Source organism: Phocoena sinus, chromosome 19 (assembly GCF_008692025.1).
Source record: "Phocoena sinus isolate mPhoSin1 chromosome 19, mPhoSin1.pri, whole genome shotgun sequence".
Lineage (NCBI taxonomy): Eukaryota > Metazoa > Chordata > Mammalia > Artiodactyla > Phocoenidae > Phocoena > Phocoena sinus.
The window spans coordinates 9498955-9620580 of NC_045781.1; the positions used below are offsets into that span (position 1 = coordinate 9498955).

Below are 121626 nucleotides of genomic sequence, written 5' to 3' on the forward strand. Positions count from 1 at the left end.
AAGCCTCTGAGAATAAGTCCTAGGGAGCTAGTAGAACTCATGATGGTGGTGGTGGTAGGGGCGGGTGTTGAGCCAGTTAGTGAGGTTGCTGACATGACCTTGAGCCTTAAGAGACACCACAGAGATGCTCCTTGCAGTACCATGTACGAGGAGAACAAACTGGGAAGAGCAAACACACGTGACTTCAGATAGTTGGGTATAAATCATGGTGATGTCTTCCACTTCAGAGAAGTTTGTGCTCCTTAAGCCACATTCCAGCCCCATCTTGCTGCTTAGTTCCCTGCTTTCCACTTTCCTTTTTGCCTGCAGTATCGTCTGCCCCACCTTACCCTGCCTCATCCCTACTCCTCACCTTAGTTCTCAGAGATGACTCCTCCGGGAAGCCCTCTCTGATCCCCCAGGCTGGGTCAGGAACCTTGTCTGGGTTTCCCCCATTACAGCCCTGGTTACTTTGTTAAAGTGTGGTGGAAAGGAGGGAGGACACCTTAAAGCTAAGAATATAATAGAATGAAACTGAGTATGTATTCGCTACTCAGATGATCTGGACAGATGCCGGTAGACCGAGACCCAGTGAATGGGATCGATTCTCTCGGTCCTCTTCCGTCCATGTTTTGTTCTTGGTACTCGGCGATCCTCAGCGATGCCTCCGGCACCGCCTCTCCCGGAGCCCGCCCCCCGCATTGCCGTGCGCACGCGCATTATCCCGATTGACTTCGCCCCAGTGGAGTGACGGGCGGGATCAGCCAATGGAGTCGTGACGAAGGTGGAGCAGCACCTCGGGGACGTCCTGCGGATCCTGCCTCTACTGAATATTCATGAGGGAGGCGGGCAGACGCCGCTTCAAGCCGCGACCGGCGCCATGAAGTGAGAGGGGGTCCTGGGTTCACGGCGCGCGAGCTGGCGTGGGGGTCTGGAAGATGCAGGGGCCAGTGGGCAGGCCTCGGGTCCCGGCGGGGCGAGGGGAGGCTTAAGGAGAGGGGTAGGGATAGCCGCGGGGACCCGCGGGGCGGTAACGGGGATAGTCAGAGACGAGATGCAGAAGGGACCCGGAGACTTCTGGAGAACTGGGGGACATCCGGGGTGGGGGGGAGCAGCGGGCCGGTAACCCCTCTCGGTTCGACGGCAGGGGAGTGTGGAGTCTGGAGAGGGGCTGAGGGGGCGGGGGACTAACCCGGCAGCCCCCGCCGCCAGGCTTAACGTGGACGGGCTGCTGGTCTACTTCCCATACGACTACATCTACCCGGAGCAGTTCTCCTACATGCTGGAGCTCAAACGCACGCTGGATGCCAAGGTGGGTGGGCCGGCCCCTCGCTGCCCATCTGACAGCGGGGGCTGCCGCACGTGCGTCTAAGACTGAGATTGCAGGACGTTTGGAGTTTAGAAATCCGAGGTCCTTGGGAAGCCAGCGCTGCCAAACTTTCTGTTATCTCAAATAATAATAGTTAATAATAGCATTAGCTGACACTTGTCCAACGATAAGCCGCTCAGTGGTTGGCTTAGGAAGACAGAGACTTTGGAATCGACTACCCACAGCTGTGTGTCCTTGGGTAAATCACTGACTCTCCCAGTTCCACAGTTTTCACCTTTGTAAAATGGGCATAGTAATAATACCTACCTCAGCTGAGTATGAGGGCTGTAGGGGTTAATTCACTAAGTAAGTAGGAGGTTCTCAACTGGGGACGATTTTGACCCCCAGAGGACATTCGGCAATGTCTGGAGACATTCCTCATTGTCAGTACTAGTGGAGTGGTGGTGCTACTGGCATCTAGTAGGTAGAGGCCACAGATGCAGTGCACAGGACAGCGCCCTCACGATCAAATATTATCCGGCCGCAAAATGTCAAGAGAGTCGAGGTTGAGAAACCCCGACGTAAGACACTTAGTAATAGCTCCAGACACAGAGTAAGTGCTGTGGAGGCGCTTTTTGCCAAATTAAAACAAAACAGGTTCACCACATGTCAGACTGTACTAAGTATTTAACCCCCAGTTTCTCACTAATCCTCATAGCCATGCTATGAAGAAGAGATTAGGCCCATTTTTGGAGATGAGGATCCTGAGGCCCCAGAGAGGTTGAGCGGTCTTGCCTAAGACCACTCAACAAAAGTGGCAGAAGTGGGGTTCAAATCCACTGCCCCTAGGGCCCAGACTTTTAACTGCTCTGTTGTCCTGCTGTTCCAATGGTGGCATTTTGCGGCGGCGGTGGTTTCCCAGAGTCTGTGTCCCTGAAGTTCTGAGAGCCTGTGTCTTGTCCCTCCTGCCCGAATCATGCAGGGTCATGGAGTCCTGGAGATGCCCTCAGGCACTGGGAAGACAGTGTCCCTGTTGGCCCTGATCATGGCGTACCAGCGGGTAAGTGACCCACTGGGCCCGTGGAGGGGGAGGAGGGAGGAGGCTGGACAGGGGCCGAGGCTGAACCCATTGTCGTCGCCAGGCATATCCACTGGAGGTGACTAAACTCATCTACTGTTCGAGGACTGTGCCTGAGATTGAGAAGGTGAGCCTGGGACCAATCCCAGTGCCCCTCACTGTCCCCTAACCCAGCGGTCCCCCTGGCGGTTGCCATCATAGCTTTGGGGGCCTGTGGGAAGCTGGGGAAGGGGCTGGGGCTTTCAATGAGGCCAAGTCCCCCCTCCCTTATCAACTGGAACAGGTGATTGAAGAGCTTCGAAAGTTACTCAACTTCTATGAGAAACAGGAGGGCGAGAAGCTGTCGTTTTTGGGGCTGGCTCTGAGCTCCCGAAAGAACCTGTGTATTCATCCCGAGGTGAGTGCCCATTCCTCCCCTCGCCCTAAGCCTCAGGATAGAGGAAACTCTGCCATCCAACCAGGAGTCCTAGATCCCCACCCAGACCAGACATCTCAGGGAGATGTGCAGGTGCCATGCACAGAATTCTCTTCTCACTCATCAAATGCCGACTCACCAGTCATGGCCCAGGCACACCTCCGCCGGGGAGCCTTCCCACTTTCCCCAGCCTGAGAGAAGTTAAAAAGGCAGCTCCTTGGGGCTTCCCTGATGGCGCAGTGGTTGGGAGTCCGCCTGCCGATGCAGGGGACACGGGTGCGTGCCCCGGTCCGGGAGTATCCCACATGCCGCGGAGCGGCTGGGCCCATGAGCCATGGCCGCTGAGCCTGCGCCTCCAGAGCCTGTGCTCCGCGGCGGGGGAGGCCACAACAGTGAGAGGCCCACGTACTGCAAAAAAAAAAAAAAAAAAAAAAAAAAGGGCAGCTCCTGGAGGCTGGCAGGTCTGGTTTCCTGATTCTGAAATGTACTAGCCATATACTCTTGCATAGGTGGTTTCTGCTCTCGGGACCTCAGTCCTCTCTTCTGTAAGATGGGGATAATTAATCTACTGCTTCACACAGTTGTTGATAAGATTGGGCAAGGGGGTGGGGGTGGGCGAAATGGGTGAAGGGGTCAAAAAGTACAGACTTCTAGTTATAGGATAAATAAGTCACATAACGTACAGTTGACCCTTTGTATCTGTGGATGCAGAGCCTGCGGATAGGGAGGGCCAACTGCGCTACGCCACTTTATATAAGGGACTTGAGCATCTGTTAATTTTGTTATCCGTGGGGTGGACCTGGAACCATTTCCCCTTGGATATTGAGGGACAGCTGTACAGCATGGTGACTGTAAGTCATATACTGTATTGTATATTTGAAAGTTTCTAACAGAGTAGATCTTAAAAGTTCTTACCACAAGAAAAAAGATTGTAACTATGTACGGTGATGGATGTTAACTAGACTTACGGTGGTGGTCGTTTCCCTACATATACAAATATCGAATCATGTTGTATACCTGAAACTGATCTATAATGTTATATATCAATTATATTTCAATAATAAAAAAAAGATTGGGCAAGATAATGCATGTATAGCCCTTCACATGTATGAAGAGTTAAAAGAATTTTAGGAATTATGGGGAATTCCCTGGCGGTCCAGTGGTTAGGATTCTGTGCGTCCACTGAAGGGGACACGTGTTCGATTCCTGGTCAGGGAACTAAGATCCTACAAGCCACACGGCACAGCCAAAAAAAAAAAAGAATATTAGAAATTATAGTGATATTAATAAATATTACTATATGATACATAGAAAAATAATTGTCATTAAGTTACAAAACCATTGGGGTCACTGAGCTCCAGGCACGGTTTTAAGTGCTTTAGTGTGGAAATTCTTTAGTGGGGTATAATATATTCCAAGAATGTATTTTTTATTTATATATATATATTTTTTTTGTTGTTGTTGTTGTTACATTATTTATTTATTTGATTGTGCCAGGTCTTGGTTGTGGCATGTGGGTTCCTTACTTGTGGCTCACCAGCTCTTTAGATGTGGCACAAGGGCTCCCCAGTTGTGGCTCACGGGCTCCTTAGTTGTGGCATGTGAACTCTCAGCTGAGGTATGCATGTGGGATCCAGTTCCCTGACCTGGGATCGAACCCGGGCCCCCTGCATTGGGAGTGTGGAGTCTTAACCACTGTGTCACCAGGGAAGTCCCAGAATATATATTATGTAATGTTATTTGTAAGAATGTATGAGAAATAATACAGATAGTGGATGATGACTAAAGAGCAGTGGCACCCCAGCACTGTGTTGAAACCCATGGATGGGAATCTTTCCCATTCTTGGTGATGCTGTAGTGCAAAAATATCCCTGGCTCTTTCTTTTTGGACAGCCGACTTTGTGCCATCCTGCTGTTGCTACGTGGAATTAAGGAACATAACTCTATTCGGCCTTTGTTATCTGATAGCAAGGAGGATTGGGATATAGGAAAGCTTCCACAGACTCTGGAGCAAAATTTCAAGATGCTTTCTTTTAAACAAAAGTTTAAATTATGACTTTAAGTTTAGAGACATAAATGAAGAGGAACCATGTAGCAAATGGATGTATGCGTGCGCTCAGAACACGCTCAGGTGGTGGTTCTGTCCCCCTTAGGAAAATGAGAAGTTGAGAATTAATTAACTGGATTAGATTTTCTGGAAATGTGGTTAAGTGTATAAGTAGTATTCTGCTGTATGTCAGGATGGTATCTTAGTTGTTTCCAGAGATATATAGTGACCTGGATAATGCTAAAGATTGCGACAGATAATTCCATCTTGGTTTTGTCCGTCCACATGCCTGCTGCCTTGGAAAGATTTAAAAGCATAGCTGTAGTTTTCATTTGGATTGAATTTAGTTCTTCAAAATAGATTTGCCATTGGGTCTCTGCTTTAATCCTAGATAAAGTTTTCATAGTTTTAAAATACTTTTCTGTGTGAGCATACATGACACTTAACATTGTGTACCTTGTACAATGTTTTGTTTTTTTTTTTCTTCTGTACGCGGGCCTCTCACTGTGGTGGCCTCTCCCGTTGCGGAGCACAGGCTCCGGACGCGCAGGCTCAGCGGCCATGGCTCAGGGGCCCAGTCGCTCCGTAGCATGTGGGATCTTCCCAGACTGGGGCACGAACCCGTGTCCCCTTCATCGGCAGGCGGACTCTCAACCACTGTGCCACCAGGGAAGCCCATTTTTCTTATTTATTTTTGGCTGAGTTGGGTGTTTGTTGCTGGGCGCAGGCTTTCTCTAGTTGCAGTGAGCGGGGGCTACTCTTTGTTTCAGTGCGCACGCTTCTCATTGCCGTGGCTTCTCTTCTTGTGGAGCACGGGCTCTAGATGTGTGGGCTTCAGTAGTTGTGGCTCGTGGGCTCTAGAGCGTAGCCTCAGTAGTTGTGGCACACGGGCCTAGTTGCTCCGCAGCATGTGGGATCTTCCCGGACCAGGGCTTGAACCTGTGTCCCCTGCATTGACAGGCGGATTCTTAACCACTCCGCCACCAGGGAAAGTCCAATGTATTTGGTTTTTTTTTTTTGCCATACGCGGGCCTCTCACTTTTGTGGTCTCTCCCATTGCGGAGCACAGGCTCCGGACGCACAGGCCCAGCAGCCATGACTCACGGGCCCAGCTGCTCCACGGCACGTGGGATCTTCCCGGACTTGGGCACGAACCTGCGTCCCCTGCATCGGCAGGTGGACTCTCAACAGCTGCGCCACCAGGGAAGCCCCAATGTATTTGTTTTTTTATGTGATTTTTTTGGGTATTTATTGTTTATTTGTTTGTTTATTTTTGGCAGCGCCGGGTCTTAGTTGCAGCATGTAGAATCTTCGTTGCAGCATGTGGGGTCTTTAGTCGCGGCATGCCAACTTCTTAGTTGAGGCATGTGAACTCTTAGTTGTAGCATGAGGACTTACTAGTTGCGGCGTGCGGAATCTTAGTTGCGGCATGTGGGCTTCTTAGTTGAGGTATGTGGACTCTTAGGTGGGGCTTGCCGGCTCCTTAGTTGTGGCATGCAAACTCTTAGTGTGGCATGCGGGATCTAGTTCCCTGACCCGGATTAGAACCCTGGGCTCCCTGCATTGGGAGCAGGGAGTCTTACCCACTGGACACCAGGGAAATCCCATATGACGTATTTATATTACCTAATTAAAAAAAGATAAAATGTAAAGGCATTTAAGAAAGAGAAAGAAGTAGTATAAGCCTTGGCAACTAGGGACTTCCTTGGTGGTCCAGTGGTTGAGACTTGGCCTTTGGTCGGGGAGCTAAGATCCCACATGCCTGGCAGACAAAAAACCAAAAAACGTAAAAGAGAAGCAATATTGTAACAAATTCAGTAAAGACTTTAAAAAAAAAAAAAAGCCTTGGCAACTGATGGAAAGGGAGAGGGAGGGGTCAGCCGCCTCAGAGCCTTCCCTTTGGTGAGGGAAGAGGGAGCCCTGGGCTGTGACGGTGCCATCAGTGGAGCCTCAGAGGGTTCAGAGCAGGGCAAAGGTAAGGCAGGTTCTCAAACTGCGATCAGAGCCTCCTCTGATTCTTGGACCTTGCCAAAGTTCTGGCTGTTTTAGCATTTTAAAAGATAAAGCAGAAAAATAAATAAATAAATAAATAAAGATAAAGCAGGACTTCCCTGGCGGTCCAGTGGTTAAGCCTCCGTGCTTCCAACGCAGGGGGTGCAGGTCGATCCCTAGTTGGAGAATTAAGATCCCACATGCCGTGTGGCACGGCCAACAAAAAAAAGATAAAGCAGTTATCCTTCATCTACATGCTAAAGAATCTTCAAGCCTTAATAGTTTGAAAAATTGAGATGTAATTGGCATTATATAGAGGTTAACATTTTAAAAAGAATGAGAGCCCAACAGCTGTACCACTCTTGCATCCCTGCAGTAAGTTCTCGGTGTCTTAACTGTTTAATAACAAAGCAGATTGAGGTTCGAGTTTTCCACAAATGCCCAAGTCTCACCCCGGTTGGAATAGGATGGCCTCCTATCCCGCCTATCCGTTAGGTGTTGAGCCCCGGATTCGAGGAGTGGTTGGGCCTCTCAGCCTTTCTCGGTGCTAAGATGCTCCCTGGCCCCTCAGGTGACGCCCCTGCGCTTTGGGAAGGACGTCGATGGAAAATGCCACAGCCTCACGGCCTCCTACATAAGGGCACAGTACCAGCGGGACCCCAGCCTGCCCCACTGCCGCTTCTACGAGGTGCCTGCGGGGCAGCGGTGAGAGACAGAGGGTGGGACCGCTAGCAACGGCCAACCTCCCTGAACCCCAGGTACCCTCTCACCCATAGGAATTTGATGTCCATGGGCGCCAGGTGCCCCTCCCTGCTGGCATCTACAACCTGGACGACCTGAAGGCCATGGGGCAGCGCCAGGGCTGGTGCCCATACTTCCTTGCCCGATACTCAGTGAGGAGGCCAGCAGGGGTCGGGCAGAGGGCTGTGTGTGAGGGTTACAGGCTGCCTGCCCATCTGTCTATCTGCCTAGATCTCCCTATTGGTCTGTGCCTGTATCTGTTTGTCAGTCTCTCTCCGTTTGCGTATATGTATTTGTGCCTTGCCTGTGTCTGTCTTGCCTCGTCTCTGTGTGCCTGTCTGTGTCTGTCTGTCCATCTGCCTGTGTCTCTTGCCTCGCCTCGCCTCTGTGGGCCTGTGGGGCAGTGGCGTGGCGTCGTGGTGTGGACGGCGGTGGCAGGGCCCCAGGGCTGGGTGCTGGCAGACGGCCCGGGCTGACCCTGCCCGCCTCGGCCCCCAGATCCTGCACGCCAACGTGGTGGTCTACAGCTACCACTACCTCCTGGACCCCAAGATTGCCGACCTGGTGTCCAAGGAGCTGGCCCGCAAGGCCGTCGTCGTCTTCGACGAGGCCCACAACATTGGTGAGGGAGGGGGCCAGGGCAGGGAGGCGATGCCAGCCCCTCAGGCTGCCGCTGCGTCCACCTGCCTGAGCCCGGCCCGCTGCCTGCTCTCCTCCAGACAATGTCTGCATCGACTCCATGAGTGTTAACCTCACCCGCCGGACCCTGGATCGGTGCCAGGGCAACCTGGAGACCCTGCAGAAGACGGTGCTCAGGTGGGGATGCTGCAGCCGGTAGGCCCTGGCGCCTGACTTGCCCCCCAAGTGTCCCCAGCTCTGCCCACACCTGGTCTCCCCGCAGGATCAAGGAGACGGACGAGCAGCGTCTGCGGGACGAGTACCGGCGCCTGGTGGAGGGGCTGCGGGAGGCCAGCGCCGCCCGGGAGACCGACGCCCAACTGGCCAACCCCGTGCTGCCCGACGAGGTGCTGAAGGGTGAGCCGCGGCCTGCCCCCGCGCCCCCCGCACCCCTGCCGCTTGGACCCCCAGCGGCGCCTGGCTGAGCCCCTCTTCCCGCAGAGGCGGTGCCAGGCTCCATCCGCACGGCCGAGCACTTCCTGGGCTTCCTGCGGCGGCTGCTGGAGTACGTCAAGTGGCGGCTGCGCGTGCAACACGTGGTGCAGGAGAGCCCACCCGCCTTCCTGAGCGGCCTGGCCCAGCGCGTGTGCATCCAGCGCAAGCCCCTCAGGTGCGGCCTCCGAGGCTGGGTGGGTGGGTCCCTGCTGGGGGTGGGGGGCGTCGAGGCCGGCCCTGGCACTCGCTGAGCTTTGTCCTCCCAGCCTGTGGCCTGGGGTCACCGTGTCACCAGTATCAGGAGTAAGGGAAGAGCGGGGGGCGCATTGTGTGACACTCGTGGGGCAGAGCGGGCCAGTCCGCGAGCTGGTCTTGGGGCCCTGGTGGGGCAGGCGGCACATGGCTCGATCAGAGAATTTACCTGAGGAGAGTTTGATGGAGGGGCTGTGTACAGGGGGGCGGGCAGGGTGGAGGAGCTGACGGGTGGCGAGGCCCCTGGGCCCTTGCCAGAGGTCAGAGGTGTTCCTGCCCCAGGCCCCAGGGGAAGGGGAGGGAGCGGCCCTGGGGAGGGGCTCCTGATGAGGCTCAGCAGAGCGGGAGCCGGGAGAAAATGGGGCCCTCCCCCCAGACCCCTGTCTCCTCCCATCAGTGCTTCTCATCGTCCCCCCCGCGACCCCGGCCCCCAGCCTGTGGGCTGGAGCAGCCCCTCAGTGCGATCTGGGGGGCAGGGTCAGTCTCCCCGTCACAGGGCAGGCAGCGAATGGACCTGGGAGTGGGGATGGAGTTTCCTGTGCTTTTCCTTTGCTGTTTTGCATAAGTCATTTGTCTTCTCTGAACCTTAGTTTCCTCCTTTGCGGAGGAGCGGGGGCTACTCTTCGTTGGGGTGCACGGGCTTCTCATTACACTGGCTTCTCTATTTTTTTTCCTTCTTAATTCATTTATTTATTTTATCTTATTTATTTTTGGCTGCGTTGGGTCTTCATTGCTGCACCTGGGCTTTCTCTAGTTGTGGTGAGCGGAGGCTACTCTTTGTTGCGGGGTGTGGGCTTCTCATTGCGGTGGCTTCTCTTGTTGCGGAGCATGGGCTCTAGGCCCACGGGCTTCAGTAGTTGTGGCACGCGGGCTCAGTAGTTGTGGCTTGCGGGCTGTAGAGCACAGGCTCAGTAGTTGTGGTGCACAGGCTTAGTTGCTCCACAGCATGTGGGATCTTCCTGGATCAGGGGTCGAACCTGTGTCCCCTGCGTTGGCAGGTGGATTCTTAACCACTGTGCCACCAGGGAAGCCCTACACTGGCTTCTCTGTTGTGGTGCTCGGACTTCAGTGGTTGCGGCATGCGGGCTCAGTAGTTGTGGCTCGCGGGCTCTAGAGCACAGGCTCAGTAGTTGTGGCACACGGGCTTAGTTGCTCCGCAGCACGTGGGATCTTCCTGGCCCAGGGCTCGAACCCGTGTCCCCTACGTTGGCAGGCGGATTCTTAACCACTGCACCACCAGGGAAGTCCCTCCTGCGGTGGTTAAATGACAGGGCAGCGATGCCAGGAACCTACCCGGTCTAGAGCACTGATGACGAGCTAAGTGCTTTATGGTCCACATCCCATGGAATCCCAGTACAGTGTCCTCCTTCCCTCGCGGTCCAGTGCAGTGGTTAAGACGCTGCCCTTCCACTGCAGGGGGCACAGGTTTGATCCCTGGTTGGGGAACTAAAATCCCACATGCCACGCGGCCAAAAAAAAAAAAAAAGAAAAATACTGTCAATACAGTGTCCTTGCCTTGCTCTCTAGAGGACGCTGTGTCCCACAGAGGAGAAGCCGTTGTCCAGGGCCACACAGCACTGCCTATGGCAATTGTGACTCGAAGCCCGGCCTGTAGGGCTCCAGAGCTCCTGGCTGCTCTGCCTCTGAGGGGGTGGGGAGCCCTCGGTGTGGCTTCAACTTTCTCTCACAGCTGAGAGACTTTTGAGGACAGAGGGAATCTTAGTTAGCCATATGATACGTGTTCTGAGTGCCTGCTCTGTGGTGGGGACGCAGTGATGACTGAGACAGCCCTGGCCCTGCCCTCCTGGGGCTCCCAGTTCAGTTGGGGAGACAGACCTGTCCCAGATAGGGCCAACCCAGGGCCGGGATGGGGGAGTCCTGGGGGCTGAGGGAATGCAGAGGGGGCACCCGATCGAGCTTGGGGGAAGAGAAGACAGACTTGAAGAAAGGAGGTTCAGGAGGCCGGTTTTAAACTTGACCATCTGCCTGGCTCCAAAGCCAGGTTCTCCTGCTCCACCGCCTGTCCCCGAGGGGTGAGAGCCTCCAGCTGGGTGGCCTTGCGTGTACGGCTCTGTGAGGGTGTGTGAGGTTGTCCTCTGTGAGCAGGTGGGACTCTGACGCTGTGAGTGTCACCGAGGGTGGTGAGTGGGACTGAGACATAGCGAGAGGTTCTGGGCGTGAGTATATGACAGTGTGGCCGTGCGGGATTCACGTTGTGACTGTGGGATGCTGGGTCACCCCTTTTGACGGAGAACCTGCATGTGAGAGTGTGATCTCATGTGACATGACTGCGACTCTGTGGGCCGTGTGATTATTGCTCCGTGTGTACCCTCGTGTGGCTGTGGCCCTGTGGGACATGCACTTGTACAAGGTGGGGACACAGAGGTGACTCACACAGACCCAGGCCCTGCCCTCACGGAACTGCCAGGCGGCGGGGGAGGCGGTGCGTGACCACGTCCTCTGAGGGCGAGGAGGGGACTCTGGGGCCCGCTGCCTTCCCTCAGCCCATCCTGCCATCCCGCCACCCCGCCAGGTTCTGCGCCGAGCGCCTCCGCTCCCTCCTGCACACCTTGGAGATCACGGATCTCGCCGACTTCTCCCCTCTCACCCTCCTGGCTAACTTCGCCACGCTCGTCAGCACCTACGCCAAGGGTGAGCTCACCTCTTCCTGCCCCTGCCGGCCCCCGGCCCGGAATCGGGATCTGGCAGAGCCTAGAGGGCTGCCCCTGGGACTTGGACTGGCGGGACCTCGTAGGGTTGGGCTTGGGAGTTCGGGCTCTATTTTGAGGGAGCGGGGAGCCACGAAGGGCTCTCGAGTGAGCAGGCCTCGCGCTCAGATCTGCGTGTTCAAAGGTTCCCTCTGGCTGCAGAGTGGACAGTATGGGGGTGGGCAGAGGCATGAGGTGAGGCCGGAGAAGTTCTGTGGGGATCTGCTCACTTACACCGGGGGGTGGGGTAAGGGGTTGGTCATGCTGCTCCCAGGCACTGGGGAGCCATGGCAGGTTCTGAGCAAGGGAGAGGCAGGATCAGATTTGTGCTTTAGAATGTTTCTTCTAGCAGAGGCTGGGCCATTGCGGGAGGAGAGAAAAGGAGGGGCTGGAGAGAGATGTGGGAGCTAAAGCGGCCGGGACTGGGTGCCTGGTCTTGCGGGGCCTGGGGGAGAGGAGTCGAGGAGGATGCTCAGATTTCCAGGGGAGAGGGGAGCATTCCCTCTGCTTCCTCAGCTTTAAGCTGTCCAAGGGCTCAGTCTGATCTCCGGGGATTACTCCTCTATCTAGGAAACTAGGTCAGGCCTGCCTGATGTCCTGCGGCCTGGTGTGGCCTTGGCAGGAGGATAGTGAGTCCATCTCCCCCACCCCAGGGCCGATCGGCAGCAGGTCTCAGCGGAAGCGTCCTTCTGCGTCCATGCCTCCGTCCATCCCGTCTTGCCTCTCAGTCTGTCTTTCTCCTCTGTTCCCCACTTCGCCGTCTCCCAGCACCTGACATTCTTTATTTGGAACGCCCTTCCCCACGTTCCTCAGCCCCCAGCTGTCTCCCCCTCATCCTTCAGTTCTCGGCTTGGGAGAAATGCCGCCGCCTCCTCCAGGAAGCCCCTTCTGACTCCCAGGCTGGGCCAGGCCCCTCCTCTAGGCTCCCCGTCCCAGCCTTGCCCACTTAAGAGTGGTCACTCTGTGGGGACAGGTCTGTGTCCCCGTCACTGGACTGTGAGTCCTGAGAGGGCAGGACCAGGGCTGTCTCAGCCACTGCTGCGTCCTCAGCACAGGGCTAGGCACAGAGGACTTGATTTTTCCAAACATTTTTACTAAGTGAAATAGAACCAATTCATTTATTGGTTCAACAAATGGGCCAGGCCCAGCACTGGGGAAGTGGCAGGAACCAAGAAAGACCTCATTCCTGACCTCCCAGAACTTACGTGCTAGCTGGGAAGACAGGGAGCCAAGGCGCAGACACAGGTAAGGAAGATGATTCCAGAAAGCGATAGTTTTCGTGAGAAACAAACATGTCGCCGTGTTGGAGAACACCTACATGGCTGGCGTGGCTCTTCTGAGCTGACATTTGAGCTGAGTTCCGAATGACCAAATGGAGCCAGCTGCCTTGGGAAGCTTGCCAGGCAGTGGGGCAAGTGCAAAGGCCCCGGGGTGGAATGAGCCTGGTGGTTTTGAAAGTGAGGCAGGAGGCCTGTGAGCAAGGAGGAAATGGGGTCATCGCGGCAGGATCCCACAGACAATTCTGGACCCTGGGAGGAGTGTGGGGGCTTCTGAGCAGGGGCAAGTTGTGAACTGACTCAGGATTTCACAGAGTCCCTCTGGCTGCTGTGAAGGGAGCAGGGGTGGGAGCGGGGAGCCCAGTGAGGAGGCGACTGCAGTGGTCTAGGCGGGAGGTGATGGCGGCTGCACTGGGCCGGGGGTGGGGGAAGTGGGCAGCTAGACTTTGGAGGCAGAGCTCACCAGCCTCCTGATGGCTTAGACAGACAGGTGGTAAGAGAAGGTTCGAGACTTTGGCTTGAGTTGGGGGTGGGCCCCTGCAGCCCCGGGAGAGTGAGGGGTGAGCCTTTGGTACTCTTGGCTCAGGGTCCTCTGAACGTTTGCACAGGTGTCGGCCCTGGGGAGAAGTGGGCGGGTTGGGGTATATTTTGGACTCAGATGCCTGGGTTTTAGGTTTGGGCTGCTGGTGGCTGGTCCCATTCACTGAGGAAGGTGGGGGGAGGAGGACTGAGGTGGAGGGAGAAAGTCGGGGGCAGGGGTGGGGGGTGGCCTAGTGGGCATGGTCATGACTGGCGCCCAGGGAATCTCACCGGCCCCCTGTAGGTTTCACCATCATCATTGAGCCCTTTGACGACAGAACCCCAACCATCGCCAACCCCATCCTGCACTTCAGGTGAGACCTGACCCCAGAGGGGGTATGAGTGGCCCACAGGGGCCTGGGCCCCCCAGCCTGGCACTCACCACCCTTGTCTCCTCCTCACAGCTGCATGGACGCCTCGCTGGCTATCAAACCTGTGTTCGAGCGCTTCCAGTCCGTCATCATCACATCTGGGGTGAGGGCCCTTTTGGCCCCCAGACCTCCACGGGGGGACTCCTGATTTCCTGCCCAGTCCTGCTAAGATCCCTCCTGCTGTCCCTGGTACAGACGCTGTCCCCGCTGGACATCTACCCCAAGATCCTGGACTTCCATCCCGTCACCATGGCAACCTTCACCATGACATTGGCTCGGGTCTGCCTCTGCCCCATGGTGCGTGGGAGAGGGTGAGGTGATGGGGGAGGGGAGGTGGGAATGAGGGCTGCCTTTCCTCCCTCTGCTCCCTGCCACTTCTCAGGCAGCTGTGGGATTCTGGATTCAGGCAGACCTGGGCCTGAGTTCGACGCCCCAAGCCTTAGCTTTCTCATGTGTGAAATGGGAACACCCCCTCTGTGATCTCCCAGGGTGGTTGAGGGGATTGAGTGAGATAACAGGTGTGAAAGGCCTTTGTGGCCCAGGGCCCGGTACTTGGTTAGCGTGGCCTTGCCTGGTTCATCATCTGGCTGTGACCTTGCTAAGTGACCTTTCTACTCTGCCTTGGTCCCCTTCTTTGTAAAATGAACATCGTAACATGGGCCCTCAGTTTCATATCTGAAGTCCCTGGGCCGGATGTGTGTTTTTTTGTTCGTTGTTTTTTGTTTTGCCGCGTCACACGGCTTGTGGGCTCTTAGTTCCCTGATCGGGGATTGAACCCGGGCTCTCGCTAGTGAAAGCATGGAGTCCTAACTACTGGACCACTAGGGAATTCCCCAGATGTGTTTTAGAATTGAGAATTTTCCAGACTGGAAACACTGCCAGTGGGGTCTGGGCACGTCCCTCCAGTGAGAGTCATATTTCAGCAAACGTTTTGAAGAGTCTAACTAAGGGAGATACGTCAGGACTCTGAATAGGCTCAGGGCAGGTTTTGCTGCTGTAGGAGTTCGTGCCAAACTTAAACATCTGGAGTTTGCAGAGCGTTTTCGCGTCTGAATTGCCCGTCAGGGGTTGTGGACTGGCGCTGACCACGGGCCACGTACTGCGTCGTGCTCCTGTGAGGTTGCTGGCGGTGTTGCACAGTGGCTGTCGAGCTGGGGGTGAGAGGCAACTTCCTGAACTGACTGGCTGGAGGCTGGCACGGGCTAAGAGGGTACTTGCTGCTGGGACACATGGGCAGACTTCGGTTCAGTTCAGTCCCTGCTGTGACCTTGGCCGGGCGACACGACACGCCTTTTGTGAGCCTTAGGTTACTCATCTGCGCCATGCGGATAACAGCGTAGCTGAGGGTTCATTCAATGACCCTGTGTCTGTAAAAAGCTTAGAACAGCGCTAGCAGGCCACCTGCACTCACACGTTGGAGCGGTTGCTGTTTCCCCTATCATGACCTCTCTTGCTCTTTCCAGATCATTGGCCGTGGCAATGACCAGGTGGCCATCAGCTCCAAGTTTGAGACCCGGGAAGATATCGGTATGGTACCCACAGGGGATGGTTTGTATGGGTCCCAGGAGGGGAAGTGGAGCAGTCAGCGTGGGCTGGGTCATGATGCAGTAACAGATACCTCCAAATCGAAGTGGCTTTAGGCAGAAGTACTTCTTGCCCACAGTACGTGCCATCATGGGTTGGTGGGGGCCTGCCCCATGTCTCATGCTGGGAACTTCCACCATTGGACACATCACTGTGACAGGAGGGATCATGGTGAATTGTGAACTGGCTCGTAAAGGTTCTCAACCTGGAAGTGACATGTGGCCCTTTCTGTATTTGGCCATGGCAAGTCACATGGCCACGCCTATCTTCAGGGGTTTGGGGGTGCCGTCCTCCCAAGGAAAAGCAGAATGTGTTTGAACGGTCCTACAGAGGCCTCAGTGGGGTTTTTAGGAACCCAAATTCAAGACAAGCCATTAGACAGGAATGCTCTGATAGGGAGTGGGGTGGTGGAACCAGGCCAGGAGAGAGTCCAACCTCTGACCCCTCACAGCGGTGATCCGGAACTACGGAAACCTCCTACTGGAGATGTCCGCTGTGGTGCCCGATGGCATCGTGGCCTTCTTTACCAGCTACCAGTACATGGAGAGCACCGTGGCCTCCTGGTACGAGCAGGTACGCCCAGCGACTCACCCCACAGAAGGCCCCTGTCTCAGCTCTTGGCTCTGTTCCCCTGTGTGTTGGCTTCATTCCTCTTGTGTTTTAAATGGTGACATGTATCATAGATGATAGGACAGCGTATAAAACACAGACGGACAGTTTAAAGAATAAATAGCATTCACTCTTCTCCCAACATCTAGGTTAAGAACTAAGACATGAGCAGCCTCGCTGGGCCCCTTCCTCAGAGGTGCGGCCCTCAGGAGAGGTGACCACATCCCACCTTATGGGTTTTTGGGGTTACTTCCTGACAGTCTCTCCAGCACATATGGCTTGGTGTCGAGACACTGGGCAGCAGGTGTGACTCTAGCTGGGTGCTGCGCCTCTAGAGGAAGGTTCTGGAGAATTACGGCTGGATACAGGCTCGGGGCAAAGAACCTGCAGGAGCCCCTTCTGGGGAGCGTGTGGGTGAGGTCATGGGGAAATGGAGCTCACCACGGCTGGGCACTGGCAACCCAACAGGATGTGGATGGGGAAGGGGCGCCCTGTCCTTTCTGATTCTGAATGCACCACGGGCCCAGCTCTCGGGTAAGTTAGGGCACCTCTTTGGGCTGAGACGAGTGAACTTGTCTAATGTTAGCACCAGGCAGTGTGTGGGAGCCTCATTCACGCACAACCAAGACCTGGGTCTTGTCCTCAGGCTCTTTCCACACGGTGGGAAAGGCGGCTGTCAGCCACCTGAGCGCCACATCCCGTGCGCCTTTCGTGTCTTATTTAAGAAGCCTTTGCCGACCCCAGGGTCCCAAAGATGGTCTCCTGTGTTTCCTTCTAGAAGCTTTGTAGTTGTAGCTTTCACATCTAAGGGCTGTGAGGTACCTCAGATTTACCTTTGTGTATGATGTAAGGCAGGGGTCAAGATTCATTTTTTTCCCATATGGAAATCTAATTTCTCCAGCCCCACTTACTGAAAAGAGCTCCCCGCACTGAGTGGCACAAGTGACCATCTGTGTGTGGGGGGTGTTTCTGACCCTCTGTTTTGTCTCACTGGTCCATCTGTGTACCTGTCCTTTATTCGCACCACACATCTATTTCAGTGTCAAATATGAAATCTCAAGTCAGCCTCTGATTGGCTCTGCCTGGCCTCTCCACCTATCACCTGCATCCCGATGGGCCATCTAGAGCCACATGCCTGTTCCATTCGTCCAAAGGATGAGGATTGGTTCCCTCCCCGGCTCACGGGGTTTTCCAAAGAAGTGACAGTACCACCACCCTCCCCAAGTCTCCAGTGGGCAAGCTGAGGCCTGGGGAGAGAAGTGGTCTGTTGCATGGGAATCTGACAAGAGTTGAGTTTAACCAGGACTCCCCTGTCCTTTAATCCTTCTGCCGGCCCACACCCTGACCTCCCTGGTGTCTTTCCCTAAGGGCATCCTCGAGAACATCCAAAGGAACAAGCTGCTCTTTATTGAGACCCAAGATGGGGCTGAGACCAGTGTTGCCCTGGAGAAGTACCAGGAGGTGGGTATTACCGGGGGAAGAGGAAAGCCCAGGGTGGAGAGGGACCAGAGGAGGCAGCTCCGAGGTGACGCATCTCGTGTCCTGGCCTCCCCTCCCCAGGCCTGCGAGAACGGCCGTGGGGCCATCCTGCTCTCAGTGGCCCGAGGCAAAGTGTCTGAGGGAATTGACTTTGGTGAGTGGACTAGGCTCTCCCCTCCCCCAAGCGCCTGCGTGGATGTCTGGCCATTTCTGCTCCCCCAGGGGACCGGCGGCCCATAGCCTGGGCACGCACGGGGGCCTCCCCTTCCTTCCATCCCTGGGTGCTCTGCAGGGCCCTTGGGGTGCAGTCACTCGAACAGCATGAGCTCCCGGGCCCCGCGAGCTCAGCCCTCTCACTCCCCCTCCTGTGTCGCGCAGTGCACCACTACGGCCGGGCCGTCATCATGTTCGGGGTGCCCTACGTCTACACCCAGAGCCGTATTCTCAAGGTGAGCAGCGCCTGGGGGGTAGGACGTGAAGGCCTCTGTCGGGCCCTCTCCTTAGGACTTGTGTGAGGAAGGGACGTTACCCCCCCCCATCTCTGCACCCGCAGGCGCGGCTGGAATACCTTCGGGACCAGTTCCAGATTCGAGAGAACGACTTTCTGACCTTCGATGCCATGCGCCACGCGGCCCAGTGCGTGGGTCGGGCCATCAGGGGCAAGACTGACTACGGCCTCATGGTCTTTGCCGACAAGGTGCGCGTTCCGGGGCCCCCGCCAACCAGGCTGTTCCCCCAGTTGCGGGTTCCCCCTGCCAGGATCCTGACATCCTCCCTCTCCCACTCACAGCGCTTTGCCCGGGTCGACAAGCGGGGGAAACTGCCCCGCTGGATCCAGGAGCACCTCACCGACGCCAGCCTCAACCTGACCGTTGACGAGGGGGTCCAGGTCGCCAAGTACTTCCTGAGGCAGATGGCACAGCCATTCCACCGGGTGAGCCCGCGGCGCCTAAGCTCCTCTTTCAGGAAGGGCCCTTGGCTTTCTCCCCGAGCCCCAAGCCCAGCCTGCTCCCTGCCCCCGACAGAGAGGGGTTTGTGTGCGCTGGCGCGCCAGGCCTGGGAACTGGAACTGCGGGGAGGGTCGAGGGCTACAGCCAGAGCGTGTCTCTCCATTGGGAGCCCCGAGCTGGCCGTGGGCCTCTGGAAAGCCAGTCCTTCTCTAGCTTGGACACAGCTCTCTGGGGACGGGATGCCCTGGGTTATACGGGTGTTTTGAAATTCAAGCATCCTGTCCTGTAGCCCCCCCCGCCCCCGGGCGGGCCACCTGTCCCTACTGAGTTGTGGACCCCTGTGTTAGGAAGTGCAGCAGCTGACACCCCCCACCCCCCACCAGGAGGACCAGCTGGGCCTGTCCCTGCTCAGCCTGGAGCAGCTGGAGTCGGAGGAGACGCTGCGGAGGATAGCGCAGATCGCTCAGCAGCTGTAGCAGGGTGGGGGCGGGGCCGTGAAAGGAGCTGGCCGCGACTCGTGAGCCTTACCTGGCCCTGGGTCCCAGTAGCTTGGAGGGCGCCTCCGGGGGAGGCGCTTAAAGTCCCTGCAGGACACCTCAGGCAGACCTTCTGGCTGCCAAGTCTACAGTCTTTAATCACAGGAGGAGAGGACAGCGGGGAAGCCCAAGACACTGGGTGCCCCCGAGGGGTGGGAGCAGTCAGGGAGATGAAAGGACTCCCCTCCCCTCCTCCCACCCCTCTCCCGCTCCTCCTGAGAAGCCGCAGCCACGTGGTTCTGTCGCCTTCAGCGGGAGCCCAGGTCCTGGGTGCTGGCGCTGAGGGTCCGAGAGGCCTCGCGCAGGTGCCGGCTGGGGAACTGGGGACAGGTACAGGGGGTGGGTGAGGGGCAGGACACAGCTCTGCTGCAGCTGCCCCTAGGGTTACTCCCCAGCAGCCTGGCTGCCAGCTTGTCTATCCTGAGGGCCGCGTTGCTCGTCCCCCTGTCCCCACATCCACCCTGACTCCAGTCCATCCGTTCCCCCGCCTCTACCCAAGTAAAAGCCAACCATGCTCCCTATCCTGGCGTCCACTCCACCGCCAGCCTGACCACTTCCACCCTTCCCTTGCCTCTGGGCCTGTCAGTGTGGCCCCTCACTCCACCCTTGAGCCGGGTGTCCCCCTCACCTGGTTCCCAGCAGCCCGGGAACCATCCATGTTCAGCATGTTGAGTGACATGGCTCTCTTCATCCTACAAAGGAAAGTTGGTGGGTGGGGCACAAGTGAGCCCAGGAGTGTCTGGCTCCCACCCTGGGAGGGACCACTCCAGCGCCAGGTTTGAGTGTATGTGTGGCAGGGGAGATGGGAGCCATGGAAGGTTCTTGAGCAGGACAGGGAGAGGGGTGGGCTACAGATTCGGCCACCAACCTGACCCAACACTCACCCGGCTGCCCCCACCACCCCCTCGCCTCGGAGCCGGGAGACCAGCTTCTCACTTCCCCGCCGGATGGACTCTCGGAGCTTGGAGAACGAGCTGCTCCGACGAAAAGCCTGGGGAGGGTGCCAGGGACACGGGTCAGTCCCCCCCATTCCATCCAGTCCCCACCTCCACCCTGGGAGCCGAGGCAAAGCCTGTCCTCACCTGCTGTTCTGCGTCACCAGCTGTGCCTGTGTTGGGGGCTCCTGGGGAACAGATGGGGCCATTGTGGTGGGGATGCTGAGGAGCCCCCTGGGGGAGAGGGAGGGGCTGGGGGCTCACCGCGAGGGGCAGGCGGGGCCTCCCTGCTGAGGATTTCTTTGTAGAGTTCCTCCGCCTGCTGGTACTTGTTCTGTTTCAGGTAGGCTGAGGCCTGTGGGGAGGGCATAGCCTGGGTGATCTTGGCTCAAACCTGGGAGCTTGCCAGGCCCCAGCACTGCACCCAGGCACATCCTTCCAGCCCCCGCAGGAAGAAACCCAGGTTTACCCCACACTCCAGGCCTTGGCCGACAGCAGGGTGGGCTTGGAGCCCAACCCCGCCTACTTCCCATAGGGTAGGTAGGTGACTTCCTGACTCAGAGCAGGAACCTGTTCCCCACTCTACCTTGAGCCAGTGACACACCTCTCTGTGCCTCAGTTTCCTCACCTGCAAAATGGGGCAACGGGAGCACCTACCTCATAGGGCTCTTGAAGAAACGGATAGTACAGGCAAAGTTCTAAGAAGGGGGTTTAGCTCAATAAATGCTCTCATCTGCTCCCGGCCCGTCTCTCTGGCTTCCTCTTTGACTGGAGCTGTTCTCTGGCTGCCACCAACTTGCCTGTTTCCTGATGCTTCCGTGTCCTCTGTGCTGAGCAACCTCACCAGTCAGGGCCCAGCTTGGAAGCCGAGTCTCATGGGACAGCTCGAGGGCTGGGCAGAGGTGGGGCCCCTGGCCTCGGTGGTATCCCACCCTCCAGCCGATGGGTGCTCCCCAGTGCCGCGGCCCCAGGACCAAGACACCCACGCCCCAAGGCGCCCTCACCAGGTTGTTCTTGGTCTTGGCCACATTGGGGTCGTGAGGCCCACCTAGGGCCTTGTAGATGCTCAGGGCCCGGCCGTAGTGCCGCTCCACCTCCTCGAACTTGCCCTGGTTCTGGCACAGCAGGGCCAGGTTGTTGAGCTGCTTGGCCACGTCCGGGTGGTTGGCGCCCAGGACCTAGGAGTCATGGGATCACAAGTCCTTGGGGTCAGCCGGGGTTGGCGGGCCACGTGATGCCAACAGACGTAATGAGAGTCATGGGTTGGTGGTTATAGGATCGAAGTGGATGGAGAACTACAGGAGGCTGGGGCGGAGGGCAGGAACTGCGCGGTCAAACTGGGGAGTAGTTGGGTCAGAGGTCATGGTGGTGCAAAACCTCGTGATTATGGGTCAAATAGGTAGATCAAGGTTGGGGTTGGAAGGTCAGGACCGGGGGGGGGGCATAAGGTGACCTATGAGAGTCAGAAGTCAAGACCAAACAGAAGTCCGTGGTATGTCAGGGGTGGTGGGTCAGGGGATTGGGTGCTCTAGGTTCAAATTGGAGGCTCACGATGTCAAATGGGAGGGGCACAGAAGGTCAGAGGTCACAGGAGCAAGTCAGGGTCATGCAAGGGCCACAGAATTGAGCGCTGAAATCAGGATCAAGGGGTGAGAGCCACTCAGGACAGGGGCTCCGTGGGAGCCGGGTGGGGGCAGGACCTTCTCACGGATCTCCAGGGCGCGCTGGCACAGGGGCTCCGCCTCCTGGTAACGCCCACGCTTCCCGTAGAGGACAGCCAGGTTGTTGAGGGTGGCGGCCACCTGCAGGGCGCGAGAGGCGGGTCAGGGGTGGGAAGGCACAGCCCACAGCCCTCCCTCCTGGGCCTGCGCTCACCGCGGGGTGCTCCCGGCCCAGTGTCTGCTCCCGGATCTGCAGGGCGTCGTGGAGAAGGTCTGTGGCCTCTTTGTACTTGTTCTGGTCCCTGTGGGGTGGCCCGAGGGTGGAGGGGGTTTTGCCGGGTTGGGGTAGCAGGGGCCATGGGCTGGGCTGAATCCCGCAGGCCCAGAGACCTGACGACCAAGCATGGGTGGCATCCTCTGGGGGTCCCTTCTGGGGGTCCCCATACCTCCCAAGTCTAGCACAGGGTCCCAACACCCCCAGTTGGCTGCCAAGCCTCTGCCACCCCAGGTCTCTTCCCCACTCCACTGTGGTCTCTCTTGCCCATGCTGACTCCTCTTTGCCTGGGTCTCAGTGGGTGGCCTCCCCAGAGCTCTGCCCCTTCTCTCCACCACCACCCCTGGTGCCCTATGCTGGCAGAGCAGGACACCAGGGTACCCCCGCTTCTGCCCAACGACAGGTCCCCGCCCCTCCTGCCCCCTCCAGCCGTGGCGGCTGCAGCCCTCACCGGTACACCAGCGCCAGGATGTTGAGCATGGTGGCCACGTCAGGGTGGCAGTGGCCCGAGCTCCGCTCCAGATCCTCTAAGGCCTGGCGGCACAGCGGCGCAGCCACCTCGTAGCGGCCCTGCCCCGTGTACTGGAGCACGAGGTTGTGCAGGGTCCGAAGGCGGGCCGGGATCTCATAGCCACCCTGCTGAGCAGAGACGGCCCCCGCCGCCTCGGGACCTGGGGGTGCCGGGCACCTGTCACTGCAGGCCTCCTACTCCTGCAGCCCCGCACGAGGGGACACATGCACCCCAAAGCTACAGCTGCCTCGCTGGCCCCTGGGACCACGGGCCCCTGTTCTGATGTCTGAGATTGGAATCACGGGCATTTTACTGGCCTGTGGGATGTGTCCTAAGCCTAGGACAGGACAGAAACATGGGAGCCACGTGGCTCCTGGGGCCGTGGCAGGCCTGCTTTTGCAGCTTCCAGCGTCACCTGCCCGCTGTCACCCCCACAGCCCCCTGCTTCATCCTCCTGACACCCCGCCCTGACCTTCCCCATCCTCCCTCAGAGGCCTTGGGGGCCCAGCGAATCAGAGATTCCCCCCAGCCTGGGCCATTCATCCTCCTGGTTGAGTTCCCCACACCCACCTTTCCTCTCCTCCTCCTCACTGGGGAACAGGGAGGCCAGGCTGTCCTGCCGATGGGGGGACTCAGGCTGCTGCAGAGAAGACAGGAAAGTGGGTGTCATGAGGCTTGGGAGTTTTGAGTCAGAGACTGGGGTCCTGGATCCCAGGGTTTGAGGGTGGTGGTGGTCAGGGGTCTCCTGAGGGCTTGGGGAGGATCCTCGGGCTTCCAACTTCGGTGGAAGTTCTAGTGGGTTTGGGATTTGTGGGGCTCTGCAGAGGGTCAGGGGGTTCTTTGGAGGGTCTGGGGCACCGGGGGGCACCACGGAGGGATGGGGGCTGTGGGGTATCTAAGGAGTGAGGGGTCCCCAGCACATCACGGCCCCCGCCCCGCTGGGTCCCGCAGCACCTGGCTCTCCGCCGGCGGGTCATACTGCCGCAGCTGCCCCAGGAACTGCAGGTGGCTCTTCTCCTCCTCCAGCTGGGCCACAGCCTCCTCGCTGGCCCGCAGCCGCTGCTGCGTCTCCTCCAGCTCTTCCCGAAGCCACGCGTTCTCCTGGGCCAGCCGCCGGGCCTGTGCTCGCAGCCGCTGCTTCTCAGCCTCCAGCGCGCCCACATGTGCCGACAGGGCCAGCAGCACCTGCCAGGGAGGCGGGGGTGGCGAGTCAGAGGCCTGGCCCCTCTCGCCCCCGACCCAGCCCAGGGCCTCAGATCAAGCCAGAGCACCCCATTCTCTCCAGGGTGCCCCGGATTATACAGAGACTCCTCCGTTGTGGCTCCAGGGGTGCTCAAAGGCTCTCAGGGCCATACTCCAATCCTGCTCGGGACCCTCTGATGTCACCCAGGCACACAAATTACACTCAGGGTACTTCACATTCCACCCGTGCAACCCCAAAGTCTCCCCAGGACCCACAGTTCCATGGAAGGGCCCCACGTGGTTCAGGGGTCCCTGTCGCACATAAGGACCCCATCCCCAATGCACACCAGGGATCCCACCTCAGGACTGGAGCCTCCCCCTCCCGGGCCTGGCTCCCTTAGTCCCCACTCTCCCCAGGCTGCCCCCTCCAGCACACCTGGCCCCCTCATCCCTGGGCAACCCCCAGGCCTGAGCCACATCCCCCATAGTTGAGTTGGCCCCCTCATACCTGGGCCTCACCCAGCCCCAGCTCGATGGCCTCCAGTGAGTGGCTCACCACCTCCTGTTTTTCTTCCAGCAGTTCCAGGCCAGCCACCGGGCCCTGTCCTGCCAGGGCCTCCGCCAGGTGCCCGGCCAGGCCCCGGTGCTCTGCCCGCAGGGCCTCTAGCCCCTGTACCACTTGTCGCGTCTGTTGCACCAGCTCCTCAGGGCTCAGGTGCTCTGGGCCCAGCCCCATGCTTCCCGGGGCCGCCACCTTCACGGACATTGCTGCTTCTGGGGGTGACCGGGATCGGGGTCACTGCCAGGGCCAGGCAAGTCAGCCCCTCTGCCTCCGCGCCATTTACGCCACAGGTCCCCTCAACCCTCTCCCTGTCCGCCCATCCCGGCCAGCCCTCTGCCTCCGTGCTTTCCTCACTCCGGCCAGCACCCTGTCCCACACCCATCCTGGCCAGCGGGCAACTGGAAACCTAGACTTCCCTGTCCTCGGCCCAGGGCCCCGCCCTGAGGGCAACTCCAAAACCTCATTATGTATGATTAACCAAAGGAGGGCAAACAGCCATCTCGAGGGCTCCCACCCAGCCCACCCCAAGGAGCCTGGGTACTCTGGCCCAGCATTCCCGGCTGTGTGACCTTGGGACCAGAGGTGCCCTCGCCCACTGGGCGTGTGGGGCAGGACGCGTGGAGGCGGCAGCCTCTCTGTGAGCTCATTCTTAGGGTGTTTTTGTTGGGAACCAGTCAGACCACTGGGGGTGGGGTGGGGCAGGAGGAGAGGGCCAAGGGGCTGGGGTGCTGGAAGCAGAGGCCTCTAGACTGGGGAGGTCAGGAAGGGGGGCCCCGTGTGGTGGCTCCCGGAGCCCGAGGACCTGACAGACCCAGAGGAAACAGGCTCCACCCTCCACTGCAGACATGCTCAGCCAGCCCAAGGCATGCTGGGTCAAACGTGAGGCAGGCGTGGCCCATGGATGTCACATTGGCCATGTGACAGATGAGGGTCTGAGGCCCAGATGGTAATGGATGGGGGGGGTTCACATGTGGGACTTCGTGGGGTTGTATATGGGTGACAAGGTCAATGACACATCTGGTGACGATGCCTCTGGGGCCCTCACATACATACACACACCCCTCTCAGAAATACAGCGTAATACACATTGTCCTCTCAGAAATGACACACACACATACTTTCTCTTAAAAATACAACTCAGCACACCCTCACGCACATCCACATTTTCCTTTCAAAATATTGATACAACCTAATGCAACACACTAAGGCACGCACACAAGTACATTCTTCTTTTGGAAATAACACATACACAGTCTCCTCTGCGAAGTACAACTCAACACACAGGTATACTTTCCCTTCAGAAATAAAAGCCAGACATAGAAAACAAATTTACGGTTACCAAAGGGGAAAAGGGGAGGGGAGGGGTAAATTAGGGGTTTGGGATTAACATATACATATATAAAATCGATAACCGACAAGGACCTACTGTGTATACAGGGAACTATACTCAATATCCTGTAATAACTTATAATGGAAAAGATTGTGAAATATATATATATATATATAATACAACGGAATCACTTTGCTGTATACCTGAAACTAACACAACATTGTAAACCAACTATGCTTCAATAAAAATTTAAAAACAAAATAAAAGCCAACACACAAACTGTCTCCTCCCTCAGCCCCCCTCACCTGCAAAAAGATAACCAAATCCCAAACCACTTCCATTGGGACTGTCTCCTTGAACTTTTATGCCCACGACACGTGCCCTCTCCCACACCCCCACAGTCCTGCCAGCACCTAGCGCTCCATCCTATGCCCAGCGCCTCCTCCATGCTCCCAGGATTCACGGTGGACCCGTCACCATCCTCCCCATTTCCTTCCTTCCTCCCCACCTGGCCAGCCAGGGATTCGCACACAGACACACTATAGAGCTTCACACGCGGACGTGCGAATGACCCTTGAGGCCAGGCTCTTACTCCGTCACAAGCGGGTGCCCATGGCACAGACAGCTGTAGAGACACAGGTAGTTCCATGCTTTCCGCACACAGTCTCTCAGGCTTACTTCACTCAAGCCACTGTGTTCCCCTAAACAGCCCAGAACTTTTAGCACCTGTGCACATGCTCCCAATCACATCCACTCAGACACAGAGTAAGGGCAGGTGTGTAATCCTGCGGATTTTATATACCGCAGCCTCTCCATCGCCATCAATCTCTCTATGTATATACGTGTTCGTACATATATCAATCTCTCTGTGTACGTAGTATATAAGTGTGTGTATGTATATCACACCATATGTAGTCTTACACCCCACACGCAAGTCAAACTCACAACCACACCCGTTCATTGGGTCATCCCGACAACCATGACCATCATTCACGAAAGTTTGCGGACGTGTACAACCTCCCGCATCAGGCACAATCTCAGACAGCTGAGCCGAATGTTCCAGACGCAACCTCTGCACAGTAACAGAGCGACACGCACAGCCACACATCACTCGGGCTGTTTCCTCGACACACGCTGGCTCCCACACTCACGCCGACCTCCAAACAGCAAACTCCCCTTCACCAGCTGGGCCCCGTGCGCACAACCGCGCAGCTGACAACGATGTTCACAGTCACACTCCACGCATCCATCCTGAACCCATAGTGCCCACCTCCTTGTCACCCCCCCCAGTCTTACAGGCAGAGAGACAACCACGGCCACACAATTTCTTGGTGACACACCTAACCCTATAAACAGTTCAACTCCCTGTCACACACACACACACACAGCATTACAGACACACAGAGGTCGCCCACATTTTCACATCACTGAAACAGTTTCACATCATTCAAGCAGTCCCTCTGTGCCCTCGCAGGCTTACACGGACAGGCCATCTCCTGTACCCACCTGTACCCACAGCCTGACACCATCACACACACCTGAGCTTCGTACACCATCTCTCATGCACACGCACGCACCATCTCCACACACACATACACTCGCAGGCGGGAGACCCCCATCCTGGCCAGCCCCGCAAACCACACAACTTACCCCTGGCCGGCCCATCCAGCCCCGCGCACCCCGGTTTCACCGCTCGCGCGCCCGCCCGCTGCCAGGCCGTCACAAGGGGCCCCTCCCGCCCCCAGGCCCCGCCCCGTCCTCGCTCCTGTTTACCTGAGCCCGGCGGAGGAGGCGCGGCCCCAGCTGGGCCTCCAGACCCCGGGGAGCCCCAGGGGGGGACAGGGGGCGTCCAGGGGCCCCAAGGCCCGTCCCCGTCTCCAGGCCAGAGGGCCCATGGGTGCGCCAGGCCCAGCCCACACCCTCCGCCCTCGCCTCCATCCTCGCAGCTCCTGGGACTCCCAACCCGCATTCCCGGCGCCCACCTGACCGCAGACAGCTCCCGGTCCTGCTTCGCCGCGCTGCGCCCGCCCGCCGCGCACGCCTCGCCGCTTCCAGCTGCGCAGCGAGTCTCGGGCCGCGGGCGGGTCCTCCGGGGGGGCGGGGTGGGGCGGCCCGGAGCCCCGCCCCCGCAGGTGAGCCAGGCCCCGCCCACCTCCCGGGGAAAGTTAAGCGCTGCGGCCCCGGCCCTAAGGCAACCGCAGAACTTCGCGTGCGCGTAGCCGGTAGCCTCTAGGGCACGTCGAATCTGAGATGATTCCAGTGCGCAGGGGGCCTGGAAACCAGAGTCTCAGCGAAACTAGAATCTTGGAGACTTTGGATCCCAGACGGATGGCCTTCTTGCAGTGCCAGCCGCCGGCTCTTTGCCTTGGCTGTGCGCCCTGCTTGGACATCTCTCCACACAGATCTCGACGTTTGTCTGGTCCCTTTTCAAAGGCCGCTTACTCCGAGAGGCCTCCCTTGCCTGTCTCTTCTAAATTACACCTTCCCACCAAAACACAACCTCATTTCTCTCCTTGATTTTGTTCACAAAACTTTTCAGGACCTAAAATTATTTCGTGTAACATTATAACTACTATGTTGTCTTACATCATATTATTGGTGAGGCTAAAAATTGAGCTCTGAGTTCACATCTGATTTCAGTACTTACTAGCAGAGCAGGCCTTGGACAAGTAACCTCTCTGTCTCCGTTTCCCTAAACTTTAAAATGGGGTAGTCAAAGGCTATGAGAATATTTTTTCTGGCTGTGTTGCGTCTTCGTTGCTGCACGCGGGCTTTCTCTAGTTGCGGAGAGCGGGGAATACCAGTGCGCGGGCTTCTCATTGCAGTGGTTTCTCTTGTTGCGGAGCACGGGCTCTAGGCGCGCGGGCTTCAGTAGTTGTGGCGCACGGGCTTAGTTGCTCCACGGCTTGTGGAATCTTCGCGGAACAGGGCTCGAACCGGTGTCCCCTGCATTGGCAGGCGGATTTTTAACCACTGCGCCACCAGGGAAGCCGAGGCTGTAAGGATTGAATGCGTTAATATATGGATCGGAAGCATTTAGCAAATATTACCTACTGATTTTATGGTGTTAGATGATTGGTTTTCCCCCACTAGAATGCTAGCTCCCTGAGGGCAGGGCTCTGTATTGTCAGCACGGTATCTTTAGCATTAGAACACCTGGCGCAAATTAGGTGCTCAATAAATATTTGTTGAGTGACTGACTCAATGAATCAAGTCCTAGAAACATAAATTGGCCAAAACTGGGCGCACAGGATTCTAGCATCATCGAATTTGGTTCAAGGCGAGCTTTGCCAAACTCTGGCAGTACACCGGTCGCTGCACTAAAGGATACTTCCAGAAGAGGGCGCTGTTGGTCCGTAGACCAGGCACCAGATTCCCGCGCGGCTCTCTACTCCCCTGTTCTCCGAGCTTCCGTGCAGATGCTCCCTCCTGCCGGAGGCTCTCTCAGACCACCCCAAGGCTGGAGGAAACGCCTTTCCTGGGCTCCTGCAACTTCCTGGGTTCCCATGTTCCAGCCATGCCCATCCTGGGTCATCACTTCTCTGTCTCCCATGCAGGACTGTAATACCCAGGAGGGAAGACAGAGCCAAGGCAGTCGCAGTCCCTGCTGTGTGCCCAGTGCTACCCAGCACAGCCCGAACACAGAGAAGGCACTCGGGACAATGGTTGTTGACTGATGGAAAATAAGACTCAAACTCACGCTCTAACTTCTCCAGGTATTTCTAGGGAACAGGGTAGAAGGCGGCAGCTGAGTCCTTGTCCCCCCATTGTTCTGCCCTCAGGACACGGGACATTGGTTCTGGAACTGCCACAAGCTTACTACGAAGCAGTGCAGGGACTGGAGCCAGATGACCTAGGTGCAAGTCCCTGCTCTGTCATTTGTTGGCTGTGTGACCCCTGAGCCAGGAACTAACCTCTCTGGTCCTCACGTTCCTGATCTGTAGAAATGGACTCACATGTGTAACCTACTTTGGGAGGCTGATGTGGGGATTAATGAGTAATCCCTGTAAAAGGCTTAGAACAGAGTGGCACATGGTAAACACTGTGTGTGTATGTGGGGTGGGGGGTGGGAGGGAATTGGAGCCAGGTAGATCTGCATTCAAATCCTGGTCTTGACATTTCCTTTCCATGTCACCTGGGGCAAGCCATGATTTTCTGAGCACCTATTTCCTCATCTATAAAACAGGGATGGGGACTTCTCTTGTGGCACAGTGGTTAAGAATCCGTCTGCCAATGCAGGGGACATGGGTTCGAGCCCTGGTCCGGGAAGATCCCACGTGCCACAGAGCAACTAAACCCGTGTGCCACAACTACTGAGCCTGCGCTCTAGAGTCCATGAGCCACAACTACTGAGCCAGCATGCCACGGGTTCTAGCATGCCTAGAACCCGTGCTCCGCAACAAGAGAAGCCACCGCAATAAGCCCGGGCACCGCAATGAAATTAGCCCCCGCTCGCTGCAACTAGAGAAAACCCACGTGCATCAACGAAGACCCAAGGCAGCCAAAAAATAAATAAGTAAATAAATAAACGTAAAACAGGGATGATTACACTCATCACATAGCATTTGGGCTGGCCCTGTGCCAAGCACTTTTGCACAGCATCAGCTGGGGCTGGCATTCCTGAGTTCTTACCCAAGACAGGCCCTATGTCAGGTCTTGCCTTGTAGATTAATTCTGTTCACCTTCACACCAACCTGCTATGATTGTCCTCATTCCACAGGTGAAGAAGATGAGGCACAGAGAGGTTAAGTGACTTGTCCAAGATCACACAGCCAAGGAGTAGCAGAGCCCCTGAATCCATACAGCCACCCTCTGAGGTAGGCACTCTTACTTGCCATGTCTAAAAAGGAGGAGACTGGGCCAGGGTGCACTTCAGAGGACGTGGGGCTAGCCGGTGGAACTGGTGGGGTCTCTGGACTGGCTCTGCCATGTCAAAGGTTTTCTTTAAGATCACTCTGACTTCAGACTCTCAGCTGCCCCACAAAGTACTCTGTGTTACCAAAAGTACACCTTTCACAGCAGTCTTAAAGTTCGCAACAGAAGAATTTAAAGTTCCTGCAACATCCAATAACTGCAATTATTACCCATAATGGAATAGGCATAAATCCTGCACAGACTGCTGGAAATGTTTTTCCAAAGCATGGTTCAGAACTGCAAATTAGGGACTTCCCTGGCAGGCCAGTGGTTATGACTCTGCGCTTCCATTGCAGGCGGCACGGGTTCGATCTCTGGTCGGGGAAATAATATCTTGCAAGCTGTGTGGCCAAAAAAAAAAAAAAAAAAAGAACTTCAAATTGTTCCTAGAGATCATGTTGGAAGTTGTTAATATCTGCTACTTGGAAGATAAGATTACCTTTCAGAATGAATATTGGTATTGTTGTTGTAAAATTGAAATCAGGCATTTAAAATCCTATGAAAACACCAATAGTTGAGGAAATAATGAAGGTGACTCTGTCCCTTCCTGTTATTCACACGCTTCACGTGAAGAGGGAAGGCTTCCGCACTGAGGGCATCACTACCGCAGAGGATCGTAGTCTTTCACTACTACCTTACAACACACACAGGTAGTTCCCGTGGGGTAAATGGATTTACCCAACTGTGTTTGAAAACTGGAGGATGCTTCAGATGTAGAGAACAAACGTATGGACACCAAGGGGGGAAAGTGGCAGGGGTGGGGGGGGGTGGGATGAATTGGGAGATTGGGATTGACATCTATACACTAATATGTACAAAATGGATAACTAATAAGAACCTGCTGTATAAAAAAATAAAATAAAATTCAAAAATTCAAAAAAAAACAACTGGAGGATGCTTCTGATCATTCTTTCTGAGAACATTTGGGAAATTAAAATGTACTGAATCTTCCTATTTGTCTTTGAGTTAAAAATGTAAGAGGATTATGGATTGTACATGGCAGTTGGCTTGATAGCATCTGACTTGCAGATGTAAAAATAGTTGAATTCTTACTTATGTATCATTTATGATAGAGAATATAAATGTATTGATGAGTTCTTTTTATCATTCAGGTTGTTTTTGAGTTTCAAATTCATGTATTCATATAAAATTTAATTTAACACCAGAGCCCAAAATTGGCTTTTTAAAAGATCCAGCCGTTATGTGTAAAATTGATATCCTACACCAAAGTGTTTTAACTATGATCTTGCAGAATCCAACACTTGTAATGGTGAGAATTGAAAATAAAGTAGAAGCATCTTTGGCTGAAAAATAAAGAAAGAAAGGGCTTCCCTGGTGGCACAGTGGTTGAGAGTCCGCCTGCTGATGCAGGGGACACGGGTTCGTGCCCCGGTCCGGGAAGATCCCACATGCCATGGAGCGATTGGGCCCGTGAGCCATGGCCGCTGAGCCCGTGGGTCCGGAGCCTGTGCTCCGCAACGGGAGAGGCCACAACAGTGAGAGGCCCGCGTACCGCAAAAAAAAAAAAAAGAAAGAAAGAAAGAGGAGGAAACTGAAGCTCAGAGAGGAGAAATCCCTCACGCAAGACCACAGTCAACAAGGCAGTCAGCATTTGAACTTGATTCTAGCTGGGGGAAGGCAGCTCTAGTTCAGTCAAAGCATAACCAATTCCCTGGTCGCCTTCTCTGTTGGACTCAATGTTTTTTAGCATTTCCACCTTTTTCCTCCACTTGCAAGAACGCTGTGGAAATTATTCCTAATGGTCCATGAAAAAAAAGATCAAGGACCAACCAAACTCAGATGTCTTCAGTTGCCATGTTCTAATTTACTGGCAATAGGGTGAGTAATGCTTCCCTGAATATTTCCTGGTTAGGTTGCTTTACCAGATGAAAAATGGCCAAGACAGTTATTAATTAAATAAAAATGCAGCAACCAAATGTGAAGATCTCAAACTGTTTCATTTTGAAGTATTCATTAAGAAACACTGGGTGGGGACTTCCCTGGTGGCGCAGTGGTTAAGAATCTGCCTGCCAGTGCAGGGGGCACGGGTTCGAGCCCTGGTCGGGGAAGATCCCACATGCCCCGCAGCAACTAAGCCAGCGTGCCTAGAGTCTGTGCTCCACAACAACAGAATCCACTGCCCTGAGAAGGCCCGCAGGCAGCAACGAAGACCCAACACAGGCAAAAATAAATAAATAAATAAATAAAATTTATTTAAAAAAAAAAAAGATAAAGCACAGCTAATCAAAAAAATAAAAAGAGCTTATGTCAAAAAAAAAAAGAAACACTGGGTGGGGTGGATGGGGAGTTTGGGATTAGCAGATGCAAACTATTTTATATAGGATGGATAAACAACAAGGTCTTACTGTATAGCATAGGGATATATTCAATATCCTATGATAAACCATAATGGAAAAGAATATGAAAAAGAATGTGTACATAGATATATATATATAACTGAATCACTGTGCTGTATAGCGGAAATTAACATGACATTGTAAATCAACTATACTTCAATAAAATAAATTAGAAAACAAAACAAAAGAGACACTGGGTAGAAATTTGTCATACCTTTTAGCTTATAAATGTATTTTCAACGTCCATCCATATACAACTAACTCCTTGTTTCATTTTCTATCAAACGATTCTTTGAACTTGTCTTCCTTCTAAAATCAAAATCATCCCAAATAAACTCATATATTAACTAGTGACAAAAAAAAAGAAGAAGAAGGCACTCAACAAAATCCCCATCTAATCACTTAAGGCCTCAGTTTGCCATGTCAGGAAAATGGGTAGATGCTATGGGGGCTTTTCTATTTTCATCTCTTGGCCATAGTTTTAAAAAAGCCTCCCCGCTTTTTAATTTTTATTTATTTATTTATTTTTACTCTCTTAACTTTCATATAACATACAGCAGTGTGAATTATATTTACTCCCTTTTTTAATTTAAGAAGTAAAGTGCTGTCAGAAAGGATGTTCACAGAGAACAAAAGACTACAGAGTGGGGCTTCCCTGGTGGCGCAGTGGTTGAGAGTCCGCCTGCCGATGCAGGGGATACAGGTTCGTGCCCCGGTCCGGGAAGATCCCACATGCCTCAGGGAGGCTGGGCCCGTGAGTCATGGCCGCTGGGCCTGCGCGTCTGGAGCCTGTGCTCCGCAACGGGAGAGGCCACAGCAGTGAGGGGCCCGCATACCGCAAAAAAAAAAAAAAAAAAAAAAAAAAAGACTACAGAGTGAAAAGTAGGTCTTTGTCACTCCGTGATCCCCACTCTTCCCAGAAGCCAACATGATTACCAGTTTCTAATATCCTTCCTGAGATATTCCAGGGATATGAATTGTATGTGGATGTCTGAGAATGAGTGACCATTTAAGAAAAACACAAATGAGAAAAACCTTACCCATGGAGGTAGACTGAACAATGGTCTTGACTTTGGTCATGTGACTTACTTTAGTCAACAGCAGAGTGGCACAAGTACCAGTCATGCCAGTTCTGAGCTTCGACCTAAGGGGCCTTGAACGTTGCCTTTTGCGCCCAGGCACAGGCATGAGAAAAGCTTCCCCTGCATGGCTGCTCCCCCTTTGGCCCACACACCACAACGTCTCTGTAGTGTTAAAAGATAAACTGAGGTATATTAAAACTGTATTGAGTTTGAGCAAAAATCGATTCAAATCAGGTAGCATCCAATCTAGCAGACAGAAAGGAGCTTCGAGGAACTAAACAAAATGAAAGACTTTTATAGGTGGAAGGGAGCAGAAACAAGAAAGTTGTACCCGGAAAAAAAAGCAGGCTGGTTATTGCGAGGTCACTTTCCTTTAGGGACGGCAGGGGTCTATCAGGCAGATTACCTAATAACTAGTGCTGATCTGAGTGGGTGGTTTAAGAGTCCATCTCCAGGAGAGCCGAAACTGTCATTAAGTCTTGATTTGGTGACATGGGGCTTAGCATTTTGAGCCCCTTGTCTTGTTTTTAACATAAGAGTATGGAGCAAAGCTTCCCAGTTGTGCCCAGCCCGAATCAGCCAACTGTCAGTCAACCCCACATCCATTTCAAAGTTCCTGCATTTTGGGGTGGTGTGTTTCACAGCATTTTTGTGGCAACAGGTATATATATATTTTTTTCTTTCCCCGCCCCGCCCCCGCACTCAGCAATGTATCTTGGTGTTATGATCTAAATGTTTGTGTTTTCCCAAAATTCATATGTTGAAATCCTAACCTTCCAAGGTGATAGCATTAATAGCTGGGGCCTTTGGTATTAGTAGGAGGAGAAGCCCTCATGAATGGGATTGGTGCTCTTATAAGAGAGATCCCACAAAGCTCTCTTGCACCTTTTGCCACCTGAGGATACCAGAAGTCTGCGATCCCTTGCCCTTTTCCAGTCTCAGCATCCATCCGCTGTAAAATGAGGCTTTAGCATGAACAGGTGGAATCAGGAAGGGAATGACTACTCCGTCCAGTCTGGTTCTGCTACTTCCCAGCTGTGTGATTTTGGGAAAGTGACTCAACTTCTCTGGGCTTCACTTTCTTGACTTGTAAAATTTGCACATCTACCTCATAGGACTGCTGGAGAATTAAATTGGTTAATACACATACAGTGATTGAATCCTGAAACCAGACTGCTAGGGTGGTGAAGGGGGCAAGGGGATGTGGGTACAAATTGTCAGGGCCTAAAGACTCAGAAAGAGACTCTGGGCTGACAATATTGTCTGACCTTGCTGAGAGGCCTGAAAATTATCCTTACCAAAGCCTGAACCCACTCTCAGCAGCCCTGTGCCAGTTTGATTCCCAGCTCTGCCCCTTCCCAGCTGTGTGACCTTGAGCAAGTCACTCAACCTCTCTGAGCCTTATTGTTGGGAATGTTAAATGAGCTGATATATGTAAAGCAGTTAGCCTAGTACTTGACATATAGGAGTGCTCCATGAGAGTTAACTATTAGCGTGGAGACTGTGGAGTGGCCACTCAATATCCATGCTAACTTCCTTCTAGCACATCCAGTTTTTCAGAGGAAGCATGATTCTGGGGCCAAGAGGTGTTCCTGGAGGCCCAGCCTAGAGCCTGCTCCTTCAGCCCTTCCAACAATTTTGTGAGCACCTAATATCTGGTAGGAAAGCCCTTTCTGCTTAAGCTGGGTGAAGGGGTTTCCAAATGACAGATAAAGCTACTATTATTTACTTAGTCAACAAATACTCATTTATCCTGAGGGCACTGGGGAGCCATGGCAGGTTCTGAGCAGGAGAGGGCAGCAAGTAGGGAGTAGGTGGGACAGGGCAACACTGGGGCAGGAGCCCAGCGAGGAGGCTATAGGGCAGGAGTGAATGTGGAGGTCTTGAGCTAGGGTAGGAGGGATGGACAGGCCTTGGAGACTGATGGGCTCAGGGGCTGGGAGTGGGAGGAAGATATATGATGGGGATTATAGAGCTCCCCAAGGCCAACTGTTTCTGTGAGACTCAAAGAAGATAAAGGAGGTAGAGCTTATGATACAAGGTCTGCTGGAGTGTTTGATTGGCTCAGCCCTGGTCACATGACTGGACCGTCGCTGCAAAGGATTACGGGAAACTGAGTTTCTGACATTTTTGGCTTCTCCAAAGGAGGTGGTCAGAGGTGGGGGGCTCCCCAGACACAGAAAGGGCTTCGGATGCTGTGTGGCCAAAAGGAATGTCAAATGTCCACACAAGGGGTTATTAGGGGTCCAGAGGGCTGAGCTGTGTGTGATGTGGCTGGATCCTGTCTCTCCCTTGCTCATAGCCCTCAGGGACTCCTATCCCACTCACAGTGGGATGGAAATTCCTCCACGGCCCCTAGGACCCTATAGGTCTGCTCCTGGCTTCTCTCCAACATCATCTTCTCCCTCCCACTCTCCCCTCTGCCCCATCTGCTCCAGCCCTCCAGCCATCTCCCTGTCTCTCAGATATGCCAAGCCACTCCCACCTCAGGGCCTTTGCACCTGCTGTCCCTCTTCCAGATCTCCACATGGCTGGCTCCCTCCAGTCTCTGCTCGGATGTCACCTCCCCAGAGAGGTCTGACCTGATCTCCTCTGCTGTGCCATCACTCTCATCCCTTACCCTCTGTCATTTTCCTTCAAAGCCCCATTGTCCCTGACATTAGAGCATATATTGACTTGTTTACTCTCACTGAAATGTCACCTCTGCGAGGGCAGGGGTTTTGCTTATTTTCTGCTGTGTTCCCATTAAGTGCTTGATAAATAATTGTTGAAATGATAAATGCATAATACTTCTAGACCAGTTCCTTTTAGTTCTCTGGGCCTCAGTTTCCCTAACTGTGACGGAGAACACTGTCACTCTGACCTTACTGGGAAGGGGACGTTGGTGGAGAGATCAGGGGCTAGGCCCCAAGGAAAAGTTTTCTAGGCAGCTCCCCATCCCAATAGTAACCTAGGGAGAGGTAGGGAGGGTCCCCTTTCCCTAGATCAGTGCCCCTATGCCTGGGAAGGAGTGGGGAAGACCGGGGAGGAGGGAGGAACCTCGGAGGGAAAGGAACGTTCTCTTCTTTGTTTCAATCCGGGCGCTCCCTGAACCTCCTCCTCCCTGGACTTGACCCCGCTTGCCCAAGTCTTGGCGCCTTCCAGGCGGAGGAAGCAGTTTCCTCTGTGCCGTCCCACTTCCGCAGAATCTCATCCTCGGCCCTTGAGGTCCCCCGTCACGGTCGAGGTGCTGAGAGCCCGGATCCGAGCGAGTCCTGCGCTCTGACCTGAGCCGCCACCCAGCCCCCTTCCCCTGCGGGTGGGGCTGGTCTCCCGGGCTTGCGGCTGCCCTTGTAAGGAGGCGAGCCCTGGGGACACCCGAGACGCCTGGTTATAATTAGCCTGGACACGTGGTGACCCCACCTCCTCACACCTGCCCCCACGCCCCCCCATCCCCAGCGCCTCGGGTCCCCCAGAGAACACAGCGAGCTAGCTCTAAAAATAACCTCCCTTCCCGGCAGGCCACGTCTCTCCCTGTCCCCTCCACAGCGGAAATCTCCCAGTGTCACCAGGCGGGTGGCCTGGAGTGGGAAAGGTGACCACCGCCTCCAACCTGGCTTTGAGTTAGAACCGCCCCAACTCAGCCCAGCCTCAGTTTCCCTCCCACCCGATCCCAAGGAGGAAAGTACATCCAAGCACAGGTTTCAGGTCACCCCTGTTCCCACCTCGGCTTTGGTCAGATACTCCCTGTAGCTGGGTGACAGCAGGCAAATCACACAGCCTCTCTGGATCTCTGTTTCCTCTGCTGGAAAACCAGATACCTGACCTTCAGGGGCCATTGCAAGGTTTCCCCAGGGCTAGGGCTCAGGACCTGCTGTTTGCTGGGGTCAAGGCCGCTGGGGGCTGAGGAGAGGCTGGTGGCCCAGCGGAGGGCCAGGGGAGGGTGGCTTCTACGTTCCTGGGACATTCCCTGACGCTATCCCGTGGCCCCGGCAGGGGGCCAGCTGTCCCCGCCAGCCCGACTCAGCATTTGGTCGGGGGACCAGCTTGGTGGTGACAGGGGTGGGGGGGTGGGGTCTGGGCCCAGACCCTGGGGCGGCCCATACAAGGCCATGGGGATGGGCGCGAGGCATGCCTGGGTTCCGGGTGGGCACGATGCCTGGGCGGTGAGGTGAGAGGCTCAGCTGCCTTCCAGCCCTGTCCCGGGGGGCAGCCCCTCCCAGCCAGTAGCACAGCCCGGGCTCCCCCCTATATAAGGCCAGGGCTGTGGGCCTTTCCTTCGGGTCAGTGTTGCCTCCAGGACACAGACAGCCCCTGTCAGCACATCCCAGCCAGGTACTGCCTGGGGTGGGATTTGGGGTGGGGTCCAGAGTGGGGTCCTCCTCCGGAATCAGAGGCCAAGCTGGCTCTGGAAGGGGTCTTACGTGTCCTCCCCCATGTCCTCCTGCACACAGGTGGGTCAGTGTGTGGCAAGGTGGACCTTGTGTCAGAGAGTCCCCTCCACCTGTGAGCCCCTGATCCCGGCTGTGACTTGTGATCTCTGCAGCGCCGGGTCCTGGGGAGGGTTTCCAGGGTCCTGGGGAGGGTTTCCAGAATGCGAAGGAGTCTCGACAGCTGCCAGCTGTCACCTCCTGCAAGGGGCTTGGGCCAGGCCTTGTTCATGATGGTTTTTCACCAGAACTGGGTGCCATAAACTGTGGGAGGTGTCTGTGTGTCACCTGTCAGGGTCTCTGCGACGGCGGGGACTGTGGGGTCTTTGCGTTGGTGACCTTGTGGGTCCCTATGGCGTTCCACACAGTGTGACCTTGTGTCTAACTTTCCGTGGCTCCTGCATGAGTACCTGTATCCTGGGTGTGTCCCTGAGCTTGGATGTGTGCGAGTGTGGGTCCGTGTACGGTGTGATCTGGGGGGTCCATGGTGACGTGTGTGTGTGGGGCTCTGGGGCTATGACTGCTGGTGTCTCTTGGGCTCACCAACCTTGCTTCTGTGCCTTCTCCTGGCCTGTCCCTAGCAGGGATGGGGGTGGGGACATGCTCTGAAGGGGGCTTTCTGGGTGGAAAGCCCTTGAGCCCCACAGCCTGAATGCATATCCTCCTGGCCACCCTGGCCCACCTGTCTCTGGCCTGCTGACTTGGTGCAAGCTGAGCCCCTGGAATGCGGGGGGTGTCGGTGGGGAAGGAGGAGTTTGCCAGACTCTAAAAATAAATCCCCAACCCTGGACATCAACTCCAAAGGCTTTCGTGGGTTTCCATCCCCCTTGGCCTGATGCCTCGGCCTTCCTCTCACCCTGGTCCCCGTCTCCTTCCCACCATCCTACCCGCTTCCCATTCCTGGAGCTGGGAATGAGTATCCCATCCCTACCACCACCACCAAGGGGTCCCTCCTCCTTCTGGGTCTTGTGGATAAAAGTAGTAATAACAATAATAGCAGCCACCCCTCTAGGTATCAGGCCCCAACTCCACGCTGGGGCCTGTGCTCAACCAGCCACATGCTTGAGCTCAAAGAATCCTCCCGGCACCCCATGGGGAGCATTCAGTTCAAAGAGTACAGAGGCTCAGAGAGGCTGAGTAACTGGCCTGGGGTCACACAGCCCGGAAATGGCATAGATGGGATTTGAACCCGGTTCTGTCAAACTCAGACACTGAGCTGTTCTTCTACTCTGCCCTGCAGGAGAGGTGTCAGCAAACAGAGGTGGGGGCAGGCACCCAGCCATCACTCCCACCCTGCCCCTCATCCCTCGACTGAGCACCCAAGGAGTTTTATGGAGAGAATGTCCCTTTTCTGCTCACACACTCATTGCCAGCAACACCCTCCATCTTCTCACCAGCTCCTCACAGTTTAAAATAACAACAACAAAAATAATAATAGCTGAGCAAAAAAGTGATTATTGTGTTCCAGGCACTATTCCAAGTGCTTTACGTCATTAACTCACTTCATCCTTCCAACACCTCCATGAGGTGAATGCTATTATACCTGCATTTTACAGGCGAGTACTTTCAGGCACAGAGAGGTTAAGCAACTCACCCAAGGTCACACAGCTTGTTGTAAGTGGCAGAGCTGGCATTCAAAGCCAGGCTGTCTGAGTCTAGAACCTACACTCTTACCCATGCCATGATTACTACTCTGGCTTGAGGCGTTCCCCCCCTCCATTTTCCAGCTGGAGAAACTGAGTCTCTAGCAAGGTTACTAGTCTAAGGTCACCTGCCAGGATGCGGTGGAGCTAAGATCCTAACACAAAACTCTTGATACATCCTGTCGAGATGCAGGGGCTCAGAGAAGGGATCCCTCTGGCTCCAAGTCACACAGCACAGGAGTCAGGACTGACCCTCAGGCCTGCCTGACCCCAGAGCCTGGTTCTGTTCTTTGGCTGGTCTCTACTGGATGTGAGCTAATCTTCCCCTCCGGCCCAGCCCACCAGGTCCCCCACGCCACCACCATGCCGTTCGGTAACACCCACAACAAATACAAGCTGAACTTCAAGTCTGAGGAGGAATACCCCGACCTCAGCAAACACAACAACCACATGGCCAAGGTACTGAACCCCGAGCTCTACAAGAAGCTGCGGGACAAGGAGACACCATCTGGCTTCACTCTGGACGACGTCATCCAGACAGGTGTGGACAACCCAGGTAAGCCTCCTTGGTGGAGCATCACGGGGACCAGAAGGCTGGGGGCTGCTCTGGAGGCTGCCTGCCAGGCCTCGATCCCACCTCCCCGGGTCTCAGTCTTCCCATCTGTAAAATGGGGACCATACCCATGGGGCTGCTGTGAGAAACAGAGGAGTTGGGATGGGTGAGGTGCTTGGGACAGGGTCCGGCACGCGGTAAACCACTCGCTAAATGTGCAGGGGTGGGCTTCCCTGGTGGCGCAGTGGTTGAGAGTCCGCCTGCCGATGCAGGGGACGCGGGTTCGTGCCCCGGTCCGGGAAGATCCCACATGCCGCGGAGCAGCTAGGCCCGTGAGCCATGGCCGCTGAGCCTGCGCGTCCGGAGCCTGTGCTCCGCAACGGGAGAGGCCACAACAGTGAGAGGCCCGCGTACCACCAAAAAAAAAAAAAAAAAAATGTGCAGGGGTATAATGTGAGACTCCCCTGAGGAAGCTAATGCACCTCCCAGGCCTCAGTTTCCTCACCTGCAAAATGGGCACCCACGTTGGGAAAACATAGGCATCAGTACACATGGAGCGGCGCCTGGCACAACGTCAGCACTCAGACTCTGACAGGGGGTATCGTAAGCCCTGCGCTTCCTTCTCCAAGGACACCCCTCCAGGGCGAGTGCAACTGGGCAGGAGCCCGGCTTCTAGCCTTAGCCCCCAACTCATGGTGTGATTGAGGGGAGAGGCCCTTTCTCTCCAGGCCTCTGTTTCCCCACTTGAGAAATAAGAGGGTCTTTCAAGTCTCATTATCTGTGGGGGCTGATAGTCTAAGGTTCTGAAATTTTTTAGGGGAAGATTCCATGATTTGGGGACTCTGACATGGTAATAGTTTTAGTAACTGGCCCCCCAGACTCCTTCTCCTCTGTCCTGCCCGCAGCCTTCCTCCCACTCCCCCAGATGCCAACTTGACCTTTCCCAGCCTTCCCTCCCCATTCCTACCAAGCCTCAGCCTTCTCAGTTCTGACCCAGAGGTGTCGAGTGAATTCCCTTGCATGCGCGCACATACACACACAGTCTACGCTGGACCCAGGAGCCCAGGCCTTCCTTGCTGGGGACGAGCGCCTCTGACCTCCCCCCCGACCCCCCCAGGTCACCCCTTCATCATGACCGTGGGCTGTGTGGCTGGTGACGAGGAGTCCTACATGGTTTTCAAGGACCTCTTTGACCCCATCATCCAGGACCGGCACGGGGGCTACAAACCCACCGACAAGCACAAGACGGACCTCAACCACGAGAACCTCAAGGTTGGCTGCCCCCAGGGGAGGGGGGAGGGGTGGGAGAGCGAGGGTAGAGGGATGAGGAGAAGGGAGGAGGTGGGGGAGACACCCAGAGAGACAGGGAGACGAACAGAGATGGAGAGAAACACAGAGGGAGATGGGAAGAGAGAGGGACAGAGAGACACGAAGTCAGGCAAGGAGATGGGGCTGAGGGCAGTGGGGGTGGGGAGAGGGGGAGAGATGGAGAGCCAGAGAGACAGAGAGGGGGGCGGAGAGAGAGAGAAGGGGTGGTGGTGGGGAGGGAGGCACCAAAGCAGCAGCAGAGAGCCTGAGAGAGCTGGGAGGACCTGGCGGGAGACTTGACCTTGCTGGGGACGGGGGCAGGGCTCACAGGATGGCCCACCCCGCCCTGACCCCCCCATCCATTCTCTAGGGTGGAGACGACCTGGACCCCAACTACGTGCTCAGCAGCCGCGTCCGCACGGGCCGCAGCATCAAGGGCTTCTCGCTGCCCCCCCACTGCTCCCGCGGTGAGCGCCGGGCCGTGGAGAAACTCGCCGTGGAAGGTGAGAGCTCCCACCCCGCACACTGCCGGGGTCCCCCAGCTGTGGCTCTGCTCCTCCGTGGGCAGGTCTCTGGACTCCCCTGGGCCCCCATTTTCCAAAACACGGAAAGAACTTGGTAAGTCATGAGTACTTGGTGACTGACAGCTGGAAGCATTACCCCTGGTGGAAGCCTGGGGGTGCTGTCAAGACTTGACACCCAATTGCGCCAGGGTCCTGACCTTCGTCCATCTATTCACCCATCCACCCATCCATTAAGCAAACATGTACGGTTGTTCTGGCTCTGTGTGGGGAGCTGGGGCTCCCGTGATGAATAAGATGGACAAGGTCACTGCTCTCACAGAGCTGTCAGCCTGGTGGGGAGATAAGAGGAAACACAGAAACCAACAAAAGAACAAGATAATTCCAAAATGCCATGAAGCCAAGAAACAAAGGTTGTGGCACAGAATGACTGGCGGGAACTACGTTAGAAAGGAGTTGAGACCTGACTGCCAAGAAGAAGCCAACCTTGGGAAGAATTCCAGGCAGGTGGAACAGCAAGTGCAAAGGCCCTGGGATGGGAAGGTGTGTTGGAGGAACAGCAAGGAGACCAGTGTGCCTGGAGCCGAGTGGCTGATGGCGGGAGGGGAGGAGATGAGGTCAGAGGGGTGTGGGTGGCCAGGTCGTGCCGAGCCTCGTGGGCTGTTGGGAGGACTATGGCTTTGACCCTGTGGGAGAAGGAAAGCATGGGAGGGTGGTGAGCAGAGGAAGGACAGGTTCAGACTAATATGGATCCCTCTCGCTGCTGTGCAGGGAGCAGACAGTGGGCAAAGGTAGGAGAGAGGCTGAGAGGGGGCAACTGCAGCTGTCCGGGTTGGGGGTGAGGGGTAGCTATGGAATGGGGAGAAAGAGTGGGCATGTTTGGGAGGTAGAACTATTAGGGCTGGCAGGCAGTGTTGTTCTGCTAAATGTTTAACAATTGGCTCTCAGAGAAAAAACAAAAACAAAAAACCCAAACAAAGAAAAAAACAAGCCCTGATTTGCAGCCAGTGACTACCAATTTCTCTGGTGTAAACTCTCCTACTGTGGCCAATTTTAAGCTAATCACGTGACGTCATACAGAGCTGGGCAATGGGAGGAAACGTGCAGTAGCACATCGTTATGTTGCATTTCCACCATACGGCTACAGTGGATGAGAATAACTTCAAGAACATAGAAAATAGTAAGTGTAGCAAAATCATTAGAAAGCGCTCGCGGGCTTCCCTGGTGGCGCAGTGGTTGAGCGTCCGCCTGCCGATGCAGGGGACACGGGTTCGTGCCCCGGTCCGGGAAGATCCCACATGCCGCGGAGCGGCTGGGCCCGTGAGCCATGGCCGCTGAGCCTGCGCGTCCGGGGCCTGTGCTCCGCAACGGGAGAGGCCACAACAGGGAGAGGCCCGTGTACCGCAAAAAAAAAAAAAAAAAAGCGCTCGCTCTGAGTATTTATTCCCTATGTTTTAAATATAATTTATTTAACTGTAAGTTTTTATAATTTATTTTTAACAACATAATACAGTATATGATATAGAATATATTATGTGGTATATTATACAAATAATGTATAAAATATATAAAAATACGTATATGTATTATATAAATATATTTATTATACACATAATACATATTTACTATGTATTATGAATACATATAAATATATACAAATACTATACTGTAATAATGTTTACTGATGGCTCCCGGATTCCTGAGACTTTGACCCCCTGTCCTGCCAGCCAGCAGGAGCAGACACCAGCACATCACTGCCCGCAGGTGAACTGGATGTGAGGCTTGGTGGCGGGAAGGGGAGAATCCATGTCTTTTGTCTTGAGCATTTGGTGTGGGTTTTCCCAGGGCAGACAAGGGAGGAGCACGTTTTGGGGAGGGGTCATGAATTTGGGTTTAGACACAGTGTTTAGGCGCCTTTAGCACCTCCAGAGGGCCAAGGTCCAGGCCCGTTAGGAGTAGCAGTGTGGGCCTGCGCCCCGCTTGAGGTGGGGCAGGCTGCTGACCACTCCTTCCTGCGGCCCCTCAGCCCTCAACAGCCTGACGGGAGAGTTCAAGGGGAAATACTATCCTCTGAAGAACATGACAGACAAGGAACAACAGCAGCTCATCGACGACCACTTCCTATTTGACAAGCCCGTGTCCCCGCTGCTGCTGGCTTCAGGCATGGCCCGAGACTGGCCCGATGCCCGTGGCATCTGGTGAGGCGCCCCTGCCCTATGGCCCCCTTCTCCCCTGCCTCCTCCAGCCTTCCCATGACTTTCCACCAAAGTCAAGACCATAACAGTAATTATCCAGAATGATCTTGCCTTCCACCCCTGCCCACCCTGTGGTCTGCATGTCACATTTTGGGAAACTTGAAACTTAGACTTGAACCAGACTCCCTGGATGCAAATCCCAGCGCTGCCACTTACTAGCTGTGTGACCTTTGGCACACGATTTAACATGTCTCTGCCCCAGTTTCCCCATCTATAAAATGGAGATCATGACAATTCATAGCTTTGGGGGTTCTCGTGAGGATTAATTGAGTTAATTTATGTAAAGTATTGGAAAAAGTGCCTGGTATATAGTAAGTGCTCATATTGGCCATTAGTATGATTTTTATTACCAGCTGTTGTTGCTAGCTAGCTGGGCTTTCCATGAATCTCTGAATCCCTGATTCTGATAGTCAAAGATTTTAAAAGGTTTTGAGGACCTAGGTTTCAAAAGATTTGGAGAGTGTAGGTTGTAAGATTTCAAGATTTTAAATATTTTTAGATTCCACTAATTTCCGATTCTGTGATTCAGTGGTTTCAAACATTTCCAGGTCCTAGGGTTCTACAGTTCTAAGACTCTTTCTGAGATGCCACAATGTGATGGGAGGATTTATCAATTCTGATTCCTGGCTTCCGTTTTTCAAAGATTCTGAGATTCTAAGAGTCTATAATGTTGTCCAAAGAATTAAGACCCTAAAAGTCACTGATCCGAGGATTCGAGATTCCACAGGTCCAGTGACATTAGAGTCTACAGGTGTTAGCTTCTCAGACTTTGAGGTGCACCCGCATCTTGCCCTTCAGGCCCGCTGCCCCCTAGCGGTGGGTATGTGTTTGCAAGACGCAGGGGAATGGGGTTCCCGCGGAGCTGATTCCTCAGCCTTTTGCTGCGCCCGACCTAGGCACAATGACAACAAGAGCTTCCTGGTGTGGGTGAACGAGGAGGACCACCTCCGAGTCATCTCCATGGAGAAGGGGGGCAACATGAAGCAGGTTTTCCGCCGCTTCTGCTTGGGGTTGCAGAAGGTGGGTGCCTGCCTCTCGCGTGACTCCACGTGACCACCCCAGCTGCCTTCCGAGACCCCTCCCCTCGGAACCCGGCTCCTCCCTATACCCAAGCCACGCCCCTCAGCACCCACCCCCACTAGCTTTCCAAGGCCCCGCCCTTTGAGAAACCGGCCCCACCCCTATGTTCAAGCCCCGCCCCTAAGAACCCGCCTTCCCGGCGTCCTCAAGCCCAGCCCCCTCAGAATCCTGCCACCACCTGTGCGGTCGGGCCCCTCCCCTCAGAATCTCGTGCCTCCGGGTCTTCCAGACCCGCCCCCTCAGAATCCTACCCCTACTGACATTCTTACACCCTGTCCCTCCGAACCGTGTCCGGGTTGTCGGTGTATTTGGGGGCGCCCGCCGGCGCTGATCCAGGGTCCTCTCCCCCACCTCAGATTGAGGAGATCTTCAAGAAAGCCGGCCACCCCTTCATGTGGAACGAGCACCTGGGCTACGTGCTCACCTGCCCATCTAACCTGGGCACCGGGCTGCGTGGAGGCGTGCATGTGAAACTAGCGCACCTGAGCAAGCATCCCAAATTCGAGGAAATCCTCACTCGTCTGCGCCTGCAGAAGCGGGGCACAGGTGCGGCCTACATCCCCTCCTGCGGCTTCTGGGGCCGGCCCTTTGCAGCGGCTGAAGGGGAGGTGGGGCATCCCCACGAGTTCTGGGGGTCGGCAAGGGCTGCCCTTCTGTGAGCTTCAGTTCCTTCCTCTGCAAATAGGCAGCAGCACGCCTTATCTCAGATGAGTCAATATACCATCATGGTTATATAATTAATATACACTGTGTATGTCCCTGGCCGCCTAGGGACCTCACTTTCCAATCTGTAAAGGGGAGGATGGTCAGCATTCGACCCCAGGCAGCCCGGCTCCAGAGCTCAACTCTGTTACCCACCGTGCTGGATGGTCGAGGGGTGAGGTACCTAAAGCCGGAGATGTGGGCCCGTGAATAAACAGACGCTTAGGAAACCGCGTGCACTTAACCTTTACACAGTAGGCACTCACTCAGTACATGCGGCAGTCGCCGTTGGCACGGGGGTTGCGTCCCGGGCCCCGCTCCTGCATCTCTTCTTGCTCCTTAGCCCCGACCTCCTATTCCCGCAGGTGGCGTGGACACGGCCGCAGTGGGCTCAGTGTTCGACGTGTCCAACGCCGATAGGCTGGGCTCGTCGGAGGTAGAACAGGTGCAGCTGGTGGTGGATGGTGTGAAGCTCATGGTGGAGATGGAGAAGAAGCTGGAAAAGGGCCAGTCCATCGACGACATGATCCCCGCCCAGAAGTAGGCGCACTGCCCGCCCGCCGCCGACTGCTGGAGCCCCAGCCAAAGGGAGGACCCGGCCCACCGGAGGCCCGCCCTTCATCCTTTGCCCCGCCCCTTTCTCCCGGAGTCCCGCCTATAAAGGTTTAGTCTACCGGGGGCTCTATCCACCCCACTTAGAGTTCCAGTTCCAACCAGAGTTCCAACCAATGGGCTCCATTCTCTGGATTCTGGCCAATGAATAACCTCCCTTATGCTCTCCTCTCTTTTTCCCTGAGCTCCGCCCACCATCAGGCGCTCTGGCTAATGGAGAGCACCCGGGCTCACCTGCGGCTCATGCTTTTTCTCCGCTCAAAGCAACAAATAAAAGCAATGGTGGCCTTAGCGTTGTGTGCGATAGTTATGGGGGGGGGGGGGGGGAGGAAGAGGAGGAGGAAAGACTTTTGTAATTGGCTACTGTGTGACCTCGAAGCGGTTTGCCGTCTCTAGGCATGTCCTAGGGCTAGACATGCTTTATCCCATCTCTAAAATGAGGCAAAGTTAGGGTACAGAGTCTAATCCAAACATTACAAAGCTCTATGGGGAATCTGAGACCCGGAGAGGTGTGGTCCAGTGTCACACCGCCGAGCTTGGGCCCTTCCCTGCCTCGGCTCCCAATCACTCACTCTCAGATCTCAAACACAGGGTCCTCGCGAGGGAGAAACGGAAGCCAAAGAAAATGTCTGTGACTTGAATCTGGCTCCCCGGCCTCCGGTTTGAGACCCCCCCATGCATCTCATCACTGTCTACTTCATTATGCGTTTCACTGGCCTCCTTCTGTGCGAGCTGACTTCAGCCCTCTACAGCTGCTACCAGTGTTTCCAAATTTCCTTACTTCGCTCGAGAACCTGCCATGGCTCCCCACGTGGCCTAGAACGCTCTCGTATTAAGTGCGATTCTTCAAGGCCAAACAAATTCATACCATTTGCTGAAGGCTCATCCTTCTAGTTCTTTTCCCATGATTCCTCTATATACTCTTTTGTTCCTTACACCCTGCAATTCCCACCTTAATGTCTGCCCAAGCTGTTTCCTCCTCCAGACTGGGGCTTGGGTCAGAGCATACCTGTGAAGTCTTTAAGGATAGGACTTTTGGAGAGCTTGGTCCCAGAAAAGAGCGGGAAGGGGCCTTGGGGTCGCGTGTGGGAGAAGCAGGTAATAGACGTCGAGACATCTGAACATGTATTGGGTGTTGGCCACGTCAATCACTTCTACTTGACCCAATAGGCTGAGGCCTCCATTTGCTAGCGCATAGCACGTGGGCCCCTAAAGAGACAAAGGCCTCAGAAGAAAAGGTGAGGCAGAGTTAAGAAGACAGAGCCCCCAGGGACCTGGGGGAGGCACTTTTTCAAACCTTGTCACACAGGTAAAGGGCCCTTAGAGATCAATAAATCTCTCCATTTTCCAGAAGGGAAACTGAGGCCCGGGGATGTCAGAGTTCCCAGAGAGATTACCAAAACAGAAAGGTTAGAAGAGACCCCAAAGGTCAAGGCACACAGGGCCTGTTAGACATGGAGATGCCCTTTACAATACTATCCCCCAGTGAAGATCCCATCACTAATCCCAGCTCCACCCCTGAGGCCACACAGACCACACACACTCCAGCCAGCCAAATCCAGAGGCCAGGCACTTGGCAGCTACCATGCCCGTCCCGCCCATTTTGCCTCATAAGGCTGAGGTCCACCCCTTCTCTCATCACCTTCTGTCCGGGTCCTGATCTCCTCGCTACTCTTCTGACCTGATTCCTTCCCTCCCTTCACAGCACAAACCTGCCCCCGCCTCTCCCTTACTCGCAGCCTTGCCATGGCTCCCCAGTACCCTTGGCACAAAGCCCAGGCACCTCTCCACAACCTTCAAGGCCCGGCCGGCACCTCCAGCCTCATCTCTCACAGTGACTCTATACTCAAGTCATGTGTCATTTGCTGAAGGACCTGTATGCTCTCTTGCTTCCCAGCCATTGTACATGCTGTTCCCTCTGCCTAGAATACATGACCCACACCCTGCCATGTCTGGTTAGCTGCTCATCATTCTCTCCGTCACAGCCAAGCTGTTCCTCCCAGGAAGCCCTCCCTGGCTAGGGCAGTTTCCCTCTTTGCACTCCTGCGGGCTCTGGACTCCCCCATACCAGCCCCGCTCACTCTGGATCACTGAGGACACGGCTGTCTCCTCCACTGGGCTGTGAGCTCCATGAGGGCAGGGCTGGGGCTGTTTTGGTCACCACTGTGTCCCCAGCACAGGGCTGGGCACAAAGGAAGCCCTCCGGGATTGAGGTTTCGTGACAGGGTCGGTTCCCCCTACACACACCTCATTTTTCTACCCTCTCAACTGTAAACACTTCTCTTTCAGCAGAGCCCTATTCTGGCCTCACTCACGACAGGACTTTGGTTCTGCCCCAGACCCTGAATTTTTCAACACTGGCCACTCTTTAATCTTTACCACCCTTCATCTCTCATTTGACTTTCCCGTCAGCTCCATGAAGAATACAACAGTTGACCCTACTATGCTCTAAATGGGCAACTGAGGCAGTCTGACTAAGCCTCTTCCCTGCATGCAACCCTCCATGGCTCCCCAGTGCCCTCGGATGAAAGCCCAGCCTGCTCCCTTTGGCCCACAAGGCCCTGGGTGAGGCAGCCCCGCCCTTCTGCACTGGACAGCCCTCTACTGCTTAAGTCTATCATGCTTCCACTTCCCTTCTCCCGCTCCTACTCTTGACTTTCCTTTGGGGAGCCCCTTCTAAGTCCAGTTCTAGGCACAGGCCACTCCAGAGTCACAGCAACTGGTCCAGGGACGATCACATGACTTAAGATCAGCGGACTTTCTGCTGCAGCAACTAAGCTGGAAGGACGAGAGCTTGGAACTGCAGGGGTCATCACTGCCATCAGGCAGTGCCTAATGGATGAAACTACTAGGATGAAACTCACACTGAAAAAAGCAGAGGTGAGCTTGCCTGCTGCCTAGATCCAGATGTACCTGAAGTCAGGCACCCCTGGCCCATGAGATGAGCAAACAAATACCTTTTTGCTGAAGTGTAGACGGATTATGAGTCCTAATACAGCATTTCTCTTGCTAATTCTCCACCCACCCCCAACATAGCAGCCACCCTGAAATTATCCACAGTTCTTTGAGCTATACCATACACTTCCACTTCCAGGCTTGTGCCCAGGGCATACCCAATACCTGGTCAACTCCTACTCATCCTTCAAAGCCCAACTCCAGCACCAGTTCCTCTGGAGTGCCTTCCCCAAACCCCCTCACTTTCTCTTCTGTGGCCCCCAAAGCAATGGCTTCTCTAGTGTCTATCAGAAACCCCCTCCCGCCCCGACAGACAGGGGCTCCCTGTCTCGTGTCCACACTGGGCCTGGCATGGAGTAGGCACCGGTCAATGACTGTTTATTGAATAAATGTACTGCTGGAGTAAGAAGTGGCTTAGAGTCCAGTATACCATGTGGGTGGGTATGTGAATGGATGAACGGGGGTCCGATATAGGAACTGGGGCCTCGTGGATGAGGCCGAGTCCTGTCCTGCCCTCTTCCACAATCATCCTTGACCCTCACACCCCCACTACTCCCATTCTGCAGACGAGAAAACCCGAGGCTCAGAAAGGAGAAACCACTGGCCCAGTCACACACCTCCTCTTCATCTCACTTGCAGGTGAGGGCAGGGAAGGAAGACCCCAGGGTCAGCGTGGGGGAGGGGGGACTTCCTAAGTTTATTGGGCAACAGGCTGCAGGTGAGGGGCTGACAGGAGGAGGGTGGGGCTGTAATAACTTAAAAACCGGAGGTGAGAGCGGCAGCTCCACGGGAGACCTCTGCAGACGGGAGGGTGCGGGGGTATTTACAAGGATTTGTACAAAGTGCCCCGCGCCAGCCTGGGGCAGGAAAGGGGGGTTCGAGCAGGAGGGGATGGGGAGGGGAAGGAATCTGCCTCTCTGACCCCCACTCCCAACCCCACCCACCCCAGTTCTCCATCCAGTCTTTAGGCTCAGCAACTCTTCTTGCCCCTGCCCAAGGCCTAATTCTTGAGCTGTTGGGGGGAATGGAAGTTTCCTGTTTCCCTTTCTGCCCCCCCCGACCCCAAAGTTTCCTCAGGTACCCCGCGGCAGGGTGAGGGGGGACAGGACGAGCTGGAGGCTCCAGGAAGGTGCCAGCTTCCCCTGTTAAGCCCCTTTGCTCTTCTCTCCTGCCCAGCGGCCCCAGAGAACAGCAGAGGGGACAATCTCTGCCCCCAGATCGATTTCAGGGAAAACTGAAGTGATGACAAAGGGAGAATCCCCTCCTTGACCCCCTTTCTCTCCTGCCGAAGCGAAGTGGGAGAGGAAAAGAGGAGGGGACCCAGGGCCATGATGGCTCAGAGCTCGAGGTCATTGGAGATGCGGGTGACGAGGGTGCGGAAGGCCAGGGCAGTGCCCGCCACGCGGCGGAAGAGCACTCCTCGCAGGCCTGGCCGGGGCAGCTGGCAGACCTCCACTTCAAAGTGGGACAGGGGCTCGGGCCCGCCCGCACCCCCGTGCAGGCAGGCCAGCAGGAACGGCTGTGGCTGGCGGCAGCGGCAGCGGGCGGCCGCCGTGGCCTGGCGCAGAGCTGCCATCAGGGCCTCGGGCGGGCGCGAGCTGGTCAGCTTCACACTCCAGGGGAATCGGAGCAGCCGGGGGGCGGTTTCCGTTTGATCCCAAGGTAGATGGCAACTGAGGTGGGAAGATATTAAGGGTTAAAGATGGGGGAGAAGAGGAAGGTAACCCACTGTTCCCACTTTGGCACAGACTCCTAGGTATCTCCTCAAAACCTCTTTTACCCCAGTGACAGAGTATCAGCTGTACATATAGCTATCAGCTGGAGACTACGTTTCCCAGCCTCCCCTGCAGCCAGGTGTGGTCTTGTCTCCAGATTCCCGGATGTGCGTGGAAGTGACGGGTGCAACTCCACATCACCGTTTTCAAAGGAAACTGCATGCCCTGGGCTCTCCTGTCCCACCTCCTGTGAGGCTGCGGCACGAGCTAGCCTGGACCATAAAGATGACGGGGCGCTAGGGATGGGGATGTAAGAGCCCTGGGAACACAGTGAATGACCTCAGGAACAGACTGGCCCTGCCAGCCTGGCCTGGACACAGGGTTTGTGTGTGAGAGAAGTTTATTCCTGTTTGTATTTTGGGGTCTCTTTGCTATAGCAGCTCAGCTTGTCTCCTGACTGATATATCCTTCTGGTAATAATCATTTTCCCTTGAAGGACCAACCTACCTTACTCTAGACTAGGGGTTCTCACCTGGGAGCAGTACTGTCCCCCAAGGGATATTAGGAAACTTCTGGGGGCTTTTTGACTGTTAAAATGTCTTGGGATGGGAGCAATGCCAGCATTTATTAGGTTGGGCAGGAGGATCAGGAATGATACATATTCTGCAATGTGTGAGAAGGCCCTGCCTAACAAAGAAATGTCTCACCTAAAATACAAAGTGTGTTCCCCTTGAGAGGCACTGCAGATCTAGTCTTTCCGGTTTAGGTGGGGCATGAACACAAGGGTGAACACATGACTCACTTCCTGTCAATGAGAGCATGCAACCCCCGTGGTCACTGTGATTGGTTCAAAGATGAGCATACCACTAAGTATGACCAATCAGAATACTCCACCCTTCTGGTCCCGGGCATGGGTTTAGGGATGGACATGTGACCCATTTCCAGCCAATGAGATTCGGTCCTGGGACTGTTGGAACTGCTGGGGAGGCTCTTTATTTCCACTAGGGTTTCTACAATGGCCCAGAGCTGTTGGCAACCCTTGTGCCTCATTGGATGAGAGGGGAAAGGAGGTGTGGTGTCAACAGGGGGAGGAGTGGGTTAGAGATGGGAGAGGCTGAAGTTAAAGATGGTCAAGGGATAATGCTCAGGGATGGAGGTGGAAATGAGAGGAAATCAAGGGGGCGGGGTGGGTAAGAGGCGCCAGCAGAGAAGGGAGGGTCATAGGGACATTTCAGGAAGTTGGCCTTGGAGGATGAGGATGAGGCTTGGGCCCCATCTAAGGGTCTGGTGAGGTACTTACACAAGTGGGGTCTGAGACAGGCAAAATGGGAGGGGCTGGCGTGGCACTCAGGGGAGGTACATGCACTCACCTTGTGACCTCAGGTCCCCCGATTCTCTCAGGTTCGTCTGTGACCCTAGGGGAGGGGAGGGGGGAAGAGTGTCTAATCTGGACATAGGGGCCTCTCCCTCAACCCACTGGTTCCAGGACTCTGGGCAGCCCCTGCCTCAGCCCTGGTCCCTCCCTGCTGTATGGAGCTGGGCTGGAGAAGGCTGGGAGTCAGGATTTGATCTCCCTCTCCATGCCCAGAAGGGGAGCCCCATCTGAAATGGTTAGTGCAGGTTGGAGGAAAGATACTGAAGGATTTGGAAGACAGAAGGGGGGGGGGTGGGCAGAGACACATACCTACATATAGAAGGACACACACACACACCCCCTCCTTCAGGCTGTACTCAAATGAAACCTCCTTGGTGAGGCCTGCCCCATGTAAAACCGTACCCTCCCTTCTCCACACCCCTGACCCCCCTTCCTTGCTTCCTTTTTCTCCTTAGTACTTGTCACTACCTGACAGTGTATATATTTTACTTAGTTATTGTTTACTGTCTGGGTCCCCTAGGAGAATGTCCTGGGCAGGGATTTTATCCCTTTTGTTCACTTTACTCTGGGCCCACCGTGGTGCCAGGCACACAGTAGACACTCAATAGTAATAGTAAATATTTATAAAGCATTTTCCAAGGCAAGATTTTAAGCTCAGCCCGTGCATCACCTCACTGAGTGATATACCTCACCGCACAACAGCCCTATGAGGAAGGTACGGTTATGACTATCCCCACTTCAGGGAAGGGGAAAGTAAGGCCCAGAGAAGTTAGGTCATTTGCTTAAGGGCACTCAGAAGAGCTCGGGTCTGAACCCCGAGAGCCTGGCTCCAGAGGCCCGACTATTGTTTATTAACTGAGTGAGGAAATGAACCACCAGAGCCCCTACCCGACTCACAGCGCCCCCTCCCGCCAGGCCCGCACACAGGTCAGACATGCAGATAGAGAGGCAGAGCCAGTGAAAGCAGAGGGTGGAGGGGACTTACTGATCTTGGATCCCTGGGGCAGAGAGGCGCCCGAAACGCAGCGGTTAGAGTTCTGCCGTTTAGAGGGATCGAGGGTAACCCTGCAGCGTGAGGAGGGAGGTGAAGGGTGACGGAGGAAGAGGAGGAGACGTGGGGATACAGAGGCAGAGCAGAGCAGAAGACAGGTTAGGCCCCGTCAGCCCCCCCATCCCGCTCCCCAGACCCCACATCCCGTGGGGCTCACCTTCGGGTCAGTTTGGAGGTCAGCTTGGTGAAGAGGTTGGTGGTGGGGCGGGGCCGCCCAGTGGGCAGGGGTGCGGCCTCATGGGCCAGTGTGGGAGAGGCGGGGGGCCCATTCTGCACGCCCCCACCTGCCCCGCCCCCTGCCCGCCTGTCCCGGACCTGGCCACCGTGGAACGTGCTGCGGACGGTGGAGCCGCGTGCCAGGCGGCTCCGCTCCCCTGATGGGGGAGCCAGGCTGTGACTGGAGGGGGAGGCGGGGGGCACCCGTGGGGTCCCCGAGCTGTGGGCAGAGAGGTACAAGTCAGGGTGGGGCCTTGAGGCAGGCCAAGTCCCCAGCCCCCTGCTTCTCCACTCGTCATTCCTGAGATCAGAAACCTCTAGCAACCTGGAGCTCAGAGACAGGGCTGCTGCGTACATTACGCAGGCTGTACGCTGTGCAACCCTAGTATTGTCTTACCACCTTGTCTCAACTCCTAAGTCATCCCTCCTTCAAACTATCCTTTCTTTAAACTCTGCCCCCTCCTATCTGTCCCCTATCCCAATTCTCCTCCCTCCAAACTCGGCAATTGAATAGATTCAGATACATTTTTGGATGAATCCCTTGCCGTTTGCCATCCAAACCTCAGGAACCAAACCAACTGTGCAAACACTTTGCTATTATTCAATCGCGGGAAAGGAATAGACGTGAACGTCAAGGGGACCGACATTCATTATGAAAACGTTTCAACAGGTGAAAAGAAAGAGGAAGGCACCCTCTCCCTAACTCTCTCAAGATGCTGTGTGGGCAGAGGTGGCTCTACTATCCCAGGACCCTCCTCTGGGCCCTCTGAGGCTCCCAGTCCTGACAGCAGGAGCCAGACCTCCAATTTCTATCCTAGGGAGCCGGGACGAGCCTGGATCTCAAAGAGGGAGCCCTGATTGGCAGGTACCACTACCTCTCTCCCAGAATCCATGCACCTTGTTTTACTCTTAGTGACCAAACCCCTTAGAGTATGAACATTGCACATGACTGCCCAGCCAGATACTACATTTCCCAGCCTCCCTTGCAGCTAGGGGTGGTCATGTGACCATGCTCTGGCCAACAGAATATAAACAGAAGTGCTTTGTACCATTTCTGGGTCATGCCTCTAAAAAGAAAGCAGTTTGCACTCCACTTTCTTTCCACCCTACTTGCTGGTTGCGAAATAGTGGTAACTGGTGCAGTGGCCTCAGATCCAGAGCTGGAGCCTCATGTTGAGATTGGTCCTGAATCCTTGGAGGACACTGCCTCCTACCTCTGGATGGTTGCATCACAGAGGACTAAACCTCCATCTCATCCACTGCACTCTGGGGTCTTTTCATTCCTGAATCTATAATCTAACTATACACTATCTCTCGGCCAGAACTGGGAGGCCATATATTATAGTGGTTACAAGTACAGATTCTGGAGTCAGTCTGGAATCTTTGCGCCTTGACTTACCAGCTGTGTGGCCTTGGACAAGTTACTTAAGCTATCTATGCCTCATTTCCTCAGCTGTAAAATGGAGATACCAGGATCGACCTCATAGAATGGTTAGGGGCATTCAACTAGCTAATGTACAGAGGCCTGGCACATGGTTACTGCTTGAAACATGTTGGCTGTTCTTATTTTTACTTAACAACCACTAAAAAGCTCGTACTCATCAAATGCCTTCTGTGTCTCAGACCCTGTGCCAGGTACAAGGACACACCTGATCTCCACTGGACCCCTCTAATAGGGTCTGGAGGCAGAGAACATCAGCCCCATCTTACACAGGAGGAAATGGAGGCTCAGACACCTGCCGAAGAGCTAAGAGGCAACATTCAAACTCAGAGCCGAGTAGCCGCAGAATCACTGCCCTCAACCACTCCATTACCGTGCCCCCACCAAAGAGTAACACCTGCATCTGTTTATCAGGTGCTTCCCAGAGGGCACCTCGGCGTCACGCCTGCCTGTCCTGGTGGGCGGCAGTGTCATTATCCTGAAGCCTGCCCCGCTCCCAGACTTGAACTGTGATGTGAACCAATTCATTCCCTTTTTATGCTCCAGCCAGTCTGTACTGGTTTCCCTCACATGCCAGCTGAAAGAGACCGAACAGACTCAGGCAAAGAAGTTTGAAACCCAGCCAACCAGAGGATGTTGAAGCTGTGACAATCTGGGGCTTCTCTCCAGCTCTAAAAATGGATCATTCAAAAAAAAAAAAAAAAAAAAAGAATCAACTCAGGTTCCCAAGGCTCGTAGGCAGAGCATGGGGCAGACTGCTTTCCTGGTGCTGATGAGTAATTAATTAAGGGTGGAGGATTTTCAGGGGAGTCTGGGAGAGGGAGGACATGGGTAGATTCTGCCAAGGGAAGGGCAGACACAGACTCCCCAGTCCCCATGGCACCCCTTCCCCGCATCTATCATCTGAGATCAAGGGGGCCCTGCTCACCTACACCCCACTGCCCCCTCCCTGTTGCTGCCCTCCCTCCATACCTGTTTTCTTTGCCATTTGGCAACAGGGATGGGCGCTCAGCCCCCGGGCGTTCTGTGCAAACGTAGGTGTTTCTGCGGGTCATCATGCTTGGGGGGAGGTTGTTCTGCAGGAGACAAGGCCAGGAGGAGAGTGAGGGAGCAAAGGGACACCCCTTAATCCCCCTTTACCCTCTATGGCCTCCCTCATTAGGAACGAGGCAGGGAGGACTTCCCTGGCAGTCCAGTGGTTAAGACTCCGTGCTCCCAATGCGGGGGGCCCGGGTTCGATCCCTGGTCGGGGAACTAAGATCGCGCGTGCTGCAAGGCACAGCCCCAAGATAATAATAATAAAGAAATAAATAAAAATAAAAGGAATGAGGCAGGGGCCTGTGTGTGAACTGAAAGTGAGTAGGTGGTTTATTGTACTTTGGCTAAAGACATGAAGGGTTAGTGGGCCATCCCAGCAATGCAGGCTGAGAGTCACAGAAGGCCTTGGAGCTGGGAGGAGAGAAAGTCAGGGAAGGTTCCCCGGGGGCAGCCTCGCCCCCCTCTCCTCTCCCAGCTCTCCCCCACCTCTAGCCACGTTAAACTTTGAAAAACATACTTATTCATGCCGTGCTGTCTCTCCTGATAAAGGCCTTTGCACGTGCTGTCTTATCTGCTTGGTTATTCCTCCTGTCTTTCCCTCTGACTCACTCTTAGGTATCTTTCAGGTGTCAGTTCATGACATATCCGCGCCCTGGCCCCAGGCTGAGTCAGCTGCACTCCCTGCTACAGCCTTGATCACTCTGATTGACCACATCTGCGGTCCCCAGCCCCTACTGCACGGAGCTCTCTGAGGACAGGAACGGCATATCAGGATTCTGTTGCCTCACAAAATGTGTCGGAAAGCGATCCCTCTTCCTTCCCTCCGGAAGTCTCCCTAAGTCGGGTATTATTCCTCCTTTCAGTGTGTGGAAGACTTCCACCAGCTTAAAGCCATCTGGGTCTGGAGTTTTCTTTATGGGAAGACGTTGAGACTGTTCAGGTTTTCTATTTCTTCTCGTGTCAGTTTTGGTTGACTGTGTTTGTAAAGGCATCTGTCCGTTTTGTCTAAGTTGTCAAATTTATTGGCATAGGGTAGTTCCTAATGCCATCTTACTACCTTTTCGTGTTAGAACAAAGTTCCCGTTTTCACTTCTGATAGTGGTAATTTTGTGTTTGCTGTATTTTTTCTTTTCTTTTTTTAAATTGAAGTATAGTTGATTTACAATGTTATGTACTGTCTTTTTTATTAATTAGTCTTGCTAGGGGTCCATTAATTTTATTAATCTTTTCAAAGAATCAGACTTTGGCTTGTTGATTTTCTCTAGGGTACATCTGTTTTCTCCTTTATTGATTTCTTTTCTTCTCTTTATTATTTTCTTCCTTCTACTGCTTTTCTGGGTGCGCAGGGTCAGGGGGTAATTTGCTGTTCCTTTTCTACTTTCTTAAAGTGTGGGTTTATTTCAACAATTACAACAGCTCTCATTCATTGAGTGCTTACTGAGCCAGACACTGTGTGAAGACTGTACAAGATCCTCCCAACAACCCAAGTTCTTTGATGAGCTCATTTTCACAGGGTGGAACAGTGAAGCTCAGAGAGGGGAAGTTACTTGCTCAAGGTCACACAGCTCATCAATGTAATTCAAACTCTGGTCTCTGTAGCTTCAGCATCCTGACCACCTTCCTGTAACTTGTCTCCACCCTTGTCTCTGATGATGAGGATATTTTGGTTCCCTTAGCTTGTATTATATACTGAGGAGCTGTAGAAGCAACGAAGCCAAATGCTACATTCCCCAGAAACTCCTCTGCAGCCCAGGTTCTGGATGTGAATGGGTTCTGCCAATCTTTGCACTCATGAAGATCTGGAAGGTGGAAAAGGGGTGGCAGCCACTTTCTTGCCCCCCTTTGACTTGGGCTCACACAGGCAAATCCGTGAGATGAGGGTCTTTGCTTCAGCAGGGCACCAGTGCCGGTTCTCCAGACTTCTGGGCAGCAGAGGCTCTTCTTCTGGAGAATGAAGTTTCTGAGTCTTGCATTGCCGCCATGACTGTATGTTCTTGAATTCAACAGAGGTAGAGGTGGCCTCAGAGGTGGCAGCTCCCTTGGTGGGTCAATTCTGCTGTGGCAATATGTCATTCTTGTAGGTCTTGTCTATTGCCTGCCCCTCCACCCCTTCCTACAATTGTGTAAGCACCACACCTAATTCCCCGTATTAAATCCTTCCCGTCGAAAGCACAGAGTACTTCTTTCTGACACTGAGTCCTAATTTATACACTAGAATCAAGTACAAGCTTAGGCAGAGAGAGCACTCAATAAATGTCTGTTGAGTGAACGACTGAATGGATAAAACAAAGAGTCCCACGTGGTGGTCTGGGGAACAGGATGGGAAACGGCAGAGTCTGAAAAATGTGACCCAGGTGGCATCGATAGGCTGGGCCGCAGGTGGCGGCACCCCTGGTCCCATCCCCCAGCCCCTCCACTCACAGGGGTGCTCGTACTGTCCTTCCGCCGCTCTGGGATCTCTGCCTTGTTGGGGTTGTGGGCACTGCTGACCATGGGGCTGGAGGGGGGCAGCCCTCGGCTCCCGCTCCCCGCGGCACTGCAGCTCGCCTTCCGGCCTGGCAGGCGCTCCTCCTTCAGCTCCGCCTCCCCTGTGCTGGTTGGGCTGCGCTTGGGGTGCAGGGGTGCAGGGGATGGGCCACCTGGTAGAGGGAGGGGACAGTTTAGGGTTGGCGTCACCTGGAAAAGCCAGAACGTACTCCAGATGATCCTTAGAACCTTAGAATTCCTCGCGTAGGCTACAACCTTTGCATGGGCCATTCTGATAATATCTAAGTGACAACATATATACTGACCCAGAAGCTCCACATAAATGACATGACACACATACAGGTTATTCACTGCATCCTTCTTTTTTTTTTTTTTTTTTTCAGGCCAAAAGACTGGGAACAGGCTAAATGCCCCTTAATATGGGGATAACTAAGTAAGTCAAGATATTGTCACACAATGGAATACTATGCAACTATAAACAACGTTCCAACACAGAAAGACCTTCAAGATAGATTGTGAGGTAGAAAAGGCAAGGCAAGGTATGAGGTCTACAGTGGGCTATCATGTGTATAAAAAGGGGGAAAAGGGCTTCCCTGGTGGCGCAGTGGTTGAGAGTCCGCCTGCCGATGCAGGGGACACGGGTTCGTGCCCCGGTCCGGGAGGATCCCACATGCCGCGGAGCGGCTGGGCCCGTGAACCATGGCCGCTGAGCCTGCGCGTCCGGAGCCTGTGCTCCGCAACGGGGGAGGCCACAACAGTGAGAGGCCCGCGTACCGCAAAAAAAAAAAACCCAAAAAACAAACAAAACAAAACAAAACAAATTTTGTCCTTTAGAACATCCTGGGAATTTACAGTTTTAGAACCCGGGGGTTAAACTTGTTCTAGAACTTCAGAAAGTCAGAACTTCTGCATGTTAAATCCTCAGGAAACTTAATGCACAAAAGTCCCAGAACCATAACAAGCTCTACAATGACAGACACGGGGCACTCACAAACTATCTTTTGTCCTGAGAACCCCAGAACCCAGAAGGTCTCCATGTGGGTTATTTTTAAAGGTTACCATGTTCTAACCATAGGATGTTGGACTCACAAGCTTCTTAGGGACTCTCTGGGCCAATCTCGCTATTTTATAGGTGGGGAAAAGGAGATCCAGGGGAGGGGAACGGCTTGACCATCCAGAACAAAGCAGGTTCTGCTCAGGACTGATGCTAAGCTTCCCTGACTCCCCTCTCCCTGTACTAGTGCCCGTCCCAGAGTAAAGAATTTCACCCCTAGAGAGAAGTAGGGCTGCAAAAATAACGGAAAGTTGGAAATCACCTTGGCAGTTCCTGAACTGTTAAACGTAGAGTTACCATATGACTCAGCAATTCCACTCCTAGGTACTTGCCCAAGAGAAATGAAAACAGACATCTACACAAAAACTTGTACCTGAATGTACACAGCAATGCTATTCACAGTAACCAGAGGTGGAAACAACCCAAATGACCCTCAGTTGATTAACGGATAAACAAAATACGGTATATCCACGCAATGGAATATTATTCGGCCATAAAAAGGAATGAAGCACCGATACTGCTACGATACAGATGGACCTTGAAAACGTGATGCTAAGTGAAAGAATCCAGTCACAAAAGGTCACATACTGTATGATTCCACTTATATGAAATGTCCAGGCTAGGAAAATCGACAGAGATAGTAAATAGATTAGTAGTTGTCAGGGGCTGGAGGTTGGGCTGGATGGGAGATTTGAAATAGATGAATAAGGGTTATGGAGTTTCTTTATGGGGTACTGACAATGTTCTAAAGTTGACTGTGGTGAAGGATACACAAATCTGTGACTATACTAACGCCACTGAACCGCACACTTTCAATGTATGTGAACTGTATCTCAATAAAGCTGTTGAAAAATAGTGGGGATGATTAACATTTGATGAGGGTATAGGCAAGAGACCTCTTGGAAGTTCCCACGTCTCATCTGTGGTGGTAGTGGTGGTGGGTCTATTGTCTGCGGGGGATGAGATATATGTTAGTTGCAGAATGTGGGATACAATCAGGTGTCTGCCCACTCCCTTCCCACTAGTAAGTAAGGAGGAGAGGCCAGAGGGCAGGCTCTCAGCAGCCATTTTGTACAATGTGTCATCCTGTGTCCTAGTCAAGTGGATTAATCCCAACTGGACCCTGATATCAAGTGGACCAAAGAGATTCCAGCTATTATTTGAGCTGGCCTCGAAAACCGAGTTGTAAGGAGTTAAGAGACTGGGAAAAAGATAAGGCAGGATATGTAAGAAAGAAAGGAAAAAACAGACGAGCAGAGAAGAAGCAAGACACAGAGTGTCTGCTCTGGGTCTGGCTGCTTTTCCAGTTTCTAATCCCTTACTGAGCCTGACTGCCTCCAAATTTCATGCAATGTCCCTGCACCTTTATAAGGCACTCCTCCCTTTGTTGCAGTTGGCTCGAGCAGGTTTCTGCTGCTTGCCAGCCAGAGAACCCCGACGTAATGCAGGTCCGAGGCCCTGGGACCAGGGAGGGCGTGTGAGGGTGTGGGGCCGACACTCACAGAAGTCGCTGTGCCTGCGCTGGCGGTGGTAGGTGGAGGAGGAGGTCCGCTGCCCTTTGCTGTGGCTGGTGCCTTTGCTGGAGCTTGTTCCATTGGTGGTGTCGCTGGGCGCCCGCACCCGTGCCAGGGCCAGCCCCGGGGTGCCCCGGTCCCCACCCTCCTGCAGGAAGATGACAGATGAGGAACCTCAGCCCCTGTCCCCTCTGCCCCAGAAGTCCCCCCACCCCGGGCATCGCGCATCCCAAATGTCCCTGACGCCTTCTTACCTCAGTCTTCCTGCCCAGCAGGAGGTAGGTGGCGGTCACTTCGTTGTACTTCTGGCTGGTCAAGGCCTCTTTGATTTCTTCCCGCGTGTAGCCCATACCCACCATCACCTCTGGGAGAGGGGCATGGAGAGGAGGTTCAGTCTTCCCAGATCCCTCCCTTCCACTCGTTTCTGCATCACATAATGCCTGCTCTTTGGCTTTTCCAGTGTCCATTCCTCCTTCTGCCAGCAGCACCCTGATTTTCCTTGGAAGAACATTTCTTCCCAGCTCAGATCACCTGGCTGACTCCTGCCTGCTCCAAGCCCCGAGGGCAGGCATATAACTCAGGTCTGGACCATCAGAGTGTTCCATCCCCAAGGCCATACTGGTTGGTTCAGGGTGGGCAGATGACCCAGGTATGGCCAGTCAGAATGCTCCATACCCAAAGCCACAGTGATTGGTTAGGGTGGACATATGACCCAGTTCTGGCCAATAAAAGTGTTCCATCCCCAAGGTCAAATTGACTGGTTCAGGGGTAGTCAATGGGCACCACCCTAGGGCTTCTCTTGGAACATTAGGAAAGTGGCTTCTCTTCCTGATGGGGTGTCCAGGCCACTAGGATATGCTGCTGTCAGCTTGCTCCTGGCGGGGAGAGCTGCCTGGGAAAGAAGCCACCACTGAGAAGATCCCTAACAACTGTCTCTGAGCACCTGGATCCAGCTGTGCCTGAAGGCTGATATACCCTGGCCTTTTCAGTTATGTGAATGAATAACATCACTATTAGGTTAAAACACACGAAATTGCTGGCATTAACAATTTCTGAGCTATTACAATGGCAATTTCACACGGTTCAACCTATTATTATTATCTGGTTTAAGCCAGAATGGCTTGGGTTTTCTGTTACTTGCAACCAGGAAGTCCTGATTAATACAGTCAGATCTGATGGTGGCCTTGGTTTCCTCAGCTGTAGAATGAAGGTTACTGGATGGTTCCTGAGGGGCTCTTCCAGGGCTAATGCTTTTGGGGTCAAATGTTCGAGGGCTCCAGGCTGAAGGGATTGGGACCAAATGGCTGGAGGGTGAGGCATGTGCCAGGGTGGGAGTTTTTCTCAAACACGCAGATTACTGATGGCTTTGACCAAACTCTTCTGGAAGTGACTGTGATTTCCTGTGTCTTAATAGTCAAAGCAAACACAAAAGCGCTTATTACATGCCTGATATAAGTGCTTTATATAAATGCATTCACTGACTATTCATAACAAACTTATGAGATAGGCCCTCTGATTATCCCGTTTTATAGATGAAGAAACAGAAGCACAGAGAGGGGAAGCCACTGGCCCTGGGTCATACAGCTAGAAAATAGCGGTGCAGGGACTGGAGCCCAGACTTCTCTGCTCTCCCCAATTGCCTTGCAAACTTCTGTGATGCACTAACCAAAGGGGTAGGTGCTGGGAAGCTCCTACCCCTGGCTCTGGGGCCTATGGCTCTGCTCTCCCTGACCCTCACCGATTCGCTTGGTGTCCCCGAAGTCCTCCTCGGGCTCTGTGTATGGCTTCAACTCCTCACCCTCATAGCCGATGTTGATCCATTTGTCTTTCATGATTTGCTACAGGAATCGGGAGCAGGACAGGGAAGGGGAAAGAGAGATGTCAGAAGGAACTGGGAAAAATATAGCTTCCCACCTCCCACGCAGGCCCCCGAATGGGGTTCCTGCCCTGCCTCGCCCCCACCTCCAAGGCCTAGCACCCCAGAATCAAGAGCTTCCTGAGAGCTAGCACCTCCTCACCCTATCCCTCACCCACCCAGCTGAAGCCTCCTGAAGCCACCCTTCCTCCTCCGCATCATCTGGGTCCCTGGCACCTTGTAATCATTCTAGGAGCTCATTAGCTAATTACTGGCATGTCGGGGAGCGGGCGAGGCTGTTTGGGGGGCGGTGTCAGGACGGGCCTGGGAGCCTTTTCCTGGGCTGCCTGTCTCCCCTCACCTTCCAGCAGCGGGTCGGGCACGGGAGAAGGAGGAATAGTGTCAGCCAAGAAGGCTTCAGTGGGAGGGGTGTGGGGCTGGAGGCTTAGCTTACCTCGAGAGTACAGCGTTTCGCTGGGTTCAGCACCAAAAATCTCCGCAGGATGCTCTCACAGTCTGTTGACATGTAGAAAGGGACCCGGTACTTCCCTCTGAGGACTCGCTCTCGCAGCTCCTGGGGGGATGGGGTTACTGGGGGAGGGGTCCGCCCCGCCTCCCCACCCGTTTTCATTACACACACACACACATCTTTCTCCCAATCCCCCGACAAAAGTGATAGGCGCTCCAAGTCCCAGCCCTGACGCAGTGGGAAAAACCCCACCACTTTTCCCGACCTCAGTTCCAATCTGTAAAACGGGAACGTTGTCATAGATGCAGCAGTTTTCAAAAAAGTTTTTTTAAAAAGTGATATAACTTTTCACTCTGAGTTAATCTTACAGAGAGGGTGAGTTCCATAAGCCAGATAAGAGGGGAGGTGGGTCAGTGAGTCAGCCTCTGGGGCCTTAGTTTCCGTATCTGTAAACAGGGATCACAGCACTCACTCCCCAGGCCAGGGTAGGAGTGAGTCTGTAGAAGTAAATGCCTAGCACGAGTCATGTCCAGAGCAAGCACCTTTTTTTTTTTTTTTTTTTGACCGTACCTCATGGATTGTGGGATCTTAGTTCCAGCACCAGGGATCGAACCTGGACCCTCCGCAGTGAAAGCGCAGAGTCCTAACCACTGGACCGCCAGGGATTCCGCAAGTGTTTTTTTAAAATTAATTAATTAATTAAGTTTTGGCTGCACTGGGTCTTCGTTGCTGCGGGCGGGCTTTCTCTGGTTGCGGCGAGTGGGGGCTACTCTTCGTTGCAGTGCATGGGTTTCTCATTGCGGTGGCCTCTGTTGCAGAGCACGGGCTCTAGGCGTGCGGGCCTCAGCAGTTGTGGCACGTGGGCTCAGCAGTTGTGGCTCACAGGCTCTAGAGCGCAGGCTCAGTAGTTGTGGCACACGGGCTTAGTTGCTCTGTGGCATGTGGGATCCTCCCGGACCAGGGCATGAACACGCGTCCCCTGCACTGGCAGGCTGAGTCCCAACCACTGCGCCACCAGGGAAGTACCCGCAAATGCTTTTTTAATACTAGGTTTACAAAAGGGGAGGAGAGAGGGGCATCCTGCCCCCCATCCCCCATGTCTTTCCAAAAAGCTATGAGGCCCTGGCAGTTTCAAAGAATGAGCACTGATTTATATGCTGACTTTTTTTTTAAGGGCCTCTTAGGAGGGCCCTGCCAAGGTTATGAAAGAAAAAATAAATTCCACACTCCATGGCATGGCAGACTAGGGAGAGCCCCTTCCATCCTGAATAAAGAACTGAGGTAGACAGAAAATGGAGGGTAGGGTGAATGGGGGAAGGGGTCTCTTGGGGTGGAGCCCTCTGCCAGGGCCTGGGCTGGGAGCTCCCTCCGGGGGCCTTCTCCTAAAAGGGCTGGATGAGGCCTGTGCCTGGGGAGCCTGCAGATCATCACAGCCTGAAGGGTCGTGAATATTTCATAGTAATGAGGATCGCTTTCAGAGCACTCACCCGGTGCTGGGCCGCGTTCTCAGTGCTTTACACACATGACATCTGTGTTCACAAGGATGCTGTGAAGCAGGGTTATGACGCCCCGTTTTCCAGACAAGGAAACTGAGGCCCAGAGAGGTTAAGTCACTTGCTGCGACTGTGCAGCCAGGAAATGGCAGGGCCAGGGTTCAAAGCCAGGCAGTCAAGGCCCGGAGCCTGTGCTGTGTAACCACCACTCCACGCCGCCTCTGTCACGTGATGGTGAGAAGTAGCCATCAGGCCACGGACACCACCACCAGGGCAGCTCCTCAGCGTGACACCCTGGGCAGATGCCAGGTCCCTGTGAAGGGCTTCACATACCCAGTCTGGCTGTAACTGTCCCCATCTTACAGGTGGGGAAACAGAGGTTCAGAAAGGGACTTGTTCAATGTCACTCAGCAAGGAAATGACAGAGCAGGGATCTGCCCCCAGCTGCATGTCTCCTTCACCCAGCAAGGCTTGGGGTGCCTGGTGGGGAAACTGGGACAACAGGAGGTGACAAGGGCCTGGGGCAGGTGAGAGGCAGGTCTGGCCCTTTGGAAAGTTCTCTTGGCTTCATGCGCGGGGCTCAGAAAGATTATTCTGTGATCTCAGCAAGTCCTCGAATCGCTGCTGTGAGGCTGGTACCCTAGGGTCCTCACTGAACAGAGGTGGAGACAGCCTCGGCGGAGTTGGCTGCTTGGCCGATGCCACTGTGACGAAGGGGTCCCCGTCCTCATCACTCAGGGTTCTGCTGGCCTGTCCTCGGCAATGACCTCCCTGATCCCCTGACGGCTCCTCACGGCCACATCAAGCAGCCTGAGCACCCCCGCTGAGGAATTCCCACCCGAAATGCACCACCTGGATCCAAGCGTGAGGACACACTGTGCAGCCCAGACTGAGGGAGGTTCTTTCCGCGATGACTGGCCTGAACTCATCGCTGCCGTGCCATGGAAGACAAAGAACGGTGGAGGGACTGTTCCAGATGAGAGGAGACTAGAGACAGGACAACAGAACGCCATGAGGGCGCCTGAGCGGATGTTGGAGCAGAAGACACGGTGGCCAAGGATATTCTCGGGATGACCGATGCAACCCGAGCATGGGCCGTGGCTTAGAGGCCGGGAACACATCAGCGCTGGATTTCCTGAGCGTGATCGTGGATGGGGAAAGGCTGCGTCTCATGAGGTCCCTGCTGTATGCAGCCTTTAGGGATGAAGGCGCATTGTGTCTGCAACTGATTCCCATGTGTTCCATCAGTAACGGTGATGACAGCGGTACCATGAGCATATATAGACACTCACGTGGCACACGTGGCCGCAGGCAACCGGAGCATCTCCTGAAAGGTACACACCTGTCCCCGGTTCTAGGCCGACAACTTCTCTGTTGACTGGCAACGTTTCAGAATAAAAAGTTCAAAGGGAAAAAAAAAAATCCGCCCCAACACTACAACTCAGCCCACGCTTCCCACCCCTTCCACAGAACGGGCCAGCATCTAGCGCGCTATGTATTTTGCTTATTATTTTATTTTCTGCCTGGCTCTGCTGCCAGAATGTCGGTCCACGAGAGCAGCGTCTTTTGTTTGTTTGTTTAAGTGCACCATTCAACGGCTTTCAGTACATTCACCGAGTTGTTGCAACCATCACCAGAATCCGTTTTAGAACGTGGTCATCAACCCCCAGGAGAAACTCTGTAGCCCAACCCCCTCTCCTCCCTAGTCTCAGGCAACCACTGATCTGCCTTCTGTCTCTGTGAATTTGCCTATTCCGGACATTTCCTAGAGGGGGAACCCATAGCGGGTGGTCTTTTGGGACCAGCTTTTCCCACTTAGCGTGTTTTCAAGGATCGCCCGGGGAGCAGCATGTGTGAAGGCAGGGGTTTCTGTCTCTTTTGTTCACCCTGTGTCAGCAAAACTTAAAACAGAGCCTGACCCGTGGACGGTAAGCAATAACTATGTACTGAGTGAATGAGTGAGTGAGCGGGATTTGAACCCAAGCCTGCTGGCGGCCAAGCCCACACCCTGAACCCCGACACAGCCTGGACCACTTGGGCTGGCCGTGAGGCTGTGGGGACCTGGGTCCTACCTGACCCCCATCATGCCCTGTGACCTTGGCCCCACCCCTCCAGCCCTCTGCAGAAGAGGTGTTTAGGGGCCCGACCGTGAGGGCCAGAGAGACCCTCCCCGGGGGAGTCACAGCCCCCGTGCCAGCCCCACCCAGCACCTTGAGGTTGTGCCCGTCGAAGGGCAGGGAGCCGCTGACGAGGGTGTATAGGATGACGCCGAGGCTCCAGATGTCCACCTCCGGCCCGTCGTACTTCTTGCCCTGGAACAGCTCCGGGGCGGCGTACGGGGGGCTCCCGCAGAACGTGTCCAGCTTCGAGCCCAGCGTGAACTCATTGCTGAAGCCAAAGTCGGCGATCTTGATGTTGGCCTCGGCGTCCAGCAAGAGGTTCTCGGCCTGCGAGGCAAGGAGAGGGCAGACGGTGGACGTGTGCGGCGCCAGAGCCAGCTGACCTGGTCTGACCGTGGCCCTGTCCCTTATTCTCTGTGTGACCTTGGGCAGTGACTTTACCTCTCTGGGCCTAGTTTCCTCATCCATAAGATGGGGATAAACATAATCCCCACCTCACAGGGACGTTTGAGAATTAAGTGAATTATTCCGTGAAAAGTCCTCGAACGATTATTCCATGCCGAGTAAGTGCTATATAACGTTAGCTCTATTATCCCGTGTGGTCTGCAGAGCTGGAAGTCCTCAGGCAACCTCCTGCCCTTCGCAGAGCCTCAGTTCGCCCAGCAGGAAAAAAACGAGGACGGATCGCTCAAGACTTACAAAAATGAAAACAATCATTTTATATAATATTTATTACGCACCTACTATGCGCCGGGCTTTTAGACTCTCATCTTTAAGAGTGTCTACATACAGTGGGGTTAAAGGACAGATTCCGGAAGAATCCTAGCTTCAAATCCCAGCTCCACCACTCACTCACTGTGTGACTTTGGGTGGATTACCAGCTCTGTCTGTGCCTCAGTTTCCGATGTGTAAGCTGAAGGGTCATCATAGCACCTGCCTCACGGGCAGATGCAGGCCTAACCGGAAAGTGCTTACCACAGCGCGTGGGACAGAGTCAGCACTCGAGAAATACTTTGTGCCGTTATAAGGTTTTGTCTATTTTTGGCGGCACGTGTTTGTTATTTGCCATTTCATGGGGGAGGGAACTGAGGCTCAGGGAGGCCACCTCATGCCCACAGCATGAAAGCGGCAGAGTTGGCATCCGAAAGAGGCCTGCCATCTCCACAGCCCGAGCGTGGAAGGAGCGGCCGGCATCCCGCCTCTCCCAGCTTGTTGTTGACTACAAACTGACGCATGAAGCACCCTTCAGACTGCTGACCATGCCTCGCCCCTCCCAACCACTGCCCTTCCCTAGCCCAGCATCTCTGGCTTCCTCCCGGTCTCCCTACTTCCTGGTGTATTTCAGTACCACCCTTCCCCACCTCTGGCCCAGCGAAGGGATAGAACCCACACAGACACACACTTCAGAGGGATCTCCCCCAAACCTCAATCTACTGGCATCTCTGTCTGGCTCAGTGGTGACACTCCCCCTCGTGGCATTTGAGGCTCCACAGTTCAGCCCCAACCTCCCTTCTGGGTTGGTCCCCCTGAAGACTGTATCCCCAAATCCCCTTTCAGCCACTTCCAGGACCTTCCACCAGGGAGCGTGCCTCCTCCAGGTTGTTCACCATGGATTTCCCCACCCCCCACCCCCGGCCGCTGCAGGACAAACTCCAAAGCCTCCAAGGTGCCTCCTCAGGGGGTCGTGTGGGGACAACAGGGCAGTACAGAGAGAGGGAGTGCTTCAAAACGTCTACAGCAATTTGACAATGGAATTTTATGTTTTTTGAATCTATTAATAATCATTTTAAAAATCGGGCTTGTATTTTGCACATCTTTCTTTTCCTTTCATTTTTATTATACTTTACCAAAGTACCTGTCCGCAGTGGACTGGGCATTGCAAATACTCAAACAAACCTGGTCCTTTGCTACAGAAACCTTGAGAAGCACTTCCTTAAGTACTTAGACCAGGGCCTGGGACACAGAAGATGCTCAAGAAATCACGGTGAAGACAACAGACAGCTTGATTCACACCAGACAAACGTTTCTCTCGCTGGTCTAGGACGGGAAGTCCTGAGACAGGAGGTCCTCTCTGGGTGGGGCTGTGGAGCAGGGGCCCTGGGACAAGGAGCTGTCCCTGCTCAGCTCGGCCAGGCAGTGGGGGTAGGGCAGGGGGAGGCCCTGCTACGTCCCTTCCCTGAGGGGCACTAGCCCTCCCAAAGGTCCTTCTCAAGTTCGAAGAGGCTGTGATTCTAAGACCCGGGAGGCTGTGTGACTCTGGGGCTCTAAGATCTCAATTCTTGAAGTTTCCTGAATATTCTGCAGTCTCCCGGAGGCTCGGGGAGTGACTAAGTCTTTATTGCATTCCAGTGACCTTGTCCGGGATGCATGTAACAGTCTGAGGCTGTTCCGGGGACACTTTGTTTCTTTTCCCTTTGTTCACTCCTCCTGTCCCCATCCCCCACCTGCTCCCCCATCAGCTGGCCTTGTTTTTGCCACAAAAGCTTGGGAAAAAGTCAAGGGGCTCTGGATGCTAAGGGAGGAGCACGAAGACAAAAGGAAGGCGAACACGGTGGAGGGTACAGGGCACCCCAGGGGATGGGGGGGCGGTGCTGGGGACAAGCAGGGGTCTGTGGGCTGAGCTGGGAGGCTCACCTTCAGGTCCCTGTGTACAATGTTTTTCTGGTGACAGTAGTGCACAGCCGACACGATCTGGAGGGGGGGGGGAGAGGAGAGGAGGGGAGGTCAGTTACTTATGGCTCCCAAACCCCTCGGCCTCCCTCAGAGACCCCATGAACCCGCCCCTCAACTGAGCCCTGGACGCTGGGCCTCCCCAAGCACAGGCTGTGATGCTGGTGCCCCTCCCCACCCCCCAATTCGGCCACAGCAGGAAGTGATGTGGGACCTGCACAGACACACACCTCCACCCGGACACCCGGACACCCTGGTACCCAGACATCGGGACACCCTCCCAGCAAGGACATCAGCACCAAGACAACAGGACGGGCCCCTCCTGACGTTCACGTCAAGAAACACGCATGAGAACATCGCACAGCTATAGACAGACACGTGGCCCAAGATACTAGGGCTTAAGCCCCGCGCACCCAGTACAGCGGCGTCCAGCAGCTGCACAGTCCCGGACCAACACCCTCGCTCAGATCTCCTCACCCACCAAACCCTCACACCTGAACGCCCTCTTACCCATCTGGGCACCCTCACTGCCACACATCTGACACCACACGCCCTCTTACCCACAAACTTAAGATACCCACACTTGGGCCCCCCTCACCCATACACCCCAGCTGCCATATGCACTTTTACCCACACAGCTACACACCTATATACCTGGGCACCTACACTCACACACCTCAGCACCCTGGCACCTGTGTGCCCTCCTAGGCACACTCTTATATACGGGGCACACCTTCATACCCACACATCTGACACTGGCACACCTGGGCACTTTCATGCCTGACCCTCTTGCCCACCCACCTGGGTACCTGCATCCCTCCACCTAGGTATCCTCACACCTGGGCATCTGCACGCCCACAGCCACCCAGCTCTCCACCTTCACCCCCACCCTGCCTTAAGCCACGCCCCCAGGTCCTTGGACAGCCCAGACCCACACCCAGCAATCAGACCCTCGTCCCCAGGGACTGGGGGTCCCCTCCCAGCCCCACCCGCAGCTGTGACCCCAACCTGTCGGAACTTGGCTCGAGCTTCCTTCTCCTTCATGCGGCCGTGTGACACGAGGTAGTCAAACACTTCTCCTGCAGGGCAGAGGCCGAGCGGGGTCAGGGCGGGGCATGGGGGGCGCAGAGAGCAGGGCGGGGAGGGGAGGAGCCTCACCAGCACTTGCATATTCCATCACCAGGTACAGCGTCTTCTCTGTCTCGATCACCTCGAAGAGCTTCACTGCAATGGCCCGGGGATGGGGGCGGGGAGTTACAAGAGAAGAGACCCCTCACCCTCCACCAGCACTTCGTAACTGCGCATGTGCTGACCATAACACCCCTTACTCAAGAACATTCGATGGCTCCCTACTGATGGCAAGATTTTCCAAACTCCCTGGCCCCACTTTACCACCTTCTCCACTTCCTCACAAGAATGTCAGCTCTATGAGGCCAGGGGTTTCTACCTGTTTGCTTTACCGCTGTGCCCCGGAGTCTGGCACATAAGCAGCCCACTCAGTAAGTATTCACTGGGTATATATAAACAAACGGATGAATAAATGCTACGGCCACATTCAGGCCAGGCTAAATCCTGCTTCTTTTGTAAAGACCCCACTTTCCCCACTCTGCCTAATCAGAACGACAATGACAATGGCTGCCGCTGATGACAATGACAATGGCTGCCGCCGATGACAATGACAATGGCTGCCGCTGATGACAATAATCAGCCCAGCTCCCACAGCTTAGCTCCGAACTAAGTGCTTTGCACGCATGACCTTACCCAATCCTCGCAATGACCTTGAAGTAAGCCCTCTTATCACCCCCCCGCCCCGCTCCAGAGGAGGAAATTGAGGCTCAGAGAGGTTGAGTGACTCACCCAAGGTCACACAGCCAGGGAGCAGGGATACTGCTACGAAAAAACAGGTCTTTCTAATTACAGTAACGGCCAGTTCTCTCCTCCCCCGACTCTCTTTTCCCAAGTGCCCTGGTTGGTATCCACCGAGCCCACTCCCTTCCCCTCCTCACCGATGTTGGGGTGGTTTAGGCCCTTCATGATACGGACTTCTCGGAACAGCTGGAAGAAAGGAAGAAAGAGAAAGATGAGGGTGGGCCGTTTCGAGGACCCTCTTCCCAACCTTGCCCCTGCCCTGCTCCCTCTCCCTGGGCCTCACCTTCTGCAGGCTGCTGGGGTTCAGCTGGGTTTTATCGATGATCTTGATGGCGACCTAGAGACGGAAGAAAGGGGGGAAAGGTCTAGGTACCACAGGCCCTCGAGCTGGGAAAGGTTCCCCCAACCCAGATCACCCTAGGATATCCTTCCTTTGTCCCTTTTCAGAGACAGCTCTCAGCCTGGGCCATTCTTAGTGGAGGTGGGCTCTGAGCCTCGTGACCTTTGCACATGCTGTTCTTACCATGTCCAGTGCTACCCTTACTTCTGCAGGGAAATATATCCCCTATACCACCATGGGGCCTGGGTGGGGCGGCTCCAAGGGCCTGTGTGAGTGAGTGTGAGGGTGACTGAGACCTTGAGGGGGCCCCTCTGGGAGGGCATCTCAGACCACTCACCCATCAGCATCTTTGTTTTGAAGGCACAAACTGTGGAACAAGAAATAATAACCAGACCTCACATCTACTGAGCAGTCACACGGGCCAGGCCCTGGTCTACGCGCTTTACAAATGAGAACTCTCTAGATCCTCATGCCAACCCTATGAGATGATCCTCATTTTACAAATGGGGAAACCGAGACACAGAGCTGTTCAGTCACTTGGCCAAGGTTACTTGGCTGCTAAGGTTGTGGGCTGGGACTTGAACTTATGCAGCCTGACAGTCAACCTCTTAAACACTTAAAATCTATAGAAAGCTTTGAAAGAGCTTTGAGGTAGTCATCATGGGGGAAAAATCAGAACGTTACTGAATCCTCTTTGTACTTATCCTGAAGTTTAGTGAAGTTTTTATTTTGAATTTCACACTGGGGTACAGCACTTCAAGAGCCGTAATCCAGCTTAGGTCTTTAGTTTTCCCAAAGGGTTTTGGGGTCACCCCCCCAATCACCCCAGATCCACTGGATTACAGAACTCTTCCCTCAGGAGGCTCTGTTCCTTTAGAAAACCCTGGAATCACGTTCAAGACCACATGAGAGGAACAATGTGCTCTTTGTGGGGGAAGAGGGTCCCTTAGCTTTCTTCATACTTTCACAAATGAGTTTTTAATCTTGTCAAGCACTTTTTATGCTAGTATTGAGATGATCATATCGTTTCTGCCCTTGAACCTGTGAATGTGGCGAAGTACACGAATAAATTGTCAATTTGAAAAGAACCGTGCATTCCTCGGATAAACCCAGCTTTGTCACCACACAGCTTTCTTTAATTGATCTGTCAGATTCTTTTTGCTAATGTTTTAAGATTTTTGTACCTATATTCACATGTAAGACAGGCCCACGATTTTATGCCTTATCTGGTTTTGTTGTCACCAAAGAGCACATAAAATTCTTCTGGCAGTGGAACCTCTTTCTTTAGTCTCTGGAGATATTAGCATAAAAATGAAATGTTTGGTACAATTTGCCCATAAAACCATTGGGGCCTGGTGTCTTTTGTATGTATGGCACAGACAGCGTGAGGGCAGGATGAATTGCTCCAGTTACTTTCTCTAAAATTGAAAGAGAGAGGTGCAGAGGGTTCATAAACCCACCCACCGTCTTTTTTTTCCCATTAAGTGTGAGTTAGATGCGTTCTCTCCCTTTCTGCAATAATGTTGCCATACTCAGTACATATACCCATCCTGGAAGGTGAAGTGGGGAGAGTGAGACTGTGTAGACATGAATAAACCTCTTGTGTTCTCAATCAAGATCACTGGAAGATTTGGTGGGACCAAAGTCCACCATTAAAACAGGGAGGTGGCCTAGGTTTAGATACAAAAACCATATGACTTCTTAGAAACACTACACATGGCTTGCCTGTGATCTGAGACAGCCCAACAACTTCAGGGATGCCTGAAATTGGCTCCCTTTTCCTACCTGAGTCGTTCTGGGAAAATGTGAGATGTTCTATTGTGAGAGTGAGAGATTTACATGTGGTCACAAAGCAAAGTGAGGGCCAAGCCCGACCTCTCCCTACCTCCCACCAAGTGCCAGGGCTGCAGGATTCTGCCCCGAGCCCCGCCCTCTCCCCTCACTCACCTCCCGGCCGGTAAGGATGTGCCGGGCCAGCTTGACTTTGGCAAAGTTGCCCTTCCCAATGGTCCTCAGCAGGCGGTAGTTGCCTACATGGGGCTGCTCTTCAGGACAGGAGGCGATGGAGTTTCGGCAGCGGGCACCCAGGGAGCGGCTGGACCAGGACGGTCCCTTGTCCGAGGAGCGGCCAATGCCCAGGGTGCCATGCTGGGCGGGGGAGATGGAGCATGAGAGGTGGGCAGCGCCCATCCAATCCACCTGTGTGCTGGGGCTGTTAACTCCAGCCATGGCCACTGGTCCCCTCGTGGCGCTTTTCAAACCCATGCCAGAGAGAAGGCTTTGGGTCCCCCATATTTCTCTGTGAAAAGACACCTCCAAGAACAAAGATGCTGAGGCTCCCCCAACTCTGCAGCACCTGGGACCCCAGGTATCAGGTCTCTTCTTCACCCCTCCCTGCAATCAGTCTACCCACTCCCCCAACTTCCTTTTCTAATTACTAGAACCTCCATCAGCTCCAAGGTATTGTATTCTAACGCTGCAGCCCTCAACCCCAATCAACGCCAACTCAGTCTGGACTCAACCCTCTAGCCCAACCCTCACTGCTCCCAGCATTCCATTTTATCCATCACTGTCCCCATCCAGCCCCCAGTTCTATGGCAAGCCCATATTTCAACACCTGACTTCCAGTTAACTGCCTGCAATGCTTTCTTTTGATCCTTATTGCCCCAAATTCTACTCCAAACACTGTAACCAACCGTCTTTCATTTCACCCTGACACTGTAGCCCCACATTGTTAACCTTCCTTCTGTGGGAAACTTTGTTGCTTCCTTGCTGGGGTGGGCGTGGGGCGGCACCGCCCTGCTGCTCCATCGCCGCCCTCACCCGCTGACTCCCACGCTACATACACCACGATCTGTCCCCGACGTTGCGTTCCTGCCATCCTGCCCCTCCTGGGCCTCTCTCCCCCGCAGGTCACCTGCCTGCTCCAGGCTCTCCTGTCCTGATTGTGAGCCCCAGGGACTGTGCCTCCCTTTAAGCGCTGGGGCCCAAGGTGTGTGTGACAGAGGCCCTGGCCAAGTCGGCTCTGCTCAGACCCTGGGCTGTCCCTGCGCCCTTCCCAAGGCTGGGGGTGGGACACAGGAGGACACAGGGAGCTGAGGAAGACAGAAGGCCAGGTAGGCAACGAAGAGGAGGACCCGGGCTGCTCCTTGCAGGGATCTGCCGGGCCACTTAACAGTGATGAGGCTCACCATTTAATGAGCACTGGCCATTAAGGCACCATCATTCCCATTTTATAGGTAGGGAAACTGAGGCTCAGAGATGGGACCTGAACCCAGACAGTTTACCCCAGAGTTGACGTCTTCACTGCTGCCGTGCGACACTGTCTCACACTCCTGTCATTTTTATTAAGTAGGCTTTACTATTGGCCAAATCCTGGGCATTAAAGCACCTCATCTGCATTTAATTCCTACAGTAGCCCAATGAGGGCGGCACCTGTATCCCCATATTCCAGAGGTGAAACTGAGGCTTGCAGCGAGACGGTGCCTTGTCAAGGTCACACAGTTCATTAATAAGAAGCAGAAAGGTAATGCTCCCCACAAGGGGCAGAAAGCCAGCCGCCACTGCTGGAGCCCTAACCACATGCCTGCTGCTACCACGCCTTCACCTGACTTCCACAGTGGGTGCAATTATGATCCGCACTCTCCACATGGGGACCCTAAGGCTGAGGGCAGGGTTAAGTACCTTGCCCAAGGTCACAGGACAGGTGGAGCAGAGTGCCTAGGATTCGAACCCAGGTCGGCTGACTCCTGAGCCCCCAGCTCTTTCCCACATCCCCCACCGGGCTACTCACAACCCCAGGCCTCCTTCGCGGGGAGGGCAGGAAGGGAGCTGGAGATCCTAGCAGATAAGACCTCTGATTCTCACCCAGATAAGGGCTTGGAGAAGAATCCCCAGCAGGTGGTACTAGGGGAGCCAACTGGGGCTGGGCTGGCACCCCACTGAAGGCAGCGTGGCTGAGGGACCCCTGCAAGGGGCAGCTGGGGCAGTGGGTGACAAGGCCCTCAGGGGCCGGGGGCGGGAGCTAAAATTGGCCGGCACCACCAGCTGGCCTGGCTCCCTCCCGCCGGCTGGTGCCCCAACACCGGGTCTGTTGCTAGGGAACCTCCAGAGAAGCTGGGTGGTGGGGGGCCTGGAACTTGGGGTGGGGGAGCATGACCCCACATGGCTGTCATCATGGTATCCAGGTGGCAGAGGAGGGGGCTATGACCTCAGATTCCAGACGGAGAGAGGTGACCCTCTGCCAGGACTGACAAGCAGGTCTTACAGACTGGAGCTGGGAGGAGAGGGGAGAATTAGCCTTCCCGAAGTCCCCATGATGCACAAATCTGAACGATAAGAGGAGGAGGAAGTGCTCGTACAAGCCCTGTTTTACGGATGAGGAAACTGAGGCTCAGAGAGGTGAGGTAACCTGCCTGAGGTCACACAGCTAGGGACGGACAGAAACTAGATTTGAACTTACGTTTCTCTAAAAAATCAAAGTCATGACAACAACAATAATAATAATAATAGCAGCTACACTAGGCCTGGCCCTGTGCGCCTCGCTCACATAATCTCTTTGGCTCCTTATAACATCCCTAACAGGGAGGTGCTACCATCAACCCCATTTAGAGGTGAAGAAACTGAGGCTCCGAGCAGCGAGTGGGTCTGCAAGCTCCCATAACAACCAATGACAGCCCTGGGTCGAGGATCATATCCACACTCACAACAGCAGCGGACACGTGTGGAGTGCATCCTATGGGTCGGGCTTTGCCCCTATCATCTCGACTAACCCTCTGAGGGACTCAAGCCATCACCCCATTTTGCGGGGCAGGCAACAGGCTCAGAAGGCGAGAGCCAGTTGCCTGAGGTCACAGTGCAAAGTGGCTGGCAGAAGCAGCACAGGAACCCAGGCCTGTGGGCTCCTTGTCTGGAGTGACTGGGCTGGGGTGGGGGAGAGGTGGGTTTCTCAGCGAAGACTCCAAATCAGAGTCTGGCCTGCAGCATGATGGGTCGTGATGGCAGTGGTGGTGGTGATGGGGGATCTCTAGGAGGCAGGGTCCTACAAGATGAAGGGACAGAGACAAATCTCTGGTGGGGATCTGGGGCGAGGGTGACTGAGGATTGGCAGGGACCTGGCAGGAGGCCTGGAAAGGGACGAAGACTCCAGCTGGGGAGGAGTCTGGCATTGGTTGGTGGGAGGGTCTTTTGAAGCAGTGAGAGTAACCAGAAATCAGGGAAATCGGCGGCGGGGTGTGGGGGGGGTCGTCTCTCTGGGATTGTTCCTGGCTGTGGTGTAGGGACAGGGGGGTCTGGGAATAGTGGGAAGGGTCCAAGCCATGGGACAATGGAAGTCAGGAGACAAGGATACCTGAGCCAGGGGCCTGGGTCTTGAAGAAACTCCTAGAAGTCTAAGAAAGGGGTTTCTAGGAGCACTCGGAACCAGAGAGAAGTCCAGGGGCCTGAAATCCTGAGGAAGGGGCTTCCCGGGCAAGGGGCAGATCCAAGGAGTAAAGGCTGAGCCTTGTGGGGGTCAAGAGGCCGAGGAACTTTGGGAGAAAGCTCCCAGCGGACAGACCCCAAGAGAAGAGGGCTTAGAGCCAGGGCAAGACCAGAGGCTTCAAATCCAGGAGTTTTCTGGAAGAAGGATCTGGGGCCAGGCCTTGTGAGCTGAGGAAGGACTCTGAAGCTGAGGAGGGGGTTTCCCTGGGAGGCCAGACCCCTGGCAAGGAAGGGGGAGGCCCTGGGGCAGCGGAAGGGATGGGGGCCTGGAGATCTAAGGGATGAGGCAGTATCCTGTGAGGAGGGGCCTGGCTTAGGAGTGGGGTCAAGGGGTTGGGGGATTGGGGAGGGGGCTTGCCTGGAGTGGAGAAGTTGATACGGGGAGGATGAGGCCTGGAGTCAGACTGGTTCAGGGCCTAGAAATCCGAGACTGAGCTGGGGGCCTGGAAGTTGGAGGCCAAGGCTTCCTGGGAGAGGAAGAGACCAGAGAGGGTCTGGAGGGATCTGGGGGGACTGGAGATGCTGGGAATCCAGGGACAGGGCTGCTTGGAAGATGGGGACCAGGCCTGGAAGTGGAGAGACCTTGAACAAGGCAGAAAGGACCCTCGGCCCAGGAAAGGTGGAACCGGCTTCCTGTGAGGGGGTGCCCACAGGAGCTGGGAGGATCCTGGAGGGCCAGAAAGCTGGGAATGAGAGGACGGGGGATCCTGGGGAGCCCGGCACCCAGATCCAGACGGGGAAGGCCAGAGGCAGAGGCAGGACTGGGCCAGGCCTTCCTGGGAGAGGGCCGGGCTGGGCCTTAGGGTCAAGAGCCCGGCAAATCCGGGAGGGGGCCAGTTGTCGGATGCGGGAGGCCTGGAGGGGAAGGGGCTTAAGAACCCGCTGGGGAAGGGAGGGGCTCCTGCAAGGCAGGGGAGGGGGCTTCCTGGAGGGAAGAGACCCGAGCGGAAACGGTCTGCAGAGGGACAAGACAGGGGTCCCGCGAGAGGGGCGCCCCCAGGGGTCGGGCTGGGCTGAGGAGTGGGGGAGGGTCGAGAGGCCTGGAAGTCCGGGCGGGGGTCGGTGGGTGGCGAGCCAGGCCGGGCCGGGGAAATGAGGGTAGGGGCTCGCGCGGCGAGGGACACAGCAGGGCGAGGGGTCCGGCGGCCGGACCCAGCCGGGGCTCCCCAAGGGGCCGGGCCCCACTCACCGTGTCCGAGTTCCGATCGTTGCCCGGGGCCAGAGCCGTCCGCGAAGACATTTTCTCCGGGTCTCGGGGGACTGGGCGGCCGGGTCGGTGGGGGGGGGGGGCGGGGGTCCCGGGGTCCCCTCTCTTCCCCTCCCCCCCCGCCGGCCTGGGGACGCGAGCTCAAAAGCTGGGCGCCGTGGACACCCGGGTTCGTGCCGTGGGAGAGGGGGCAGGGCGGGGCAGGGAAGGGGATGCCGAGGGTCCTAGTGGCCCCGCACAGCGGGGGCCCGGGGCGCCATGGGGGCGGCGGGCAGGCGGGCGGGCGGGGGCCGGGGAGGGGGCGCGGAGCCGGCCCGGGCGGCGGCGGAGGGAGGCGGTGGAGGGGCCGGGGAGGAAGGGACGTCAGGGGGAGGGGCGGGCAGGGCGGGGCCGCCAAGACCCCGCCCCCTGCTGCCGGCACTTAAAGGCGCAGGCCGGGGCCGGCCGGGGGCTCTGAGGGCAGAGGCAGGTCTGGGCGCGTCGAGGGGGAGCGTGTTCTCACCAGAGAGTAGAGACTCACCGGAAGAGAAGAGAGAGAAACGCCAAGGCACAGCGCCAGCGACGCAGAGACAGATACTGAGAGACGCAGAGATAGAGAAGCTCAAAAAGAGAGAGACAAAGAGACACAGAGATAGACAGAGGTGGGGAGAGACACAGAGACACAAAGAGGTGAAAAGACAGCCAAAGGACGGAGAGACCAAAAGACAGAGAAAGGCAGAAAGAGGGAGAAACGTAGGGAAAGAGAGACACATACAAAGAGACAGGGTGAGAGAAACAGAGACACAGAGAGCGACAGGGACTGACAAACCCACGTACGGAGACAGAGGGAGAGACAGAGATGCAGAGACCCGTGAAGAGAATGGAGACAGGACTGACAGAGAAGCCCTCAGAGGCAAGAACCACGCAGGCAGCGCTGTCCACATTCTCCCTCCCAGCCCCCCTCTCCCCAGTCCAGGAAGCTCTGGGGACCGAGGGCTAAGGATGCTGGGGGGATGGTGTATGGGCGGAGCCACTGAGGAAGGGTCACCTACCTCTCTAGCAATGCTGCCTCCCACCTCCCAGAAAACTCCAGACCCCAAGGTTGTAGGTTGCAGTCTTCTCTCTTCTGCACCCCAGCTGGGGTCCCAGGTCTCACTCTGTCCAGCTCTGTGACTCAGGGCAGGCACTTGCTCTTTCCGGGCCTCAGTTTCACAGTCTATAAAGTGAGGGGGAGGATGTGCATGTTGCTTTCGTAGTGGGGCTGAAGTAGGTGCAAAGGAACTCAGTGCAGGTATTCTCCTGATGGGCAAACTGAGACCAGAGAGGTCAAGGGCGTTGCTGACATCACACAGTGCCCTGGGAACCACGCATTCCCTCTAGATCAGGGTGGGATGAAAGAAAGAGGGGCATTGTCCTGGCCTGGGAATCACACAGCCCTTGCATGGGACCTATGCCCTGCCCCTGTCTGTTTGAACATCTTCCTGAGCCTGTTTCCCTTTCTAAAAAATGGGTGTGACAATAACAGCAGTGTGCTGGAGCCAGCTCAAGCAAGCTGAGTTTTGAAGTCTCAGAGATTTTGGAACTGGTTTTTAAACAGCCATTATTAAAAATTAAATTATGCAAACATACAATTAAATAAATTATATTTAAAACAAAGATAATAAATACTCATCACGTCCTCATTATTTTACATTTTACTCCTATGTGTGATCCTGAGGTTATTTACATCTATTGTATTCACATAGTGAAACTGCTATGTAAGGGGTGACTGCACATCTCTTCCTCCCAAAACGCTTTCAGTGATGTCACCCTGGTAGCTTGAAATTAGCCATGGTGGAATATTTACACCATGGAAATTGGCAAGCGCTACAAAGCAAGGCTTCCACCCTCATTCCCCAGACAGCTGGTTGTTACACATTTACCAGTATATCACTGATTGATACTATCAGCTACATCGACTCAAGAGGCTTCCTCTGTCCAGGCTCTGAGCACTTTGTCCTTTCTGCCACACCACGAGATTGGACCATCCTTATCACCCCCAGTTACAGAGGGAAAACAGCATGCTGAAGGTCACACAGCTGGTGAGCAGCAGGGCTGAGATTTGAACACAAGTTTCGCCAAAGTCCAGAACTTGGGCTCTTAACCACTACGGTCCCCTATCCCTGGATGGTAATAGCAGCAAAGTCTGTCTGCAACAAATTAATGAGACCATGTAAGTTAAGTGCTTCACGTGGGAACAGATTAGAATTTCTTAAATGGGTGACGTTATTATTCAGCAAATGGAGCCTGAGGAGTCTCAGGGAGGGTGGAAGGCAGAGAGGGAGGAGTTCAGGATATTGTTCTAGAAGCTCTGGGATCTCAAGGGTTCTGCGGGATGAGGGGTGGGGTCTTGGGGATAGGGGGCTGAATCAGCCCAATCCCATCCCAGCTCTAGCGCTGAAAGCTGCAGTTCTCCGACACACCACACGGGGGCAGAAGATCACCTTCCTATACACGTTTGCCCACCACACTGCGGGATGCACACTGGCTCCCCAGTTCCCAGTATCATCCCCACCCTATTTCCCAGATAGGGAGACTGAGGCTTAAAGAGGGGAGGCTATGACATGGATGAGCCTTAAAAAATTATGCTTAACAAAAGAAGCATACAAAAGACCACTTATTGTATGATTCCGTTTATAGGGAAATCCTTAGTGACAGAAAGTAGATTCAGGGCTGCCAAGGACTGCTAATGGGTTACAAGGATTTCTTTTTGGTGACAGTGTTCTGGAATTAGATACTGGTGATGGTTGTCACAACCCTGTGAATGTACTAAAAACCACTGACTTACATACTTTAACAGGGTGAATTCTATGGCATGTGAATTCTATCTCACTAAAAAAATTAAGTTAAAAAAAGAGGGAGAGATCCAACAGTGGCCACGGCCCATAAAAGGCCACTTTGGTTCCAGCTCGGGCTGCCTTCCGAGTACCACAGGTCCACACTGATTTGGGGAGGACATAAACTGTTTCTCCCCCTCCCCTCTAGGCCAGCAAACCACCCCCTTTCCCAGGGCCCATTGTCTGGCAAATCCAGTCCTTGAACTGAAGCCTTCAGACCTTGGAATCTTAACCCCTGATCCACTTATCCCAACCTAATGTCTACAGAGCCCTCGCTGGGGCTGGGGGAAAGCAGTGATCCCTGAGCCCAGCCCCTGACCCCAATGTTAACCGTACCTCATCCCAACCCCAGTTTTGCTGAGGCAAGTGATCATTCTCTCAGGCCAAACACGTGGGATGCCATGCCTGAGCCCCCAAAGGGCCGCCTAAACCTAAAACCCAGCCTTAAAAGTCACCCTAATCCTGCATCTCACCCCATCCAACCTGCAACCCATTCCCAGTCCCAACAGACCTGCCATCTCTATCCCCAACTTCCAATCCTTAGCTCTGATCTATCCCCATTGGTGCAATCAGTTCACAGATCTTTACTGAGCACCTACTATGCGCCAGGCACGTATCTAGGGATAGCAGATGAACAAGGTAAGCAAAATCTGCTTTGAATTTATATTCGATTGGGACAGTTAGAAAATCTACCAGGGAGACAGAGGAATTTGATCATTTCAGATTGTAGAAGGTGCTATAAAGGAACACGCAAATCAGAGCAATGTCCCCTGGGGAGAGAGAGTACAGGGCTGGCAGAAGTACTTTTGCTGGTCAGGGAATGCCTCCTTTGAGGAAAGGACTCTGGAGCTGAGACCTGGATGATAACGGGGGTGGGGATGGGGGGGGGGGCGTATGGAAACCTGGCGACGGGGGCTTTTAGGCAGAGAGAACCACAATTCCAAAGTCATGCCCAGGGTCACCCCCTTAGGGCTCCAATCCCAGCCCTTGGGCCCAGCAGAACCTTCCTTCATGTCTTTACCCCAGAGCAGGGAACACAAGAGAGAGCTTCGGGCTCACATCCAGCATGGGGTGTCTCTGGGGGTACCCAGGATGGTGTTGTCACCTTGGGAGGTGTGAAGAGCAGGCGGGGGGTGGGGGGGTGGTGCCAGTTCCGGCCTGGGGTTGGGGGCTGAGGGTGGGAACCTGACTGCGGCCTTGTCCTTCTTCCCAGCCCAACCACAGCCTGGCCGAATAGGGCAGACAGATAACAAGTCCTTCCCGCCCCTGGCCCCAGAGAGGGAGGGGTTTCCTGACAGGAAATTGACCTCCTCTAACCCCCACCTCCTCAGATCCAAGCTCTCAGCAGTCCTGGCTAAAGTAGTCTCAGGACAGGACAGCTGCACGCACTGACAAGGAGGTAAGTCTGTGGGAGGAGGGGGCAGGATTCACACGCCCCTGGGGCGCTCTGAATTGGGGGCTGGACCAGAATTTGGGAGAACATGTGCCCTGAAGCCAGGAGAAGCTGGGGGCAAAGAGAAACTCTAGGACCTGACCTCGAGAGGGTGCCAACCAGCAAGAGGGTGGCGGGAGGAGATGGGGGAGCAGGGGCGGGTGCAGGGAAGACTTTGGGGACTCTGACGATCTAGGTTGCCAGGGAGTCACGGAGAGCTTGGAACCGCCGAGGGAGAGGAGAGGCAAGATGTCATTGGGTCGGAAGCTCTGAGTTCAGGTGGGAAGGCTGAGGCCAGAGAGGGATGAGGTGGGGTCTTGGAGATGGAGCCGGAACAAGGGTTGGGATGCAGATGGGATGAGGTTGGGAATGAAGATGTGGATGAGCCTGCAACAGGCTGGGCTGGTGACAGAATTGTTTGGGGGCAAGGTCTGGATTGCGGCTGTACCGGACACAATTTGTAAGGGCACTTCCCCGATACAGACACAGGCCTGGAGGTGATGACTTCTGCAAACAGGTCGGCTGGCCGGCAGAGGGTTTGGGACTTTGGGGAAAGGCTGGCAGTGAGGAAGAGAAGGAGGAGCCCAGAGAGGGAAGCTCTGGTGGCCAAGACATCCTGCAGCAGCTGGGAGGCTGGGGGCTTGAGGGATGCCTCGGAAGTGAGTCAGGGGCCGGGCACTGGGAGGCAGACGAGGGGGCCGGAGGGGGCAGGATGTCAGTTTGCAGAGGTGGGTGTTGGAGCCAGGAAGGGGAAAGACGTCGGGGCCAGTTTTGGGAAAATGTTGCAGCCAGGTCTGAGGATGTTGGAAATGGTTTGAGGGGGATCCAGTTGAGGGGTGGATATGGGAGCCAGCGTGGGAATGTCAAATCTAGCATGGGTGAAAAAAATCCAGTTTGGGTAATGTTGACTTCAACTGGAGGGAAATTGGAGGCCCTTGTTTTGAGGGGGAGGTGGATTATTTTTGGGGGGGATGATGGAGCCATTCTGGGGATTTGGCATGTGGAGGCCAGTTTGGAAGATGAAAGACGGAGAAATCAGTGTGTGAATAGTGTGTGTATGGGGAGGGGGGCTGGTATCGATTGCCCACAGCCATGGGGGTTCCAGGCAAGGGTTGCCATGGTGACTGCCTCCCTGGGGGATCGGGGACCATGGAGACTGGAGAGAGGCTGGGACAGTGTTTCTAGAAACAGGAGGCTTGAGAAACAATGGCTAAGGTGTAGAGGGTGAGGTCAGGGAGGAAAGAAGGGGCGGCCCCACCAGGAAAGGAGATGCTCAAACTCAGGGCCCCTGCAGCAGCAGCCTTCCTCCCAGGCCCTCCGTGCACTCCTACACCCACTGCCCCATCTTGACCCTGTCCCTAACCTGCTCAGAACCTGTCCTGGTTCAAAACAACCTATGTGTCCAGCCATGGGAGGATGTGAGAACACCCTTAACACGGATCGGTCACAGTCATACGGTGGAACAGTGTACAGCACTTGACTAGCGCCACAGAGACAGGCATGGAAAACCTCACGTGTAAAATGTGAGGGAAAAAAGCAAGAGGCAGGGGCTTCCCTGGTGGCGCAGTGGTTGAGAGCCCGCCTGCCGACGCAGGGGACGCGGGTTCGTGCCCCGGTCCGGGAAGATCCCACATGCCGCGGAGCGGCTGGGCCCGTGAGCCATGGCCGCTGAGCCTGTGCGTCCGGAACCTGTGCTCTGCAACGGGAGAGGCCACAGCAGTGAGAGGCCCGCGTACCGCAAAAAAAAAAAAAAAAAAAGCAAGAGGCAGGGGATACTTGTAGTATGACAGTATTTATGGAGAGTTCGAAACCACGTAAAACAATACATTATTTCTGGATACCAGTCTGGGTAGGCAGGCACAGGGGCAAAGTCTGCTTGGACGGCTTTCCTTGGGAGAGGGCTAGAGTGGGGGGCAGGATCGTGGGGGGAGGCTTGGGGGGCTTCAGTGCATTTGCAATGCTTGACTCTTAGTTCCCAGACCAGGGATTGAACCCGCACCCTTGGCAGTGAAAGTGCAGAGTCCTAACTACTGGACCGCCAGGGAATTCCTGCAATGCTTGACTCTTAAAAGAAAAAAAAAATGAACCCAAAAGAGCAAATGCTTGCATTAGATGCAGCTACTAGGATCGTAAGCACAGGGGTGTTTATTAAATTTATTTTCTATACTTTTCTGAACATTTGGAATCTTGCGTCATTTTCAAAAGTGCCCTTCTGTGGCTCCCAGCGCCCTCAGGGGAAAGTCCAAACCCTTCCTTAACGGTTTTCAAGGCCCTGAGCGTCCTGCTCCTTGCTGAGCTCTCCATTCTGACTTATCATTCCTCCTGTCCCACAAGTTAGGAAGTCCTTGTCTCCTTCCTTTGTTTCCTGTTTAGCACCCACTCATTCCCAGAGTGCCTGCCCTGGGAGCTGGGGACACAGACAGCCCCGCCCCTGCCCTCTTGGGGCTCACAGCCCAGTGGGGGACACAGACCCATTCCCAGACAGTGATGACCCAGAGTGGGAGTTTCAAGGGGGGTGCACCTGACTCAGCCTGGGCATCTGGGAAGAGGCAACACAGGGGCTGGGTCCCGAAGTGTGAATGGAACATGGAGAACAGGCCTCCACGTATAAACAGGTGCTGGAACCCAGAGGAGCCTGAGGTAAGGAGGAGGAGAAGGTGGGGTAGTGCTCATGAGGTGTACAGCAGGCCAGCGGGGGGGCCTGAATTTCATCTCGAGGGCACTGGGGAGCCATGGAGGGTTAAGAGAAGGGGGAGGGGCAGGTCTGAGCCTTAACAAGGTCCTCCAAGGTAGACTGGGGAACTAGAGGCTGGAGATCAGGGAGGAGGCTGCAGCAGGGAAGCAGGAGGGGGCTTGGACTGGGGCAGGGGCCATGAAGAGGTAGGAGACGGATTTAGGAGAAGGAACGGGCAGGACTCGGGAAGCTTCGAGCTCCATGAGGGCAGGGACTGGGTCTGCCTTGGCCACTGCTGTGTCCTCAGGGCCTGCTCAGGGCTGGGCCCACGTAAATACCTAATCTGTGTGTGTGTATGGGGATGTGTGTACGGGGATGTGTGTGGTAAAATCTACATAACATAAAATTTACCATACTAACCGTTTTAAAGTGTACAATTCAGCGGCATCTAGTACATTCACAAGGTTGTCAAGCATCGCCACTAATTCCAGAACGTCTTCATCCCTCTAAAAGGAAACGCTGTACCGGTTAGGTGGTCACAGCCCAGTCCCCCTCTCCCAGTCACTGGAAACGACTCATCTTCTCTCTGTCTCTATGCATTGGTGTATTCTGGACATTTCCCAGTAAAATGTTTGTTGAAGGAGTGAATGGGGCAGGGTAGAGGAGACCGGGGTACTGCCTGGACAGGGGAGACAAAGCAGGTGCCCAGCTGTGTGAATAGGACACCTGGGTAGACAGTGGGGTGGGGCCTGGGTCCCCATGCAGTCTCTGCCCTTCGCTGGCTGTGCCGCCGTGGGAAAGACCCTTCTCCTCTCTGAGCCTGTTTCCTCATGGAGTAGAAGGGCGCACTAAGATGATGAACACCCCTGGGCGGGAGTAGGGTAGGGGAAGGGTCTGGACGCCGATGCTCAGGGGAGAGAACCCTGGGTCTGGAATCTGACAGGCCTGGGTTTGAAACCCGAATCACTGTGGGACCTTAGGCAAACACTTGTGCTCTTCTGAGCCTCAGTTTCCTCGTCTGCAAAATGGGCACGGTGACGTGACTCTCTTCATGAGATTGCACAGACTCAAGGGGTAAGTAAGTGCTCAGACCAGTGCTTGGCACACATGCCCCAAAGTGCTGGGTACACAAAGGCATTGTCATCAACACCACCGATGGTCCATTATTTTTTCCCCAGGTCCCCGCCTGTCAAAATGCCCATCCTGAAGAGTCTAGGGCTGGCAGACTCTAAGATGTCCCGGGCGGGGACACTGCCCCTGAGGTCCTCTCGGAACCCCTTTGAGGAAGCTTCAGGGCTGGAAGAAGAGGAGGCTGGGGAACTGGAGACCCTGCCCAACGGAACGTCACGTGGCCGCCGTGCCACCCTGGAGAAGCTGGCAGGCCTGGCCCCCTTCCGGCTGGGCAGAACCCCTGGCCGGCGGGCGGGCAGCCCTGGGGACGGGCAGCCTCGCTCTTTCCTGGGCCGTGTGCTGACACCGGGGATCCGTAGGAGCTCAGCAGACTTTGGCCTCCTGGCCAGGCTTCAGGGGACCCGAGCCCAGGGCGACGAGGAGGCGGCTGGGGAGGCTGCCCGGAGACTGGCCTTCCTGAGACTGGGGCGTGGGCCCAAGCCCCGGCGGGCGTCACTGGCTGAGAGGGTGGTGCCCGCAGGCGAGGCGGCTCCCGAGCCCCCGCCCAAGGTCCCGGAGCCCCCAAAGATAAAGGAGCCACTGTCAGGTGAGTCGGGAGTCCTGGCCCAGACCTGGGAGAATCACAGTGTCTCCACCCGTGACCCCATCTCCATTCACATCTCCAGCTTCCATCTGCCCAGCTCCACGGACATGGCCAGCCCATCCCTGCTGCGGTCCTAATCTCCATCACCAAGCTCCAGCTTCAGCCCCGTCTCCACCTCCAGCCCAATCTGTCCCTCTCTCCACCTGCCTTCAACCTCGTCCCCTTGTCCAACAACAACCAAATGACCAACTTCGGTCTCCTCTCCTCCAATCCCCTCCCTGTCCCCAGTTTCAACCCTCTCTCCGTTACTATCCTCAAATTCAACCTCAATCCCGTCTCCTTTCAAAGCTGCCTCTTCCAGCTTCTGGTGCTTTGCTGGCAACCTTTGGCGTACCTTGCCTTGTAACTGCATCCCTTCCACCTTCCGTCCACACGTGGCCTTCTCTCTGTCTTCACGTCATCTTCTCCTCTGTGCATGTCTATCTTGGTGTCCAAGTTTCCCTTCTTATAAGGACACCAGTCATAATGGATCAGGGCCCACCCTATGACCTCAATTTACCTTGCTTACCTCTGTAAATTACCTATTTCCAAATAAGATCCCATTCTGAGGTACTGGGGGTTAGGACCTCACATATCTCTTCTTCTTGGGGTGGGAGACAAACACAGTTCCACTCATAACACCACCCCTGTTGTATCCTCAACCCCAATACTACCCCAAACCCCACTGTCTTCCTCAATGCCTTTTTCATTTTTTTTTTTTTGTTTGTTTGTTTTTTTGCGGTTACGCAGGCCTCTCACTGTTTTGGCCTCTCCCGTTGCGGAGCACAGGCTCCGGACGCGCAGGCTCAGTGGCCATGGCTCACAGGCCCAGCCGCTCCGCGGCATGTGGGATCTTCCCGGACCGGGGCACGAACCCGTGTCCCCCGCATCGGCAGGCGGACTCTCAACCACTGCGCCGCGAGGGAAGCCCCAAATGCCATCTTTAACCTCACTGCTATGCCCAACACCATGACAGCCGCCAACTGGTCCAGTCCCATGCCACAGCTCATTCCTCTACTCTCATCCCATCCTCAATCCCATCCCTGTGTGCAACTTCAACCCTTTCCCCTCTTCAGTCTCACTCCCACCCCAAAACCCCAGGTCCATCTCAGCGTCCCCCTTCAACCCCATTCACCTCCCCAACTTCCTCATTCAGTCCTAGTCGCACTCCCAGCCCCCATTTTCAACCTTAACCCCAAACTCAACCTCTTAACCCCATCTCCACACCCATCCCGAGTCTCAATCCTAACCCCATTTCCAACCTCCAACTTCAACTGTCCACATTCCTCCCAACCCCAACTCACGTCCAGACTTCTTCAAACTCACCTCCATCTATACCTTCTTTCCATCCTCAACTTTCACCTAAACTCATCTCCAAGCCCATCCCTACCCCAAACTCCAGATGACATTCTCAATTCCTTTCCCATCTCCCTCTTCCGATTTCAGCCCCAACCTCACCCTAACCCTAAACTCCCTCATCCCAGCCTCCACCTTCATTCCCATCCGCTTCTCCAGTCCCAGCCCTGCCCAATCCCCACCTTCCTTCAACCCTGTCCCCCACCCTGCGTCTATCCCCCCACCCCCATCCCCACTCCTACCCTCCCCCCATGGACAGCCCTTGCTGCCCCATCACTGGAGAGCCCTTCCTTCAACCTGATGCTTGATGCCCTCTACATCCTGTGCCAGAAGCTATTTCAGCCCCTGCTCCCTAGGGACTGGGAGGGCACCACAGGGAGGTGAGAAGGGAGTGACTCAAGCCCCCGCCTTCTGGAAACGGATGGGCAGAAATAGCACTGGCCAGGAAATAGTTTCTCTGCCAAGGAGGAAGCGGAGGGGGCTGGAGGTGTTGGGGGTAACCCTGGGCCACTGGGACCCTCTGCCTTCACTCAGAGGCCTCCCGAGCCCATGACTCCCCTCTCCTGGGGGAGTGTGAAATCATCGGAGAGCCAGGTCACCCTATAGTTGTCCCCACCCCCGAAAGACCCATCTCTGGTCTTCATACCCTCTTCCAACCTCCATGCCCCCACCCTGCCCACCAGTCCACTGGCTCTCTCCATCCCTCTCCCCCTTACCTGGCTCCGACTGTCCTCCCTTGGCCGCCCCACTTCCTCTGATGCCTTTTTTGACCCTGATGCCCTTTTTCTATCCCATCCGCCCTCAACTCCCCTAACTCCTCCCCACAGCCTCACCTACCCCCTGATACTCTCTTCCTAGCCCTGACCCCATACTCCAAGCCCTAAGCCTTTCCTTCTCCCTCATTCCCTTAACCCCACTTCCTCTGACTCCTCCTCTCATCTTACCCTCTTCCGAATCAGACACCCTTTCATCTTTGACCTCCTTATATCCAGACGCCTTCTCCCATCGCCAAAACCCCTCCTCCCTTCCCTGACCGCCTCCTGTCCCCTCCCCCTTGCCCTGGCTCTCCCCCTTGCTCCCTCCTCCCTCTCCGCCCCCTCCCTTCTCCTAGGCCCCCTCACCTGACAGCCTTCTCTCTTCCCCTTCTCCTGAAATGCCCCCACATCCCTCTCTGACCCCCACCTCTCCCCTCCCCCGACCCTCTTCCCCTCGCCTCCTCCCCGCCGTCCGCCCGGTTTCCCAGCCCCTGAGCTCCCGCTTTGCGCCCACAGTGCTGGAGATCCTGAGCTTGATCCAGCAGCGCGAGCTCGCGCGGGCCGACGAGCACATCTTGGAGCTGGAGGCCGAAGAGCTGGCGTCGTCGGGGGGCGGCGCGCCCGGGCCGCCCAAGGCCGAGGGCGCGGGCGGGGGCCGCCGGGCCCGGGACGTGGCTCTGCTGTACGAGGCCCTGCAGCGCGAGCTGTGGGCGCTGGTGCGCGAGACGCTGGCGGGCCCCGGGCCGGGCGCAGGCGCCGGGCCGGGCGCCGTGGCGCAGCTGGGTCAGGTGCTGGTGCAGGAGGAGGCGGCGGACGGGCGCCGGGGACCCGAGGCGGCCCGCAAGCTGCGCGCCCGCTGGGCGGAGGCGGTGGCGCGTGCGGCCCGGGAGCGCCTGGAGGCTGCGGCGCCAGGGGCGCCCGGGGGCCTGGCCGGGCAGCTGGAGGCGCTGCGGGGACGGCTGCTGGAGGATATGGGCGTGGTGCGGGGCCGCCTGGCGCCCTCCTACCCCGCCGGCCTGGGCGCCTTTGGCGTCTACCTGCGCGGCTATCACGGCGCGCTGGCCGAGTGGATCGGGGCCGCCGCCCGCCGGAGGCTGCCGCTGGCCGACCGCTACGCGCTGCTGCATTGGCATAACCAGGTGTACCCCAGGTGAGCGGGGGCCTAGGGATCGGCTGCCCCAAGGTCGAGTAGAACCCTCGCTTTCCCCCACTCCCTCCAGCCCCGGCCCCTTCAGAACCTAAGGAGCCTCCTGGACCTTCATTCCTAGAACCTTAATATCGTTGACCCTTCCAGGCTCAGCACTGGTAACATTTACAACCCGAGAATCTTAGCGCTCTCCACGCTTCCCACGCTAGAACCTCAGCAACAGGGATCCTTCTGACCCTAGAACCTTACCACCCGCCGTCCTTCCGGTCCTAGAATCTTAGCATTGTTGACCCTTCCAGTCCAAGAATCTTTAGAATCATCAACACGTACACTCTTCGAATCTTAGCACTGCCCCCGCTTCCAGTCCTAGAAACTCAACACCAATGACCCTTCTCATCCTGAAATTTTGGCACTGTTGACCCTTGGAATTCTAGAACCCTTACACCGCTTTCGCCTTAGACCCTAGGGCACAAGCGCTGATGACTCTTCCAATCTTAGAACTGATGACAATTTCGACCCTAGAACGTTAGCGCCAACGAGCCTTCTAATCCTAAATCTTAGCTTCATCCCCCCTTTGGATCCTAGAACTCTGACACTTGTCGGTCCTTCCAGTTTTAGGATGGTAGCACTTCTGGTCCTTTGAACTCTATAATCTTAGCATCTAGAACCTGAGTACCATTGACCCTCCCAGTCCTAGAATCCTATAACCATCGAGCCTTTGGCTCTTAAAACATTTCCATTCTTGTGGCTGGGGGATGGAGTACGGTGATCAGCTATGACTGGGTCCCTACAGGCTCCAGGGAAAAGGGAGTTAGCCACACCCAAACCACACATTGGAGGGTGAGGGAGTGGGTGGTCCCTCATCGAAATCAAGATGGTGTCACCAGAAGAATGGGAAGGCAACAGTTACCAACACTGACCTGTCCAGATCCCATTTGGGAATATATGTTCATGACACTCACATGCCATCCACGAGAGATGGAGGCGGAATAGAGAGCCTGGAATGGTGAGACATGAGTTAAGTCTGATTTGCAGGGAGATGGGGCTTCTGGCTGAGAGGATGCCATGAGCAAAGGCCTGGTGTGTGCAGGGGTGGTGTGGAGGTGTGGGGAGAGCAATGGCACGGCACAGGCCGGGGCATGCAAGAGGGTAGAGGCTGGGAGTGAGGGCTGGAGTGGCGAGGCCTCCAAGGCTAGGTGATGACGTAGGGACTAGGGGCGGAGGTGGAAGGGAGCTTCTGTCTGGTGAAGCTCTGGCGGGTGAGACCTTGCGTGCCAGGTCACAGAGCCTGGACTTGACCCCTACGAGTCTTGCCCGGACACCATCCATCAGGGAGCTGACTTGGAACTGGAGCCAGGGGAGCCACAATTCCAGAGACTTCCTTTGAGAGATGAGCAAAGCTGGCCCCGAGAGAGGAAGGGAGAGGCCCAGGTCACAAACACACAGGCTGTGAAGGGATGGAGGTGGGGAGGGGTTCAGCTCCCGAGCCCCACCTCTCACAGACCGCCCCCCCGTTTCTTACCCCCACCCCCAGAGAGGTCCTAGGTCTGGTGGACATGGTCGCCCTGGAAAATGGGGAGCTGGAGCCCCTTCTGTCCCCTGGCACCCTTCGTGGCTTGGAGGATGAATGTGTCACAGACGTTAAGGTACCTGGAACTTGGCTTTGCTGATCAGGAAGCCGGAGGTGCTCTGCCGGGGGGGGGGGGGGTGTCACACTGAGCTTGGGGGCCTCTCTCCGCCCCCTTTCCCTATCTCCATCTCCCCTTGCCCTTTGTGGACTTCCGAGTTCCGTCCAACAGACGTAGAAACGTAAGCCCATACTGATCACGTCTGTCTTATGTTCAGTGTATCCAAAGCACTCGGCCGGGCGTGGAGATGCTCAGTAAAGGTTCAATACGTTCAGACACTTCAAATCTTACAGCCAGAGAGCCAGTCACAGAACCTCAGCTCGCAGACTCAAAGACTCACAGAAGGAGGGCATCAAAGCATCTCTGCACATAAGCAGGGTGGACAGCAAACACGGTTAACAACTGGCCAGGCACAGGCACCGCTGAGCCGGATGGCCCAAGCTGAAAACAGCCATCCCAGCCACAGGGGTGTTTCCGGTCTAAAAGCCAGTCCCGCCCCAGCCACAGAAATCAGTATCTTTGCAACTTGAGAGCTTTGAATCTCGGGATCGAACAAGTCTACATTCATTCTCAGACTCACTGAATTGAAGACAACATAGGACCAGAGAATCAAGAGATGTGTAAACCTTAGAATCCTAGACACTTGGAATTCTTGAATCGCAGAATTTGGAAATCGTGAAAGAATTGTCTTGCAGACCTGAGAGCAGAGTCTTAGAATCATCAGATAATGAGAGAATAAGCCCTTAAACCCTCTGGCTATTAGATGGAGGAGGCTTAAAACCACAGACTCAATATCAAATGCCAAATTGTAGACTTAGGAATGGAAGGGGCTGGGGAAGTTTTCTGGTCCAGGCTCTCTCCCCAGCGTTACCTAGATGAGCTCACAGGTAGAATCCAGAGCTGTAGGGGGGCTAAGGGGCAGGACGGCGGGCGGGGAAGAGGGGGGAATCGTGGTATGAGAAAGGGAGGGAGAGGCTCCCAGGGACTCTGACTCCTGCCTCTGCCCCCACTTCCCCACTCCAGGCTCAGACACGGGCAGCCCTGCTTCAAGTGCTGCAGAAGGACGCGGGGCACTGGGCAGGTGCGGAGGACCGGTCCAGCAGCCTGGCACAGGACGTGTGTGAGGTAGGGGGCGGGGAAGAGGAAGGACAATCAGCTGGATGGTGACCAGTGGGAAAGTGGGACCTCGCCTCCTCATCACTTCTCATCCCCCTGGACCACGCAGCTGCTGGAAGAGCACACAGAGCGAGCGCCCCGCATCAGCCAGGAGTTTGGGGAGCGGATGGCCCACTGCTGCTTGGGGGGGCTGGCAGAATTCCTGCAGAGGTATGGAGGGCTGGGGGGAAGGGCGCAGGGCTGGGGTGGCGGTGGGGCATCCGGACCCGGGAGCCAGCAGAGAGAGGAGAGCTGAAAGTGAATCCAGTCAGGATGGGCAGGGGCGCCTCTGTGGGGATCACAGGCTTTGCTGGGCTACGTGCCCAGCCAGGGACCCTTATCCAGCAGTGCTCCATCGGTCTACCATCCTCCCTTTCTCCTCCCACCAGCTTCCAGCAGCGCGTGGAACGATTCCATGAGAACCCAGGAGTCCGGGAGCTGCTACCCGACACCTATATCAGCAGGACCATCTCCCTGGTCAATTGTGGGCCCCCCCTGAGGTTAGAGCACCCACAGTGTGTGGGCGAGAAGGCCAGTCCTGGGTGACAAGCTGAACTGGGGTGCCTGGATCCTGGGTGGGGATCGCAGAGCTAGCCCCGAGAGGCATATCCAGGGTACCTTAGAAGCATAAAACCTGGGAGTCCTAGAAAGAACCGTAGCATCACAGAGCACTAGAATTATAGAGTAATCAGAACCTGGGAGTGTTAGAATTACAGGAACCTAGAAGCCAGACTCTAGGGATTACATTTTTTTAAACATTTTTTTCTTATAGTACTTTCCTTGTATAGTTGATTTAGCATGTTGTGTTGATTTCTGCTGTACAGCAAAGCGATTCAGTTGTATTACTTTACCTTTTTATTAACTTATTTTTAATTGAATTTTAAAAATTAGGAATGCATTCAAGATACAACAAGGCACACAGTGAAAAGCCTCCCTCCCCCACTCCTTCCCTCCAGTTATTGCTAATGCCTCACATATCTTTCCAGGGGTATTTGATACATATACCAGTAAATATGTGTAAATAAGTGTATATACGCATAGACACACTTCATGCATATGCATAGATAGCCATGCATATTTCATAACATACAAGTAAATCTATTACTATGTGCATACATATTATTCCTTTTCCTTTAAAAAAAATACAAACGGTAGAATATTGAACACACTCTGTCCTTTTCCACTTAACACCTTGGAGATCTTTCTGTCAGTGCCTGAAGAGTTCCCACCAGGTTCTTTTATATCTTTTATAGCTGAACTGTCTTCCACCGCTTGGATGTGCCGTCATTCATTTAATCTGTCCCCAGTGGATGGACAGTTGCCTCCACTCTTTTGTAGAGAAAAACCTGGCACATCTGTCAACTCCCACAAGTGTGGGGACCAAGGATACATCCTCAGAAGGGGATCTGCTGGGATGTGGGCAGAAAGTGCCCAGTTGCCCTCTAAACCAAGTTATTCTCCTTTCAGTGATGGAGAGGGTCATCAACTGTTACAATGACAGAAAATGAGAAGGGTCGAATTTTAGAATTACAGCCCTTTAGAAGCACAGACTTTTAGGATGGAAGCATCCCCTCTCTCACCCAGAAAGTAGCGAGAGAAATAGACCCCTTCCTCCCCGCTCCATCCCCCAGACTCCCAGCCATTCCACAGAGCCCCCCAACCCCCAACCCTCCAGACATCCCCTGATATTTCTCAGCCCCCAGGCCCCCCCAGAGCCCCTGACTTCCCCCAGCTCCCCATCTGACCTGTCGCCCCCATGCCCCACAAAATAGGGTCCGTCTCATGGGAGACAGGTCCAGGCAGTTGGGCTGAGATGTTGAGGCTCCTTGACTTTTGGTTCCACTGATCCCCACAGGGCTCTGGCGGAGCGCCTGGCCCGGGTGGGACCCCCTGAGAGTGAGCCGGCTCGGGAAGCTGCAGCCAGCGCTCTGGACCGAGTGACCCGACTCTGCCACCGCATCCTGACCGACCTGCTGTTCCAGGAGCTGCAGGTGAGAGAGGCAGTGGGCTGGGTGGGGCCGGGGCCAGGACAGGGGAGTGCCCCCGCCCCATCCTGCAGTTCCTTTCAGCCCATGACTCAGTGTTCGGGAAGCAGAGGGGGTGGGGGGTGATGGCCGTGTCTGGGCCGTTTAGGGGGACGGGGGGGGGCGCAGGAAGGAAGAGGTGGGAGGATATGGTCAGGGGGAGGATAGAGAGCGATCAGCATGAAGGGGCCTAGGGGACTGGGTGGAACCCCTCCTCACTGAGGTCCTCCAAATCCCTGCCCAGCCTCTCCTAGACCCTAGGGCCTCATTCACTCATCCCCGGGGTCCTGCACATGCCCAGAGGGGACTGGATTCAGAGGTGGGTGAGAGCGGGGTGAGGAGCTGGTAGGAGTACCCGGGAATGGAACTGAGAGGTGTGCATGTCCCTGGTTGTGATTCGTGCTCAATCCACATTGTACGTCGGGTTGTGTCCCACCTCTGCTTAGAACCCTCCATGGCTCCCAGCTCACTTAGGGCAAAAGCCAAAGTCCTCCCTGTGGCCCCCGAGGCCCACATGGTCTGCCCTTTCCCTCTCTGACCTCATCCCCTCCCACTTTCCTCCTTGACCCTCGCTTCTCCTTAACGTGTCAGACACATTCCAACCTCAGTACCTCTGCACTGTTCCCTCTGCCTGGACTACTCTTCCCTCAAGAGCCACAAAGCTCCCTCTCTCACCTCTTTCAAGTTTTGACTCAAATGTCACCTTCTTAGAAGGACCTCCCCTGACTGCCCTGTTTAAAATAGAAGCCCCTGAGATTCCCACATGCACCCCCCCTGCCACTCTATTTGTCTCCAAAGCACTTATCACCACCTGCCATGCTATATCCTTTGCTTTTTTTTTTTTTTTTTCCAATCTGTCTCCTCCCATTGGAATGTCAGCTTCTCAAGGGCAAGGATTTGTTGGAATGTTTCTAAAATAACTTTTCTATTATGGAAAATTTCAAACATACACAAAAGTAGGCAGAATGACAGAATGACCTCTTGTGGACCAGCTCCAGCAAGTATCAACTCCACCTCTCCCCCCACCTCTCCTGCCCACTGGATTCTTTTCAAGCACATCTTTGGCATCCTACCATCATCCATCAACACTTTAGCCTGTATCTCCGAAAGATAAGGAACCCAGCCTTTTAAAACAAATGTAACCGCAATGCCATTTTCCTACCTAACAAATGGAACAATCATTTCTTAATATCGTCAAATATCAGATCAGAATTCAGAGGCCCCCAAGTGCTTATAATTATCAAGCGCTTGGAGTTTTGTTTATCTCCTTTTGTGTTGTGTCCCCAAGCGTTCTCCAATGTATCCCCCGTGATCCACCCAGGGCTGGGCCACAGGCAGGGTTCAGAGAGTGTTTGTTGAATGACTAAATGGACAAGCATGGGAATGAAAGTGAGTGTTGGGGGGAAGGGGGTACAGTCTTTGTTCCAGGCCTGGCTGTACGGCTTACAGGTAGGGGGACTTAGGCAAATGGCTTTCCTCTTGGGGGGTCTATGTTTGCTCATCTGGAAAATGGACCCAGGAATTCCAGGCTTCTCAGATGGCTGTGAGGAAGCAATGGGCTTGTGGCCATAAAGTACTTAGCTTGGGTCCTGGCCCTCGGGTACTGGCCATTAGGGAACTTCATAAATGTACAGAGTTTATAGCAACAGCAACACGTCCTGAGCTGAGTGCTGTACCAAGAGCGTCAGCTCAGTTGATTCACACCTGCTTTCCAACAAAAGCCCACAGGCCTCAATTTTGGAGGTTCAGAAAATTGGGCTACTATGGGATGAGAAAGCAGGAAGGGGGTGCTGGGCTGAGTGGGATAGGAATCTGCTTCAGACCCCCATGGACACCAACCCCAGAGGTGTCCGGGCTCCTCATGCTCCCAGCCTCCATCTGAGGGACAGACCCACTGCCCATCCCACCTCCAGGATCCAGATACCTCCCTCCCCTCCCTCCACCGGTGGCCACTTACTACATCCTATGAATCTACCACCTGCATTCTCCTTTCCCCCTCCTCATCCCTTCTCACCCCTTCCCCTCCTTCCAGACCCCCCATTTCTGCCTCAGTCTTGCCCCCTCCCAGCCATCTCGGTGAAGCACAAAGCTGACCCTCTCCCTCCTCTGCTTAGAACCTGCCATGGATCCCCAGTGCCCTCAAGAGAAATCTGAGGCTCCTCCCAAGCCCAGGAGGCCTGTGTGCTCTGCTCGGTTCACCTGACCAGCCCCATCTCTTCACTGGGCAGTCATACAAGCCCCCCCCCCCCCACCCCCGCATCCCCCTGATTAGAAGGGTCCTAGCTTGGTTTAAAGTTCTGCTCTCTCTGTCTTGAAGTTCTTAATACTTTTTGAACTAAGGGTCTCCCATTTTCATTTTTGCATTGGGCCCGTGAATTACATAGATGGTCTTGCCAGCCACACTGACCTTCCTTCCGGTCCTCTGACCCGCAAGCCCATCTGAAATCTGAACCTTCTTCACACTGGCCTTCCCCTCGGATTGAGCCACTCCTTCTCCCACCGCTCACTTGGCGAACAGTGACCATCTTCCTGGCCTCAGCTCTGGGGCCCCCTCCTCCAGGAAGCCCTCCTTGACTCTCTATGCTGACTCAGGCTGGGCTTCCTAAACCCCTGGGCTCCCTCTTTCCAGCCGTGGCCACTCTGAATGGTCACTGTCTGGGGAACGCGTGTGTCTCCTCTTCTGGAGGAGAGCCCCAGGAGGTCAGGGCTGGACTGTCTCCGCACTGCTGTGTCCCCAGCACTGCGCAGCCCTGGCTCAGCTCAGAGCAGCGTTTTGGGAACAAATGTTGGATTGATCTGTGAAGAAAGAGGGCAGAAGGGAGGCGAACTGTGACCCTCTGCCCACTCTGTCCCACCCAGCCGCACTTCAGCAAGCTGATGCGCAGGAAGTGGCTGAGCAGCTCGGAGGCCCTGGATGGCATCGTGGGCACGCTGGGCGCTAAGGCCCTGGCACTGCGCAGGATGCAAGATGAGCCTTACCAGGTGCATCTGCTTGTGCGGGGGAGGGACGCAGGGTGGGACCCGGGGCCGGTGGGGGGAGGGTGGGAGAGCAGAGCTAGAGCGCTCAGAGGGGAGAGACCCCTTCTAGGTGGGGACAAGCTCTCTCAGGGCGAGATAGGTGGCGCTCTACCTGTGGTCTGCGCGGAGGGTGCCCGCGGATACCGGGGTGTAGCGCGGGATGCTGGCGGGGTTGGGGCCTCTGGATGGTGGAGCTCCGGAGAAAGCGGAGAGGGCTGGGATGGGGCACCCTCTGGGGGCCGGTGGGGGAGGGTCCGCGAGCTGATTAGGAGGAGCAGGACAGGGGTCACCCACTGGGAGCCGGGAGGGCCGCCGGCGGCTGGGGGTGGGCAGGGGTTCCCGTTGGGTGTCCGGAGCGGGAGCGGGCGGGTGGGAAGCGGGGAGGGGGGTCACCGGCGGCTCACACCCCCTCGCGTCTTCCCGGGTCCCCAGGAGCTGGTGGCCGAGCTGCACCGGCGGGCGCTGGTCGAGTACGTGCGGCCCCTGTTCCGCGGTCGCCTGCGCTGCGGCTCCGCGCGGACCCGCAGCCGCGTGGCCGGCAGGCTCCGGGAGGACGCGGCGCAGCTGCAGAGGCTGTTCCGACGGCTGGTCAGTGCGTCCTTGGGGGCGGGGGGCGGGGGGCTCCGAAACTACGGAAAACTTTGGCTTCCGGGAATCCCCAGACTCGATAGCCGGGGGCGGGGGCTTAGAATAAGACCCTCACCCAATTTGCAGCCAATAGTAACACTCTGATCTTCGCCCTCTGAGGGTAAAAATTGCCTTTCTAACTGAAAGAGACAGCGCTCTGGGCACAAATGAAGAGAAAAATGGTCCCTATGCCTTGTTGTGGGGATTAGATAAGTCCCATTAAAAGGGCTTAGGACCTAAACGTTAGCCATTATTATGAGCACAGATAGTCGCTAAATGCAAGAGAAACGCAGAACCTTAGCGTTCCCAAATTCAAGCATTTAAAAGTCAGCAAATCTTATTTGTACCCAGTTGTAATGAGCTGGACGGGAAGGGTGTCACTCAGCCGCTATTCCAGGAGTTTCTAACCTAGAGTCCTTGGAATTTTCTTTTTAATTTTGGGGGAGATAATTGTAGAGTCACATGCAGTTATAAGAAAGAATGCAGAGAGATCGCTGGCATACCTTATGCAGTTTCCCCCAATGGCAACATTTTGCAAATTTCGAATAGGTTTTGAGGGGTGTCCCCGAGCCCCAAATTATCTGCAAAACTGGGAGTAGGTTATATTATGGATTTTTCTTCAAATTTCCAAAGGTTCCAGATAACCTCTGACTGCAGTCTGCCCTCTGCCCGGTTTTATGGACGAGAAAACTGCCAGGCGAGGCGAGGCCTTGGGAGGCTGTGGTTTCGAGGGGGTGGGTGGGTGTTGAGTGTGAGCCCGGGGTCTTCCCATGCAGGAATCCCAGGCCTCGTGGCTGGACGCCGTGGTGCCCCGTTTGGCCGAAGTTCTGCATCTGGAAGACACGCCCAGCATCCAGATGGAGGTGGGGATGCTGGTGCGGGACTACCCAGACATCAGGTGAGATCCCCACCCCCACGCCGGCTTGGTTTCTTTTTGCCCGCGCGGCCGCCAGGCCGAGGTCTCCCGGAGAGCCTTGGCATCCGTCCCTGCGTTTCCTGCCCCTTGGGCGAGGGAGGGAGGCGGCGAGCGTGTCTGACGGCCGTTTCCTGCTGGAACCAGGGCATTATTAATACGATTCCCCTCCTTCTCTTGCCGCCGCCGCCGTCGCTGCCGCCGCCGCCGCCACCAGGGCTCGCAAACAAACAAGCAGTCACAGGAAGCCCAGGGCAGGGGGGCGCGGGGCCGCCCGGCGGCAGGAAGGGCCGGCCCAGCTGGGGAGCCGCGGGGGACACGGGGACACGCACGGGCACACGGGCGCACACGCATTGGGACAGTGGCAGGCGCCGTTCAGATCCTGATGGACCATTTCCTTTCTCTGTGATCCTCTCTGAGCCCCCGTTTCCTCTTCTGATCCATGGGGACAAGAATACTCTTTTCATAGGATTATTGGGGATTGATTAATCATCATCCGTGCTGACAGCAGTAACAATACCACTTCTTGCTTATTGAGTTCTTATGTCAGACCTAAGAAAGCATCTTACATAACCACTCTGTGTTTATTTATTTATTCATTGTAGGCAGTATTTGAGCATTTTATTTTATTTTTTATTCTTTGGCTGCAAGGCTGCAGCATGTAAAAGTTATTTTAGAAGACAAGCTATTTGAGAAAATCTTTGCACGTCAAAGGCAGCACTGTTGTGAGTGCCTAGCACCACCCGAGGCAGGCGGAAATTAAGTAGCTGACCCCAATGTCACAGCTAGCCGGCAGCGAAGTTGGGACTTGAGCCCAGGCAGCAGGCTCTGAAGCTGGTACACCTGACCACCACACAACACTGCCACTTGCACAAGGTGGCGGCAGTCCTGCGATGCTAGTCGGGCAGACATTCTGTATGCAGAGAGACAATCCCCCAGGACCCAGGAGTAAGGCATCAGCTGGGTTGAAGTTGAGGACGTGGGGCTGAAGGTGAGGATTCTGGAACTGATTCAGGATGGGCGGTTCTGCTTCTGAGGTGTGGGGCTTATGTCCTTGGGAAAGCACAGAGCCCTGGAGTCGCATGGGGGCCAGGGTCCCGGCATTCCTGCTGGGTTGGGGTTTCTGAACTCGAATCTGAACTTGGATATGCAGCTGAGTTCGAAAGGTCTCAAGCTGGGCTGGGAGGAGGGGTTCCAAAGCTGAGTTTGGGGGCTGTGTTTTGCATCTCTGTTGAGCTGGAAGGTTCTTGAGCCCCATTTTGGATGAGTGTTTTGGAGCTGTGGGGATTCCAAACTTGGGATGCAGGAGGGTAAAGAGACTGAGCTGGATTGAACGGGGTGGTGAAGACCCCAGAACTCTGTTTGAAATGAAAGTTCTGGAAATGAACGTTGGGTGCAGGATCTTGAGTTGAAATATGATGGTGGTTCTGGAGCTGAGTTTTGGATCCGGGATCTGGAGCTGAGATTGGGGTGAAGGGAAGTTTCCATTGTGTTGGATTTAGGGGCGAGGGTTGTGGAACAGAGCCAGTTTTGAGCACAAAGTTTCTGGTTGGAGTGAGGGTCCCCAAGGTGAATTTTAAGTTCTGGGGGAGAATTTTAGTTGAGAACAATTCCAGGAATGGGTTAGAGGTGAAGTGAGTGTTCCAAGGCCGAATTTGGATGAGGGCTCTGGAACAGCAGTGGTGAAGACTCCAGACCTGGCGCTGGGGTGAGGTGAGGGTTAGGATAGGGCTGTGGGTGAGCACTTCCGGGCTGGATTTGAGTGATGCTGTGGGGCTGTTTGAGATGAAAGTGAAAGTGAGGTTAAGGGTTGCTATAGAGTCCAGAGCTTAAACAGGTGCAAGGGTACCAGAATGGAAATTCAGGAGCTGTCTGAGCCAAGTTGGGGGTGAAGATGGAAGGTTATTTTAATCAGGAGCTGAGATGCGGCAAAAAGGAATATCCTTGTGCTGGGTTGGGAGGTGACAGTTCTGGAATCCACTGCGAGTAGGAGGATTTGAAAGTGTTTGGAAGGGAAGCTCTGGAGGGGGGCTGGTATGAAGGGGGAATCTAGGGGTGCTGGTGGGAGGGCGGGATCTCGGGGGGACTGGTATGGAGGGGGAATCCAGAGGGAGCAAAGGGGCTCCAGAGCTAAGGCAGGTTCTGGAACAGACGGCCGGGTGGGGCCCACAGGTGGGCTGGGAGTGTATCTGGAGGACCCCGTGCACCTGCCCCTCCTCTTCCCCAGGCGGAAGCACGTGGCAGCCCTCCTGGACATCCGCGGCCTGCACCACACAGTCGCCCGCCACGAGATCCTGGCGGTGGCCCGGGACTTGGAACTCTCTGAGGGGGGAACCTTGTCGCCCCCCCGGGACCGTGCCTTCTTTGCAGACATCCCCGTGCCCCGGCCGCCTTTCTGCCTCAGCCTCCCTCTCTTCCTGAGCCGCCTCTCCCTCTCCCGGCTGGCCTGCCTGCCCTGGCCTCGGCCTCCATCTCCATCTCCATCACGGCCCCGGGCCCAACACTGAGACTCTCCCTGCTTCACCTCAGTGCCCCCCCATCTCTGCTGCTGACAGACCATCCTCCTGACTCCCTGTCTGGGGCCACAGACCCCTGGGCTGGAAAGATCATTAGAGATCTCCTCACCTACCCCCAAACTCCCTGGACAGAAGAGAAAGTGGCCAGAAGGAGCAAGGACTTTCCCGAGGCCATGAAGCCCATTCCCAGCACCACCTCCCCAGCCCAGTGAGTGGTGGGTGGTGTTTTGGAAGGCTCTACAGAAATATCCCAGGCCCCCCCTTTCCCCTCACCTCAAGGTCTGGCCTCAATCCAATGTATTAAGGAACGTACGATACTTAGAATAAAGAGGTTTCTATTTAACACAAGGAAGGGCTGAGTCCCCAGTGTGTGGGGGGGAGGAAGGACCCGGGGCAGGGACCAGGGCCAAGGGCTTCTCACACACCCAAGGCCGGGCTAGGGTCCAACTCCTGGGCAGGGCAGTGGTGGCTGAGGCAGGCCTGCAATGCAGGAGCAGCCGGGCCGCCCTGTTTACACCAGGTTCCCGAGGCTGCGTGACTCCACAGCAGGCCCTTGGCCTCTCTGAGCCAGCGTCCCTCATTTTGTCAACCCCAAAGTGCCTTCCTTCCTGGGCCTAGCGGTTCCACCTTGGCAAGCCCCCCCCCCCCCGCCCCCCTCATCCTTAGCCGGGAAACTGTATCTAGAGAGGAAGGAGGTTGGGGGCAGGGCTGGCGGCATCCAGGGCGCCCTCCTGGGTTGACGCAGGAAAATGTCAGGGTGGGAAAAATTCCAGCCTCTCACCCCCAGCCCTGCCGGATCCTGGTCCCCACGGAGACCTTGAGGTCACCTCCTTGCTGACCCCTGCCCCTCCGGCCCAGTTGGACAGCCTGTGATGGATGCTTCCTGGCATGGCTTTTTTTTTTTTTCCCGCGAAGTCGGAAGGAGGAGGCAGCCAGGGGTCAGCGTGGAAGCTGCGGTTGGAACCTCACGCACATTTGAACTCACGTTTGAAGGTGGGGACTCGGGACTCTTGGAGCCCCAGGGCTGTGTGACGCCGGATAGGAAGCTGACCCTCTCTGGGCTGTGGTTCCCATCCCTCTCTGAGGAACTGCTTAACCTCTCTTTGCCCAAGACAAAGCGAGATGCCCAGAGGATATATTCACCTCACTTGACGTCCTAAAATGACACTTTCAATGTCATTGATACACAAGAGAGGAGTTGAGGAGTGAACATTTTGTACGTATTTAATTAAAGATGTATTCACCTTGGTCTGGCCGGGTTCTTTTCAGATTTTGATGCCCCGCTTAAAAACGGCTGTACTGAAATATAATTTACACAGCAGACAATTCATCCATTCGAAGTGCACAATTCAGTGCAATCACCCCGGCAGTCAATTTTAGAACATTTTCAGCATCCCCCGCAAAGAAACCCTGCACCCCTTAACCATCAACCCAACCCCTCTATCCCTCTCAGGCCCTGGTGACCACTGGCCTCTCTCCGTAGATTTGCCTGCTCTGGACATTTCGTATAAATGGGATCACAGAATACGTGGTCGTGTGTGTGTGTGTGTGTGTGTGTGTGTGTGTGTGAAGAGCACAATGTGAGATCTACCCTCTTAACACACTTCTAAGTGCACAATACAGGAGTGTTAGCTCCTGACACCATGTTGTACAGCAGGTCTTTGGACTTCCCCATCCCATCCCATCTCTCCTCTACTTTGACGAATCTGAGTATTCTAATTCTTCATGATTTTTTATTGAAGTGTATAGTTGGCTGACAATGTTGTGTTCATTTCTGCTGCACAGCAAAACATATATAGACATTCTTTTTCATATTCTTTTCCATTATGGTTGATCACAGGATATTGACTGGAGTTCCCTGTGCTATACGGGAGGACCCTGCTGTTTACCATAGTAGTTTGTACCTGCGAACCCCAAACTCCCAATCCATCCCTCCCCCACCCCCAGAGTCTGAGTATTCTGAATACCTCACGTGAGTGGCATCAGGCAGAATCTGTCCTTTTGTGACAGGCTTATCTCACTTCACATAATGGCTTCCAGGTTCAATCATATTGTCACAAATGGGAGGATTTCCTTCTTTGTAAAGGCTGAATAATATTCTGCCGTACGGGCTATACAACATTTTCTTTATCCATTCATCTGCTGCTGGACGTTTGGGTTGTTTCTGTATCTTGGCTATTGTGAATAAATAAGTGATCTTTGGGGTCTGTCTTCTTTCACTCTGCATAATATTTTCAAGGTTCATCATGTTGTAGCATGTGTCAATATATCGCTTCTTTTTATCGTCAGATAACATCCCACTGTCCGGATGTACCACATTTTACTTACCCACGTATCAGCTGACGGACATTTAGGCGTTTTTTACTTTTTGGTTATGAACATCGTGCTCCACTTTTTTTCTAGATTACAAACATTTTCTTGGTCCCCTGGGAAGCTCTGACCTTACCCTGAGTTTCCACTGGGGGATGAGCCTCAGTTTCCACTTTTTTTTCTTTTCTTTTTTTTTTTTGCCTCGCTGCACGTCTTGCGGGATCTCAGTTCCCCAACCAGGGACTGAACCAAGGCCACGGCAGTGAAAGCCTGGAGTCCTAACCACTAGGCCACCAGGGAACTCCCTCAGTTTCCATTTTTGTAAAATGGGGGAAAGACTCCTGACAGTTGCATTAATTTAGCACCGACCGCATGCCAAGTGCCATGCTCCCGAGGATTCACTCAACAAACTTGCAGATTTGGAAACAGAGGCCCAGATGGGGGCAGGAGTGAAGCTAAAGTCACCGTCCAACGAGTGCCAGGGGCAGGACCCCTCCTGCTCACCCCGGGCTCTGACAACAGCCCTGCTGCCAAGCGAGCGGGCTGGGAGCACTCAGCGAGGAGGCTGTGTGTGAGGCGTTTGGCTCAGATCCTAACCCAGAGAGAGCGCTTGTAAAACACTAACTGTTTGGATTCAGACTGAGGTGATTTCTGGCTGTGGGATTGGGGCAGGGTGGCAACTGTTTACTGGGTACCTGTGCAAGGGATTCCCTGAGTGTATCTGAAATGCAGAACATCCCATGGCACCATCCCCCTGGCCCTGGGAGAAGGGACTGTTTCTGTCAGGCAGGAAGCAGGCTCAGAAGGTTAGGACAGTATGTTAGAGGCAGTGGCTGGAATTTGAACCCCAATCAGATAGACTCCAAGAGCTCTTGGCCACTGTCTGCCAGCCCCGCTGTGTGCCAGGACAAGCGTGCGCCTAACTCACCGTACCCTGTGCCTCACTGCCTGGTTCTATCCCCGTCAACCCTTGTGAGGTGGATGGTGTTATTTTCCCTGGTGCACTGATGAGGTCCCCAAGGCTCTGACGGTCACCCTGGTCACACAACCAGGAAGCGGCTGAGCAGCCCCATCACTGGGGAGAAAGATGAAGCCAGATGGGGAGGCGACTATCCATGGCCACGGTCCAGATGAGAGAAAGGGAGGCAGGGAGCCTCCAGGTGGCGCCATGCCCTCTCCTCGAACTGGGCTTGAGTCAACTAGGATCAGGATAATTCAACTCCATCTAAACGTGAACTTGCATCCAGGACCAAAAAGTCACCTGGCCAGGAAATTCTGGGCAAGGAGAGGCACCAGGGGTCAGGATCCACACTGCCCTGGGGCTTCCCGCCCCCTCCCCTCCATCCCTGCCCAGAGAGGGTGGGGACCCTCCTTTTCAGCCCAATGCCTCTCTGATGAACAGTGTGGAAGACGCCCCTGAGGTGTAGGGGAGACATCAACAGCGTCCAGTGCTGACCCAGCAAAGCCCCTGGGCCCCTCCCCAGCCCTCCAGATCTGAGCAGGTGTCAAGCTTGAGGAGACAAGCCTGGGTCTCGCTGTCTGCAAAAGGAGGAGGACAAAGGAGGGAACTTACCAAGCCCACACCCTGCCTTGGAGCCTCAGCTCCCAGGCCTTCTGCAACTTGCACCCCCTATCGGAGCATCCGTGGTCCTCGCCAGCTTTAACCCCTCTCTCTAAACCCCAGTCACCTCTCTGAGTTCCCATGCCTATCCCTGAGATGCCACCCTTCTCTGAGTCTCTCTCTCCTTGAGACCCTGTCCCCTTCTGGAAGCCCCCCTCCCAATCCTCAAGTCTCTACCCCCCTCTCTGAGCCCCTGGGAGCTGAGTACTGTCCGCTCTGAGTCTCCACTCTCTCTAGTCCTATAAATTCCATCCATCCATCCATCCGAGTTCATCCTTTGTGCCCAACCTTGTGCAGGGTGGTGCTGGGGACACTGTGGTGACTTCAACAGCTTTGGCCCTGCTCTTATGGAACTGACAAGTCGGGGGGTGTGTGTGGGGAGACACATCTATCATCCAGAGTGGTCAGGGCTAGACGTGGGGAGCTCAGGCAGCTGGGGAAGCCCAAGAATTCTCTGACCCTGTCTGGGAATCAGGGAGGGCTTCCTGGAGGAAGAAGCATCTGCTCTGAGATTCAACCTTCACCTGGAACACAGATATCATCTTGCAGTTCACAATATCCCAGAGGCCCTGAGGCGGAAAATGGTATCAATAGCTCTCCCACATTTTCTTATAGTCTCGCCTAAAGCACTTTGTTATACATGGAGCGGTTTTCAAAGGGAAATTTAAAATGCTCATATCCTTGAACTCAGAAACCCCACTTCTAGGAATGCATCCCTTTGCAATACTCACACAGGTGCAAAATGGACACTGCTACACTGCTCAAAGTGGCTAATATGGAAACCAGTCAACAGGTGACTGTTTATACTGGGTCTCCCCGCAATGGAATACAACGTAACCGATAAAAGATTGGAGGCAGCTCTTCACAGTTCTGATAATGCCACATCCTCCAAGATACACTGTTACGCGAAAAATGCAAGTAAATATATTTACAGCTCAGTAACTATATTTATAACTGGATAAAGACACTACCCAATTTGTATCCATGGCTACCTCTGGGGAATAGGATTGGAGGAAGAAAGGCTACCACTTTCTGATTTTTAAAACTATCCTCTTTGGATTTTACAGAAAGGCACACTGATCATTAGTGCAAAAGCTCAATGAATTTCCAGAGTGAATCTATGTAACCAAAATGGGTCAAGGCATAGACCTTTCCCCCTTAAACCCTCTTCCAACCACTTCTGCCCCCCAAAGGTAACCACTATCCCGGTTCCAACACCATCGATTACTTTTGCCAGTTTATGAACTTTATATCGTTGGACTCATACATTCCAGCGACTCTGGTTTCTATCTTCTTTCACTCAGTGTTGCATTTGAGAGATTCAACCGCTTTGCTGTGAAGGCAATACTTTGCTCATTCTCATTACTCTGTGGGATTTCATGGTAGTAACTTGTCAGAATTTATCTATCCATTCTATTATGGGTGAACGTTTGGGCTATTTCCTGTGTAGTACCAGGAAGGTGTTATTCTTTGTACTTGCCAACACTTGATATTGAGAGTCTTTTAAAATTTTAACTATTCTAGCAGGTGTGTAGTGGCATTTCATTGTGGTTTTAATTTGAATTTTCATAATGTTTAAAAATACTGAACACCTTTTCACGAGCCTACTGGCTATTCATACATCTTCTTTTGTTAAGTGTCCAAGGCTTTTGCCTGTTTTTTGTCGTGGTGTTTTGTCTTTTAATGAATTACTGAGTTCTTCATATATTCTGGAGACAAGGTTTTCATTAAATATATGTGTTGCAAATGTTTTCTTCAGTTTTTGGCATGACTTTTTAAAAAAATTTTTATTTATTTATTTTTGGTTGCATTGGGTCTTCGTTGCTGTGCGTGGGCTTTCTCTAGTTGCGGCGAGCGGGAGCTACTCTTAGTTGCGGTGCGCGGGCTTCTCATTGTGGTGGCTTCTCTTGCTGTGGAGCACGGGCTCTAGGCGCGTGGGCTTCAGCAGTTGCAGCACGAGGGCTCAGTAGTTGTGGCACACGGGCTTAGTTGCTTCGCGGCATGTGTGATCTTCCCGGACCAGGGCTCAAACCTGGGTCCCCTGCATTGGCAGGCGGATTCTTAACCACTGCGCCACCAGGTAAGCCCAAGAATATATATTTATAACATTGTAAATCAACTATACTTCAATAAAATGGTTTTTAAAGCTACAGTAATCAAGACAGTGTGGTACTGGTGTAAGGAAATATATCATACAAACAGAATAGAGGTGCAAATATAGACCCAAAGTTGATTTTCTATAAATATGTAGTGTAATTCAAGGAGAGGAAAAGATAGTCTTTTCAATAAACGGTGCTGAAACAACTGGACATTTGCATGAACAAAACCGAAGCTAACTCACAATGCACACAAAAATTACCTCAAATGAATCAGAGACCTAAATATACATGCTAAAACTATAAAACTTCTAGAAAAACATGGAGAAAATCTTCACGAACTTGGCGGAGACCAAGGTTTTTAGACAAGACACTAAAAGCACTAACCATAAAAGGGAAAAAAAAAGATAAATGGGACTACATCAAAATTGAAAACTTCTGTCCTTCAAAAGACAAAGTTAAGAAAATGAAACTGTAAGCCAGAACCTGGGAGAAGATATGTGTAATTATGTTTTCTACCAAATTAGTTGAATTCAGAATATATAAAGTATCTTTACAACTTAATAATGAAAAGATTTTTTAAAATCCAACTTTAAAATGGGCAAAAGACTTGAACACTTCTCAAAATAAGATGTATTAATGGCCAACAAACATATAAAGGTATTCAACGTCTATAATTACCAGGGAAATTCAAATTAATGCCACAAAGAGATATCACTACACATCTTCTAGAAAGGCTAAAATTTTAAAAGACTGACAATACCAAACACTGGAAAAATATGGAGCAGCTACAGCTCTCATAGTATTGAACTCACAGAACTCTCACATAGTATTGAAGGGAGTCTAAAATAGTACCCACACCTTGTAAAACAGATTGGGAGTTTCTTGTCAAGTTGAATATACATTTACCCTATGATTCAGAATTCTCCTGGGTATTTGTCCAAAAGAAATATAAATATATATCTTTAAAAAGACTTCACACAAATGTTCATAGAAGCTTTGTTCATAAAATCAAAAAATTGGAAGTAACTCAACTGTTCATTTGAACAGAAACAAACGGCAGTATATTCATACAAAGGAATACCACCCAATAAAAAGGAACGTGACACATCCATGCAACATCATGGGTGAATCCAAAACCATTATGCTGAAAGAAAGACGCCAGCCCTAAAAGTGTACACGTGATGTTATTTCATTTATATAAATTCTAGCATAGGCAAAGCTAATCAATCATAACCTAAATCAGAGTTCTGATTGCCTGGAGGAGTTAAGGAAGATTGGCTGGAAGGAGGATAATAAAAACACTCTGTACCTTGATTTGTATGGTGATTACGGAAGTGCAGATATTTTGCAGAACCCAGTGAACCAAACAAGGGTAGTGTGAGCATTTTTATCATACGTGTATTATACTTCTATAATGTTAGTTTTAAAAGAACTCATTTGATGGATTTAACAGCAGACTACTGCTAACAGAAGGAAAGAACAGTAAACTTGAAGACAGGTCAACAGGAATTATTCATAATGAAGCTCCAAGACAAAAGAACGGAAGCAAAAAACAGAGGAGGTGCGTGAGATATGTGGGTCACTGTTAAATGACCTGTTATGGGTATAACTGGAGTAGCATAAGGAGACAAGAGAGGACATGAATCCAGAAGGAATTTTTAAAGAAGCTTCTTTTAAGGGAACCCTCATACATTGCTGGTGGGAATGTAAACTGATGCAGCCACTGTGGAAAATCATATGACCCAGCAATTCTACTCCTGGGTATATATCCAAAAAAAAAAATATACTAAAAGCACTAATTTGAAAAGATACATGCACCCCAATGTTCACAGCAGCACTAGTTACAATTGCCAAGAGACGGAAGCAACCTAAGTGGCCATCAATGGCTGAATGGATAAAGATGTGGTATTAGATACATATAAAATGGAATACTACTCAGCCATAAAAAGAGGGAAAATTTTGCCATTTGCAGCAACATGGGATGGACCTAGAGATTATCATACTAAGTAAAGTAAGTCAGACAGAAAGACAAATGCCATATATCACTTATATGTGGAATCTAAAATATGACACAAATGAACTTATCTACAGAACAGAAACAGACTCACAGACATACGGAACAGATCTGTGGTTGCCAAGGGGTGGGGGAAGGGATGGATCGGGAGTTGGGGATTACCAGATGCAAACTATTATATAGAGAATGAATAAACTACACGGTCCTCCTGTAAAGCACAGGGAACTATATTCAATATCCTGTGATAAACGATAATGGAAAATCATACGAAAAAGAATATGTACATATAAAACTGAATCACTTTGCTGTACAGTGTAACTAACACAACATCGTTAATCAACTATACCTCAGTACATTTTTTAAAAAGACATCAATTTCTGAGTGTGTCGGACTGTTCAACAGAAACTATGTAGCTGTATTAGCTTTCTAGGGTTGCCGTAAGTACCACAAATTAGGCGGTTTAAAACAAGAATGTATTGTCTCACCATTCTGAAGGCTAAAAGTCCAAAATCAAAGTGTCAGCAGCGTCCTGCTCTCTAGGGCAATCCTTCCTTTGTAGCTTCTGACAGCCCTGGACACTCCTTGGCTTGCAGCTGCATAACTCCCGTCTCTGCCTTCCTTTTCACACTGCACTCTCCCTGTGTCTCTGTCTTTGCATGGCTGTCTTCTTATAAGGACACCAGTCATACTGAATTAGAGGTCCGCTTTATCCCATTATGACCCCATCTTAACTAATTACATTGGCAACACACTATTTCCAAATAAGGTTGCATTCTAGGGATTAGGATGTCCATATATCCTTTTTTGGGCAACTCAATTCAACCCATAACAGATGCCAAAAAACAAGAGAAGGACACGTTTAAAGCACTGAAAGAAAACGAACTGTTAACCTAGAAGTCTATACCAGTGGTAACAACCTTTTAAAAGCAAGGTGAACAAAAGGAAAACTAGATAAGTTAGACTTCTTTAAAATTGAAAGTGAAAAGACAACTCACAGAATGAAAGAAAATATTTGCAAATCATAGATCTGATAAAGGACTTGTATCTAGAATACGTAATTAACTCTTTCAAAACAATAGTAAAAAGACAACCCAATTTTAAAATGGGCAAAGGATCTGAGTAGACATTTCTCAAGTGTCCAATTACAAGTGTCCAATAAGCCCGTGAAAAGATACTCAAAATCATTAGTCATTAGGAAAATGCAAATCAAAACCACAGTGAGATACCACTTCAACCCATTAGGATGGCAACAATAAAAAAGACAGATAATAACCAGTGTTGGCAGGGCTTCCCTGGTGGCACAGTGGTTAAGAATCCGCCTGCCAATGCAGGGGACACAGGTTCGAGCCCTGGTCCGCGAAGATCCCACGTGCCGCGGAGCAACTCAGCCAGTGTGCCACAACTACTGAGCCTGCGCTCTAGAGCCCACGAGCCACAACTACTGAGCCCACGTGCCACAACTACTGAAGCCCGCGCGCCTAGAGCCTGTGCTCCACAACAAGAGAAGCCACCGCAATGAGAAGCCTGCACACTGCAACGAAGAGTAGCCCCCTCTCGCCACAACTAGAAAAAGCCCGTGTGCAGCAACGAACACCCAACATAGCCAAAAATAAATAAATAAAAAATAAAATTAAAAAACCAACAAAAAACAAGTATTGGCAAGGATGTAGAAAATTTTGAACTATCATACAGGCGAGCCACTCATGAATTCTTAACCCACAGAAACTGGGAGACTGCTGTTGTTTTAAGCCAGTAAATTTGGGGGTGATTTGTTACACAGCAACAGATAACCAACACAGTAATCTTAAACACAACTATATCACCAAATATATTAAATGTAAATGAAAATAAACACTCCAATGAAAGGAAAATATTGTCAGACTTGAGAGAAAAGGAGATCCTACTAAGTACTCTTTATTAGAAATACACTTTAAATATAAAATCACAGATGGATTTAGACCAAAATAAAGGGAGAATAGATACAATGCTAATATTAACCCAAAGAAAGCAAGCCGGTGTGGCCATATTAATGTCAGACAAAGTAGACTTTAGATAGAAGTATCCCAAGAGTTGAAGAGGGACATTTTATTGTTTTAAATGGGTTTTTAGGAACACGTAACAATCCTAAACTTGCACGCACCTAATATCTACAAAATCATAAAGCAAAAGTTAACAGAACTAAAAGGAGAGGTCGACAAATCCACAATCATAGCTAAACATTTTAACATGCTTCATGCAGTAACTGACAGAACAAGCAAAAACTCTGTCATAAAGAATACAGATTTGAACAATGCAATTAATCAGCTTGAACTAACTGACGCATGTAGAACACCACATCCAGCAACAGCAGAACGTACATTCTTTTCAAGCATACATGGCCCTTTAGGTAGCTTCTCTTCTCCAGCTTCACATGCACGGAGCTTGGAAGTCACCGCTCCATCTTAACAAGGAAAAAGCTGAATAGACTGAAAAATCACCACTTCTAGGATCCTTAAGAGAGGTGAGGACACAGGGCAAACCACTGCCCCCAAGACTGGAGAGACCCGGCAGGTGAATACAGAGAATAAAAACTTACCAGAGCAGAGACTCATGGGCAGAAACTGCTGCGGGAACCAGTGCCAGGGTAGGAAAACCAGAGCTGTAATTGACGAATTACTGGAGGCTCAGCGTGGACAACTCTGAGAGTTAAAAACACCAGGAAGGAGGGGGGGGGGGGGGTTCCCGGGTTCCCTGGTGGCGCAGTGGTTAAGAATCTGCCTGCCAGTGCAGGAGACATGAGTTCAAGCCCTGGTCCAGGAAGATCCCACATGCCGCGGAGCAACTAAGCCCGTGCGCCACAACTACTGAGCCTGTACTCTAGAGCCCGCGAGCCACAACTACTGAAGCCTGATTGCCTAGAGCCCGTGTTCTGCAACGAGAAGCCACCGCAGCAAGAAGCCCGCGCACCACAACAAAGAGTAGCCCTTGCTCGCCGCAACTAGAGAAAGCCCAAGCACAGCAACGAAGACCCAACGCAGCCAAAAATAAAAATAAATAAAATAAATAGGGACTTCCCTGGTGGCGCAGTGGTTGAGAGTCCGCCTGCTGATGCAGGGGACGTGGGTTCGTGCTCCGGTCCGGGAAGATCCCACATGCTGCGGAGCGCCTGGGCCCGTGAGCCATGGCCGCTGAGCCTGCGTGTCCGGAGCCTGTGCTCCGCAACGGGAGAGGCCACAGCCGTGAGAGGCCCACGTACCGCAAAAATAAATAAATTAATTAATTAAAAAAAAAAACTCCAGGGGTACCCAGTCACAGGAGGGCCCCCCACAATTTTGTGAGATTTACCTCCAGGAGCTCAAGCTGGTTCCCACAGTAAATACTAGAGACAAATCCCCTTGTGCTTTAGGCAGAGGGGAAAAAGGACCATTTTGAAATTCATCAGAGCACTCTGTTCTTCCTAACAAGGCCTGCCCCAGGGAGAACTAATTAACCAGATCCTAACCTGCTGGGGTATTATCAGAGCCTAACTCAGCTGGGGAAGGGGAATACCCAACTCCAGCCCGCACTAGTCATACTCTCCCACTTAAGAGGGAGAAAAAAATTAAAAACACTTGTGAAGTTCATAGTCTAGAGGCATAAACTCACCAAAAGACTGAGACCAATCATAGGATTGTAGAATTCTTCCCCTGCCCCCCCGACCTACACCTCACCACCACATTGCTTAAGGTCTATTTAGTTCCTTTTACCCAGCACATCATGTCTGGCTATCAAGAAAAAATTACAAGGCAGGGGGCTTCCCTGGTGGCGCAGTGGTTGAGTCCACCTGCCGATGCAGGGGACATGGGTTCGTGATCCCGTCCGGGAAGATCCCACATGCCGCGAAGCGGCTAGGCCCGTGAGCCATGGCCGCTGAGCCTGTGCGTCCGGAGCCTGTGCTCCGCAACGGGAGAGGCCACAACAGTGAGAGGCCCGCGTACCGCAAAAAAAAAAAAAGGAAGAGAAATAAGGACTTCCCGCAACAAACCAAAATTGAGGGAATATTTTGCAAACAGATCTATTATTTTTATAATATATACTATATTAATTTCAGACACAGCAGACTTCAAAGCAAGGAAAGTTATCAGTGATAAAGAAGGGCATCACAAAATAGACTATATTCTGGGCTCTCCAATCACTTTTGAATTAAATTAGAGCACTACCGTAGTTAGATAACTAGAATATCGCTGTTTGGAAATTAAGCAACATATTTCTGAATAACCCATGAGTCAAAGAAGAAATTAAAATGGGAATAAGGACTCATTTTTAACTGAATGACAGTAAAAACGTAACATAGCAAAATTTATGGATACTGTTAGCATTATGTTTAGAGGGAAACGTATAGCTTTAATGTATATATCAGAAAAGTAAAATTTTAAAATCAAAGATCTAAGAAGGTAGAGAAATAAAAACAAATTTAAAACAAAGTAGAAAATAAAATAATATTGATAAGAGCAGAAATCAACAAAATAGAAAAAAAATATACAATATAAAAGTCAACAAGCCAAAAGCTGTCTATTTGAAAGCTCAGTATAATCAATAAATCCCTATCAAGACCAATGAAGAAAAACAAGAGAGAAAAGTTACCAATATCAGGACTCAAAATGAGACATCACTATACATCCTACAAGCATGAAAAGGGTAATAAGAGGATATTATGAACCAGTTCATATCAATACATTTGAACATTTTGATGAAGTGGAAAAATTATTTGAAAAATAAAACTTACCACAACTGACCCAAGAAGAAATAGAAAATCTGAATAGTCCTATATCTATCAAAGAAATTTAACCCACAATTTAAAACTTTAACCACAAAAATCCAGGCCCAGATGTTTTTTTAAAAATTAATTTATTTAATTTATTTATTTTTGGGTGCATTGGGTCTTCGCTGCTTCACGCGGGTTTTCTCTAGTTGTGGCGGGGGGGCTATTCTTTGTTGCGGTGCGTGGGCTTCTCATTGCAGTGGCTTTTCTTGTTGCAGAGCACGGGCTCTAGGCGCGCAGGCTTCAGTAGTTGTGGCACACGAGCTCAGTAGTTGTGGCTCGCGGGCTCTAGAGCACAGGCTCAGCAGTTGTGGTACACGGGCTTAGTTGTTCCACGGCATGTGGGATCTTCCTGGACCAGGGCTCAAACCCATGTCCCCTGCACTGGCAGGCGGATTCTCAACCACTGTACCATCAGGGAAGCCCCGGCCCAGATGGTCTTACTGGTGAAATCTTCCAGACAATTAAGGGAGGAGTACCAATCTCAGAAAAACTCTTTTGAAATAGAGAAAACAGGGCACACTTTTGTGGTGGTTTTGTACTGTGTCAACTGGGCTAAGGTGGACCCATCTTTCTTAGACTCCCTCTTCCCTGTATGGTACTAGGTTAGAGTTGGCTGAAAGAGCAAATTGCATGAAAATATAAAGGAAGAATTGAAGCCTGCTCATTGTTCGACCCACACAGATGTGCCAGCGGGTTCCAGCTTGCTCTCACTCTCCCCTTCAGTGTAGAGAAAGAGAGGTGAAAAAGTACAGGGACCTTGTTTCCCCCAAACTCTGCTCATCTCCTCTCAACTTTCTGCCCTGCTGACCAACAGTGACCCTAGGCCCACGACCAGATGCCTTCCACAGACTTCCTCACCAGCTGTCCTTCGTGATACCACTCTAGCAGCTGGATATACAACTTCCCAGATTTTCCTGAAAGCTCTGACTTGTCCACCTGCAGTACTGCTTCCAGAAGGCTGACTGGTATTTTCCACTGATCCCCTAACTCCCCTTTCTGGACCTTCTCGACACTGCCTCAACTGCATAAGATCTTATTCCTCTAATCAATCTCTCTTCCATAAAACTTATTCTGTTTTTCAACTTCAAAATATTTCTGCTTCAAAAATGTTAATGTCGCACAGCACAAGGAAAAGATGAGGAATGGATGCAGATTAAAGAGGGTTAAAGAGGGCTTCCCTGGTGGCGCAGTGGTTAAGAATCTGCCTGCCAATGCAGGGGACACGGGTTCGAGCCCTGGTCCGGGAAGATCCCACATGCCGTGGAGCAACTAAACCTGTGCGCCACAACTACTGAGCCTGCTCTCTAGAGCCCGCGAGCCACAATTACTGAGCCCGAGTGCCACAACTACTGAAGCCCGCGCACCTAGAGCCTGTGCTCCGCAGCAAGAGAAGCCACCACAATGAGAAGCCTGTGCACCACAACGAAGAGTAGCCCCTGCTCGCTGCAACTAGAGAAGGCCCCCGTGCAGCAACGAAGACCCAACGCAGCCAAAAATATATATAAATAAATATTAAAAAAAAAAAAACTGGCTCAACGTTTTTGAAAAGTACAGTAGACCCCTCAAAATTTCTTTCTAGCCTTTCCATACGTTCACCAAATTCTAGACAGGTCCATCCACTTCTTCATTTTACTAAAAAACTGTATTAAACTTAATTTAGCTGAAGGTAGTATTCTGGTAAGTGAAACACAATTTCCTTCCATGATACCCTTTCCAACCGTGGGAATAATGCTTTTGAGGCAGGCAAGATATAGTGTACTAAGCCAACCTGTGTATAACTTACTTCTCCCTCTAGGCTGTAGTCGCCCTGGACAGTTGCGAAGTCTTCCAGGGCTTAGGCTGCGCTCCCCTCGTCCACGTTCAGCTCCTAGCACAGGGCCTGCAGCTCCTGCCAGGGTCGCGGCGACCATTATCGCCCCTTCGGCGCGCGGGGACGCTCCTCGTTCATCCTCCTTCTTGGGCGCGCTACCCACAACCACCCGCGCCAAAGCTCAAAATCAGGGCCGCTTTATGATGTCTCTTCGATGGTCTGCATCCGCGTTTCTCCGCAAAAAAGTCCGTTTATTCTCCAGGGCTCGAGCCGTCCTTCTCCGGAAATGTGATAAGAAGAAGCGTATCATCTTTTCTTAAGTAATTTCTAAATCTGCTTAAGACGTTTTATTTATAAATTTAATTTTATTGCTCCTGGATTTTCCCCAGCATTTTTAAAAGACATTTTTATTTTATTATTTTTATTTTTAAATTTTTTGCCTGTGTCGGGTCCTAGTTGTGGCATGTAGGATCTTGGCTGAGGTATGCGGGATATTTCCGTTGCAGCACGAGGGGCTCTTCGTTGTGGCGTGCGGGCTTCTCTCTAGTTGCTGGGCGCAGGCTCCAGGGCTAGTAGTTTTTAGCACGCGGGCTCAATTGCCCCACGGTATGTGGGATCCTAGTTCCCCGACCAGGGACCGAACCGGCGTCCCCTGTATCGGAAGGCGGATTTTTTACCGCTGGACCACCAGGGAAGTCCCTCTCCCAGCATTTTATTACGAAAAACTTCAAATATACAGGAAAGTTGAAAGAGGTGTACATGTGTCTACCGCTTAGATTCTACTAACATTTTACCATACTTGTCTAACCATATTTCTACTCACTCTATCTGTCTAACTTTTAAATGCATTTCAAAGTAAGTTGCTGATATCAGTGCACTTTTCCTAAATAATTCAGCCTGCATTTCATTAACTACAGTTCAATATTTGTTAGTGGTTTTTTGTTTGGTGTTGGTTTTGGCTTTTTTTGCTGCTTTTAATTTTCAGTATTAAATTAAAAATAAGAAAGATTCTTCCACTCCCAAGATGGAAAGAAATTCATTCATGGATTCTTCTAGTTGTTGTGTTTCTATTTTTACAGAGGGATTTAGGGAGTTCTGATTCATCTGCAGTTTATGCCGGTACATGGTGTGAGGACTGAATCCAATTTTATACATATATGTATACACAGACACACACACACACACTCACACACAGGGAGTCTCTATTTTAAAAATATTTTAATTGAGATTTTTAAATTGAGATTTAATTCACATACCACAAAATTAACCCTTTCAATGTGTACAATTTAGTGGGTTTTAGTATTTCACAAAGTTGTGCTGCCATCATCGCTACAGTCTAAATATGTACGTATCTATGTATGTATATATCTGTTTGCTTGTTTTTCTCCAAATGTCTATGTAGTCTCAGCGCCACATATTAAAAACTCCATCTTTCTGCCAGAGATTGGAGATGCTGTAGTTGTTAGTAAATTTCTGGGTGTTCGGTGGTCCAATTACGTTCCATTGGTCTGCTTGTCCATCTGTCTCGATGTGTGGGAAGCCTTTGCCAACTACAGCCCTGGCCTAGGATTCTGGAGGGGGCGGGGGTGGGGGTGGGGAACGACGGACACGTGGCCACGCCTCTTCAAGGCCTTCAGTCAAGTTCTGTGACGAAGAAACCGTGCCCTGTTCCAGCTCACCAACAGAGATAAAAGCTTTAATCCTCAGCGACTGAGAAGAAACCAACTGGGCAGGAAGATGGTCAGCAGGAAACCCTGGGAAGGAGAGGTACCAAGGATCAAGACACCCCCCCATTCTTGAGTCCCCCATCTCCTCTCCTGGCTCCCCAGCCCGGGGCGGGGGCCCGCCCCTTCTCTGGACGTCTCCCCCTTTCTGAGGGCTAGTGGACCCGGGCCAGGGACTGTCGCATCCAGCTCTCTGCCTAGGATTGCCCCAGGAAAGCACCTGCACAGCGTGGCGGAGGCACTCAGGGGTTTGGGAGGCGAGGCCAAGTGTGTCCAACGCCTGCCAAGCGAAGTCCTCGGGACTCACCACGAACAGCCTGCTTTTCAAGGGACTTGTTTCAACCAAAAAGGGGCTTACTGTTTGCAGGCAGGAAGGGGGTCAAGAAAAAGAACTCCCCTCCCCCTAAGCCTAAGCTCCCAGGCCCCCTCCGAGAATCCCCGAGTCCCACTCCTCTTGCCGACCACGCCCCAGACACGCCCCGGCCACGCCTCCTAGGCCACGCCCCCTCGAGAACCCACCGCTTCCGATCGTGGCTCCAAGGTAGCTCATCTTATTCTTTTTTTTTTTTTTAAGGTCCTTCCTTCCTTCCTTCCTCCTCTTCCCTCCTTCCGTTCTATTTTATTGAAGTATAGTTGATTTACATCCACTGAAGCTCTTCCGAGTCTGAGTCTCGGTCCTCTCTCAGACGCACCCCCCGACCCCATCCCCACCCCGCCCCTGCTCCTAAGACCTTCAGCTGTCTCTAAGCTCCTCCCCCCTCAGAGCCCTCCCCTTCTGATCTGTGGGTCTGGGTACCGTGGAGACTGCATACACCGCTGCAAATGGATAGGGGCTCCTGTCAGTTACTGAAGATATGTTGATGAGGATACCTTTGCCCCTGGAGGAGGAAGCATCATTTGGAAGGTAGTCATTGCCAGGGAACAGAGGGTCCCGGTGATTTCCCCACCTCCACCCCTTAGGCGCTGTCCTAATTTGAGAAAGATCAGAGAGACGGGGAAGAACTGGAAATGTGGATGGGACAGCTGGGGAATGGAAAAAGCCCGGAGGTTGGATGGGGGAAGATCCCGAGTGAAAGACAAAGAGACTGCGGCTTACCTGGTGACCATTTGGGGCAGGACGATCCTAGTCATCTGCAGGAGGAATGGAGAGGACCCTGTCTTTCCCTTTCCACTGCTTTCACCTGCCCCGACTCCTGCCCCCTCCTCAAGTTCACTCCTATCCCCCTACCTTCCCTCAGGGAGTATTCCTCTAGCACTTCCTCTATGCCAGGCCCAGTTCTGGGGGACGCTGGGGATCACCGTGAGTGGTCAGAGCTCGCTGACCTTGGACCCAGTCCCTCCCAGCCCCGACTCATCTGGACCGCAGACATCATGTTGCAGTTTATAACATCCAAGAATTTCTGGGGGAAGAAAATGCAACCAATCAGTTCTTCCCTTCACCAGCCCTGCCACAACTCTGATATTTTCTAGTTTACTTTTCTTTTAATATGGAACACTTTTTTTTTTGGCGGTACGCGGGCCCTCTCACTGTTGTGGCCTCTCCCGTTGCGGAGCACAGGCTCCGGACGCGCAGGCTCAGTGGCCATGGCTCACGGGCCCCGCCACTCCGCGGCATGTGGGATCCTCCTGGACCGGGGCACGAACCAGCGTCCCCTGCATCGGCCGGCGGACTCTCAACCACTGCACCACCAGGGAAGCCCCTGGAACACATTTTTAAAACGTAGCTTCTACTAGGATTTAAAATGCACATAAACTTTGACACATCAACTCCACTCTGGAAATTTATTCCTTTCTAAGATACTCACACATGTGGGAACTGCACATGTCCAAAGATATTCATCGCAACACAATTTGTAGTCACATATACTAGGAAACATCCTGAATGCCCATCAATACTGGGATGACTAAATAAACACAGGGTAGCCAATGGATGGATCACTGCGCACCAGGTTAAAAGAATGGGTCAGCTAATTATTCTTATTAGAATAATCCCCAAGATACATGCCTACCTGTGAAAGGTAAAGTGCAGAACAATAGGCTGCCGCCATCTGGATAAAAGATCCATATACATACTTCCCTACGCACAGAGAAAAACAACTACCACATTTTAAATTGGGGGTCACTTTGGGGGGATAGGATTGGAGGGAGAAGG

At 53.6% G+C, this 121626-nt stretch overlaps 5 protein-coding genes, 1 long non-coding RNA gene, 1 other non-coding gene and 1 pseudogene across 15 annotated transcripts; 5 read left to right on the forward strand and 3 right to left on the reverse strand.

The window, feature by feature from the left end:
• The first annotated feature begins 739 nt into the window (after positions 1 to 739).
• ERCC2 (ERCC excision repair 2, TFIIH core complex helicase subunit) lies at positions 740 to 20696 on the forward strand. 3 transcript variants are annotated; one of them, XM_032612200.1, is made up of 23 exons: positions 740 to 864; positions 1192 to 1291; positions 2271 to 2348; positions 2431 to 2493; positions 2650 to 2763; positions 7392 to 7508; positions 7597 to 7713; positions 8060 to 8183; positions 8281 to 8377; positions 8463 to 8596; positions 8681 to 8849; positions 11460 to 11578; positions 13735 to 13804; positions 13895 to 13964; positions 14057 to 14158; positions 15325 to 15388; positions 15897 to 16018; positions 17423 to 17515; positions 17615 to 17687; positions 17912 to 17982; positions 18087 to 18230; positions 18324 to 18467; positions 18867 to 20696. In XM_032612200.1, the coding sequence occupies exons 1-23, from the start codon at positions 860 to 862 to the stop codon at positions 18957 to 18959; spliced, it is 2283 nt and encodes a 760-aa protein (XP_032468091.1). In that variant the 5' UTR covers positions 740 to 859; the 3' UTR covers positions 18960 to 20696. The 3 variants fall into 3 exon arrangements, with proteins under 3 accessions (XP_032468091.1, XP_032468089.1, XP_032468090.1); XM_032612198.1 differs by lacking the exon at positions 18867 to 20696 and having other exon boundaries at positions 18324 to 18859; XM_032612199.1 differs by lacking the exons at positions 740 to 864; positions 18867 to 20696 and having other exon boundaries at positions 1065 to 1291; positions 18324 to 18859.
• LOC116744894 lies at positions 4584 to 4722 on the forward strand. The gene has a single exon (XR_004347218.1). It is a non-coding gene; the product is annotated as a small nucleolar RNA SNORA46 (small nucleolar RNA).
• On the reverse strand, positions 19091 to 27541 carry KLC3 (kinesin light chain 3). The gene is made up of 13 exons (XM_032612206.1): positions 27457 to 27541; positions 24091 to 24356; positions 23355 to 23585; positions 22971 to 23040; positions 22341 to 22560; positions 21830 to 21917; positions 21655 to 21756; positions 20959 to 21132; positions 20219 to 20309; positions 20102 to 20142; positions 19904 to 20010; positions 19648 to 19711; positions 19091 to 19339 (listed from the first exon to the last, which is right to left on the reverse strand). Exons 2-13 carry the CDS (start codon positions 24346 to 24348, stop codon positions 19268 to 19270), a joined length of 1518 nt encoding a protein of 505 aa, XP_032468097.1. The 5' UTR covers positions 24349 to 24356; positions 27457 to 27541; the 3' UTR covers positions 19091 to 19267.
• CKM (creatine kinase, M-type) lies at positions 24517 to 47201 on the forward strand. Of its 2 annotated transcripts, XM_032612208.1 has the most exons (9): positions 24517 to 24538; positions 38020 to 38141; positions 40225 to 40435; positions 41550 to 41704; positions 42111 to 42243; positions 44288 to 44459; positions 45413 to 45536; positions 45953 to 46142; positions 46664 to 47201. In XM_032612208.1, the coding sequence occupies exons 3-9, from the start codon at positions 40243 to 40245 to the stop codon at positions 46840 to 46842; spliced, it is 1146 nt and encodes a 381-aa protein (XP_032468099.1). In that variant the 5' UTR covers positions 24517 to 24538; positions 38020 to 38141; positions 40225 to 40242; the 3' UTR covers positions 46843 to 47201. The 2 variants fall into 2 exon arrangements, with proteins under 2 accessions (XP_032468099.1, XP_032468098.1); XM_032612207.1 differs by lacking the exons at positions 24517 to 24538; positions 38020 to 38141 and having other exon boundaries at positions 40243 to 40435; positions 41550 to 41773; positions 46664 to 46842.
• LOC116743593 lies at positions 30403 to 30800 on the forward strand (annotated as a pseudogene).
• Positions 47202 to 50219: 3018 nt separating the features above from the next.
• Positions 50220 to 79618, reverse strand: MARK4 (microtubule affinity regulating kinase 4). Of its 4 annotated transcripts, none has more exons than XM_032612201.1 (18): positions 79243 to 79547; positions 74520 to 74720; positions 72516 to 72569; positions 72370 to 72418; positions 72221 to 72253; positions 71522 to 71587; positions 71372 to 71442; positions 70328 to 70384; positions 67784 to 68020; positions 64066 to 64185; positions 63495 to 63594; positions 62011 to 62120; positions 61745 to 61904; positions 59123 to 59340; positions 56636 to 56739; positions 54164 to 54442; positions 52951 to 52995; positions 50220 to 51538 (listed from the first exon to the last, which is right to left on the reverse strand). In XM_032612201.1, the coding sequence occupies exons 1-18, from the start codon at positions 79291 to 79293 to the stop codon at positions 51202 to 51204; spliced, it is 2292 nt and encodes a 763-aa protein (XP_032468092.1). In that variant the 5' UTR covers positions 79294 to 79547; the 3' UTR covers positions 50220 to 51201. The 4 variants fall into 4 exon arrangements, with proteins under 4 accessions (XP_032468092.1, XP_032468094.1, XP_032468096.1 ...); XM_032612205.1 differs by lacking the exon at positions 72221 to 72253 and adding an exon at positions 53941 to 54020 and having other exon boundaries at positions 51327 to 51538; XM_032612203.1 differs by lacking the exon at positions 72221 to 72253 and having other exon boundaries at positions 79243 to 79618.
• Positions 79619 to 83441: 3823 nt separating this feature from the next.
• EXOC3L2 (exocyst complex component 3 like 2) lies at positions 83442 to 104362 on the forward strand. 3 transcript variants are annotated; one of them, XM_032614086.1, is made up of 12 exons: positions 83442 to 83514; positions 87400 to 87938; positions 90602 to 91235; positions 92767 to 92878; positions 93884 to 93985; positions 94086 to 94186; positions 94405 to 94515; positions 95871 to 96006; positions 98899 to 99021; positions 99490 to 99645; positions 100461 to 100582; positions 102825 to 104362. In XM_032614086.1, the coding sequence occupies exons 2-12, from the start codon at positions 87416 to 87418 to the stop codon at positions 103102 to 103104; spliced, it is 2400 nt and encodes a 799-aa protein (XP_032469977.1). In that variant the 5' UTR covers positions 83442 to 83514; positions 87400 to 87415; the 3' UTR covers positions 103105 to 104362. The 3 variants fall into 3 exon arrangements, with proteins under 3 accessions (XP_032469977.1, XP_032469979.1, XP_032469976.1); XM_032614088.1 differs by lacking the exon at positions 83442 to 83514 and adding an exon at positions 87186 to 87295 and having other exon boundaries at positions 104029 to 104362; XM_032614085.1 differs by lacking the exon at positions 83442 to 83514 and adding an exon at positions 87187 to 87295.
• Positions 104363 to 119002: 14640 nt separating this feature from the next.
• LOC116744166 lies at positions 119003 to 121042 on the reverse strand. Its single transcript, XR_004346978.1, has 3 exons — positions 120271 to 121042; positions 119695 to 119791; positions 119003 to 119504 (listed from the first exon to the last, which is right to left on the reverse strand). It is a non-coding gene; the product is annotated as an uncharacterized LOC116744166 (long non-coding RNA).
• Between the last annotated feature and the right edge of the window lie 584 nt (positions 121043 to 121626).

What these genes read in the sequence shown, in the direction of transcription:
- MARK4 (XM_032612201.1), bottom strand. Translation starts at nt 79,293, where the DNA reads ATGTCTTCGCGGACGGCTCTGGCCCCGGGCAACGATCGGAACTCGGAC. An exon ending in ACCCCAGCAGCCTGCAGAAG is followed by an intron (nt 72,419 to 72,515) that starts GTGAGGCCCAGG and finishes CCTTTCTTCCAG; the next exon opens with CTGTTCCGAGAAGTCCGTAT. An exon ending in TCGACGGGCACAACCTCAAG is followed by an intron (nt 64,186 to 67,783) that starts GTGCTGGGTGGG and finishes CCATCCCCCCAG; the next exon opens with GAGCTGCGAGAGCGAGTCCT.
- ERCC2 (XM_032612198.1), top strand. An exon ending in CCCTGGAGAAGTACCAGGAG is followed by an intron (nt 17,516 to 17,614) that starts GTGGGTATTACC and finishes TCCCCTCCCCAG; the next exon opens with GCCTGCGAGAACGGCCGTGG. An exon ending in CCCAGAGCCGTATTCTCAAG is followed by an intron (nt 17,983 to 18,086) that starts GTGAGCAGCGCC and finishes CTGCACCCGCAG; the next exon opens with GCGCGGCTGGAATACCTTCG.
- CKM (XM_032612207.1), top strand. Translation starts at nt 40,243, where the DNA reads ATGCCGTTCGGTAACACCCACAACAAATACAAGCTGAACTTCAAGTCT. An exon ending in GGATGAGGAGAAGGGAGGAG is followed by an intron (nt 41,774 to 42,110) that starts GTGGGGGAGACA and finishes TCCATTCTCTAG; the next exon opens with GGTGGAGACGACCTGGACCC. An exon ending in GGAGAAACTCGCCGTGGAAG is followed by an intron (nt 42,244 to 44,287) that starts GTGAGAGCTCCC and finishes GCGGCCCCTCAG; the next exon opens with CCCTCAACAGCCTGACGGGA.
- EXOC3L2 (XM_032614085.1), top strand. Translation starts at nt 87,273, where the DNA reads ATGAGATTGCACAGACTCAAGGG. An exon ending in AGATTGCACAGACTCAAGGG is followed by an intron (nt 87,296 to 87,399) that starts GTAAGTAAGTGC and finishes TTTTTTCCCCAG; the next exon opens with GTCCCCGCCTGTCAAAATGC. An exon ending in AATTGTGGGCCCCCCCTGAG is followed by an intron (nt 94,516 to 95,870) that starts GTTAGAGCACCC and finishes TGATCCCCACAG; the next exon opens with GGCTCTGGCGGAGCGCCTGG.
- KLC3 (XM_032612206.1), bottom strand. Translation starts at nt 24,348, where the DNA reads ATGTCCGTGAAGGTGGCGGCCCCGGGAAGCATGGGGCTGGGCCCAGAG. An exon ending in ACCCGCCGGCGGAGAGCCAG is followed by an intron (nt 23,041 to 23,354) that starts GTGCTGCGGGAC and finishes TCTTCTCTGCAG; the next exon opens with CAGCCTGAGTCCCCCCATCG. An exon ending in GGGGTGGTGGGGGCAGCCGG is followed by an intron (nt 19,712 to 19,903) that starts GTGAGTGTTGGG and finishes TTTCCTTTGTAG; the next exon opens with GATGAAGAGAGCCATGTCAC.